The sequence below is a fragment of the Pelobates fuscus genome, chromosome 5 (assembly GCF_036172605.1).
Source record: "Pelobates fuscus isolate aPelFus1 chromosome 5, aPelFus1.pri, whole genome shotgun sequence".
Taxonomy (NCBI): domain Eukaryota; kingdom Metazoa; phylum Chordata; class Amphibia; order Anura; family Pelobatidae; genus Pelobates; species Pelobates fuscus.
The window spans coordinates 311,394,546-311,538,724 of NC_086321.1; the positions used below are offsets into that span (position 1 = coordinate 311,394,546).

The 144,179-nt window shown below is 44.0% G+C and overlaps 1 protein-coding gene across 4 annotated transcripts; it reads right to left on the bottom strand.

Annotated features, from left to right (window-relative positions):
- Positions 1–10,106: 10,106 nt before the first annotated feature.
- Positions 10,107–120,816, bottom strand: SLC39A3 (solute carrier family 39 member 3). 4 transcript variants are annotated; one of them, XM_063457351.1, is made up of 4 exons: positions 120,623–120,816; positions 118,928–119,083; positions 106,195–106,517; positions 10,107–11,503 (listed from the first exon to the last, which is right to left on the bottom strand). In XM_063457351.1, exons 3-4 carry the CDS (start codon positions 106,399–106,401, stop codon positions 10,766–10,768), a joined length of 945 nt encoding a protein of 314 aa, XP_063313421.1. In that variant the 5' UTR covers positions 106,402–106,517; positions 118,928–119,083; positions 120,623–120,816; the 3' UTR covers positions 10,107–10,765. The 4 variants fall into 4 exon arrangements, with proteins under 4 accessions (XP_063313421.1, XP_063313423.1, XP_063313422.1 ...); XM_063457353.1 differs by lacking the exon at positions 118,928–119,083 and having other exon boundaries at positions 120,712–120,816; XM_063457352.1 differs by lacking the exon at positions 118,928–119,083 and having other exon boundaries at positions 120,700–120,816.
- Between the last annotated feature and the right edge of the window lie 23,363 nt (positions 120,817–144,179).

Below are 144,179 nucleotides of genomic sequence, written 5' to 3' on the forward strand. Positions count from 1 at the left end.
AATTGACCGACCGCACAGCCCAAATCTATGGAACTGTTTTGGGCAGGAAAATGTGCTTGCGGTCGGTCATAAAGGGACCTCCAGCTAACTTTTGATCCACTGGAGGGATTTGGCTGATTTTTGGAAGGGTTTATGTTTAAAGTGTGCTGATTCTAAATATGTAGTTTTTGGGAAGATTTGATGTATGGATTTAAAGTTATAGCACATGTATAAAAACTGTAGTTTTCCTGGCTGTAATAATTATGTTAACTGGTTATCTGAGGGGAGGGGATGTGTGGGTTGTACCATGTATGTGATTGGTTATTTTATGCCTCCCCCTGGATGTGGCCTGTAAGTGTACAAGTGTAATAAAAGCCAGGCTGGATGAGCCAGTCCAGAGTTCCTGTTTTACCCTCAAAGCGATGTGTCGTCTCATTATTGGGGGAAGGATTTAATGTATGCTGTTCCAGTTGACTGCTAGGAGTACAAGCCTATTCGAATGGTTCCTATTCAATGGTCTACAGCATTCATACGCTTGGGAGAATTTAAAGGTTTCTCGGATTCGGTGATTATGGTGTCTGCCAGAGTGCTTGGAGTCCTCAGGAAGCGCTAGGAGCATCCATTAACGGAGGTACCAAGTCGGGGTGCCAGGCGATCCGTTACATTGGTGGCAAGCGGTGGGATGGCGTCCTAGTGTGAGGTAAAGCAGCTCGGAGACACAGTTCGTTTGGAGTTACAAATTGAGGGCAACGCTAGCAGTCGTGCAGCGCCCCTGGGAGCAGACAAGTATGGAAGGTTCTGGCTCTGGAGATGATTGGCTGGCCGAGGTGAGGCAGCGAGTGGCCGAGTATGGGGATGATATACCCATGGAGACACGCCGGGTGATCTGGAACCAGGTCATGGCCGAGCGAAACACAAGGCTGGACCGAGAATTCCGGTTGGCAAAAGAGAGGAAGTATGCTCAGCAGCAGGAGCGTTACAGCAGCCGGGTAGAGGCTGCATCCGAGGAGGTTAGCCGTCTTTCCCTGAGGCGGCGGGAGGAACCCGAAGTGGGGGTCCTCATAGACTGGTCCTGTGAGGAACCACAACAGGCAGGTAGAGATGGGACCAAGGTCACTCCACCGGGATGCTGGGCAGCCGGCCCAGATCCCCAGCAGCAGCCAGAGTTGCCAGGTGGGGAAGCAGGTGGCCCTTACTCACAAATGTTGAGGGGCCTCACGGATTGGTCCTGGGAAGACCCACAGATGGCAGGTGGAGATGGGACTGCGGTCTCTCTACCGGCCCTACAGGGATGCTGGGCAGTCGGCCCAGATCCCCAGCGGCAGTGTGCGTTACAGGGAGCTGAAGGTGCCGTTCTTGCTCCCCAGCGGCAGTCTACGGTGCAGGGAGAGGAGCCTGTTATCCCCTCTCCCCAGCGGTTGAAGGTGTGTAAGGGAGAGGAGTTTGTTATTCCCTCTCCCCAGTGGCAGCACAGCTCACCAAGGGGAGACAGTAAGCCCCTCACCAGCGCAGATGGGACCGTGGTCTCTGCGCCCTGCCTACAGGGAGTACAGAGGGTCAGCCCTGCTCCCCAGCGGCTGAAAGTGTGTAAGGGAGAGGAGTTTGTTACCCCCTCTCCCCAGCGGCAGAGTGCTCTAATGGGAGAGGAGCTGGCTACCACCTCTCCCCAGCGGCAGCTTAATGTACCAGGGGGTGACTGTAAGCCCCACAACTGTGCAGATGGGACTGTGGTCTCTGCACCTACAGCACAGGGTGTAAGGACAGTCAGTCCTGTCCCCCAGCAACAAGGCTGCTTAGCCAAAGGGGAGACAGTCGGTCTCCCCCACCAACAGCAGAGCTGCGCAGCTAAAGGGGAGACAGTCGGTCTCCAGCAACCAGGCTCCAACCAGACTACTCCCGTGGTAGTGCTGGCATCAGGGCAGAGTACCGCTGGTCTCTGCCCACTCAGCAACCCACCAAAACGGCCTACCAGTCCCCCACACAGCCGTGGTGAGGCACCTGGACCTGGACAAGTTTTTCCCTTACTCAGGTGTAGTAACCATTTATTGTGGGTGGGCTGTACTGCTGTTTCTGTTTTGTGGGTGGGCTGCTGGACTAACAAGGGCACTGACCGGCAAGAGGTCAGGTACCCTGTTAGTCTGTTTGGAAAAGGGGAGAAATGTGGCGAAACCAACCTCGCCACTGGGCCCTGGAGAAGCCTGTTTGCTAGCCTCCTACCTACTGACTATGGCCCCTGGGTTATTTGGGGCATATTGTACTTTATATGGCGGCTACTGGCCCTTTAAGCACAGTGAATGGTATTTTATTGTACTGCTGCTGGCCCTTTAAGAACTGTCTGGGGACATATTGAGACTTTGGGTAACAATACCCTTTAAGACTATGGCCCCTGAAAACGTATGGACTTTTATTGGGTGTGTATGGCCCTTTAAGAACCGTCTGGGGACATCTTGTAACTTTGGTGAACAATGTCCCTTTAAGACTATGTCCCCAGACCTGTAAAATAACTTGCCCCTGGCTTTCCCCAACTTGGTTCAGTAAATAGGGCTTACTGAACCAAGTACCACACAGGCGGACCACCCAGAAGCTAAAGTGTGCAGGCAATTTACCTCCCAGGCTGTGAGGTTACTGCAGGTTAATTGCACGTGGCGGCGGCCATCTTTGTTCAGTCGAACGCGGTCAGCGGTGTATGCTAAAGATTCTGTGGAACTGAAATCGGCTACACATTTTGCCGAACACCGCTGACCCTTACCTTCTTCCATACTGAACTTGCAGCTCCAGAGACTAAGTCCCGTTCGAAATGTCGTTTTTCGGCATGAAATTGACCGACCGCACAGCCCAAATCTATGGAACTGTTTTGGGCAGGAAAATGTGCTTGCGGTCGGTCATAAAGGGACCTCCAGCTAACTTTTGATCCACTGGAGGGATTTGGCTGATTTTTGGAAGGGTTTATGTTTAAAGTGTGCTGATTCTAAATATGTAGTTTTTGGGAAGATTTGATGTATGGATTTAAAGTTATAGCACATGTATAAAAACTGTAGTTTTCCTGGCTGTAATAATTATGTTAACTGGTTATCTGAGGGGAGGGGATGTGTGGGTTGTACCATGTATGTGATTGGTTATTTTATGCCTCCCCCTGGATGTGGCCTGTAAGTGTACAAGTGTAATAAAAGCCAGGCTGGATGAGCCAGTCCAGAGTTCCTGTTTTACCCTCAAAGTGATGTGTCGTCTCATTATTGGGGGAAGGATTTAATGTATGCTGTTCCAGTTGACTGCTAGGAGTACAAGCCTATTCGTATGGTTCCTATTCAATGGTCTACAGCATTCATACGCTTGGGAGAATTTAAAGGTTTCTCGGATTCGGTGATAATGGTGTCTGCCAGAGTGCTTGGAGTCCTCAGGAAGCGCTAGGAGCATCCATTAACGGAGGTACCAAGTCGGGGTGCCAGGCGATCCGTTACACATAGTGTGTAGCAGTGCATGAGCTTTGCGTGTCCCATCCGCTCCCTGTCTGCCCGACTTGGTCTGAGTGTACAATAGTCGGCAGGATTGGCGTTAGCCTGTTGGCAAAGATCTTGGCCAGGATCTTTACGTCCGAATTCAATAGGGATATCGGCCTAAAATTGGCGCAGTGAGTTGGCGGTTTTCCGGGTTTAGGTAACGTGGCCATATTAGCTGTGAGCATGTCCTGCGGTATGTGCAGTGGTAGAAGAAAAAAGCGACACCAGTCGGGGGGCGGAGAATGTACAGATTTGGCAGTCCGTCTGGACCTGGGGCTTTGTTCAATGGCAAGTCCTGTATAACCTCAAGTACTTCCTTCTGCGAAATGGGTTCTACTAGGGACTCACATTGTGAGGCTGAGAGCAAGGGTAGAGGGACTTTGTCCAAAAAATTGTTTAGGTCCCCTTCGGTGGGTTGGTGTACCGTAACGTCGTCTTTTAAATTATAAAGTTTGCTATAAAAATCAGCGAAAAGATCGCTGATCTCTTGGGGTTTGATAACTTTCTTGCCATCTTGTGTGAGGAGATATGCTATCTTGGTTTGTGCCTGTGATTCCCTCAACCGGCTAGCCAGAAGTGAACTGGCTTTATTGCCCAAACTGTACTCCTTAGCTCTCTGAAGAGTACGAGTCGTATTGGCTATGTTCAGGTCATTGAGTTCGGATTGAACTTGGGCGATTGTTGCAGCGTCTGTTGGGTTTGGGTTTAGTAAGTGGGAAGCAGATGCGTCTCTCAGTTTTCTCAGGAGGTTTAAATGTTTTGTCTGGGAGATTTTTTTTAGGAAGGAGGAACGCCTTATAAACAGCCCGCGCACTACAGCCTTATGGGCTCTCCATACTAATGTCGGTGACGTCTCTGACGTCTCGTTGGTGGAGAAGTAATGTGTGAGTTCAGATTCTATTTCTGAGCTAAATTTGTCGTCCTGTAATATGGATTCGTTAAGTCTCCATGGGTTACAACCCCTGAAAGCAAATTTGTCACTGAACGTTGCAACTACTGGCGCGTGGTCCGACCAGACAATATCGCCCATGCGACATGTTTGAAGCATATTTAAAGAAGATCCCAGTATAAGTATTATATCTATTCTGGAGTACGTCTTGTGAGGTTTAGAGTAGTACGAGTATTCCCTATCTAAAGGGTGAAGTGTCCTCCAACAGTCATATAGATTAAATCTCGTCAAGAGTTGTGTTAGGGCTTTACAAGTCGGTTTAAGGGATTTCTGTCGGTGCGTGGTAGGAGACATGGAAGTGTCCAGTGCTGGGTCGAGGACATGGTTCAAATCTCCACAAATTATTGTGGTGCCTCTCTGTGCAGCTGCCACCTTTGTGAGGACGCTAGTCAGAAAATTTCTCTGGTTCTCATTAGGCGCATATAAGTTTACAAGGGTATACTGAATGTCATTCATCATACAGACTATGATCAAGTATCTACCTTGATCGTCCGAGATGGTGTGTAACAGTTCAAAGGCGCCAGAACTGTGTATGTATATGGAAACTCCCCTTGATTTGGATACATGTGCTGAGTGGAACTGGTTAGGGAAGCATTTCATACCAAACTGGGGGACTTTTGCTTTGGGAAAATTAGTTTCTTGAAGGCACAATATGTCCGCTTTTGACCAACGTGCTTCTTGGAGCAACATATGTCTCTTATGGGGCATATTGAGCCCTCGGACGTTATGGGAGTAGATTTTCAGTGTGGTTTATATGGAGGTTCGCTATCATTAGGTGTGAAGTTGTGAGTCTTAATTCCGGTGAGTGTGGGGATTTGGCGTAGTGATGCCTCTGTGTGTACTGCTCCTTCCATGGTTAGCTGGATGGGATGGAAGAGGGTGGGTGTTAACTGGGGAGGGAAGACAGGGGTGAAAATAAATAGTAACCTCAGTAAACAAAAGTATGTACATAGTGGCCCGATCTCGGTGCAAGGCGTCGTAATACAACGCCGTGGGGGGAATGGGATCGGAGACGGTGGATAGGCAGTGGCCTGAGCAGGCTAATGGTGATTGGTGCTACATGCACAACTTAATAACAACATTAAACAGAATGAGATCGTATGTGATCTCTAAATATGATTCGTATTGGAGACATAGAGCACTAAAGTTCAGACATAGTGGGATGACCTTATGAGACCCCAACGGGGGAGAGGGTTGTAGATCAACGTGTCCTATTGCAACACTGGGGTTTTCTCAGCACAACATGAATAACTATAAACCAGTGTTAGGGGTAAGATTACAACCATAGTACATGTGGCAAGTCTGTTGGGTACCTTGGAGCTTCAACCCATAAGTCCTTTTATAAATTCAAGAATGGGAAGGGAATATAGTATGGCTATGCACCCGGCTATATAATAGGTAAAATGTCATCTAAGCTCAGCCCTGCAATGAATACTGACAGGTATTGTAAATGTCAGAGCTACGGGCTGATGATAGGGCATTACGTGTGGGATCTGCACTTCGTTAAAGAAGATGCTCCTACTGACCGACCTACGTTTAGGCAGATTGTGGGTTGCTAAAAGTAGAGGGCATCTTGTATATGAAATTAGTACTGCAAACGTGCAAATTGCTAAATATGGAAAGATGCTGGTACGTATGTACAGCGCATAGACAATGTGGGCAACTATTATGCACTCGGGTATAGCTGTGGAGAGTGCAGGCATAGAATATGTCGCTACGCACCGGGCGAGTATATCCCACGGCTAAAACAGGACGGTACTCTACGAGTGCAGCTCCCAAGCAGGTAAATCAACCGGACATGCCAGTGTGGGTGAAATATAGGGTATAGCAGTTTGGTTATAACCAACGGGCTATAAACCGTGTGCGCGGACATTATTCGCACAGGTGTGTCGGTTAGTGTGGGCAAAACATATCACTACATGTATAGTAACAAGCTTAGTGGTCAGGTGGTGTTCAATCATGGAAATCTGTCAGGTAGAATGTAAAGCGATATCACCTGTACTACCAGAAAGTAGTGTGGGACGGCAATTATCAATCTTTTAGGCTAAGTACATCATGACATTACCAGCACACCCAACAGTCATTAAAGGCAAGTACAAATACAATGGAACTGTAAAAAACGTTTGTATACTACAAAATATGTCACTAATAGGACCATAGGTGCCTGTGGAGCTAATACGGTTCAGCCGTAGAAATAATAATGAATAGTCAATAGTTAGGCATCAATTAGATAGTGCCGCCAGGAGCGGGAATACTTGCGGTAGGTCGTTAATTAGCAATGTGCCAGTCTTTATCCACTCCTCGTGGTGGTTTCGGGGCTTGTACTTCACCTACGATGGGTAAATTCCACTGGCGTAGTAGGCTCAAACCGTCTTCTACTGTATGGATGACGGTCGTAGTCCCATTTCTGGACACAATCAAACGGATAGGGAAACCCCAGCGATACAGAATGCAGTTGGCACGGAATGTCTCTGTCACCGTCTGAAAGGTCTTACGTTGCCTTAACATGTCTGTGGGAATCTCAGGGATCAGGAGTTTGAAAAAGCCATGTACGTGGCTGGGGAGGTCCGCAGGGAGAACCGTCTCTGGTATTCCCCTCAACCTGATGTTGCTCCTCCTAGATCTATCCTCGAGAACCATAAGCTTTGCCTCACCTTGTTGTAGTTGGTCGGTGAGAGATTTGATCTGTTCTGTGGACGCATTATGGGCATCAACCAGATCCTCCATTTTGGCCTCCACGTGTGTTGTGCGGGATCCAATGTCCTGCAGGTCACGCTTTAATTCTGCGACACTAGATTGCCAGATGGAGATCAGCCATTGAGATTGCTCATCCAGAGCTTGCTTCAAAAGAGCAGTCGTCTTGTGGCGAGTCTATCTCCGACCGCGGGCTGCTACCCCCAGAGAGTTCAGCGCCATCTTGGGAGTCTGCTATCGCGGTTTGTCTCGCCAGGGCAGCTACCTTTTTTTAAGCAAATAAGTTCAATTTGTCGGCCTTGTCTTGGTGCCGACGGGTTTTGGGTTGCGACATGCTGAAATTGGCATCGTAGGTCCCGCAGGAATCCCACAGTTAGTCACTTTCGCCTAGCTCGTGGTGCAGACTCATGCGGCCATTTTCCTCCGCGTCCAGCCACGCCCACTACGCATATACATTTAGATGAGTGCAGCTTCTATTTATCTGTTGTGTTTTCAGGTAAGCCTAAATCTTTGTCTACATTGTTGCCATTTATTGGTAATCTTATGGTAATGTGATGAATGAATGAATGAATGAATGAATAAATGCAATGTATGTAATTTTTCCTTATCACAGCATCTCAGATATTTCCCTCCAAGGTTTATTTCAATATCAAATAATAAATAAAATTACAGAAATATCAATTGAACTATACATGTGTAGTCTTGTTCCACAGTTAGGGGGCCCACTTAAATAGAGACTGTAACACATGAGAAAAAAACAAAACAACACGGTAATACATTTTAGGAAAAAATAGATCTTTTTATTTGTTTAAAAAAAAAATAAATAATAATAATTAAAGATGCACATTTCACTCAAAATACCATTCCCAGAATTAGGTAAATCACAACTTTGGGCATTTATGCTGTTAATATCTCAGACACACTAAAGACCACTAATGGTTAACCTTGGCACACCAGATATGAACTACATTTATCATGATTGTCGACCAGTGTCATGGAAAATTAGAAATTAGGTTTGCAAGCATTATATAATTTAAATAATAAACCTCTTCAGGCATAGGAGTTTAGCATTTCAGTACATCCACGGGGTGGTCTAAATTACAGACTGGCAGATATATGGGTTAGTCTAAAGTGTTTACTTTGCAGTTAGCAAACCCATGTTGTTCCAGGAAACCCCAATTACAAGCTGCTAACTAGGGTCCCTAGAGTAACAAAGATTCATTGTCCAGATAAAAATGTCTATAGATTTTGCACAGCTGTCTAGCAACTATGGAGAAATGGTAAAACACAAGGTTGGACCCAAGCAAGTTGAATGCTAAAGGTTTGAAAATTTTACAATAGGAGTTCCTGGGCAGAGTGCACAAGGAAATCAAAGGTGGTCCACTTTAGAAAAGATTACTAAAGAGTAAGTTTGGAAAATTTTCCACATCCTGCATCTGTGCACTACTGTGAATAATGGCACTGGGTAATTAGTGAGTTCTGTCTCATGTTTGTTAGGTAGGGCATTGATAAACCAAATGTTTCAGAAAATATCTTTCACAACTAACTTGTTTCAGTGCACAATAAGATTACATACAATAACTACCATTAAAAGAATGCGTAAATATACTCTATGACTTTTGCTTATATTATAAACGTTGGATATCTCTGGCCTTGATCTCAATCTATTGTTTGTTAATTAACTACACATTAACAACTGCCAGTGCAGATGCACACAATAACATCTTTTTCAAATTTCTCAGCAACGCCTTTGGCATTTTCGATTCGGAAAATAAGGACTCTATCCCTTATAAACAGTCAAGTTTACGCAATTACAATCACTCCGGATGAAGGCGAGAGCCGAAACGCGTTGAGGGACTGGACTTATCTTTTATGGGACTTGATTTCCGATTTATTTTATTCTGTTATATTTATTTCAAAAATTTCATTTGTAATCCCCTACATTCGGCGTCCTGAATGAATTTGGAGGTACCAGACACAGAATTTTTGGAAGTTCCTATGAGAAGTCCTGTTTTCCACTGATTTCAAAGCTTGAAGTTTGAGCCAGCTTTCAAAGTGGCTCTCTATATGTGAGTGAGACCAACACCTGTGACTACATGGTTTTATCTCAACTGTATTACCCTATGTCTTTCTCTCTTTTTTTACTATTTTAGATTGACTGACCAAGTTTGGGTAATATTATTTTAGAGTGCTCTCACCATTTGTATTTTATTTTATCATTGGATTGACTAAGATGGTCAATTCTAATGCTCTCTCAGCCAAGGAGGTACATCGGGGCCCAGTCAAATGCCACGCTGGCCAATCAGCATCTCCTCATAGAGATGCATTGAATCAATGCATATCTATGGGTAAAATTCGGTGTCTCCATGCAGAGCATGAAGACGTTGAACGTCAGTGCTGCACCCAGGAAGCACGTCTAGTGGCTCCCTGAGTAACTCACACTGAAGGTGTTCCTAGGCAGCAATGTAAATACTGCCTTTTTTTTCTGAAAATGCCTTCAGGAACTATCTATACTTACCAGAACCAATGCATTAAGCTGTAATTGGTCTGGTGACTATAGTGTCCCTTTAAGCCTAGTTTTGAATTTATAATGATTTTCAACAACATTACTGCCATGCAACAGACAATTTGGGATTGTGATTTAAAACAAAAAAAAACTGCTATATAAGTCAAAGTTCAGAAAATGGTCAAAACAAAAAAAGACGAACAAAAAATAGAACACTATAGTCACCTAAATTACTTTAGCTAAATAAAGCAGTTTTAGTGTATAGATCATTCCCCTGCAATTTCACTGCTCAATTCACTGTCATTTAGGAGTTAAATCACTTTGTTTCTGTTTATGCAGCAATAGCCACACCTCCCCTGGCTGTGATTGACAGAGCCTGCATGAAAAAAACAACTGGTTTCACTTTCAAACAGATGTAATTTACCTTAAATAATTGTATCTCAATCTCTAAATTGAACTTTAATCACATACAGGAGGCTCTTGCAGGGTCTAGCAAGCTATTAACATAGCAGGGGATAAGAAAATCTTAATTAAACAGAACTTGCAATAAAGAAAGCCTAAATCGGGCTCTCTTTACAGGAAGTGTTTATGGAAGGCTGTGCAAGTCACATGCAGGGAGGTGTGACTAAGGTTCATAAACAAAGGGATTTAACTCCTAAATGGCAGAGGATTGAGCAGTGAGGCTGCAGGGGCATGTTCTATACACCAAAACTGCTTCATTAAGCTAAAGTTGTTCAGGTGACTATAGTGTCCCTTTAAGTCCTATTTTAGCAAAATAAACTTGAACCTATAAAGCCTGTTCATTATGAGAGAATTTTAAATATAATTATTCAGAACTGTGTATAATAACAACAAAATGCAACTTCAACAATAAATTATCTTAATCCCATGCCAATAGAATACTAGGTAAAGAATAGCTGCGAGTAATCAAAGTTACTGCACAATGTACAGTTATCGTCTATCATGTAACTAAGTTAATACTATAAAATACAAGATAGTAAGAGTATCTGTACAAACATATCAAATCTTCACATGTCGTGCCCTTTTACCAATGAGTAAGTCGAGTAGAAAATATGCGTCACTTTATATATTAAATCGTTTTGGAATTATATTTTGAGATGCGCTTAGTAAGTTAATGAATTACCATTTAAAAAAGACTAATCCTGCTAAAACAGTGTATCCCAGAACTAAGAAAAGCACTTTTAACAATCGGTCATTTTTATCCTCAAACTCCTTTACCAAAATTTCAAAAAAGGTGACAAACAGAAATGTCCCTCCTGCAATGCCTTGCAAAAGAGCAGAGGTGATGTTGCTTGCCAAGTTCTGGGCACTCTCAATTGCCATTCCAATGGCGATACCAATAGGTATCATAATGCTCACTAGCGATGCCATTTTGGCAGCATCTCTCATCAGAATGTTTATTTTTGCCATGCTGATGCCCAGTGCCACTGCCACTAATGTTTCATGGATGACAACACCAATGAATAGGCTCAGCACCTTATCACCTTCATCTTGCAAGCCAAGTGCGAGGCCCTCAAAAACAGAATGGGCTGACAGTGCAAACACCAAGCTGAAAAGGCGAAGAGGACTTGACTTGGAAAGATCTTGTATATTTAAGCTGTGAGAGTGGTGGTTGTGCCCACCTTCGTAGAGATTACAATTCCTGTTGGATGATATAAATGGGCTTTCATATTCTGAGTCACTTCCAACATCCGAACCTGCATTAAAAGTCTCCATGTCAATAAAAGAAGGTTTCTCTTTCCGAAATGTCAGAATTGCTTGTTCCACAAAGATGGTAAGGAAGAATCCTACCAACATGATGGTCTCAGCTAGTGGATATTCAGTGGTGAGATTTCCCATTTTAAGAACTTCATCAAACTGCAAAAAAAAAAAAAAAAGTTTTTAATTTAAAACAGTTCACAGGTTGAATTATCTAAGTTATAATTACAAATATTTTTTCTTGCATCTATTTCTGCTGTTGATTCCAAAAAAGAAGACAAAGAAGGCAACAAACTAGGAAACAATCCTTATCAACACCAGAATGGCAATCAGATTTCTCCCTGGATCAAGAAGCGGTTAACCCACATATTAAATATATATTCTGTTTTTGCAAGAATTCATCCAGTTGGTTTTTTTAAAATCTGTACAGACTTTGATAAAACCACCTCTTGAGACGGAGAAAGCTACATCTTTATCGTTCTTACTGTAAAGAACCCTTTCACTTTGACTATATCTCATTTCTTATGGTCTAAATGGGTGACCTCATATCCTATGTATACTCCTATTTAAAAACATTATTCCAGACAAGGTTTGTGCTATGGTTGCCTCCAGGCTAGCTGAAGGTTGGACCACTTGTGATGGAACACCCCTCTGGACCTGATGGTACACAGGATTGCAAAGTGTAACAGCCAATAGAAACAAAGTGCATTTTACAAAACACTCCCTCTACTCTGGAGATAATTGGTTTCAACGGTGACAGTAACTCAATTATCTCCAGGTACATGAAATAACCACACTTTTATACATACACGAAAACTGAATAAAAACGAATAACTTTTACATTATAATGTTGAAATACCCCATCCCCAGACAGCTTGGAACTGAGCGCACAAAATACACGAAAAGCGCTCAGATCTCACTAATGGTTCGCGAATGCCATGGGGATGAAACTTGTCTGCAGGGCTGTTCGACTGTTAGCAGCTCGTGTATCCTCGGCCATGGGATCTGGCCAGGGGCCGGTGTAGCTTTCGTGGAGACAAAGTGTCGAACGGCATGTCTTTCGGGGTTGTACGCACGGACAGGGCATGCTGTATCCCAGCGGGATTCGCGCAAACTATTGTCCGAAAATAGTACTATAAGTTTGACGACCAGGTCCCGCTGGGCGTTGACAATAAAAGATGGCCGCCGCCACGTGTTCGTGTATACGAACGACGACCACCCTGGCGATGATCAATTATGTTGCGGTTAACCACAAAACCGCAGCTTCAAGGTGGTTAACTGGGGGTACACGCCAGGGGCCGGGTGGTCGGGCGTTCGGGAGTTAGTTCGGTACCCCGTTCGACCTTTTACATACGAACGGTGACCACCCTGATGACAGTCAATTAGGCTGCGGTTAACCACTAAACCACAGCTCCTGGGTGATTGATTGTAGGCACACTCCTAAGGTAGGGTGGTCGTCCGTTCATTCTGTGTTTGGAAAGGTCAACTGGGTTAATTGGCGGCACACGCCAGGGGCCAGTTGGTCGGCCATTCGTACATACGAAGGGCCTGTAATAATTGTTCGGGTAAAAGTAACAAAAATAACAGCAAGGTAACCAGGATGTAGCAGACAGAGGAGACTTCTCTAACAGTTTGTATTGGCCCTGATTATATTAGCATTTTCTTATCAATTATACTTTTTTCTTAACTAAACAGATTTTGATTAGTGAGCCTTTCTTCATAACTAAAATCTTCCATTCTCCTTATTAATTTTGGAGCCCACCACTAGGAGAGCAGATGCCCAAAATTGCATGGTGTGGTGTAATAAAGGGCAAAAGATTGACAACCAACAAATAATGTCCTCTCTGAAAAAACATGACTAAATCCATGTAATACTATTTAAACTGTTGGTCAACCTCCCAGTTTCTGGCAATGAAATTCCCTTCCACCAGCAGTCACTTTGGTCTCTGTTGAATACCGCTGGAAGATTGCCTAAGGGAGGTGTGACTAGCAGAAGGATGGTGGTTTTCCTATTAAGAGGAAACACTAACCTTTTGTGTGGAACCATATCAAATGGCTTGGCAAAAACCCAAGTAAATTGCATGTATTTCAAAACCCTGGTCTATATTTCTGCAATTCCGTTAGTTTAAAATTATCTATGTTTCATAAAACCATGCTGATTTCTGCTAAATACATTGTTGTTCCCAATAAATTCCTGAATATTAACCCTTAAGAATCATTTAGGCTCACATGAATAAAATTTCTGGGCAGAAATTTTGAACCCTTTTTGAATATTGGAGCTACATCAAACTTTCTCCAATCCCCCAATCCACTTTCTGAAAGAAAAAGAATTCTGAAAAATTAAAGATAGAGTTTTGCTTATTTCCACACTAAGCTCCTTAAGTGAGTGTATACAGTCTCGGCCTGGGGCACTGTTTGCCCTTACTATTTTCAGTTGCTGCAGCACCTTGACTTGAGTCATCAAATCACTATTTGATGAAGCGATCATTTGCATATCTCTTGCGATAGGTTAATGCTTGATATGTACTTAAGAAAAATAATTATTTCTGTCTTTTCCTGATATTCATTTATTAACACACCCTCTGATTACAGTGAACCTACATTTAAAAAAAAAAAAAATGTACTAAAAAAAAAAACAACAACTTTTTTTTAGACACATAACCAGGGAGTTACCCACAAGGTGCCATACACATTGGGTACACCACGATGCCAAATTTATCCCTCGGGAATTAACGGTTTGTGAGGTCCTGGAAATCTCAGGCACCCTTCAGAAGCTTGGGCTAATGACCGATAGTATGAGGCCTTAATCTACTCCGCACTCACAGCATCAGACCTCCGGGGACCCCGATCAAATTCACTTGTTTGTAATGGCTGCGCAGAGAGGAAGCCCCGCGACAACAGTAATACTTTAAGCGATTGAATTGCAACTTTCACTGTTGCTTTAATTTATTGTTTCCATAGTTTTTCAAAATTATTTATAGAAGCTTAGAACACGTTAAGTGTTCTTTGGGACACACCCTTTTGGTACAACCCGGTCTATGCCTGCTGGCATGGTCCCCCTCTCCCCCCTATAATTTCCCTCTCCCCCGGCCACTAATTCTCGCACTGAACCACCTGTTTATCTTTCACACAGTGGGTGTCAGCATCTGGTATCTCTGGCTAGGTATGTTTATTATTAATTATACATGGTTATTTCAGGCATACTCCACTGCTAGTTAGCAAATTTTGCATATCATAACATTCTCACCTGGAGCGAGATGCACTGCATCTTATAATAAATGGATTGTATAGAGTTAGGATTACAAATCTGTATCCCTAACACTATAGTGCCCTCTCCAACACAGCCCCTCCCTCGCAGCTGATAAGGGATTAACCCTTTCTGGATCGGACTGTTTTGGCCATGTTGTATGTTAAGGACCAGAGCTATTTTAACACTTTTGTGATGTTTGTGTTTAGCTGTGATTTTCCTCTCTCTCATTTACGGTTCCCATACAAATTATATATTGTTTTTTTCAGGACAAGAAGGGCTTTTTTTTTTACATACCATTATTTGTATCATGTCATATCTTACTTATAAAAAAATAATAAAATATGGTGAAAATTTAAAAAAAAAAAACATTTTTTACTTTTACTTGAAAAATATTTTACTGATCTACAAAAGCTACTGAAAAAAACTGCTAAATAGATTCAAAATTGTGTCCTGAGTTTAAAAACACCCAGTGTTTACATGCTATTTTTTTTGCAAGTTATAGGGCTATAAGTACAAGTAGGAAATTGCAGTTTCAAAATATATATTTTAAAAATTTATCAATAGTGACATTGCAACACTGTTATCTGTCATAAATCTCCAAATCACACCTCACATGTACATATTTTTTTAAAGTAGACAACCCAGGGTATTCAATATGGGGTATGTCCAGTCTTTTTTAGTAGCCACTTAGTCACAAACACTGGCCAAAGTTAGCATGTATATTTGTTTGTGTGTTAAAAATGCAAAAAAACTATTCTGAACGCTAACTTTGGCCAGTGTTTGTGACTAAGTGGCTACTAAAAAAGACTGAACATACCCCATTTGCAATACTACTTGGGTTGTCTTCTTTTGCAAATGGTATGCAGGGCTGGACTGGCCCACCGGGATACCGGGAAATTTCCCGTTGGGCCGTCGGCACCTGGGGCCGGACAGAGAGCTGACTGACCTGTGGCCCAGAGGGGAACTGGCTGTTCCGACGGCCGCAGGGGGGAGCTGGCTGTGTTGGCTCTGCTCCCTCACCCTCCTGCACTACTTAATGGGGCCGGAATATCCGGTCTTATTAAGCTGCGCGCAGGGGAGCAGAGCCAGCACAGCCAGCTCCCCCCTGCGGCCGCCGGAACAGCCAGGAACCAGCTCCCCCCTGCGGCCGCCGGAACAGCCAGGAACCAGCTCCACCCTGCGGCCGCCGGAACAGCCAGGAACCAGCTCCCCCCTGCGGCCGCCGGAACAGCCAGGAACCAACTCCACCCTGCGGCCGCTGGAACAGCCAGGAACCAGCTCCACCCTGCGGCCGCCAGCACAGCTGACCCAGCTGTCTGCCTTGCACGCCGGTCGCCCACAGGTAGCTATATTATATGTCAGTGTGTGTGTCTGTGTCATGCTGTGTGTCTGTCTGTCATGGTGGGTGTGTGTGTGGGTGTCAGCTGCGGGGCTGGTATAGATTTTTTTCCAGGGCTGCTTTGTATCCCTAGTCCAGCCCTGATGGTATGCCATCATGGGGAAAATTCTCATTCCTGAGCTACCATACGCTCTCAATCTGGCAAATTTCAATGTTAAAAAAAAAAAGAAAAAAAAAAAAGAAGAGGAAAATCAAGCCTTACATTTGACCCTGTAACTTTCCAAAACACTATAAAACCTCTACATGGGGGGTACTTTTATACTCAGGAGACTTCGCTGAACACAGATATTAGTGTTTCAAAACAGTAAAACTAATCACAACAATAATATCACCAGTGAAAGTGCCTTTTGTGTGTGAAAAATGCAAAAATCGTCACTTTCACAAACAATATCGCTGTGATATATTTTACTGTTTTGGAACACTAATATATGTGTTTAGCAGAGTATCCTGAGTAAAACAGTACCCCCCATGTACAGGTTTTAGGGTGTCATAGAAAGTTACAGGGTTAAAAACAATGCTAGCAAATTAAATTCTCTGGACTTTTGGCCTGGGTTGTCAGGCAGGTCCCTCAAATTGGCAGGTCCCTACCGCCCATTAGTGGACGTTTCAGGATTCCAGCGGCTAAATCCTCCTTTTGAGAGAGTGAGCAGGCAGGCGCGAGTGCACACATGAAAGTACGAACTCGCGCAAGAATGCGTGCACGCGAACAAGCGAACGCGTGCATGCTCGCGCAAACGTGTAACACCTGGGAAGAGGAAGGGGAGGAGTGAGAGCCGATAGCAGGGACAGGCAGAAGCAGGCAGAAGCGGAGCGGAGCAGTTGTAAAATAGGAGAAAGAAAAGTTATAGGCAGGGCAAGGAGAGAATTTTGTTGGCTAATAATAATAAGTGGGCTAACTAACTCAGCCTTACTTTTGTACATTGCCATAAGGAAGGTAAAAGAAAAACATAAAAAAAAGGAGATAAAAAGGAAAATATTAAAAAAAAACTAAAAAAAGGGAAGAAAAATAGAAAAAAGGGGATAAAATAAAGGAGGAGAGTACTTGTAAAAAGGAGAAAGAAGGAGCAGAGTACTTGTAGAATAGAAGAAAGAAGGAGCAGAGTATTTGCAGAATAGGAGAAAGAAGGAGTAGAGTACTTGTAAAAAGGAGAAAGAAGGAGCAGAGTACTTGCAGAATAGGAGAAAGAAGGAGCAGAGTACTGTAGAATAGGAGAAGGAAGGAGCAGATTACTTGCAGAATAGAAGAAAGAAGGAGCAGAGTATTTGTTGAATAGGAGAAAGAAGGAACAGAGTACTGGTAGAATAGAAGAAAGAAGGAGCAGAGTACTTGTTGAATAGGAGAAAGAAGGAACAGGGTACTTGTAAAAAGGAAAAAGAAGGAGCAGAGTACTTGTAAAAAAGGAGAAAGAAGGAAAATAAAAAATATAAAAAGGAGAGAATTGTTGGACTTGTCTTTTTGTATTTGTATAAATTTTTTGTATCACACAGCCTTGTTACAATGCAGCCGCCCATCCCATGAAAAAATACCCCTCTCTGTCTCAGTGTAGATATCTTTGCCAGAAGCTCACTTAGGGGGGTCTGCCTTGATGTTGGCAGGCGGGCATTCCCTCCAATGGCCATTGGAGTAACTAAATGACCTCCATTTGTCTAAATATACATAGGGATTGAGGAGAGAGCGCATGTAACTTTTTTTTTTTGGTTTTAGATAAAAAGTTGACAAATTTCAGGCGCCCTGGCAAAATTTTTTAGTCGCCATGGCGACCTGGCGCCTGGGATTTGTCGAGCCCTGAGGTACTAGATACCATTTGTACATAATCTTAAATTGGCACTCTATCAAATTTAAACAACAAATGTTCTTATGGAGTTGTATTAAAATTGTACTCCATTCTGATTCTGATATTTCCAGGTCTAAATCTTTATTCCAAGAGTTTATTATTTTTATCGGTTTGTCATTTAAATATTCTATCAACTGGTTGGTTTTAGAGGTTATTTTTATTAACCTTCTTATAGGAAAATATCCCTTCTACATGTTTAGAAATTAATAGGGAACTATTTAATAATGTCATATTAAGAAAAATAATTATTCTCCGAAAAGGGAAAATTTATTTTTTAGAAATTTGAGATGTTAATACAATGTCAGGAAATGCTTCTATCTGATCTTCCTGAATAATATCAGGCTTCCAATGCTCTGCCTCACTGCTGGGCGCTACGTGGTCCTACCTGGAAGTGATCGCTCTGGGGGAAGAGTCGGAGGGGGAGTATTGCAGGATGCATCGCTGTAATACTATCAGAGTGTCTGGAAGCGATCATGATCGGTTCCAGCGCTCTAATTCGCCGCAGACCGTTTTTGTTGGACGTACCTGATACGTCCGAAGTCACTAAGGGGTTAATAATTGGATAATTTAGTCCCCCCTTTCAATAATTTTTGGCCAAAACCGACAAACTTATCCTGGGTTTTTTTACCCTACCATATTTATGATAAAAACTAGATTGGGTCATATCCAAACATCTTTTGGGAATTTTAAACGAAATCATCATGAACAAATAGGACCCTTTTGGAATTATATACAAGTTAATTGTATTGACCCTACCTGACCTCTAATCTTTCAGAGTCTTATTTGTATATTTTTTTAGATTTAACACATTCAATTCCATTGTCCTTTCCACCTATGCAGGTACTGTTACTCCTAAGTAGTTGAATTATTTATTTGTCCATATAAATGTAATATGTTTTACTTAATTCATCAATAGTTTGATTGTATATATTTTTAGACAAAGCGGTAGATTTTGTAACATTTAATTTATAATTTGATATTTCACTGTATTTATGTATCTCTTACATCAAACATGGAAGAAAGGACGATGGTGACGATATTGATAGCAAAGTGTTGTCTGCATATAATGAGATTTTTATCTCGTCTTTTAGTAGAAAAGCCCTTTATATCCTTATTGTCAGAATGTACAGGAGGTAAGACAGAGGACACACCTGTCTCGTACCGCTGTGAAAATCAAACCAATCTGCACATATATTTGCTCCTACCGTCCTTGCTGAAGACGCAGAATATAAAGCCATTATGGCGTTAAGGATCCAACCCTCAAAACCAAAGTGTTTTAAAAAGTTTTCTAAGTAACCCCAACTGACCCTGTCAGATGCTTTCTCAGCATCTAATAACCGGGCCAGCAGGGGGTCACCTCTAGGACCAGACTGGTCCAAGATATCCAAAATTCTTCTGGTGCAGTTATTGGCTGATCGTATCACTCTCCTTTGGATTTAGCCTGGTATTGTATAATTCACTGTAAAAGTCCTTAATTTTTTTCAACCTATTTTCTCGGGGGTAGTATACATATCATATTCACCTATCAATCTATCTATCTATGCCATTCCTTGTTCTTTATTGTTGTATTTTTTTTGTTACATTTTTACTTGCTCTATTTCCACACTAATCATTGTGAACTATTATAATTTTTCTTCTGTTTTTAAGTGTGTTTTGTTTTTGAGGTTCGATCAACTGTTTCTTTTTTTGACTAAAAGGTTGTTTGTTTAAATTTGAAAGATTACAAAAGGATATGTATAGGTCCGATAGTTCTTTGCCTTTTTTTTTTATTGTTTTTTAATATTTTCCGCATTTTTATTAGATAGCCCCTCATAACGGCCTTATATGTACACCAAATTGTAGATTCTGACATATCCGGGAGGCATTTTGCTCATAAAAAGGTTTTGACAATTTTAATAGTCCTTATTTTCAGAGAAAGGTAGAAGACAGGGAGTACAATCCCACACACACAACCCTAGGGTAAACGTGCCGGGTGTAACCCCTAGTCTTCTGTACCGCAAGGGGTCTCCAGGGGCTTAACCCCAACTTAAGAAATAGACAAAAAACAAAGGGATAGATGCCACTGGTCTTAGTGCAGACGAAGCCCTGAGGTCAGGTGCATCACCTCGATATAAGTATAGCAATGTAGAATCAGGATATTAATGTGCAAGCTAATGTCCAATACCAATATATAAATAGTGAGACCATAAAGTAAGTAAAAAATAAAGTGTATACAAGTGTAACTAATGCAACTATGAAAGATATAAACCAGGTAAGAGTAACTCACATATATGTTTAGGGATATGATACAAGGTACTAAAAAAATAGAGCTTTATTGAAAGACCGGCTTAAAAAGAAAAAAAATCAATCCCAATGTATAATCCCTATCACTGGTATATCAGAGACACACCTCTTGGTGATACTATGCCCTATGAGGTTAAATCTCAGACGCTGTACTCACAAATAGGAAAAAAATAGTTGGAAACATCCAAAGTGTCTCTGTAGTGGTTATATTATGGTTCTAATAAGTGATTGAGTCAGTCTGTAGCTAGTGATAGTTACAGGAAAATAACCTAAATAGGTCTAAATAGGGTAACAGTACTAAACTTCCAGAGGTGAAATACTGTCAGACAGCAAGTATAGAGATTAGGCAATATTAGATAAATGGGTCAGTTTCAAATAAACTGACAATACAATTTTATAAAGCCTCTCTCCCTGGTAATTTACCTAGACAGGCATAGAAGCAGAAAAGTTATATAGTGAATAACAAAGTAATCATGTTGAAAATCAAAAAGTGCTTAAATCAACCGATGCCCAGTGCCCATAATCAAAACATAAAGGAAAAAATGCCCGAAGGGCGCTTCGGTGCTTTGTATAATGCACCTTCGTCAGGGAGCTTATTTTCTTCAATTTTAATTAAGGAATCATCCAATCTACACGTGGTATTACCTTGGATTGGAGGTTTAACCAATTCTATTAAAAACAAAACTATGGTCTGGAGAGTTATTATATTTAATTTGCATTTTATTTATAAGGTGAAAAGAGTTAGCTTTCACTAAGCGCATCTTTTCTTGAATTTGAACTATGAACTTTTGATAGAGGAGTATAATCTCTCCCTTCGGGATGAATAGTTCTCCATGCGTCATACAATTCAAATCTTCTGCATATTCTATTTAATTTCTTGGATTGTTTTATAACCATTTTATCGGTTTTAAGAGGGGTTTGAGTTATTTTATAATCAAATACACAATTAAAGTCTCCAGCTATAATTAATGAACCTTTAGATATTTTTTTAACTCTTTCCATAATCCTTGAGAATAGCGACATAAGGTTAATATTTGGTTAATATACATTTACTAAAGTAAATATGTTGTTATCAATCTTACACACAATTATCAAATACCTAGCTTCTGTTTCTACACCTTGATATATTATGTCTACTTTTAGTTCACTGGAGAAGACAATTGCTATGCCTTTTTTCTTATTTTTTTTTCTAATGATGCTTGTAAAATAGTTGGACACTTTTTTCCTTACCATTTCTGGGGTTCTGTTTGTTTCCAATGAGTTTCTTGTATGAGACCTATTTTAATTTTTTCGATGTTATATATCATGCGCCTTTTTGCTGGAGTACTTAACCCCTTCAGGACGGGTGACGGACGAGGTCCGTCATCCAGGGGATACCCTTAACGACGGATGACGGACCTCGTCCGTCACGCGGTAAAATTAACCCCAGATCGCCGCAATCGCGGCGATCGTGGGGTTAATGGTGCTCCGGTCTGCCTCTGCATTAGAGGCAGACTGGGAGCACCGGATCGGGCTGTCCCAGCACATGTGCCCGCTCTGACAGCATGTCAGAGCGGGCACATGTGCTCTGTATACTCACCTCCGCCTCCCTGCACTTCCGGGTTCAGTGTGAAGTGCAGGGAGACGGATCTTCAGTGATCCTGCCCCCTGGTGTGTAAAAAAAAAAGTTAAATTAAAATCCCACCCCCCTTTACCCATATTAATAAAAAATTAACCCCTTCCCTGCCAATTGATCACTGACTACAGTGATCAATTGGCAGGGATTACATTTTAATATGATCTGATTTTTTTTTTAACCCCTGAGGGTTAATTCTTTTTTTTTTTTAACCCTCAGGGGTTAAATTTATTTTATTAATTAATTTAAATATTTTAAAATGATAAATTTAGCTAGCTGGGGAGGGTGGAAGTTAGTGGGGAATTGGGGGAATTAGTGTTAGGCTAACTAGGGGTTAACGTTAAAAAAGTTTTAAAATAAGCTTTAAAAAGTTAAAAAATTAAGTTAAAAAAAGTTTTAATAACGTTTAACTAAAAAATAAAAAAAAATAAACTCTTTACCCAGTCCAAATAAAAATTAACCCCTTCCCTGCCAGTCTATCACTGCCTACAGTGATCAAAATACAGATCACAGTATTATACTGTGATCTAATTTTTTTTTTTAACCCCTGACGATTAACTTTTATTTATTTGTTAACCCTCAGGGGTTAAATTTATTTAATTAACTAATTTAAATATTGTATAATTAAATATTTTGCTAGCTGGGGTGGGTGGGAGTTATGGGAAAATGGGGAATTTACGGTTAGTGCTGCTTACTGCTAGTTAGGGTTAACGGTAAAAGAAAAAGCTTAGAAAAATGTTAAATCTGTAAAAAAAAGTTTTACGAAAGTTTAGGAAACTTTAAAAAAATTAATAAGCAAAACAAAAGTTTGAAAAATAGTTTTAAAAAGTAAAAAAAGTTTTAAAAAGTTAAAAAATTAATTTAATAACGCTCATTACCACTACACCTGGTACAAGCTAGCGGAAAAATGATCCCACGCTAAGGTTCAAAATATGCCTTTTGAAATACCCTGGGATGTCTTCTTTAAGAAATGGTATGCCTTTGTGGGGTAGTTTGAATTATATAGCCTGGTAAAATACTCTAAAATGGGACATTGGCACAGCGTAAAAATTTAAAGTTTGAAAAAAACTGGAATGACTATGTCCCAAATGTGCCCCTCTGATGTTCACATATACCTGGCAAAGGTACATACGGGAGTATTTTTGTACTCAGCTGACATAGCTGAGCAACATATGAAGTGTTATACAGACGTAGCACACATAAGGTTTGCAAAATATACTGTGCAAACTCACTTTGTGTGTCAAAAAGGCAGAAAAAACGCTTATGACCACTACACCTGGTACAAGCTAGCGGAAAAATTATCCCACGCTAAGGTTCAAAATATGCCTTTTGAAATACCATGGGGTGTCTACTTTAAGAAATGGTAGGCCTTTGTGGGGTAGTTTGAATTTAGAACCTGCGAAGATGCTTGGAAATTGCACATAGGCCCAGCGTCAAAATTCTAAGTTCTGTAAAAACTGATATGGCTTGGTCTCCAATATGCCACTGTAGCTTCACAAAATAGTGCCAAATACATTCATTGGGGATGTTTTTTTACTCAGAAGACTTAGCTGAGCATAATTTGGGGGTTTTGAACTTAGTGGCACATATGAAATATACAAAATGCCCAGCAAAAATGCAATCCGTATGTCAAAAAATGCACAAAATTATTTTTTACCACATACTTTGGCATATATTGGTGAAAAAATGGGGGCATGCTAAGGCACAATATGCACCTTACGATATACCCTGGAGTGTCTACTTTTACAAATGGTAGGCCTTTGTGGGGTTTTTTTGAACAGTCAAACTGTCAGGGGTCCGCGGGCGGCTAGTAGGGGAGGCTGCTCGCAGCTCGCAGCACTCACCCTCAGTCCATCGCCGCCCGCGGTCTCCCCTCCTCCTACCTGTCGGTGAGCGGCGTCTCCTCTCCGCCGCTCGCATCCGTCACGCCTCCCAGCGGCAGCATGTATAACGCTGCACGCTGGAAGGTCGTTGATTTATGCAAACGCCGGGGTCACGTGAGTGACCCGGCGTTAAAGCAACAGTACCACAATCACAGTGGGAGGCTTAGATATCTCCCACGTGTGATTGTTAATTCTGATTGGAAGTTATCCAATCAGAATTTAACCTAGGGTATTTATACTCACCTTTCCTGTTCCTCCCTGCCCTGTTGTGGTCTTTGCTGTATAGTATTGATTCTGAACTTGTGATTTCTGGTTACGTACTCTCTGGCTTGTTAATCTGACTCTGTGACTTTCTCCTACCCTTTGACCTCGGCTTATTTATCGTTATCCTGTTTTCTGGTTCCCCTGACTCGGCTTGTCTCCTGACTATTCTGTGGGTGCTTAGCCCGGCCACTCTAAGGTCCGGTACGGCACCTTTTCTGTGTGTGTGTGTGTCTGTTAGCGTGTTGGGTTCCCGGAATCGTGACACAAACTGATAATACCCCAAATGGAAGCATAGGCTCATTAAATCCGTCTCTCAAAATTCTACTGTGAATACTGAAAAGGACAGGTCTCCTGTATAGCACTGTAGCTTCACGAAATAGTGCCATAGACATACAATGGGGGTGTCCTTTTACTCAGAAGACTTAGCTGAGCATAATTTGGGGGGTTTGAACTTAGTGGCACATATGAAATATACAAAATGCCCAGCAAAAATGCAATCCGTACGTAAAAAATGCACAAAATTATTTTTTACCACATACTTTGGCATGTAATGGTAAAAGAATGGGGGCATGTTAAGGCACAATATGCACCTTATGAGATACCCTGGAGTGTCTACTTTTACAAATGGTAGGCCTTTGTGGGGGTTTTTGAACAGTCAAACTGTTATAATACCCCAAATGGAAGCATAGGCTCATTAAATCCGTCTCTCAAAATTCTACTGTGAATACTGAAAAGGACAGGTCTCCTATATGGCACTGTAGCTTCACAAAATAGTGCCAAAGACATGCAAATGGGGGTACCGTGGTACTCAGCAGAAGTAACTGAACACATAATACAACATTGTACAGGAATAGCACACACCAACTTTACAAAATACACATGAGAAGTTCTTTGTTATAAGTTTGTGTGCGAAAACCCCCAAAAACACAATTTTACTTCAATATTTAGCAGAGGTTGGCGGTAAAATGGCTACGTAGAAAGTGTCAAAACAACCTTAGGTAAATAGCCTGTGATGTCTACTTTATATAAATATATACTTTTGTGTGGCAATTTTGTTTTCTTTTATGGCTATTAGGCTTACAAGACAAACATACCAAATTCTAAAATCGCTCCACATTAAAATTTTATTTTACTCCTTGTGCTTTGTGACCTGTAACTACCAAAAAAAACTTAAAATCCCAGACACATTATATATTCTGTAAATCAGAACAAATAAATGAATTTATTTTTAATTACTTTCCTTAACCTGCACTAATTATGCACACATTATGATTGCAAAAACTGTAAAAAAAAACAATATTTTTCATTTTTTTTGCATTTTTCTGTATTTTTTTAATAATAAGTAAGCATTTATATATATATATATATGTTATATAAAATTAAAGCCCTTTCTGTCCTTTAAAAAACAGTATATAATATGTGTCGGTGCAATAAATGAGAGAGATGCAAATTGCAGTTGAACGCAAACAGCAAGAAAATGCAAAAATTGCTTGTGTCATTAAGCGTAAGTCAAGCTTCTGAAGCTGTGTCCTTAAGGGGTTAAACCCTGTGCATTTATTGACATTAATTTAAGCATTTGATAAGATAATAATCTTTTCCAAATACTTGAACTCCTGGTCTGATCACAAAAAAACAAAACAAATAAAACAACATCTAACAAACAACAAAGATCTAGCATCTTGATCTCCATTTACATACATCACATACCATTTTAGGAATTTTGTTCCATAATTTTTCCTATTGCTCATAGAGCTATTCAGAAAACTGTGCAGTAAAGCCACAGAAAGTGGGATGAGCTGGTAGAAGTGGATATATTAACTTGATTTTAGATTTATTCCCTATCCTTTAGCCCCTTCCCGACCAATGACGTACCATGTATGTCCGCCAAAAAGCAGTCGGTAACGACCGCGGACGTACCTTGTATGTCATTTAGTAAATAGCCACTTATCTGATCGCTGGCGATCGCGGGTCTGCCTGGGAGCTCAGTGAGCACCCAGTGCCTGATCTCCCAGGCCAGATCGGGCACTGGGGGCTCCCTGAGCTCCCAGGCAGACCCCAGGATCATGATCGCCAGCGATCAGATAAGGGGAGATTTAAAATAAAAATAAATAAATTGAAAAAAATATATAAAAAATAATACAATTTAATACAATAAATTAATAATAAAACAAATATTTTATACATGTTTATATAATAAAATAATTAAAGCAGTTTATACTATATTATACATATATATATAAAAAAAGTGTGTGTGTATATACATATATATATACACACACACACATATATATATATACACATACACACACACTGTATATACTCGAGTATAAGCCGACCCGAATATAAGCCGAGGCCCCTAATTTTACCCAAAAAAACTGGGAAAACTTACTGACTCGAGTATAACACTAGGGTGGGAAATGCAGCAGCTACTGGTAAATTTCTATTCTATTAATTGAATATTTATTTACAGTGTGTGTATATAATGAATACAGTGTGTGTATGAGTGCAGTGTGTGTGTATGAGTGCAGTGTGTGTGTTGCAGAGCCTTGGTAGGGGGTGGGCATTTTTATTATTATTATTTTTTTTAATTATTTTAATGATTTTTTTGTTGTTTTCTTTTTTTTCTTTTATTATTTTTTCTTTTATTATTATTTTATTATTTATTTTTTTCGTCCCCCCTCCCTGCTTGATACATGGCAGGGAGGGGGGCTCTCACTCCCTGGTGGTCCAGTGGCATTGGTAGTTCAGTGGAGGGGGGCTGGCAGGAAGCACTTACCTCCTGCAGCTCCTGTCAGCTCCCTTCTCCTCTGGTCCGGCTCCTCTGTCAGCTCCCAGTGTAAGTCTTGCGGCCGCACTATGACCCCGCGGCTCTCGCAAGACTTACACTGGGAGCTGACAGAGGTGCTGACCGGACCGGCGCGGAGGAGAAGGGAGCTGACAGGAGCTACAGACATTGACTCGAGTATAAGTCGAGTTGGGGTTTTTCAGCACAAAAAATGTGCTGAAAAACTTTACTTATACGGTATATATATATATATATATATATATATATATATACATATATATATATATGTGTGTTCGGGGCATTCTCATATGATATAGAATAAGATGGGTTGTAGAGATGTAGCTTTAGGAATAATCGGCTGAGGTGTGCCGAAACCGACGTATGCTGTAGGCCCATAAAAAGTGGGCTTACATAGAGGAAATATGAACAATGGGAGTGGAGGGTGGGGCTATTCGTCTGACCAACAAAGGTAAGTAGGGAAAGGGAGGAGTCCCTTTTACAGTTCTATAGCCCCTCCCACAAATTCAGGCCATGCCTTCCAATTTGTGTTCGGGGCATTCTCATATGATATAGAATAAGATGGGTTGTAGAGATGTAGCTTTAGGAATAATCGGTTGAGGTGTGCCAAAACCGACGTATGCTGTAGGCCGGTAAAAAGTGGGCAAAAATACATAGTAATGCAAAACATTATACAGGATCATAGTGCATTTGTTAACCATCAGGTAGACATTTTGATGAACGCGTCCTAATTCCTGAATCGGCTGTGGTATGCAAGTCGCATAAGCCTATGATTCCCAGCGGCCCAGTGTCTTAACGTGTGCGGGGATATCTTGGCTATATAGTGCATGAACTTACCCGCGGTAAGGACAGTATCGTACAGCGACAGTAATGGTTCAGTGGTGCGTATGATGGCGTGCCCAAGAAGGTAACCAGTACCTTAACCGGGCACCCAGCATTGCTTGTAAGGTAGTAGGTTATATGCACTGGCTCGCCCATCTGACTCGACAGTTTTAGGAAGGGACCGGACATAGTGGTCTGTGTGTTTTAGAAGATAAGAGGTCAACAGGCACTCTTGTTTATGATGTTGGCCGCTGATAGTGAGTTATTTTTTGGCCTGAGAAAGCAGTTAAAGGCTAGATAGGTAGCAGTTTTGATAACTGCATTGGTGCGTGGTTCGGAAGGTGCATGGTCGAGTGGTTCTGATATGGTTTGAACATTGTATGTCTATGGCCAGAATTTAGTTGTAGCGGGAACGTCCGCTTGGCTATGTCTCTAAGTAAGGTATGGATGGGGTAGGAGGATAGGAACCCTTGTTGTTTGGGAAGGAGAAATATGCATAGTGTTGAATGACCGTGAGATAAAGTATAACCGTGTTGTGCATGAATTTTTAACTTAAGGTGGCAAAAAGAGGCGAAGGCCATAAATGGTGAAACCTCAAACCAGTGAAGGTCCGACATGAAACGTATTGGATAAGTGGAAAACCCTGTAGCAAGCGTTTGAGTGCTTGTGGACAAGGCCAGTTTAGTCAGAGCCTGGCTATATTGGCGAGGTTAATGTAATCCATGACCTTGACCATAAATGACCCCCGCCATGGTGGCTGTCACGGCAGCTGCCACAATAGTTTACCATTACGTGTAGGTCTGCCGTGGCTTGGTTGTCTAGGGACAGACCCTGATAAACATGCGGGAGTGTTGAAAAAGCAAAGTGGTCTGTGTGATGGACCGCTGGCACTCCGACCGAGTACCTCCGCCAATGGATGCTCCTAGCACTTGCCGAGGACTCCAAGCACTCCAACCGACACCATCAGCACTGCGGACCCTACTTCCAGCGATGCAGCTGCGCCGGGATCTGCCCGTCTCTCATCCACCCTGGATCCACGACCAGGATCCAGCTCCCAGTGGGTGAACCTCTCCAAAATCCAGAGAGCGTAGCAGGAACAAAATCAAGCTCTTACAAGAGCTTACTCTGGGGAGTAAGTGATTATAGCAATCCCCAGAGTGTAGGTATCCCTTCCCCCCAAGCATGAGCCAAGGCTTCAAGAAAGGTGCAAGTAGGTCTGGTTTATTGAGGGCTACCTGCCCGGTATTTATCCAAGTGTCCACCAGGTGGACACTCCCCTAGGGGACCTGATGAAACAATGGGACACATCTTGGATATTAGCCAATCACAGCCAATACAAACAAAACACTCCCAACAGTGACATCACAATCCCTCCTCTCTATCCTGGAGATAATTGGGAAGTAATCAAATTATTACGAGGCTACACAACACGCTACAACATAAGCCCAGAGGTTGCACGCTCCAACCCCAGATCCCTCTGGGGGCAACCACAGCACACCGACCCTCACCCACGGATCCGCTAGGACACACTATACCTGAACACCCCAGAATGAAGGGGAGACACACTAGCGACCAAGGCCGACACAATTTTTTTTTATTAAAAATAAGTGCAAGAATACACTGTGATCCTGCATACACACTAATTGCTTCAGATCTAATCTTTGCCGAATGCTGTAACGAGTATGCTTTGCACTGGAAAAATAAAGAATAAAAAAAAATAAAAAAAATTATAGGAAAAAAAACAAAACACTTTTTTTTTTAAATCATGTGGGGAAAAAAAGTCATTTTCGGTTTCAGTTTCCGGCCAAGGGCATCCTGAATTTTCGGTTTTGGTTTCGGCCCAGAATTTTCATTTTGGTGCATCCCTAAAAAATACACTTGGTATGACATGATATATAAGATATATAGAGATATATATAAATATAGTACTATTTAGGATTTAAAATCACTGTTTAGTTGATAAGCGAGTGCACTGGTTTGTATATTTTGTATTCTGGTCCCAGTAGCACCCTGTAATATATGCATGTTTAGGTGAGTGCAGCCCTCCTGACTTTGTTTATAATTGTGGGGGTCTAGGCCAACCCCTGGGTTTTGCACCCCTCCCTGTCACAGGTGTCTCATTCCAGAATCCTATTTAGCCTTGACTTACAGAGAGTGCCAGTAAGGAAGCATTTCCCAAGTGGATTAATCTCATAAGAGCAAGCATTAGGCTGCTAGAGTAGGACCTGCCAAGAATGGGGTACTTTGATGCAGTTGGCAGGCTTATGCAATGTATGATCATATAATGTAACCAAACCCCCATTGTTTTTTACCTAGCTGAGGTGTTTTTAAATAGTACGATTTAGGATTTAAAATCACTGTTTAGTTGATAAGCGAGTGCACTGGTTTGTATAATATATATATATTGTAGCGGAGAGCCGATCTTGCACAGCTATTCTCCACTAGAGATTCCAGTGAGGCTCAGGAACAAGGTGATGTTAAGTCCATAGGCAAGGTTTCCAGCAGGTAAAGTAATACAGCAGTATCCCCATCGCAATCCCAATAACTGGACGACACACAGTTTCAGGAGTAGACTGACAAGCTTTATTCCACAGTTCCTTATAAAGCCCTCTCCCATGCAAGGGAGGAGGTTCTAACACTTAAGACATTATCCAATCTCTAAGTAGTAACCTCCCACAGATCTCCTCCCCTCCTCTAGCATCATAATCCCCTTATTGTGTACACAGTTTTCCCCGATAGCTCCAGATAGCTCTATTCTGGGGGACCAACATACTTAAAAATTAGCCCATTCGGATGAATGGTTCGTGAGATATGGGGTTCCAAAGATTTGACCGACCGCATGGGTAAAGTATCCGAAAACAGTTCCATGCATTTTGGCCCTGCGGTCGGTCACAAACAAGGGAATGAAAACAGGCGAATTGCCTGTGTTATAGAGCCTGGAGAGGGTTTGAATGAATTCCCTTGTTTATGGGGCTCTTTCTACCGAACGGCGGGTCATTCGGTAGTTTCCATACGAATTTCTGGAAGTATGGAGGTCTCAGCGGTGTTTGCCTAGTCAAGTGTCCGATTTTAGTTCCAGACACTCGACGGCAAAACACCGCTGTTCGGTAGTTTAAGATGGCCGCCGCCACGTGTTTGTTTCCCGAATGGCGGCCACCCAGAGGACAAAGACCACACTGCACTGATTGCCAATTACCTGTTTGCAACATTGTTGCAAACGGTAATTGGAGGCACACTCATTCCTGGGTGGTCTGGTTGTTCGGTAGTTTCATTCCCTTGTTTTATTTGAATGATTCTACCGAACAACTAGAGGAATACAATTCTTTACATACATTTAACTGTCATTATACCCGGATACCATGCTTTCTATACATGTACATACACATTAAACCAGCCATATGACCAAATACACTTATTCTCATACATGTCGTGGGACAGCCCGGTACCAATCCGCTACACTGCTCCCCCTTGCCCACAAGCCGGCATACACAGTCTGATCCAACACGGATCGGCTTGGGGATGTCCGGGGGCTCACGGATCATTTCTCTAAGTCAGTTTGTCTTGACAACCCGTCAGCATTTCCATTCTGCTTACCCGGCCGGTACTGGATATTAAAGTCAAAAGGCTGTAGCGCCAAACTCCAGCGCAGCAGCCTGGCGTTGTCTCCAGCCACCCGGTTCAGCCAGACTAACGGGTTGTGATCCGTGAGCAAGGAAAAGGGCTGTCCATATAAATAGGGTTGTAGCTTCTTTAGGGCCCACACCACAGCCAGGCATTCCTTTTCGATGGCGGCGTAGCTTACTTCTCGAGGTAACAGTTTGCGACTGATGTAAGCCACTGGATGTTCCCCGCCATCGGCCCCGACTTGACTCAGTACTGCCCCCAATCCAAACATAGAAGCGTCTGTGTGAACAAGAAAACGTTTAGTTGGATTGGGAGCTGCCAAGACAGGGGCATTTATCAGTGCATTTTTCAATTGTTGGAATGCCTGCTCACACTCCGGGGTCCAGTTTACTTGGCGGGGAAGGTTCTTACGGGTCAGGTCAGTGAGGGGTTTGGCCAGGGCGCTATAATTGGGAACAAACTTCCGGTAATACCCTGCTGTCCCTAGAAACGCTAAAACCTGGGTCTTAGTCCTAGGGGTGGGCCACTGGGCTACAGCCTCTACTTTGGCGGGTTCGGGTTTTTGTTTACCGCACCCTACTCTATGTCCCAGGTATTGTACCTCAGCCATGCCGATACTACACTTGGCCGGCTTCAAGGTCAGACCTGCTTCCCTTATCCTATCTAGTACAGCTCCGATGTGAGCTAAGTGTTCCTGCCACGTATTGCTAAAAATAGCAATATCGTCCAGGTAGGCACATGTATAGTCCTGGAATCCATCTAGGAGTCGATCCACCATCCTTTGGAAGGTGGCTGGGGCGTTTTTCATCCCAAATGGCATGACCTTAAACTGGTACAAGCCAAATGGGGTGACAAAGGCCGACTTCGGGATGGCGTCTGGGGCCAGGGGGATTTGCCAATACCCTTTACACAAGTCAATAGTGGTGAGGTATTGGCCCCTGGCCATTCTGTCCAGTAACTCGTCTATCCGGGGCATCGGATAGGCGTCAGATACAGTCTTCTCGTTCAATCTCCTATAGTCCACGCAGAAGCGGGTCGTACCGTCTCGCTTTGGTACGAGGACTACAGGAGATGCCCAAGGACTGTCTGAGGGTTCAATCACCCCCAGTTGGAGCATTTCGTCGATCTCCTTACGCATGTTTGCCCGTACCGCTTCTGGAATGCGGTATGGCGTCTGGCGCATGGGTAGTTGCCCTGGGGTCTCGACCCGGTGAGTTGCCAGAGGCGTGTATCCAGGTACATTAGAGAACGTGTCGCGTTTCTCTTCCAATAGTTGCTGTACCTCGATCCGCTCCTGTGGGCTCAGCCGATCTCCCAGCGTAACCTCCCCTAAATCTCCGGACAGCTGCCCATCCCCCAGCAAATCGGGGAGGGGTAAGCTGTCAAACTCTTCCGTGTTAGGGGCACAGATGGCGGTTACCTCCTCAGTACGCTCGTGGTAGGGCTTCAGCATGTTCACATGGAGCATGCGTCGCCCCCCAGTCCCTGTGCAGGGGCCGATAATATAGGTGGTATCGCATCTTTGCTCCACCACCTTATATGGGCCCTGCCAGGCGGCCTGTAACTTATCATGTCGGACAGGTTTTAAAATTAGTACCTTCTGCCCGACCTGAAAGCTACGGTCCCTGGCTCCCCGATCATACCATGTACGCTGGCGGGTCTGGGCCTCCTGAAGGTTTTCCCGTACCGTCTTGGTCAACGCTTCTAGGCGGTCCCGAAAGGCCAACACATATGGTAGGATGGGAGTGCCATCTGTGCTCCGGTCTCCCTCCCAATGCTCTCTAATAAGATCCAATGGGCCTCGGACCCTCCTTCCAAACAATAATTCAAACGGGGAGAACCCTGTGGATTCCTGCGGCACCTCCCGGTATGCAAATAGGAGGTGCGGCAGGAATCGTTCCCAGTCCTTGTGGGTCTCTGCGAAGGTTCGGAGCATCTGCTTCAAGGTACCATTGAATCGTTCGCAGAGCCCGTTCGTCTGGGGGTGGTAAGGGGCGCTGATAATAGGCTTAATGCCACAGATCCTCCAGAGGTGTTGGGTGAATTCTGCGGTAAACTGGGTACCCTGATCCGAGATAATCTCCCTGGGTAATCCCATCCGGGAGAATATCCGCATGAGGGCATCCGCGACCGTCTCAGCGTGGATGTTGGTCAGAGCCACTGCTTCTGGATACCTGGTGGCATAATCTACGACCGTTAAAATATACCGTTTTCCTGACGGGCTAACTTTATTGAGGGGGCCTATCAGATCCACCGCTATTCGGCTAAAAGGTTCCTCTATTATGGGTAAGGGGTGAAGTTTAGCCTTCCTGCGATCCCCCCTTTTTCCCACTCTCTGGCAGGTATCGCAAGTCGTGCAATATCTGCGTACTTCCTGGCTAATCCCTGGCCAGAAGAAACTCTGGGTTAGTCTGTACCTGGTGCGACTAACCCCTAGATGTCCGGATAGCGGAATATCATGCGCTATCCGGAGTAATTCAGCCCGGTACCGCTGTGGTACCACTAATTGTCTCCTCGCTATCGGGTCTAACCCCGTAATCTGTTTGGTTGTTTCCCTGTATAAAAGTTGTTTATCCCAGATAAACTTCTCTCCCTCCGCCCCGGGGGAACCCGTGCCAACCTTGTCCCTATACACCTGAAGCGTGGGGTCTGTTGCGACTTCAGCTACAAATTCATTAGGTGGAGCCCAGGGGACACATTCTAGAGGGGGGGTAGGGTTGCTTACCTGGACCTCCGGCAGTGTGTTGTGGTCCTGGGTGCGGGCCTGTTGTCGGGTGACTACAGGGTTGACCTCTCCTGTGGTGGGTGACTGGGGCTCAAAAGCAGAAGTGAGCCTCCCCAGATCGTTCCCCAATAAAACCTCCGCCGGTAAATGTGGCATCAACCCCACCTCCACTTCCCCTGCCCCCGCTCCCCAATGTAAATGTACCCTTGCTGTAGGTAGCCGGTACACTGCTCCCCCAGCTACCCGGACGGCAACAGTTTTGTTCAGTTTTGCCTGATCTGAAATCAGGTGGCTCTGTACCAAAGTGATGGTGGCTCCCGAATCTCGTAATCCCCGGACTGCTGTACCATTCAGATATACCGTCTGTCGATGGTGCCGTAGATTATCCACATTGGCCTGGACCGGATCTGCCTCGTGCAGTACCTCCCATTGTTCCACAGTAGTAATGGGGACTGCGGAACCATATGGGGTGGTGACTAGGTCCTGGTAGTGGTGGGCTGCAGCCGCCCTGGGTGGAGGTGGGCCTGGACGAATCCAGGTGGAACGGTCCCGTAGCTGTGGGCATTCCCTTTTATAATGTCCCCACTTCTGGCAGTGATGACAGGGGCCAGCGGTGGGTTGTCGGAACCGGGGCTGTGCAGCGGGTGGTGGAGGTGGTGGTAGCGGTCTCGGTGGAGCTGGGGTGTAGTTGTTTCCCCCGAATGTTTTAAAGGTTGCTTTTGGAGCTGCAGGTTTTTGTGACCTGCGTGCATCCAGGTAGTCATCCGCTTTCCTAGCCGCCTCGGTAAGGGAAGTAGGGTTTCTGTCCCTTACCCATTCCTGGACCTCATTGGTTACTCCCTCATAGAACTGCTCCATCAGCAACATTTGTATTACATCCTCCATAGAACGTGCCTTGCTAGCTTGCACCCACCCGAGCGCTGCCCCCTGTAATCGGCATGCCCACTCTGCGTGCGAGTCCTTCTCTGTTTTCTTTAGATCCCGGAACCTCCGCCGGTATGCCTCGGGTGTTATAGCATACCTGGCGAGTATAATTTCTTTCACTTTACTGTAATTCCTTATTTCGTCATTAGGTACAGTCCGATATGCCTCTGCTGCCCTCCCGGTTAACCTTCCGGCCAAAATAGGTACCCAGTCCTCTGCGTTAATTTTATGCAGTGCACACAGTCTTTCAAAGTCTTGCAGGAAAGCGTCTATATCTTCCTCTGCCTCCACATATGTTTTAAAAGCCTGGTATGGTATTTTAGGCTTACCTTCCTGTGGCACATTAATTGCAGAGCTTTGTTCTGGTGCCTGTGTCCTTAGGATGAATTCTTGTACCTCGGCCATTGTCCTGGTAACAATTTCTGTTGGGGGGTTTTCCCCATAAAAGGATAGCCTGAACTGAACCTGCCTCTGGAATTCCGATCCTTGTGGTGTTCCTCCCGGCTCCCTCTGTGCCGGAACTGAATCGCCCTCCATTCTGTACTCTGCCATGAGTTCTGTAACAAGTACTGCTTTCTTCTTATTGCTGGCTTGTATACCCCTTGCCTCTAGGAGGTCCTTTAGCGTGGAGCGTTTTAGCGCAGAAAAATCAATCTCCATCCGTACTCCATTTACGCTTGTTCCTCTGTGAGTTTGGATCCCAGCGCTGCCAACCAATGTAGCGGAGAGCCGATCTTGCACAGCTATTCTCCACTAGAGATTCCAGTGAGGCTCAGGAACAAGGTGATGTTAAGTCCATAGGCAAGGTTTCCAGCAGGTAAAGTAATACAGCAGTATCCCCATCGCAATCCCAATAACTGGACGACACACAGTTTCAGGAGTAGACTGACAAGCTTTATTCCACAGTTCCTTATAAAGCCCTCTCCCATGCAAGGGAGGAGGTTCTAACACTTAAGACATTATCCAATCTCTAAGTAGTAACCTCCCACAGATCTCCTCCCCTCCTCTAGCATCATAATCCCCTTATTGTGTACACAGTTTTCCCCGATAGCTCCAGATAGCTCTATTCTGGGGGACCAACATACTTAAAAATTAGCCCATTCGGATGAATGGTTCGTGAGATATGGGGTTCCAAAGATTTGACCGACCGCATGGGTAAAGTATCCGAAAACAGTTCCATGCATTTTGGCCCTGCGGTCGGTCACAAACAAGGGAATGAAAACAGGCGAATTGCCTGTGTTATAGAGCCTGGAGAGGGTTTGAATGAATTCCCTTGTTTATGGGGCTCTTTCTACCGAACGGCGGGTCATTCGGTAGTTTCCATACGAATTTCTGGAAGTATGGAGGTCTCAGCGGTGTTTGCCTAGTCAAGTGTCCGATTTTAGTTCCAGACACTCGACGGCAAAACACCGCTGTTCGGTAGTTTAAGATGGCCGCCGCCACGTGTTTGGTTTCCCGAATGGCGGCCACCCAGAGGACAAAGACCACACTGCACTGATTGCCAATTACCTGTTTGCAACATTGTTGCAAACGGTAATTGGAGGCACACTCATTCCTGGGTGGTCTGGTTGTTCGGTAGTTTCATTCCCTTGTTTTATTTGAATGATTCTACCGAACAACTAGAGGAATACAATTCTTTACATACATTTAACTGTCATTATACCCGGATACCATGCTTTCTATACATGTACATACACATTAAACCAGCCATATGACCAAATACACTTATTCTCATACATGTCGTGGGACAGCCCGGTACCAATCCGCTACACATATATATATATATATATATATATATATATATATATATATATATAGGAGTGCGATTGTTTCTACACCCATATATATATATATATATATATATATATATATATATCTAAAAGTACAAGCTAGCACTCCAGGGTCTTCCAAGTTGAATGAATAAAACTTAGCTTTTATTAGCTAAAAATAAAAATCAACGTTTCAGTCCCCCCTCCCGCCTCCACTACATCCAATTGACCCCTTAGTCACCCCCAAATGCCCCTAAGCCCCCCACATTACCCATTTTTTATTCTTTATTTTCTGCCCCGTTCTATATTCAGGGCGCCGCCATCTTTGTGTGGGTAGGTGAAGTCCCTGTGGGACACGTCATCTGCCCACACTAGATAGACTGTGAGATTCCCGCACATGCCCAGTGAAAGAACTGGACATGCGAATGGGAATTTCACCTATTCATTCATTCATCAGACAGACGAATGAATGAATAGAAAAAATCAAACGAACAAACAAACACCGAATATCAGTGTTCGTTTGTTTGTTCGGTTTATTACAAGGAGGGAGCTACCGGCGAGCAGCTCCCTCTCCTTGTAATATGTAAAGATAGAAGTGGCAGGGAGCAGTGCTCTCCACCACTTCATAAGCCCCCCAGGTCCCCCCCTCACTCTATGGGGGTCAATATGACCCCCATAATAGCATAAGGGAGATTAAAATCTCCCCAATGCCCCTACTCGCTATACCGCGAGTAGGGGCATGTCCACTAAACAGTGAAAGTCACTGTAAAAAAAAAATGGTAATAAGGGCCATAATGGTAATGAGGGGGGGAAACCTACTGTCCTCCCCCCGGCCCCCACCCTTGGGTGGCGGGTGGGGGCCATAATGGTAATAAGGGGGGGAGACCTACTGTCCTCCCCCCGGCCCCCACCCTTGGGCGGCGGGTGGGGGCCATAATGGTAATAAGGGGGGGGGCCTACTGTCCTCCCCCCGGCCCCCACCCCCCACCCGCCGCCCAGGGATGGGGGCCGGGGGGAGGACAGTAGGTTCCCCCCCCCCCCCTCATTACCATTATGGCCCCCACCCGCCGCCCAGGGGTGGGGGCCGGGGGGGGAGGACAGTAGGTCCCCCCCTTATTACCATTATGGCCCTCACCCGCCGCCCAGGGGTTGGGGCCGGGGGGGGGGGCAGTAGGTCCCCCCCCCCTTATTACTATTATGGCCCCCACCCGCCGCCCAGGGGTGGGGGCCGGGGGGAGGACACTAGGTCTCCTTCCCTTATTTTACTTTAGGGCCCCCACCCGTCGTTTAGCGGTGGGGGGCAATTGTTTTTTTTTTATTGTTTTTTTACAGTGAGCTGCTCACTGCTTACTAGACATGCCCCTACTCGCGGTATAGCGAGTAGGGGCATATTATTTACTAATACTAAGTCATTTTTACCAATTTAGGTCTTTCAGCCTTTTAGTAGATAGCTCCCTAATACCGTGGGAATTAGGGAGTTATCTACTAAGCGGCTGCAAGATGCAGCCACAGCAATGAATAGGATCGGAGTTTCATTCATTAGAATGAAATTCCGATCCGAACAAAGTGCCGAATTGCATTCTAAAACAAACGAACATACTGTTCTCATTGAGTTAGAATGCAATTCGGCAGTTTCGTCTAAAATGACAGGAAGCATCGCGGGAACAGGGAGGGAAAGTAAGGATTATGGGAAAATTGCTCTGACCAGCGGAAATGAAGCTGGTCTGAGCTGGTCAAGCGGAGAAATCCTCCATAAGACAAAGAGTCCCTACTTTGTCTTATGATTTTAAAGAAAACTAAAGAAGACAGGAAGAAAAGAATAACAGATCCTGAGAGAGGGGGAGAAGAGGAAGAGATTGAGGAAAGGTAAGTTCGGCATGACAGTGCCGCTTTAACTTACCCAGGCTGAGGATAGGAGTAATCCCAGGGACACCTGACCAGCAGCCTGCTCAGGTCAAACAATTGACCCTGATGATGTCATAGACGTGTGCCTCCCGGGGTCGTTCCCATAGCAACCCAGTATAACCAACAAAAGAATACATATACATATAACTAAAAACATAGCCTGCATACAGGAATAAATTATAAATGTTGAAGAAAGACCTATACACCCCATCAGGGGCCATTTAGATACAGAGAAAATCCAGAGAGAACACGTTAGAGATAGACAGCAGGCAGAACTAATCGAAAAGCGATCAAACTGCAATTAGCCTGTAGCAACCTATTAACAAGATATAAATATACAAACTGTACTACCTAAGGAATAGATAATGCATAAAGAAGACATGTAACTTATACTACAAATACAAAAATAAAATGCAGGCATGAGCAATCAAACCTGCAGAGATTCCAATCTAACTACAGGGAGCAAAGTATCAACAAACAGCAATTGAAAGCATAATTGTACCAAGAGTAATGTACCACTCCTAATCCTTAGATATCATTATACAGGTAAAAAGAGTAGTAAAGGATATATGTCAGAACTTCTTAGTCAAAAAAGGGAGAAAACATGAAAAGACGATGCCAGATAAAGGGTGATTAAATATCCACCAACTAAACCTATGGGGAAAAGAACGTAATGCACAATAACAAGAAGATACAAGTATAGCCACTAAGTAGAGCTGCAGTGATCTAAAGAGAAGAGGGTACCAAGAATGACTGGTGTACTCCCAGTTTAGTCCAACATGAACACATAAATAAATACATAAATAACTCAAACTTTCAAGCAGCAGAGCAAAGAACCAATGCATCTCCAAATCTATATAGACCTATACATCACATAATATATACAGAATACAAAATAATACAAGCGAGGGACATAAAGCAAAGGTCCTCAACAAAATCACATTGCTATAGATATATAGTAATAATCCTACTAGCACTGGGTGGAATGGGTAATTGAGACACCTATCCCCCAGGGTGGGCTGTCTCTTAACCCTAAACCCTTCCGCCATCAGACAGATAACATGAATCAACCTAAAGAATATTTTAGTTTTTTTAGTAGGGAGCAAAAAATGCATTAGAGCCATAGGCTGAAATTAAAGCGGCACTGTCATGCCGAACTTACCTTTCCTCAATCTCTTTCTTTTCTCCCCCTCTCTCAGGATCTGTTATTCTTTTCTTCCTGTCTTCTTTAGTTTTCTTTACAATCATAAGACAAAGTAGGGACTCTTTGCCTTATGGAGGATTCCTCCGCTTGACCAGCTCTGACCAGCGGAGGAGCAAAGTGTGCTTCATTTCCGCTGGTCAGAGCAATTTTCCCATAATCCTTACCTTTCCTCCCTGTTCCCACGATGCTTCCTGTCATTTTAGACAAAACTGCCGAATTGCGTTCTAACTAAATGAGAACAGTATGTTCGTTTCTTTTAGAACGCAATTCGGCACTTTGTTCGGATCGCAATTTCATTCTAATGAATGAAACTCCGATCCTATTCATTGCCGCGGCTGCATCTTGCAGCTGCTTAGTAGATAACTCCCTAATTCCCACGGTATTCCCACGGTATCAGGGAGCTATCTACTAAAAGGCTGAAAGACCTAAATTGGTCTTTCAGCCAGATTTACTAATACTAAGTAAAGATTACTTAGTATTAGTAAATAATATGCCCCTACTCGCTATACCGCGAGTAGGGGCATGTCTAATAAGCAGTCAGCAGCCAAATAAAAACCTAATAACATCCCCCCCCCCACCCGCGGGCTGGTGGGGGCCCCCTAAATAACAATACTGTCCTCCCCCCCTGAGCGGTGGGTGGGGGCCCTAAATAAAGATGGGGGGGACCTACTGTCCTCTCCCCCTGGCCCCCACCCCTGAGCAGTGGGTGGGGGCCCTAAACAAAGATAGGGGAGAGGGGACTTACTGTCCTCCCTCCCGGCCCCCACCACTGAGCGGTGGGTGGGGGCCCTAGATAAGAATGGTGGGGGACCTACTGTCCCCCCCGGCCCCCACCACTGAGCGGCAGGTGGGGGTCCTAAATGACCCCCCCCCCAATCAAGGTGACTAGGGGTCCCAAGCCCCTAGTCACCCCTCCCCCACCCAAATCAAACTATCCCCTACCTACCCCCCTCACCCTAAAAATAGTGAGGGGGGAATAAAATAACTAACCTGTAAAAAAAATAAATTAAACTTACTATTTGATATCTTCTTTTTTCTAAAATCTTCATTTTTCAGCCCCCAAAAAAGCTAAATAAAAAGCCATCATACCCGTCGAACTTAAAATAAAATAAAAAACCCGAGCGCAAAAAAAAAACCAGACGAAAAAGAAAAAGCCCGAGTGCAAAAAAATAATCCTTCTTCACCCATTGATGTAGAATTATTAAAAATCTTTATTGAACCTGTATTGAATTATTGTACTAACTCCATTTTAATTTCATATTATGACAGATCCTCCATTTTAACTACATTACATGACAGAATTTCCTAACAGCATTTAGTATAATGAATAGAGTCTGTATTTTCTATAAAGACATGACTAACCCCGGAATTATTGAATCTCCTGTAACATGCAACAAAGTATAGCCAAGGCCATGGGAAAGCTGGCCTAATGAAATGTTCTATTCATAAAAGAAACCTGAACCTGACCACGAGTCTGACATCACTAACTACCCAAAATGACGCCCAAGCCCCCCTTCCCACCGAGTAAGCCTCGTGCTGGGTAAGATGGCGCTTGAGCCATCTGTCCACACCCGTGTCCAGAACAATACCACCTCCCGGTGGGAGGACACCTAGCTAACCACTTAGTTCTTGAGCCAATTAATAATATTGATGGGTGGACATTGACATAGCCACTTAACACTTAATCCAATTAATGATGTTTATTTACTGATATCTTGATATTCAATGATGATGTAATTTTTCTCTTATAAGGGTCTGCGAGCCCGCTTTTAATCAGATGCCATTAAATTTTCTCGAAGTTATTTTAACCTGAACTCCGTGTGTCAGTGTGAATTTACTTCTGCGTATACGCAATTTAATCATCTCAGATTTGGACAGGAACAGATAGATTTTTAAACATATTTGTTTATTTCTAAATTAATCTACATCAATTTGGCGCCCAACGTGGGGCACCGGGCTATGGCCTATGGCCGGTAAGCCGTCCTAAGGAAGACGCTGTTGGACGGAGGAATCTGGGGGGAAGGAAAGGAGATTGATCACCTACCTGTACACGGTAGAGACTACTGCAGAGCCTAGCCGGTATGTTCCAGCCCCTTTGATTGACCCGTCCAAGTGTCTGTGACTGCTACCGGGAGGACATCAAAGACAGGTAATATCTTGCCCGGTGTCTTGTTGTTACCCACTTGTTTACCTGCATTTAGTCTATCTGTTGCCTGGGTGTGTTTGTACTGGCTTGTTTAGCTTAAGTGCCCGGGTAGAGTGTTTATCTGTTTACCCCTTTTGGGATAAAGGGGGGGTGGACCTGTGGTAGTTTGCCTGGGGGTCCTCTGTTTGTCTGTTTACCCCTTTTGGGATAAAGGGGGTGGACCTGTGGGTGTTTGCCTGGGGGTCCTCTGTTGCCTGTTTACTCCTTTTAGGAGCCACGTGGCTGTGGCTGTAGGGAAAAAGGGGGGTGGACCTGTGGAAGTTTTCCTGGGGGTCTTCTTTGCCTGTTTACCTCTTTTAGGTGCTGGGTAGCTGCAGCAGTAAGGAAAAAGAGGAGGGGGGAATCTGTGGAGGGGTGTAGACTCATTGCTTCCTGGGGATTCCCCATGGTGTCACTTTGATAGCCTAGCTAGCCTCATTGTGCACATAACTCTGCTTGCAGAGAGGTGGTACCCTCCAGCTTCGAGCGCTGAGGCTGGTGGAATTCCAATTTTATTTGTGGCGGGTGGATTCAAGCAGGCATTGCTGTCTCCAGCACCACGTGGTAGTGTGACTTACGGGTGGGTCCATAGGGGCGCTACGGGGGTGAGGATAGTGGTGGCCACACTTAGTGGACTGCTGTAACAAGGGAGGCTATACAGGATTCGGGTCGGAGATGGTTGCTGTTTCCTGTGGCCGCTGGTAGTGAGACTTGAGGAAGTCATTCTCCGAGCGGGGACACTACGAGGTTGAGGGAGGTGGCTTTGGTCACATGAGTAAAGGAAAGGGATTACTGTTGAATTTATGTGAACTGTGATGCATGCACTGTATTTCAATTGAATTGTTGTTTTTTTTCTGTTTAATTGGGAGTCATTCAAACTCCTGTGTCTGTCTCTAAATTTCACTTTACTTTTACTTTTGGGGGAACTAGAGGCATTAGCATACACTAAACAATATGATATAATAGGCATAACTGAAACATGGTGGGATGAGACACATGACTGGGCAGTTAACTTAAATGGGTACACATTATTTAGGAAGGATAGGAAAAACAAGAAGGGTGGTGGGGTATGTTTGTATGTCAACCATGATTTAAAGCCAAATCTTAAGCAAATTGAATGCGATGAGGAAAATGTGGAAGCTTTATGGGTAAATATCTGCTTGGGGGAAAAGAAGGGAAACCAACTATTGGTTGGGATATGTTATAAACCACCTAATGTTAATATTGACGAGGAACAACAGCTGTTTGAGCAAATTGAGAAAGCTGCAAATCTTGGTAACACTTTAATTATTGGAGATTTTAATTACCCAGACAAAAATTGGGACATAGGGACTAGTAACTCAGCAAAGGGAATTAGGTTTTTAAACTTGTTAAATGACAACTTCATGTCACAACTTGTACAAGCACCAACTAGAATGGACGCTTGTCTGGACCTGGTTTTAATAAACAACGTTGATCTTTTGACCAACATTCAAGTAGGTGAGCACTTGGGAAATAGTGATCACAATATAGTGTCCTTTGAAATAAACTCAAAAAAACAAAAACACATGGGGTATACTAAAACATATAATTTTAAAAAGGCCAATTTCAATAAGATAAGGGAAGCTTTACAATATATTGACTGGCATAAACTCTTTAGTGAAAAGAACACTGAGGATAAATGGATCATCTTCCAACAAATATTAGAAAGGTACATTTCTCAGTATGTACCATTGGGAAATAAGTATAAAAGAAACAAATTAAAACCAATGTGGCTTAGTAGAGAAGTAAAACAAGAGATTAAAAATAAGAAAAGGGCATTTAAAGCATTTAAATCAGACAAATCAGATGCATCTTATAAAAGATATAAGAAAGCAAATAATGCGTGCAAAAAGGCAATTAAACTTGCTAAACTTCAAAATGAAAAAATGATAGCTAAAGAGAGCAAAACCAACCCCAAAGCATTTTTTAAGTACATAAATTCCAAAAAAAACAAAAATGAAAGTATAGGTACACTTAAAACTGAAACAGGGGTGTTAGTTCATGAAGACCAAGAAAAGGCAGGAATTCTAAATAACTATTTCTCCTCCGTATATATTAAAGAAGAACCCATGGCAATAGATGTGCAAATGATTGCTACTAAAAACTTGCAGAATAATTGTAATTGGTTAACTCAAGACAATGTGCTGCAGCAACTAAAGAAAGTTAATATAAACAAAGCTCCAGGGCCTGACGGTATCCATCCACGTGTACTTAAGGAACTAAGTGTAGAAATAAGTGAACCTCTGTTTTTAATCTTTCAAGATTCTTTTCTTTCAGGAAGTGTTCCGGAGGATTGGAGGAAGGCAGATGTGGTTCCTATATTCAAAAAGGGTTCAAAATCCTTGCCTGGAAATTATAGACCTGTGAGCTTAACTTCTGTGGCTGGTAAAATATTTGAAAGGTTATTAAGGGATAATATTCAAGAATTCCTTGAGAAGAATATGGTTATCAGCAAAAATCAGCACGGTTTTATGAAGCACAGGTCATGTCAAACTAACTTGATTGCGTTCTACGAAGAAGTAAGTAGAAGTATAGATCAGGGTGTTGCAGTGGATGTGATCTATTTGGATTTTGCCAAGGCATTTGATACAGTTCCGCACAAAAGATTAGTGTTCAAACTCAAGGAAATCGGTCTCGATGAAAAGGCTTGTTCTTGGGTAGAACATTGGCTTAAAAACAGAATACAAAGAGTTGTCGTTAATGGTAAATTTTCAAGCTGGACAGAGGTGGCAAGTGGTGTCCCTCAGGGGTCTGTTCTGGGACCCCTTCTATTTAACATTTTTATAAATGATCTTGAAGACAGCATTGAAAGTCATGTTTCAGTGTTTGCAGATGACACAAAACTTTGTAAAATAATACAATGTGAGCAAGATATTACTTTGCTGCAGAGGGATTTAGATAGACTGGAGGACTGGGCACTCAAATGGCAGATGAAATTTAATGTTGAAAAATGCAAAGTTATGCACTTCGGCGTAAAGAATACACAAGCAACGTATACCCTTAATGGAAGCGAATTAGGGATAACAACACACGAAAAGGACTTGGGAATTGTTATAGACAACAAACTATGCAACAATGTGCAATGTCAATCAGCAGTGGCCAAGGCCAGTAAGGTATTGTCATGCATGAAAAAGGGCATTCATTCTCGGGACGAGAATATCATTTTGCCTCTCTATAAATCACTGGTAAGACCACATATTGAATATGCTGTGCAATTTTGGGCACCTGTTCTAAAGAAGGATATCATGGCACTAGAAAAAGTGCAGAGGCGGGCTACAAAATTAATATAAGGAATGGAACATATCAGCTATGAAGAAAGGTTAACAAATTTAAACCTATTTAGTTTAGAAAAACGTCGCCTGAGAGGGGATATGATAACATTATACAAATATATTCGGGGCCAATACAAACCATTGTGTGGAAATCTATTCACAAACCGGACTTTACATAGGACACGAGGCCATGCGTTTAGACTGGAAGAAAGAAGATTTCGTCTAAGGCAAAGGAAAGGTTTTTTTACTGTAAGAACAATCAGGATGTGGAATTCTCTGCCTGAAGAAGTGGTTTTATCAGAGTCCATACAGATGTTCAAACAGCTACTTGATGCATACTTGCAAAGACAGAATATTCAAGGATATAATCTTTCAATGTAGGGTAATAACTGCTTGATTCAAGGATAAATCTGACTGCCATTCTGGGGTCAATAAGGAATTTTTTGTCCTAGCTTGTTGCAAAATTGTGCTTCAAACTGGGGTTTTTTTTTTTTTTTTTTTTTTTCCTTCTCTTTTGGATCAACAGCAAAAAACAGGTGTGAGGAAGGCTGAACTTGATGGACGCAAGTCTCTTTTCAGCTATCTAACTATGTAACTATGTAACTTTTACTCTACTTCCTGTATTATTTACACTATCCACTCCTATTTCTCTTGTGAGAGAAGTGATTGGTCACACACTTCTCACCTCGCTCCTAGGCGGGATTAGTGACTAGTCTACGTTTTGGGAAGACACACTTGGGGGGGACCCACCCTTCCGAGTGGCAGTCGAGCATTGTAGACGTTCTGTTTCATTTTCCTTTCCCTATATCTGGGACGCCTTTTATAGGGGGATATGGGACAGGGATTGAGTAAGCCCGGTAAGGGCTGGTTAGCGTGTGATCTAGTTGAAGATAGAGAGGGTGAGGAAATGGTTAAGGGGGTTGAAAAGATTGCTAAAGTGTGTAAAATTGCTGTGCCTTCATGTGGTAGATTGCAGCCAGAAAGCTGGCGTAGATTACTGACAGAGAAGAAAGGCAAGCTTACAGATAATGATTTATTACGTACTGCAGAAGCATGGTATAGAGTAGCAAAAGCTATTCAGCAGGAAGGTTGGGTTGAAGAAGAAATAGATCACAAAGGTGTAAAATTGTTTGTGTATCATAATAATTGTGTTGCTGGGGCATTCCCTCAGCCAGCGCCCCAAAATGGCGCCCAGGGGATGTCCATCCCCAAGGTTCAGTCAGCAATAAGTGACAGCCAGCTGACCATGTTCCCCACTCCCAATCCTCCCATCACCCATCCTGTAATTTCCCCTGTTTGTCCGGTCCTGAATTCTGATGGATCATTATTTTCCCCATCATCATCCCTAACATTCCCATCATCCTCATCCATCCCTGCACTACCTTCTCTGCCTAATCCAAGCATTTCATCCGCCATTCCTTCTCTACGCTCTCTCTCTGTCAATAATCCTACCCTCCCGTCTGCATCCACCCAGTTCACTAACCCCTCCTCCCTTGCTACTGTCAATCCTACTACACCCGCTCCGGCTCCTCCTACTACACCTGCCTCTGCTAATCCCTCTCCGTTCTCTCCCTTTCCCACTCCTCCCACAGCCCAGGTTCCCACCCCTTCAGTTTCATATCCGAGCCCCGGATATCCCACCTCCTTCCCTAATCCCTGCCCAACTAACCCACCCTCCCCAGGTTCCGCCCAAACCCCTACCCAGTTGTCTTGGCCCTACCCCTTCCCTTACCCCTTGGCCCTGCCCCATCCAAACCAAGCCTACTTCCTTTCCCAAGCCACTCCCCAGACCCCGGTCATGCCCAATCCGGCACAGTCTGCCCCGGATGTGCCCACATCCAATATGGCCGCCACTTCCTCCCTTAACCCTAACGCAGCTTCCTTTCACGCCTCCAATATGGCGGCCCCCAGTCATCCAGCACCCCTAATGCCGGTACTTCCCGGTGATTACTCACCCCAAGCTCATAATCCACTGGCCACTCCAGCTTCTGGGATTCCCTCATTTCCCCCGGTTCTGACACCTCAAATGGCCCCATTACTCAGAGGGGTCCAGGTCACAGATGAAGATGAGTATGAGGAGGGATCCCAGGGCTCACAGGATGCCACGGGGCCCCCACCCCGCCGTTCCCTCGATGATCCTTTCGGATATACGGGCCGGGGGGATCTGGCCCCTCCTAAATATGTAGCTTTTAATCCTACTCAGGCTAGTGCCCTGATGAAATCACTCCCTGACCCAGAAAAGCAACCTATGCCTTTTTACCGAGGAATAGTTCAGATTCAAAAGACTTATTCTGCAGCATGGCGTGATTTACTGAGCATTTGTGCTTTTAAAGCCGGGGATGCATACTGGCCCAGCATGGCCCGCCACCTCAGTACAGATCTGCTTATAAGTGACATTGATTACCCCTCCGGAGTAACTTTTTGCAACCAACTAAAGGAGTGGGCTAAGGACAAACTTGCAGATCAGGCTGCTGGCCTTACTGATATTGTGCAAGACAAAGGAGAATCAGTGGAAAGGTTTCATGCAAGACTGTTTCAACTGTTTACAGATTTGGGATTTGATCTTACAGACAAGATCCATTCTCAAATGCTGTCTGGTGCATTTGTCCAAGGTGTTAAAGACTCCATACGCAAGGGAATCATTGCTGCATGCCCTGAATATAAGGTAGTGACTCTGGATACCTTACTCTTAGTTGCTAGGGGTCTGGAATCTGCCCAGACTCCTAGAAGGCCCAATTCAGCTCCTCTCATGGTGTCCCGCACCGGACCTGTCCCAAAAGGCACCAAACCCGAGGATGGACATTGCTTTAATTGTGGTGCTAAATTACATTTCAGAGGTGAATGCCCAGAGCCCAAGAAAGTGACAAAGGCTGCACATGTCCCCAAAGCCCCCAAAACAGTTCCAATTGTTGAGGAACCAGATGATTAGGAAATTGGCAAGCCTGTGTCATTAACCCCTGTCATGGCAGTGTCTTCAGGGGATAAGGGGGGGCCACTTGCCACTGTGACTCTACCCATTGAAGGACAACCTACTACATTTCTTGTTGACACAGGTGCAGCCCGAAGTGTTCTACGAGAACAAGACCTGCCAGACCCATCTTTTCTGTCAAATATTGATGTCTCTTGTGTAGGAGTGGATGGCCAACCAAGACACAATCCCTTAACAACTCCATTACGAGTTGGCAACTAACCTAGCTTGCTTGCTCGTTTTGTGGTATCCTCCACATGCCCAATTAACCTGTTAGGCGCTGATGTCCTCTCACGCCTGCAGGCATCTATCATCTTCACTCCAGATGGACAGGTAGAACTATCTACCCCTCTATCTGTATCAGACACCTCAGCCTTGTGCTCCCTGCCTCTGATGCTGCATTTAGAAGAACCCCATGGGGAAGCAAAGGAACAGAGGTCCAATTTCCCGTATTCACTAAAGACAAAGGTACCTGCAAAATTATGGTCCTCAGGCCCAGAGGACATAGGTCACCTAAAAGTGCCACCTGTGGTGGTAAAGCTCATTCCAGGAGCTAAGTTACCAAGAAAACCACAATATCCTTTAAAACCAGCTCAAGCTGCAGCTATCTCAAGTCAAATCAAAGCACTCTTGGAGAAGGATGCTCTCGTGAAATGTGAATCAAAATGCAACACCCCATTATTTCCTGTGAAGAAGAAAACTCCAAAAGGTGAACCAGAGAAGTATAGAATGGTTCAGGATCTCCGTGCAGTCAATGAAGCAACAGTCCTGGACACCCCTATTGTGCCTAACCCACACACTCTGCTCTCTGGGGTCCCACCCTCAGCAAAATACTTCACAGTCATTGATCTGGCCAATGCCTTCTTCAGTGTACCACTGGATCCAACTTGCCAATACCTGTTCGCTTTCACACATGAAATGCAACAGTACACATGGACTGTCATGCTCCAAGGGGCACAAAACTCTCCAAGTCAGTTTGCAAAGGCCATGTGCTCTATCCTTGATCCATGGCAAGCAGACCATCCAAAAGTTGTCCTGCTCCAGTATGTGGATGATTTACTGCTCTGTGGAGATGACATACCTACAACTGAAGAATGTTCAATTAGTCTACTTTGCTATTTAGCAGAACAAGGATGCAAAGCTTCACTTCTCAAGCTGCAATTCTGTCAACCTACAGTAATCTTCCTTGGACATTGTCTATCTCAAGGCACGAGACATCTCACTCGCGACCGAGTTAGAGCAGTACTGGATATTCCACCTCCAAGGACTTCAAAATCTCTACATGCCTTCTTAGGCCTCATGTCCTACTGCCGAGCATGGATCCCAGAAGCCTCTCTGCTCATGCAACCACTCTATGATGCACTCAAGTCAGACCCATTCTGCCTGACCAATGAAGCACTGGATAATTTCAATACACTAAAACGTGCCATTGCATCTGCTCCTGCTCTAGGCCTACCAGACTATACCAAACCCTTCAAATTGTTTGTCTCTGAAAGACAAGGCCATGCTACAGGAGTCCTTACCCAAACAAATGACTTAAGAGGCCGTCAAAGGCCTATTGGATTTTTCTCCTGCCAGCTGGATATCGTGGCCAGAGGGACCCCTTCTTGCCTTAGGGCCGTTTTTGCAGCAAGAGAACTCATTGAAAGAACTGCAGACCTGGTCCTTGGCCACCCTCTAGTTGTCTTGGCCCCTCATGACATTTCTGCCATCATCAACCAAGTACAACTCAAGCATGTGTCTCCTGCAAGACACCTACGCCTCCAATGTCATCTCTTGTTACCTGACAACATTACCATACAAAGATGTCTAGTTCTCAATCCGTCCACTCTTCTCCCACTACCTGAGGGGGGTATCTACTATGGGTTTATCATGGATGAAACCTACATCTACCTTCTTGCTGGTACAATCAAGAGAATGCATCCTGATTTATCCTTTCATGATGAACAAGCTCCTCTCTGCGAGGGACCAGGATATGCCTTCTGTACCATGTGGTATAAGCCAAACAGCACTCCTGAGCCTTGCTACGAAGATGAGCTTTATCACCTGGTGGAGGTGAAACTCACTGCTCAAGACTTCTACTGTGACTCTGAAGGCAACAGCATGGCCTTGATTCAATTACCTTCAGAACTCAAATACTTGTACCGTCATTGGGACACTGCCATTCCACATGTCCCTGTCACCAAGTTGAAAACAAAATCATGGAATGATCTTGGGCCCATGGCAAAATTATGGGCCACCATGGATGAATCACAGCTACAGGAAAATGGCATTGTCAAATACCCAACAACTGACCATCTTGAAGCATGGCCACGCCACTTCCTGGAAAATGAATTTCAAGATCTGGTCATAGTGAATGATTATGACCCAGAGACACCTCATGACTGTTTTGAACAGATGAAAATGGAGACAATACATCTACCAACTGTACATGAGAATCCATTAACAGATCCTGATCTCACTCTGTTTGTGGACGGTTCAAGGTATGCTGATGAAGAAGGAAAATACCACACAGGATATGCCGTGACCACCACAGATGAAGTTATCAAATCATCATCTTTACCACCAGCAATGTCTGCACAAGAAGCTGAATTACAAGCCCTGACTTCAGCATGCAAAATCTCCGAATTAAAACGTGCCAACATCTACACAGATTCAAGATACGCTCTGGGTGTGGCACATGACTTCGGCCTAATTTGGAAAACAAGAGGATTTCTTACCACTGCCGGTACACCAGTCAAACACAGCTCTGCAATCAAGGAACTAATGGATGCCCTCCTACTCCCTGAAGAAGTGGCCATCTTGAAAGTGAAGGCACATGGGAAGTTGGATACAGATGAAGCAAGGGGCAACCATTTAGCTGATCAGGCTGCTAAGCAAGCAGCAATAAAATTGCACGAAGTGGATGAAGAAGTGTCCGGACACGAAGAACTTCCTATTTTTACCTTGCAGACTCTTCCTACTGACCTAAGAATTTTACGGGAACAGCAAGCTGCAATTACCCCCGAGGAAATACAGAAATGGAAGAAGAAAGGAGCAGTCCTGAGGGATGGAGTATATTACAACAACTTTAGATTCTGCCTTCCTACGAATTTATACCCAGCAGTTGTCCAATGGGCACATGGACCTGCACACCTGTCAAAAGATTTAATGGCGGCCCTCATACAAAAGTATTATGAAGCACCTGGAATCACAACATTGATCAACAGCTTCTGTAGGGCCTGTGTCATTTGTGCAAAATGCAACCCAGGAAAGCCAACCAAAGTGCCTTTGAAAAACCTGGCTAAGCCCATGTACCCATTCCAGAGAATTCAGATTGACCATATACAAATGCCCAAGAGTGGGCCTCATGAATATGCACTAGTAATAGTGGACATGTTTTCAGGCTGGCCTGAAGCCTACCCAGTAACCAATATCACTGCAAAAACAACTGCAAGACGCCTACTTACAGATATTGTATGTAGATTCGGACTTCAAGAAGTCATTGAGAGTGACCAGGGCCCAGCCTTTACAGCAACAGTGACTAAAGAAATTTGGAATGCTCTGGGAGTGACCCTAGCTTTTCACACCCCTTACCACCCACAAAGTAGTGGCAAAGTGGAACGCATGAATGGCACCCTAAAAGCCAGAATGTTAAAAATGTCACAAGAAACAAAGATGCCCTGGCCAGAAAGCTTGTCAATAGCTTTATTCAGTGTTAGGCACACACCTAGAGGGAAGCACTCACTATCCCCATATGAGATTCTATTTGGGACTGCACCCAGACTAGGTTGTTATTTTCCGCAACAGTTGCAGCTTCAAACTGATGTTTTAGTAGACTATGTAACTGAACTTGCAAGTGCCTTGAACAAAATACATGCCCAAGTTTTCTCTTCAATTCCAGATCCCGAATCTGATACGGGTACCCACAACCTGCTTCCCGGAGATTGGGTTCTGGTCAAGAAATTTGTGCGGAAACACACCCTGGAACCAAGATTTGACGGACCATTCCACCAAGTCCTCCTGATCACTTCAACCTCCGTCAAGTTGGCCGGCAGGCCACATTGGATCCACGCTTCCCATTGCAAGAAATCTCCTGCCCCAGAGGAAGCAGATACCGCACAACCATGTACCTCTGGTACAACTTCTCCTTAGTTAGCCTAACTAAGACCCAGCAAGTAGCCATCACCAAAGATGCCAGTGGGTATACCTGCTGGTACAATTCTTCATGTACCCGTGTGGCTACTTATACTTTTGATTACTGTGACATTGTAGAATGACCGTTCCCTACATCACAGATTCAAAATATCTATAGAGATATCCCTCATTCAAAGGACCCCTATGTTTGTGTAGTTGACAAACAATGGGGGCACAATTGTAACCATTGGGGGGCGGCGGGATGGAATGCCGGGCCTGCCTGGGGTTACAAACCAAAAAGTGCCTTATCTAAAGTAGATGATCATAGTAGATCCCTTCTCCAAAGAATGACTGAGGAAGCCTGGAGGAGGTATACCTATGAAATTAATCCTAAATATTGAGCATCCCAGTACAACAGATGCAGACCAGTATGTAATGGGAATGTATTGGAAGAAAGGTTCCTATAACAAGCTAGGGCACTTCTACCTTAAAGATATGTGCCACTCTCCAGAGTGGCAAGGGGCCACCCATATGGTCTCAAATCCATTAAAACCACACATCCAGTCCTTTAAAGACATGATGGCCATTGCAAACCCCACCTTTGAAGATACCATGGCCGCTGAAACAGGTTTTAATGATGTTAATCTATGGTTGGAATGGATGAAATATAATGCCAACAAACATAACAGAACCGTATGCTATGTGTGTGGTGGTGCCCGGCCTCACCTCGGCACCGTACCTTTAACCTTGCCAGTAGATATAGAAGAATGTGTTTTGAGTCTTTTTGCCTACCACTACAATTTCAATAGGTCCCTCTGCAAAGCATGGACAGTGGAATATCCTCTCTTAGCCAAGGATGTCAAACCCCCAGACGGTGTTAGAGTCTATAAAGGTAATTACACCTGTTATGCTAATTATGATGGAATTGGTAAATTCTTGGGTAACTTCTCCAAAGGGTATTGTGCCACCTACAGAACTGTCTCCATGAACCTGCTGCAATTCCATACTAGGTCATTGGGGGATATTTACTGGTTGTATGGGGATTTACAGCTAAGATCCAGGATGGACAAGGAATGGTGGGGGGGAGTGTACTCTGGCTAAAGCCATCATTCCTATACATATTATCTCTGACACACACGAGTCCAAACACACACCAACCAAGGTTAAGCGTGAAGCCCCAGTAAAGGGCAGTTTTGACCCTCACATCTACATTGATGCCATTGGGGTGCCTAGGGGGGTGCCCAATGAATTTAAAGCAAGAGATGAAGTTGCTGCAGGATTTGAATCACTTTTTACCATAGTTACTGCAAACAAGAATTTGAACTGGATAAATTACATTTATTACAACCAACAACGCTTTGTTAACTACACCAGGGATGCCCTCCAGGGATTAGCCGAACAGCTGCAGGCTACATCCCAAATGTCCTTCCAGAATAGAATGGCCTTAGACATGATTCTAGCTGAAAAAGGGGGTGTATGTAAAATTTTGCCCGACACCATGACATGTTGTACTTACATCCCAGAAAACACAGGCCCTAATGGTAAAGTCACCTTAGCCATAGAAAAATTAAATGAGCTCTCTGAAGAGTTGAAAAGGAATTCTGGGATAAAAGATCCCTGGGAAAGATGGTTTGGTTGGATGACAGGATGGCAAAAAGCTTTTATGCATATTGGTATGGCAATACTAATTTCTCTTTTTATCTTTGCTCTTCTCGTTTGTTGTGTCCTCCCTTGACTGAGAAAATTCCTACAGAAGACTGTAGACCAAGCAACACCAACTTTTGCACATCTGGCAGTTGATTACCAAGATTTTCAAGATCTCAACTCACCCTGTATACCGCTGCAAACTATCCCTTTTGTTGATAAAGTGCAAGAGTTCTAGGTAGGGACCATCTTAGGGACAGCATCCGTCTGTAATGTGTAAAGTCTCCCGTGTGGAGAAGTGGTGGACAAGCCACTGTGGGCCACCCATGGGAGTGAAGCGTTCGAGAGCCGTGCTGACGGATGAGTTAGCCTACTAGGGTCAGATTAAGGGACAGAATTGCACTTTGCATTAACACCTAGCTAGCGGCCACGGGGTTTCTGTGCCTTTGGGCTAACACGTCTTCTGGTATTAACAAATAAAGTTTATCTTTTTAGAATCTAACATTCCATAGGGGGGACTGATGTAGAATTATTAAAAATCTTTATTGAACCTGTATTGAATTATTGTACTAACTCCATTTTAATTTCATATTATGACAGATCCTCCATTTTAACTACATTACATGACAGAATTTCCTAACAGCATTTAGTATAATGAATAGAGTCTGTATTTTCTATAAAGACATGACTAACCCCGGAATTATTGAATCTCCTGTAACATGCAACAAAGTATAGCCAAGGCCATGGGAAAGCTGGCCTAATGAAATGTTCTATTCATAAAAGAAACCTGAACCTGACCACGAGTCTGACATCACTAACTACCCAAAATGACGCCCAAGCCCCCCTTCCCACGAGTAAGCCTCGTGCTGGGTAAGATGGCGCTTGAGCCATCTGTCCACACCCGTGTCCAGAACAATACCACCTCCCGGTGGGAGGACACCTAGCTAACCACTTAGTTCTTGAGCCAATTAATAATATTGATGGGTGGACATTGACATAGCCACTTAACACTTAATCCAATTAATGATGTTTATTTACTGATATCTTGATATTCAATGATGATGTAATTTTTCTCTTATAAGGGTCTGCGAGCCCGCTTTTAATCAGATGCCATTAAATTTTCTCGAAGTTATTTTAACCTGAACTCCGTGTGTCAGTGTGAATTTACTTCTGCGTATACGCAATTTAATCATCTCAGATTTGGACAGGAACAGATAGATTTTTAAACATATTTGTTTATTTCTAAATTAAAATTAATCTACATCACCATGGAGGGCTAGATAAGACACATTAATAAAGACATGGTCAGACATATTCAGCTTACGGGCTAAGATGTCAATATACATCCATGCACGCTGTTAAAATAAATGCCTAACTGAGAGAAACAAAAACGTAAACTTAGCATATAGGGCGAATAGGGCATATAAGCCATTAGGTTTGCGCTGGTCCACATAACTATAATAATGAAATTGAATGCAATCAACGCATCACGCTGGTAAAATATATAAGTGAGTACAGTGTGCCAATTAATTAAGCAGGCTAATGCAGGTAAATTAAGTGAACTATACAGATAACATCGCTGTGCTATCTGGACGTAGAGTAACCTCGCTATGTATTTTAGACACAAAATTAGGTTTACTGTGAATTAAACCACTGGGAACAAGTTTCAAAATGAAAAATGAAAGAAATTAATTAATACCAAGCTCAGCTACTGTTACAAATCGCTATTTGTAACTGGCCCTTTAAATGGAAAATTGCCCTGCTTCCCTGGATTGTGGAGAAGCCTATTTGCCAGCCTCCTTCCTCATGACTATGGCCCCTGGAAGATTGTGCCCCTGAAAACTTATTAACTTTTATTGGGTGTGTATGGCCCTTTAAGAACCGTCTGGGCACATATTGTGACTTTGCTGAACAATACCCATTTAAGACTATGTCCCCAGACCTGTAAAATAACTTGCCCCTGGCTTTCCCCCACTTGGTTCAGTAAATAGGGCTTACTGAACCAAGTACAACACAGGCGGACCACCCAGAAGTTAAAGTATGCAGGCAATTTACCTCCCAGGCTGTGAGGTTACTGCCGGTTAATTGCACGTGGCGGCGGCCATCTTTGTTCATTCGAATGCGGTCAGCAGTGTATGCTAAAGATTCTGTGGAACTGAAATCGGCTACACATTTTACCGAACACCGCTGACCCTTACCTTCTCCTACACTTCGTTTTTCAGCTCCAGAGACTAAGTCCCGTTCGAAATGGGACTTAGTCGTTTTTTGGCATGAAATTGACCGACCGCACAGCCCAAATCTATGGAACGGTTTTGGGCAGGAAATTGTGCTTGCGGTCGGTCATAAAGGGACCTCCAGCTAACTTTTGATCCACTGGAGGGATTTGGCTGATTTTTTGAAGTGTTTATGTTTGATGTATGCTGAGTTCAAATATGTAATTTGTAATTATGGAGATTGAATGTATAGTTTTAAAGTTACAGTGTATGTGTGAAAACTGTATTTTTACTGTATGCTATAATTATGTTATATGTTTATCTGAGGGGAATAGACGTGGGGGTGGTACCATGTATGCGATTGGTTAATTTCAACCTCCCCCTGGGAGTGTCCTGTGTGTACCTTTTTGTAATAAAAAGCAGGCTGGGTGTCCCAGTCCTCAGTTCTTCCTGACCCTTCAAAACCTAGCCTTGTCTCGTTATTGGAGGGAATTGCTGTATCACACTGGGGATTGCTATGCTTCGCATATTCCGCTGAGCTTTAATCACTTAGGTCTTTTAAGAGCTTGTTCCGGATACGCTCTCCTGGAGGAGAGGTCTTCCCCACACGGTCCTGGAGGACAGAAGCCGATCCAGGGTGGAAGGAAGACGGCGCGGCTCCCGTTAAGCTACGGCAGTTGTGGAGTCTGCGGTGGGTGTGGTGTCCAGTGCGGTGCTTGTGGTCCTCGGCGCAAGCTAGGAAGCGTCCATCAACGGAGGGTACTCGGTCGGAGTACACGGAGCTCCGTTACAGCTACAGTAAAGAGTCCTCGGCAAATAACAATTAGACATGACAGCAGTATAGGTAAAAGAAACAGGTGTCCCAGCGAAACGTAAACTAGTTGTTGGACACAGGTAGCCAGTTTATATTAGGCACTCAACCAACTCCAGATCTCAAGGCCCGCTGCTTGGTGGTAGGGATCCGCTCAGCGATGTGGTGTAGCCTGCCGCTCCATGAGATGCAGGATGGCGTTGCAACCGTGGAGCTCCGCTGCAGTGAGGTGATTCTGATAGTGTGAGGTAATATGCTTAAGGAGCTAGGCCGTTGGCGCGTTGTGTGGGTCTCCTGGATCAGTAACCTCCCATTCGTGTGCTGTGGAGTGGCTTCCCGCCTGTGTCTCCCGCTGGTATCAAGCCTCACTGCCTCCCGGTCTTCGTTACCGACGATGCCACAAGTTTTCCTGGGTCTGAGGGCCAGCCTGGCTGTTTCACTCCTCTGTGGGTGAAGGCGGGTGTGTGCACCCAATTCGTTTGTCCGCCCTGCCGGCAATCGATGTCTGCGCGGCCAAGTGGCCGCTTGGAAGGCCAGAGATGGGATCTCGTAGTGGCGTCGACGGGTTGTTGGCCTAATCCATGAGGCCACTAGTTGTGCTGCCTGCCGGTAGGTCACCCCCCCTGTCCAACAGCGTTGTACAGAAGTTCAGGCACAGCCGGTCTAGGGCCTCCAGAGGGTGGCATGGGGCACGGGCGACCGCTGTCATTTTGGCTAGGCCTCAGGTGCCTCGTGTATGAATCAGCAGGGGGGGGGGTGCTGCTGGTGCCGGGATATCCCTCGCCGGGGGGGGGGAGGAAGGCCTGTGGGTGGACCTCCGCAAAGTTAGTATTGGCCCTCTAGGAGTCCCAGGCTGGGTGATCGGTCGTCTCACCCACGCCCTTACCTCCTCTTAGGCCTCTAGTCAGGCTTATAGTCTCTGTGGTAGGCCCCGACAATGCAGCCTGCTTTCTCGGCGGCTCAGCGTTACAGGAGTAGTCTCTATACGGTCCAATCTGCAGCCCCTATCAGGGTGGTGCTTTTTGAGTAAGATTATACTGTAAAATTCTGTTTTATGTCGCTAAGAGTGTGAGTTCAGGCTGGAGCTCGTGCTGCACACGTCTGATCAGCTCCACAGCCCGTGCTCTGTGTCATTTTACACAGCGTGGGAAAATTCCAAAGAACAGTAGGTCCCCCCCCTCTCTTTATTTAGGGCTCCCACCGACCGCTCAGGGGTGGGGGCCAGGGGGAGGACAGTAGCTCCCCCCCCTCATTATCTTCATGGCCCCCACCCACTGCTCAGGGTGGGGGAGGGGGGAGGACAATAGGTCCGCCCACCCTTATTGTAATTTATGTAATTTATTTTCTACAGTGAGCAGCAATAGCGAGTAGGGGCATTCGGGAGATTTTAATCTCCCTTGTGCATTATGGGGGTCATATTGACCCCCATAGAGTGAGAGGGGGACATGGGGGGGCTTATGAAGTGGCGGGGAGCACTGCTCCCTGCCGCTTCTATCTGTACATATTACAAGGAGGGAGCTTGCGCGCCGGTAGCTCCCTCCTTGTAATAAAATGCACGAGCAAACGAACACTGATACACAGTGTTAGTTTGTTCGTCTGATTTTTTCTATTCATTCATTCGTCTGTCTGACTAATGAATGAATAGATGAAATTCCCGTTCGCATGTCCAAGTGTTTCACTGGGCATGTGCGGGAATCTCAGTGCTATCTAGTGTGGGCAGATGACGTGTCCCACAGGGACTTCATCTACCCACACAAGATGGCGGCGCCCTGAATAAAGAAGCAGAAGATAAAGATTAAAAAAGAGGTAATATGGGGGTCTTAGGGGTATTTGGGGGTGACTAGGGGATTAATTGGATGTAGTGGAGGCAGGAGGGGGGTTAAAAAAACAAAACGGGATTTGGCATGACAGTGCCGCTTTAAGAATGGCTGAGATGCCTATCCCCCAGGGTGGGCTACCTCCAAGCCCTTAATAGTCGCCAATAAGTGCCAACAACTTGCTAAATAAGTGAATAGCAAAGCGGTATAATGGGAAGGATATGAGAGATGCCTATCCCCCTGGGTGGGCTTTCTCGTTCCCCTATCAACCAAAACAACGATACCAATATTTACAAAAAAATACTGCCAATGAGTATTTTTCATTCAAACCAAATGGCTGAACGGTGTGTAGAGTCCTATTCCAGTAAAGTTCACGCTGCAATAACAGCTTACTGCGGTCTCCACCTCTGCACAAAGGTGGAACATTGTCTATGGCCATCAGTTTCAGGGTGGGCAACGAGTGTCCTTTCTCAAGAAAATGTTTTGCCATGGGTTGTTCAGATTTGTTGTCCCTATAAGCAGTCCGTATACTGGATCTGTGGTTACGGACTCGTTCACGTAAGGGTAAATCTGTTTTGCCCACATAGGCCAGTCCACATGGGCAAGTAAGTTTGTATATTACAAAATCCGATGTACACGTTAAGCGGTGTCGAATGGTGTAGGGTTTCCCAGAGTGAGGGTGTGTGAATGTTTTCCCTGACAGCATATGTCCACAGATCACACAACCTAAGCAACGGTAGCATGCGTAATTAATCTTGCTAGATGGAGGTTGATAGCAATGAATGCGGTCAGTGCATACCAGTAGATCCCTTCGATTTTTATTTCTTTTGTAGCATGTCATAGGGGGATTTTTGAACTCAGCTGGTAATGACGGGTCGTTGGTTAAAACAATCCAATTCTTAATAATGTTATTAAACTCCATCGATGCCGAGGTGTATGTAGTCGGGAATACTGTACGAGCGGCATGTGTTTTTTCTTTAACAGCCAAATCTTCACTTTGGCATTTCAATAACGCACGTTGAAGCGTGCTATCCTTATACCCTCTTATCTTGAACTTGTGCCACATAGCTGGAATTTGAATCTGTGCCTTCTTAAGGTCAGAATTGTTTTGAAAAACTCTCAAAAATTGGGAGTATGGTAGGGATTCCTTTAAGGCAGACGGGTGAAAACTGGTTGCATGCAGCAATGTGTTGCGGTCTGTTTTTGTAAACAATGTATGTGCCAATTTGTCCCCTTCACGGTAAACTCGGACATCCAGAAAATCGACCTGATCCGTACTGATTGCTGAGGTCAGCTCAATGTTAGAAGACGCTCTATTGATGGACAGAATCATTTGTTCTACATCTGTAGTAGTGCCCTTAACAATCATAAAGATGTCGTCGATGTCGCGTGTGTATGCAACAATCTGATCTTTAACGGGCTGTAAAATATGTAAGCTCTCAAACTGATGCATGTATCCATTTGCATACATGGGTGCCATCGCCGCACCCATGGAAGTACCTGCAATCTGGCGGTACCATTTAGTTTCAAACCTAAAGTAGTTCTGAGACAGGACTATCTCCAAGAGTTCCAGTGCAAACTCCACGGGTGGTCCGGTATAGTAGGGAGACTGAGATAGAAGTGCTCTCATAGCTAGTATACCGTCTTGGTGTGGAATTACGGTATATAAGCTCCTTACATCACATGTTACCAACACTACAGGTACTGTCGGAAGTGTTAGAGTGGCTAGAAGACTGAGGAAGGTAGGAGTGTCTTTCAGGACTGTATCTAGGTTCTCAATAGTGTCTTTAAATAGGAAATCCAGCCATTTTGCCACAGGCCCAAGAATCCCCCCAATGGCTGAAACAATTGGGAGGCCTGGTGGTCTGGTGCTATCCTTGTGAATTTTGGGGAGAGTGTAGATGATCGGTGTCTTTGGTTTATCTTGGAGTAAATATTGATATAGTTGCATATCAATATAATTACTTCTGATGCCCCTCTGTAAGGCATCCATGATTTGCTGGTGAACGTTCCCAGTGGGATCACCAGGTAGTGGCAGATAGGTATTGGTATCCGACAACTGCTGGAGGATTTCTGATTGATAGTCTGAATAGTTCTGCAGGACTATTCCTCCCCCTTTGTCTGCCGGTCTTATAACAATGTTATTGTCTGTTGAGAGAGATTTGATGATGTCTCTGTCTTTTTTGGAGCAGTTGGATTGATGACAATGTTTCTCCTGAAGAAAATCGGAAGATTCTTTTTGTACCGCACGTAAAAAGGCCTTGATCCCAGGTTGATTAGGAAGTGGGTCAAATGTACTCTTTTTCTTAAAGATAGGGCTTGTCAGTGGAGTCTCACACATTGATTCCTTAAAGAAATCTTTCAGGCGCAGTGTTCTGCCAAACTTATAAAGTTCCACCTCCCACTTCAATGGATCTGGCCGTGTAGTGGGGACAAATGACAGTCCTTTAGACAGCAACAGGAGTTCGTCAGGGAGGAGGGTTCTAGATGATAAATTGAAGACTGGAATTATCTTCTCATCCGAGGTGGCCTTTCTCTTGCCCCACCATGTGCGTCCCCTCTGTCCTCGTCTTGTGATGTACCTGTGTCTGTGTTGCCTGCCCTGCTCTGGTACCTCGTAATTATCCCCTGACGTTCTGTTGGAGGCGACTCTAAAAAAAAACCTACCCTTGTATCTTGGTTAGGCTTACGTTTAATGGATGGATTAGCAGTATCTGATTCGGAGTTGGATTCGCCTGAGGATTTGTCAATGGTAAATTGTCTGGGTTTGCATCCGGCATCTCGCAAACCTTGGGGTATCACTATGGTCACTGAGCCACCTATACACCCGATATTCCTTGTAGTCAGCTGAGACAACAGCTTGTTTCTCTCTCTTAAACCTGATTAGATCTGTCTTATAGGGTTTAACATTATCCTCCAATTTTAATAGAGTGGTCGCTGCCTCTGTGGTAGATAGGATAAGTGCTTCCTGTGTTTGTAATTCCGCTATTTTACGTCTTACTTGTGTCAATTATTCCTTTACATCTTCAATGATAATTAACATAAAATCGAGAACATTTATTCAAGACCCCGATCCATTTTTTGCATGTCATAGGTTTAAGTCTACCTATAGTAGGGACATTACTGACTCGAAAACCCCTAGGTATTTGAAGTTTCCGATGATAATCCGAGAGAAAAAGACCATGAAGGTCCAGATCCGTCTCTTGCTTTCTTAAACGCAAAAGTTGGAAATAAATATCCTTCAAGGAGGTAGTATTAGGGAGATCAGTAGTAGAGGAAGTCCAACGAATCCTCTCAGCATCTCCTTCACTATATTGGAGGATCTCTGTTTGTTCAGATAGCCCCCCGGCTAGGGTGAAAAATTCTTCCATAAAAACAAATAAGTATGATACTAGGTGATGGTATGGTACTCAGATAAAAACAGGTTATTACAGCAAAAGTGCAAACCAATAATAAGAAAAAAGTAAATAACTATAAATCTCACCAAGTAGTGCAAACCAACAGTGTTTCGCAAGTCTACTAAGGGGTGAAAAAACCAGGGATATTGCCAATAGCCCAAAATCTGTTTGCTGATAAGCACCGGGCAAATACATCAAGGAAGGTGGAGTGCATTACTATTTTTGTTTTTTATATATTATATATATATATATATATATATATATATATATATATACACATATACACACACATACATATTATATAGCGATATAATATATGTGCATCATTTTTTATTTTTTTACTTTTTAAAAAAACTTGTTTCACCAGCAGGGGGACTGCCTGTCAGTTCAGGCAGTCCACCTGCTGGCAGCACTATGGACACCTATTGCGGCAATGTGACCGCTCAGCCCCTGGGGGTCCTAATTTGCAAAGGGAGGACTGTCTGGGCTGTCAGACAGTCCTCCCATAGAAGAAGAACACAGATCGCCGGGCGATCGGGTACGTACCTATTGAGGGAGAGGGAGAGGAATGGAAGGGGTTAAATTTTTTCTTAATTATTTATTTATTTTTATATTTAATTTATTTATCTTCACTGAGTACCTTGACCCCTCGTGGGGCAATCTGGAAGTGATCGCTCCGGGTGAGCGATCACCCGGTGGCCCGGCAGTGAGGGAGGGTATTGCTCGATACCTCAACATCGAGTCATCGCTGCAATACCGTTAGAGCGGCTGGAAGCGATCATGATCGCTTCCAGCGCTCTAATTAGCCGCAGACGTATCAGGTACGTCAGCGGCCCTTTAGGACCGTTTTTTGTTGGACATACCGGATACGTCCAAGGTCACTAAGGAGTTCAATTCATAAGAATAGAAACAGTCAATGATATCCCCAGGTAGTTCTAATGGGATATTTTGAGGTTTGCTCATCTTGTCAAATCTTTCAATCTTTTCTTCTTGGCCATTTAGTGGAAGGCCCAATGCAACAAAATATTAATTTAGCATGTCTCAAATCTTCTTGGTTAGCGTGTTCTTCAAAGTTTCAAAATCTAAATTGTTTTTCTTTGTAAATGATCTCCCAAATCATTTATCTTAAATCAAATGTAGACATTTTTGATATTTTTGTGTTTTCTTCTTTCAGTTGATTAACTTGAAAATCCATATCCGTATATTGATCTTCCATATTTTGACTCTTTTCTGATAACTGATTAATTTCCTTTTTAAATTTGTTTGATTTCTAAGGTATTTGTAGAAATTTCTTCTAGAATGTTGTAAACTTGGGTTTAGTAAATCTGCCGTAACTGCATCTTTTTCTTTTCTTATATCTAAAACTGAGATATCAGAATTTGTGACTGAATCTCTGGTAGATCTGTTAGTCTTTACTCTTTGATTTTGTAGTGAGAAATATGTTAAAATACTTTTTATCTTGATTTTGTTCTTTCTTTTCTTTTTTAGTTGAAACTTTAGATTCTTGTGGATTTTTTTGCGTAGCCATTGTTAATTCAGAATTTTCCACTATCTCAATTTTTCCTCTCCCTTGAATCCCTTTCTTCCCTCGTCCCCTTTTTTTCCCTCTCTATTCTTTTTTTTTTTTTTTTCTTATTTTCAAAACAAAAAATAATGTTGTGCTATTTGGTGCCCCATAATTTTTAATATTAAAAGAAAACAATATGGATACTGGTGAGCTTGGCCTGGACATTACGTAATGCTGTTTCAACACAGGTCATAGGAACTTTGTATTTTGTAACCTTAAGAAGTAAACAGGAGGAATACTTATCTACAGTTTAATTTGTGAGCTGTAGGTGTACGAGGGTAACGAGAACAATGGTTTATTACTCAATGGGACTTTACAATCCGAGATACTTAAACTCACAGAGCTTCAAAGGTGTATACAAACTATGCAATTGTTTGTGCATAAACATCACAGGCAATCCAGAGTGTTTGTCAGCCATACAAACCCAAAGTCTGAGGCTGCTTCCATATTTCTAGGATATTAGAACTTAAATGAATCTATTGGAATCATGCATGATATACAAATGTAAACTAAATGTGTGATTGCTACAGTAATGTCTAAAACTGCATCCTTGACTGATTCAGGGGTAAAAGGTAATATAGATATACTAATATAATTAGATTCTATTTTTCTTTGTAAATATGAATGTATCAATCAGTTATTCATACAGGTTAGATAGATGCAGGATATAGACATATTGCATGATGATTAATATAACCAACCCTGTTTCAATTAAAGAATATACATAACCAAAGACAGATATTTAACGTAATTGGAAATATCCCCAGTATAGGTGAATTAAAGGTCAATTAATTTATTTAACCAGGTCATCAATGATCTAATTCAGGTCTTCATACCTAGGGAAATAGTGCCATCTATTGATGAAAGTCCCTAAGGGCCACATTAATAATTAAATATTAAGATACGCCCATAACCAATCAAAAGCCAGATTTAAGTCGCAGGTACCGCCCATTTACAAACAAGGGGCAGGAACTGATAAGGGGGAAATAATGGTTAAATAGGGAGAAAAATAAGAGAGAGGATTCAATATCTTCAGATCATCTTTAAAAAGATCAAAGGAGAAAACAGAGGGCTAAGAAAGGAGAAGATTGACTAACTAAGGGCAATAGACTGAATTACAGATCAGAGCACCCAGAGAGGAGAATCCCAAATTGAATTCCTTCATCCTAGACTCTTGGTAATGTATAAAGGTTTCTCTTTACTTTATATTAAATAAACAGGACTATTGAATGCCCTATTAGTCTATATTGTGAACTGATCCCTATTGATAGAACAGTTATATCTCATTCTACCTGCAGCCTGAGTCAGATAGAACTTCCTAAGTCCGAACATTCTTGATTCCTTCTATCAGAAACCTTATATAAACGTACTGTAGTTAAACTGATGGTATATACTGGACAGGGTTGGTTGATATTTAACTAATTAATAAAATGACAATTGTATCATTAATGCAAGGGGTGGCATTTGAATAATTCTGTATACTGGTTCTGCTGTGAAGTTGGTAATAGCTTTTATTGTCCTTTGCTGATAAGATGATAGATGAGACAAAGTGTAATGTTGACTCTTAGGCTTGTCAAGCAAATTAATTGACTTGTTGATATAAACTCATATATAATATAGCAAATTGATTATAGTTGTATTGTTTTGTTGCTTTGCATTTTATAGTGTGTATTATTAAACATATATATTTTAAGCAAAGTTTGTTTATTGGCCATCTGCCGTTTACAAGTGTTTATATCACCGCTTAAAACAAAGAACTACAGGGTCCCTGAAGGCTCTATGTGTGTGTGTGTGTGTGTGTGTGAATATAATCAGATATTATTCAATCTATATTCCATACATATAAAACCTTCGATTACCCAAAAATAGTTTCCAACGCTTTGGGTCTTAATTAGGGCAATACGTAGAGATTCACCTGTCTTTACTAGCAAAGTTCCAAATATATATTCCTTGCTCAATTTTGAGCAGAACAATCTTTTAGGCAATTTGTCCAAGATATTAGGAAACAGCTGTTATCGGTGAGAGAGTGACAGGATTTTACCTTTTTTTAAAATCTATTTCCAGTTCGATTTCAGTTTGGCGTGCTTATTTGCCTTATTCACCTGCTTTTACTTGCAGGGTACTAGGGGTAAAATCCTCAGAATTTTTGCACAGACAAAAACTAACTCACATTGGCCTTTTTCTTTTTAAAACAGTCAGTCCACAGTCTTAAGAAACAATAAAAAGAGAGTAAGTTACTTATTTTTTCTTACTAAGTAGCTAAAACTTCCTCAAGAACTCGATGGGTAAGTGGAAAGACAATAACTCAAGTGAACATCAAATGTGGCATATACCAAGGTGATGCACTATCCCCAATGCTGCTCTGTTTAGGCCTCAACCCCCTTAGCCACATCATCAAGAAGAGTGGTTACGGATACAGGTTCAAGAGTGGAGCTACCATCAGCCACCTACTCTACATGGATGACATAGAGTTGTATACCAAAAATGAGCGGGACATTGACTCACTGATCCACCTAACTAGAATATACAGTAAGGACATCGGAATGTCGTTCGGGCTAGAGCAGTGCAGGCAGACGATGGCAAAAACAGGGAATAAGGAGTTGAAGTTCCAGAAGGTGAAATATAAAATGTAGAGGACAGCTACAAGTACCTGGGAGTACCACAAACGCATGGCAACCACGAGGAAGAAGCAAGGAGGATAGCAACATCCAAGTACCTCTAAAAAGTCCTGAAGTCCCAGCTCAATGGCAAGAACAAGATCCAAGCCATCAACACATATGCTCTACTGGTCATCAGGGACCAGCTGGAATTAACACCTGGCGAAGAGAAGAACTGATCACCATGGATGTCAAGATCAGGAAACTACTCACTATGAATGGAGGATTCCACACGAAATCCAGCACCCAGAGACTGTACACCTGCCGGAAGGAAGGAGGTCGGGGCCTGATGAGTGTTAAGGCAACAGTCCTGGATGAAACACAGAGCATCCACAAGTACATCATGAAGATGGCTCCCAAAGATGAACTGCTAAGGGAATGCATGAGACTTCAACAGATAGAGGGTGCAAAAAAAGAGGAGGTTCCTTGACAAGACAAACCTCAAATGACAAAATCTTACCAGTGGTTGGAAAAAGCAGGACTAAAAGACAGCACTGAGGCAATAATCCTAGCAGCACAGGAACAGACACTCAGCACCAGATCAATAGAAGCTGGAGTCTACCATACCAGACAAGGCCCAAGGTGCAGACTGTGCAAAGAGGCCTCTGAGACAGTCCAGCACCTAGTAGCCGGATGCAAGTTGTTAGCAGGAACAGCATACACAGAGAGACACAACCAAGTTGCTTGAAACATCTGCACAGAATATGGATTGGACCTTCCTGTCCAGATGGGAGATACCACAAAGGGTAATTGAGAATGACAGGGCTAAGATCCTGTGGGACTTCAAGATCCAGACAGACAAGCAAGTGCTGGCCAGCCAACCCGACACCATGGTGGTAGTCAAGGAATGGAAGACTGCAGTCGTGGTAGATGTGGCAATACCCAGTGACTATAACATTAGGAAGAAGGAACATGAGAAGGTGAAGAAATACCAAGGACTGAAAGAAAAACTAGAAAGGATGTGGAAAGTGAAGGCAGTAGTAGTCCCAGTTGTGATAGGAGCACTCGGGGCTGTGACTCCCAAGCTGGGGGAGTGGCTTCAACAGATTTCAGGTTGGAAGACTGCAGTTCTTGGAACAGCTAAGATACTGGGCAGAACCCGATAACACCCAGGTCTGGTAGAGGACCAGAGAATGAGGAATAAACATACCACCCAGGAGGGGTGAGAAAAATTATAATATATATATATATATATATATATATATATATATATATATATATGTAAATAGCTTGGCACTCTCCTTACTTGTATTCCAGTAAATCTGCCTGGGTGCAACCAGTTGTGCGTTCCATATATAAACAAGAAAGAATCCAGGATGCACTCTCAGAGCTTGTGAAGAAAATATATTCCGTTTTATTTTACATCATGTGCGAACAAAAGAACCAACGTTTCGACCTCTGCAGGTCTTTTTCAAACTTGAAAAAGACCTGCAGAGGTCGAAACGTTGGTTCTTTTGTTCGCACATGATGTAAAATAAAACGGAATATATTTTCTTCACAAGCCCTGAGAGTGCATCCTGGATTTTATATATATATATATATATATATATATAGCGTTATATAGGGCGTTCTTCATTATAGGTTATGGGCACTGCACTGTTTATTTTTAAGCACGTTTGATTAATTTCATGTAATCCTCTTTTTACTATTTTTCCCTTCTATGCCTATCTAGCCAGTTTAACAGGCTGTGTTAGTTAACTATTGCCAGTTCAACTTTTGACTGGCTTATTCTTTACTACTATCCTCCTGTATATACCCTATATCTGGCTAGTACCTGTCTCCCACGTCTATCTCTAGGATACCAACACATATACTATTGGTACTCCATACTGAGTGATTTAACTGATATTTTTCAGATAGTTACATCTATCTACCCATAGTGATAATAATTGGCTATCCTGTCCTGATTTGGGAATTTATGTTCCTTTTTATTCAGCTAGGGCAGAGAATAAAGCTATTACTTTTTATCCCTGAGAGTCTCTGGGATGACCTGGTGTGTTCTTTATGTAGTTAACTTCAACCTACTGGGGATCCAATAGAGGCTCTACCTCTTGAGCCAATGCAATAAAGCTCATTTTATCTAATGATTTCCTCTATTTGGACATAATCCCCTTTAACTGAGTTGATACATATTTGCAGGCATAGTAGTGTATTTGTTAGTGATTACATTTTTTTTGTTGGTGTATCATATTTACCTTAGTTTTCTGCCTCATCCTATTATTTTTCCATCAACATCACTTGGGACTACAGATATTTCCAATTCTCTGATTGGTTATTTCCCTGTGAAGATACTGAAAGCCTTTACCAGGGAAAAGGGGAGGGCTTGCTAAGGCTGCAGTTTATTAAGATATACACCTAATGAATACATGCCTTAAAAATTCATGCATGCAATTAATTGGGGGCATATCTACTAAACAGTGATTTTAAGGGGGGCAGGGGTTTGCCCATTTGGGCATAGTGTTCCTTTGAATAATTATTGTAACTGAAGTTCTACAGTATATTTAACCTTTTATTGGTGTGAAAGGAAACACTTAGGAGTGAAATGCAGCTTATTGAATTTACATTTGTGTACACATTTAAAAAAAATTAATAAATTGAATCACTTGAAAATACTTTATTATTTTGGCAGGGAGGGATGAGGTCTGTGCACAGAGGCTGTGAGGGTGCAGGGAGAGAGGGGGCTCTGCAGGGTGCAGTGAGGGGGTCTCTAGAGGGTGCAGTAGGGATGGGGTCAGTGCAGGGTGCAGGGGAGGGAGGAGGTCTGTGAAAGGAGAGAGGGGATCTGTGCAGGGGGTCTGTGAGGGTACAGGGATAGAGAGGGGGTCTGTGCAGGATTCAATGAGGGAGGGGTTCTGTGCAGGGAGTGAGGGGGGACTTTCAGGCTGCAGAGGAAAGAGGGGATCTGTGCAGGGGTGAGAGGAGTCTGTGCATGGAGAGTAGGGTTGCTACCTTTCATGGAAAAAAATACCGAACATACTCATTTGCAAACAACTACTAAACAAGAAAAAATATCAACTTTTTTCTCCCCTCGAGTGAACCAGGAGGTTGTAACGGCACCCCCAGGTATAGGAAGGGTTAAAGCCGATTAGGATGTTCCCCTTAGAGAAGCAGCTAACGAACACCCCAATCAGCCGAACAGGAACCATACGAAATCCATACACCAAACAGCCAAACGGGAAAACCATACGAATCAATTCCCCCAAGTACGAGACAAAGCTCCGCAATGAGGGTCAGCAGGAATCTGGTTTACTATGGGCTACCTGGCCGGTATTTATGCAGGCTTTCCACCAGGTGAACACTCCCCTAGGGGACCTGATGGAAAACTGTGACAAGGACATTACAAGAACCAATCCTCAGGCTTACAGGTATAACCACTCCCACAGTACATTACAATCCCTCCTCTCTATCCTGGAGATAATTGGGAAGTAATCCAATTATCTCCGAGGACAGAGGCAAAACTCCATTTTATTCAGAGTAATAAAAATACAATAAAATGCATAATATAAAAAGTACCGAACAGAATAGATGCATTACACATACCTCCAGATAACTTGGATCTGAGCGCACATTATTACCGAATGGCGCTCAGATCCCATACACACAGTTCAATCTCCATGGAGCCAAAGTCTTTCACCTAGTCTTTCGTTATACGAATGGGCTCCATGGCATATCTGGGGAAAGTCTATTTGTGCGCTGAGACTACTGAACGGACCGGCGTTCGTATGATAGGGAAATAGAAGAAGGAAGGTCGGCGGCTTCAGCGGTGTTCATGAGATATAGTGTCCGTTTTTTGTTCCATGGAGTTGTCGACGAACACCACTGAGCATTCGTATGTCTAAGATGGCCGCCGCCTCGTGTTCGGCATACGAACGACGACCACCCAGCCGACATTCAACAATTAGGAAGTGTCTGCGGTTAACAACAATGTTCTGATGGGGCCAAGAGGTTAACAGGCAGCACACTTCCATGCTGGGTGGCCGCCGTTCGGCAGTTGTTCGGTAAAAAGTATAAATAAACGTGGGGACTGTACGGACAGGGAAATAGTCGAACAAACAGACAAATGAAGAAACAAATAAAAGTATTTTACAGACAGGCGGTTCTGTCACAGAGGTAAATGAAGATATGTCTTTGGATTCTTCCTTTCCAATAGTACCTTTTCCTTCAGATGCAAATAAGACAACACACAAAAAGAAATCCAAGATAATTCTATAGATCTCAAAGGAGATATCTCTAAAGTTCTAACTCGAATCCAAAGCATAGAAGAGAAAGAAAAACATATAGAATTCCAGCTCCTAACACTTAAAGAAACACATAACAAGATGGAGGCAAAAATTGTATCTCTGGAAGAGAAAATAGCCGATTTGGAAGATCGCGTTCGCAAAACAAACCTAAAATTTAAAAACATCCCAGAAAATATAACAAACGATAAATTAAGAGATTTCCTGAAATCATTTTTTTACGGCTCGGAATATTTCAGCAGATTCTCATGACATCAAAATGGAACGTTGTCACAGAATTTTGAAATCTCCCAACAGATGTCATAGTCACATTCCATTCATATGAATTCAGGAAACTCATTTTATCAACACTGAAAAAGAATACATTTTCCAAAGAAAAATTCAGGGAAATTTATGCCCTTCCAGATTTTTCATACAATACAAGAAACAAGAGAAGAGAATTTTCTCCAATTTTTTAGATCCTGACAAAACACAGTTTAAAATTTAGATGGCGTTACACATCTTCGCTTCAGATCCTGCACTACAATGATTGGCAAACCTTTAAGTCCTATGACATGGCAAGAGAATGGTTGAAGTCAACCAATTTCAAATAACTTTGAACTACAAATGAAGAAGACCCAAGAAGAACTTAAGAGAACCTTGTAGTGTTTTCTCTCTTATTTTTCCCCCTCTTCCCTCTCTCTCTTATTATTGTATGTCACTGAACCAAGAATGATTATTAACACAGATTCACTCCATAAATGTATTAAAATAATATTGATACTAGGACTTAACCTAACAAGTTAACACAAATAATATATAGAAAAAGATATTTCTCACTATATTAATAAACATTAGGATATTTGATCTAATTTAATCTAAAGAATATATACAATAACAGAATAAGATAATTGGGAGCCTAGAAAAGGTGGAATGGAGATTTAGGGTTAAAAAAATAAATAAAATGTTTTAAAAAAAAATACATACTTGATAACTCCCTTTCAATTAATTAAGCTCACATGATTATTTAATGATTATACACCTTAATTCACTATATTAATAAAATACTCTCACACATTGGCTGACCATGTGTCCACTACCACCCGTGAAGCATCAGGCCCACCATATCGATGGTCCCTGGAGCGTGTGCCAGCTCACGAACTTTCGTTCAGCCAGGGGGATACTTTACATGTAGAATGCTCTTTAGCCTTAGCATGTTTATATACTGAGCCTTTGAGTATAGCTTATCGTACAAATCTTCTCACACACCCAATAGACATGCATTCAAACTACCAGCTAGTATTACACAGCATAATGGTACCTAAGCTTGTTCCACACTATGTTAAACTATTTACTGTACCTTTAAAACATATACGTCACAATACTGCCATCTCTGTTATTGATCTTTGAAACTAACAATACCTGTTTTTAAAATGTTTACGAATAGTGTTGTGGCATTGCTGACATGCGTATGTTATCTCAAGCACAGCAAAAATAAAGAATAAAAAAAAACAACAACAAAAAAAAACATTTTATTACAAATAATTGGTAATCATAAATGAGTTTGAGAGAATTATAAATCAAGATCTTGATAAGATTGAGAAAGCCTACCAACATATTTATACTACTTAATAATTATATGTGTGACATGTCATGATTCCCTTTTATTCCAGAAGTTTGGTCCTTAAGCGGTTAGCAAAGGCTCTTGAAATAAAGTTCACTATTTATGTTCCAACTGCTCACTACATGTAAAACAGTCAGCATTAACCACTATTAAGAGTTGCACTGTAAATCCTCTTAACGTGCTTATTTTATACTAAAGTGCTACTTTAAACATGCATAAATATCATATAGAGTTGTATACTTATATACAATTAATTCAATGTGAATTTATTTTCCCAATTTAAAATAAAGAAAAAAAGTTATTATTCTCATAGTGCATACGCAAAATACACAAAATATCTAAAACATCCCCCAATTTCACACTCATTTGTACTAGAGCTTAAATGCCCTGCTCTTTATGGAGAGGAATCCTTGTGATAATCTGATCAAACTGAAGACTATCTAGCCTACACCCATCCACTCCCATTTAGAGAGACAGAGGGCTAGAGACAGTCCTATATATCGGCACCAGTCCGCAAGAATTTATTGCCGTCCGCGAAAGCTTTCACCCCACTATATTTCCCCCGGTGCTATGATGTTATGATCATAGCGCTGGTAAATGTGCCTGCCGTTATCCCTTTATTATTACCCTACCAATATGATTTTTTAGCTAAACTTCGGTGGCACGTCCTTAGCGTGCCGCAGACACTCCCACACATCCTTACGCTGCAGCTTCGTGCACGCCAACCGTTTAAACTACATCACCCAGCAGCAGTCACTCCATATGACGCTTACACGCGTCTCCTCCCAGCCCTTTATTCTTGACGTCGGCAGATGCTACATGCGCGCCGACTACATTTCCCAAGATACATTCCGGCAATCACGGAAGTCACGTGATTGTCTTCAATGGATTATATTATATCATCCAAACCTCTATACAAAAAACTACCAGCCAAAGAAAAACTCTGGCAGGAAGTAAAAAAAAAAGGGTTACAGAGGTAGTACAGGGCATAACCCTAAATATATATATAAAGAAAACAAAAAGTAATGAGGAGAGCTCCTCGTAAAAACGGGGTAATTCTCCTCAAGACCACTACCCCCAAATTTAGTATCAAATAGATTTAGCTTAAAAAAACTAAATAACTTTATTGAAACAAAAATAGTATTAACTTCCCCCCCGACACATACAAAAAACACACACTATCACCCTAAACGATAGGGATTAAAACATGAAAACTAGAGACTGCAAATCTAGCTGGCAAAACATTATAATGCATAATCCTTGTGTAAAGATAAAACAGTGTATCAAAAAAGTGCAACTATTCTATATATTTATATGAAACATCTAGACACAGTTGCAAGTACTGAAGAAACTGTTGCAATAATGCCCCAAGGAAATCCAGCCTATTAGTAATTAATTGTAGCCAAAAAACAGCAGCTTGCCTTGCCCTAATAAATCAAATAGGGAAAATCAGAACCTAAGTATCCTCTATTTAATCAGAGAATCCCTATAATGAAATTTAAATGTGCAGATATAGGTATAAGCTTCCAACAGTAATAAACTGTTGTATAATGTCTGATTCATAAAGCAGAGATTAAATCGAAAGGACAGGGAGATGAAAATAGAGGAAACAAAAAAGGTTAGGAAAACTTAGTCTAGGTAAAAAAGGGAACTCTACCACCACACAAGCTCATATATCACTGATCCCTGTAGTATAAAGAGAGATCGCCAGATTGGGGATCTCTCGATAAGGGACATCCAGCAGGCTGTCAATTCAGTCAATAGAAGAAAATAAAATAAAGTGATCAAATCATTACTGAATAGTATGTCAGAATCGCCCAACGTGCATTTCGGCAGTCTAACCGCCTTTCTCAAGGGCAAGTAATATATATTATTTATACTTGTATCTATTACCTAACTTTTATTGTATCTGTTCAGATATTTATTCATCCCTCCTTCCTTTTCTCTCTCCCTTCCCAGCCGTTTATTATAGTTCCCCACCTCCAATATGGCTGCCGTTATCCCTTTATTATTACCCTACCAATATGATTTTTAGCTTAACCCCTTAAGGACACATGACATGTGTGACATGTCATGATTCCCTTTTATTCCAGAAGTTTGGTCCTTAAGGGGTTAACTTCAGTGGCACGTCCTTAGCGTGCCACAGACACTCCCACACATCCTTACGCTGCAGCTTCGTGCACGCCAACCGTTTAAACTACAATACCCAGCAGCAGTCACTCCATATGACGCTTACACGCGTCTCCTCGCAGCCCTTTATTCTTGACGTCGGCAGACGCTACATGCGCGCCGACTACATTTCCCAAGAAACATTCCGCCAATCACGGAAGTCACGTGATTGTCTTCAATGGATTATATTATATCATCCAAACCTCGTCTTCTATATTGAATTATAGTACAGTGCCCACAAATTATTATACTTTTTTATAAATATAAGTTGAAGTATGTTTTAATTTTTTTTTTTTTTTTTACATGTATTCTGATCGGCTGACCCCAGTTATGGTGCCAATTTTAATCATTTGTACCCTTATTTAAACCTATACTGCCAGGTACTATGTTCTATTCCATTTTGAAGAAGCCCTGTAAGGCGAAACGTCTCTGTGGATAATTTATATTGTGTATTTTAGCCTAATAATGATTTTTTTGGTCACTTTACCTGTGCCAATCATCTTCTACACTTTATATTGATTTTATTTTTACCTGGCATTTTAACCTTTTGGACTCCAAGAAATTCTAGGTGGAGATCATACCACCAATGCGATCATCAAGGAGCAGTTAGCCTGCTCCTCTCTTGTGAGTACCATTTTATATATTTTTATATATTTTTTTTTATTTTATTTTTTTAAACAAAATACTCCTTTATTCTTGTTCAGTCAGTAGAAAGACAGAGTTATGAAAGTTCTTACTGGGATCACATCAAAATGACCCTTACAAAATACTGGCAAGAGTCAGGAAGTTTGGTTCAGATGTACTTTAAGATTTTTATCTGGAAAAATAGATATTTTCAATTTTTTGCTACTCACTTCTTTTTGTTCAAAGATTTAAGGTTTATTTAAATGTTTTTAATTCTGTATTTTTGCAATGGCAGATCATATGGTATATTAACATTGTTAGGCTTGTGCAAAAGCCATATGATAGTACATATGTCAATTACATATTACAGAAAGGAAAATAAAGTCGAGAGTTGTTTTGTTGAGGTTTTTCTTCTTCTTGTGTTGGTTGACATGTTTGAAATCTGCCAGAGTTGGGTTTTTTATATAGTTAAAGAAGAACAATAACAGAAAACAAATAACCTTAGGAAGTATTGCATTTAACATGTTATGTAGGAGCGGGGTTCTGTTTGTTGCAGTGTTATTCAGGGGCTTTGGTAGTGTATTTTTGTCATAGGATGTGACATGCACGTGAGATGTGATCAGCATCTGTGTGTGTCGAGTTGGTAGAGAGCCGTGTAGAGCAATGAAGGAGTAACTATATATTCAACGTTACATGTCATAATGACATTTTATATTGGGTGTCATAAGAATTTAAAGGGACACTATAGTCACCTGAACAACTACAGCTTAATGTAGTAGTTCAGGTATGATCTATAGCTCCCTGCAGGCAATCTAATGTACACACTGTATTTACAGAGAAAATACAGTGTTTACATTGATTGATAGGAATACCTCCAGTGGCCGTCACTCAGACGGCCACCAGAGGGACTTCCTATCATGCAGGGCCCTAAAAAGGCCCTGTACACGTCAGACGTATTAAAATACGTCTGACGTGTGCAGGAGAGTGAAGGCACTGTGTGCGCGCCTTCTCTCTCCAGCCTGTCAGCAGAGGAGGAGGGCGGGCAAAGACCGCAAGCTGAGCTGTCAGTCAGCTCAGCTCGCGGCCGCGCACACCGCGCGCATGCACGGTAGTGCGCTCAGGACTTCAGAGGGCGGCATGAATGCCGCCCTCTGAAGTATGTGCGCATGTGCGGCGAAGCCGCGCATGCGCACAAGGGAGCAATGACGCTTCCAAATGGAAGCGTCTGATTGCTCCCTGCTCGCGCCTGCCTATTTCGTCAGCGCTGGAACCAGGTGAGTAAAGTCCTCTGCCTGGAGAGTCCCTCTAACTGCTTTACTTGCATAGAAACATAGAATGTGACGGCAGATAAGAAACAATTGGCCCGTCTAGTCTGCCCAATTTTCTAAATACTTTCATTAGCCTTATCTTTTTTTTATTTTTTGTAGTGCACGTAAATGAGACAGGCAAGCTTGAGGTGCCCCAAAAGCAATCCTCAGGAGATTCCCACACTTAACATGCGTGGTATACGATTAACTGGCCAAATTTTTGATATTTTATCAGGCTTAATTAATGTAATGTTAAAGCATCAATTGAAATGTAAGTATATCATGCAAACAGGTTTGGTTCATGCGTGAATTAGGTTAGAGGCAACAGATAGTACAGGTAGTGTAGTAAAACGCTAGTGACAACATTTAGCTAATACATATGTACCTGTTTGATGTTATTCAGTTCGCTTATATGGTATAACCTGCTAGGGTAGAGTCGCTTATAGTTATATTAGTTGCGCTTACGGTTATAAATATGTGGTTTGCATTTAGTGTGATATGTTCGCCTCATGCGCATAGCGGTGGGATTGACAGGTTGAGAAGCTAGTAGAAGCAGCAGCAATGCAATGCAAACCAGTATTTATGGTACATGCCTATCTTGCGCATTAAACAACATACAAATAAATATCAAAATGAGGCAGAGTAGAGCTAAGCACAAGCAAACAAGTGTAGTGAGTCTGACATACAGTGAGCTTTGGAGTGAGAGAGTCTCTGCATTGTTTTGCAGGGTCTTGGGCTGTGGGCCTCACCACGTGTCTGTCCATATTGCCTCAGCCGATGCCTGTCCTGGAGGCCATACGTGCGTGTGTTTGATGGCTTCTCCGGTCGGAGGCTCAGCTTTGGTTGTAATCTGTGGTGTGTTCACGCGTTTGGTACCGATGCTCGCATCCACGAGTGGAGAGCACTGGGATGATCCGTGCCGGACGCGTTGGTTCGGTACGGCTGGTTTAGCAGTACCGCTCCCGTGTGTGTGGGGGCTGACGTTTGCACTCGAGCAACCCAAGTTTCCGGTGTCTCTCGGCTGTGCATGGGGGCCGGTGCCTGCACCCCAGTGGCTGGGCTTTGTTTCCCTCCATGGTGGCTTTTGGCGCCCACATGGCCGGGTGGCCGCCTGGAAGGCCCTTGTTGGGTTGTTATATTGTCGCCTCCGGGTGATAGGCCGGATCCATGAGGCCACCGTTCGGGCCGCTTGATGATAAGGCACTCCCCTGCTGCACAATATCGCACAGAAGCGCAGGCTTAGTCGGTCCAAAGTTTCCACGGGGTGGGAGGGTACCCTCGTGCTCCCTCTCCTTGGCTCTCGCCGGACGGCCATTTTGGATGTGCCTCGACGGTCCTGTGCCTCGGCATGATTTGTGGCCGACATGACTCTTCTGCCGTCTCGTTCCACCTGTTCTGTGGGGACCGGGATAACCCCCGCCGGTCCTGAGGGGGGGGAGGTAGGAGACCAGCAGAGTGTCTTGGGGGGTTTGGTGCCGGTTAGAGCGGCCGCTTCTCTCCGGCTCCATCTCTATTAGGCCGTAGCCTGCTTTTCGGTCGCGTAGCTCCGACGGGCTTGAAAAAGGTATCATTCGATAGCGGGGTGCCCCCCTGAAGTGGGTGGTGCCCCCTAGGTGGTCTATGGGCTTTTTAGCCACCGTTTATGCCTGGTATGTTGCCCGCCCGGCAGGAGCTCCTTTCCCCCATGTCTGTTCAGCTTGGCGATCGGACTCCGCCCCCCTGGCCTTATCTGATAGTTAGGATAGCCTTATGCCTATCCCACGCATGCTTAAACTCCTTTACTGTGTTAACCTCTACCACTTCAGCTGGAAGGCTATTCCATGCATCCACTACCCTCTCAGTAAAGTAATACTTCCTGATATTATTTTTAAACCTTTGTCCCACTAATTTAAGACCATGTCCTCTTGTTGTGGTAGTTTTTCTTCTTTTAAATATAGTCTCCTCCTTTACTGTGTTGATTACCTTTATGTATTTAAATGTTTCTATCATATCCCCCCTGTCTCTTCTTTCCTCCAAGCTATACATGTTAAGATCCTTTAACCTTTCCTGTAAGTTTTATCCTGCAATCCATGAACCAGTTTGGTAGCCCTTCTCTGAACTCTCTCTAAGGTATCAATATCCTTCTGAAGATACGCCAGCACTGCGTACAATACTCCAAGTGAGGTCTCACCAGTGTTCTGTACAATGACATGAGCACTTCCCTCTTTCTACTGCTAATACCTCTCCCTGTACAACCAAGCATTCTGCTAGCATTTCCTGCTGCTCTATTACATTGTCTGCCTACCTTTAACCCCTTAAGGACACATGACGTGTGTGACATGTCATGATTCCCTTTTATTCCAGAGGTTTGGTCCTTAAGGGGTTAAGTCATCAGAAATAATCCCCCCTAGATCCCTTTCCTCAGATGTTGAGGTTAGGACTATCAAATATTCTGTACTCTGCCCTTGGGTTTTTACGTTTAAGATGCATTATCTTGCAGTTATCCACATTAAATGTCAGTTGCCACAGCTCTGACCCTTTTTCTAGTTTAACTAAATCATTAGCCATTTGGCTTATCCCTCCTGGAACATCAACCCTGTTCCATATCTTAGTATCATCAGCAAAAAGACATACCTTACCATCAAGACCTTCTGCAATATCACTAATAAAAATATTAAAGAGAATGGGTACAAGTACAGATCCCTGAGGTACCCCACTGGCGACAAGCCCAAGCTTCGAATATACTCCATTGACTACAACCCTCTGTTGCCTGTCACTCGGCCACTGCCTTACCCATTCAACAATATTGGAATCCAAACTTAAATATTGCAGTTTATTGATAAGCCTTCTATGTGCAACAGTGTCAAAAGCCTTACTGAAATCTAGGTAAGCAATGTCTACTGCACCACCCTGATCTATTATTTTACCCAATCAAAAAAATAAATAAGATTAGTTTGGCATGATCTCCCTGAAGTATACCCATGTTGTCTCTGGTCTTGAAATCCATGTGTTTTAGATGTTCAACAATCCTATCCTTTAACATGGTTTCCATCACTTTTCCCACTACTGTAGTAAGGCTTACTGGCCTATAGTTGCCCGACTCCTCCCTATTACCTTTCTTGTGAATGGGCACAACATTCGCCAACTTCCAATCTTCCGGGACTACTCCTGTTATCAATGATTGGTTAAATAAATCTGTTAATGGTTTTTCTAGTACACCACTAAGCTCTTTTAATAGCTTTGGGTGTATTCCATCAGGTCCCATTGACTTATTTGTCTTTATTTTTGACAGTTGAAATAGAACCTCTTCCTCTGTAAACTCACGTGTAATAAATGACTAATTTATCCTTTTTCTTAACTGAGGTCCCTTTCCTTCATTTTCATCTGTAAATACCGAACAAAAATATTCATTGAGGCAGTCAGCTAGACCTTTATCCTCTTCTACATATCTTCCTTCTTCTGTTTTTAATCTAAAAAATCCTTGTTTTACTTTTCTTTTCTCTTCTCATTTATGTATCTAAAAAAAAGTTTTGTCTCCCTTTTTTACTGACTGTGCTATTTTCTCTTCTGTGTGTGATTTGGAAGCTCTTTCTGCCTAATCGTATAGATCATTCTGTCTTCCTCACTCTGGTTTTTTTTATAACTACTAAATGCTAACTTTTTGTTTTTTACTATTTTGGCCACATCAGCGTACCACAGTGGTTTCTTGAATTTTTTGCTTTTACTGACAAGCCTAATGCAATTTTCTGTTGCCTTCAGTAGTGCAACTTTTAAATAATCCCATTTCTCTTGGACTCCATTTAAATTGCTCCAGTCTGATAATGACTCCTTTACACATATTCTAATTTTAGAAAAGTCTGTTTTTTAAAGTCTAAAACTTTTGTTTTTGTGTGGTGTGACTCAGTCACTGTTCTTATATTACACTACTTTAATAAGCTTGCTCTAGATATGTTTATCTATTTTAATACCATTGTTTTATCCAGTGAGCACTATTAGTGGTCTCCTTTTACCCTTCTCTTGAGTGTTGAACATACCCCTGACGGAAGAAGCTTACTACATATCCCATAAGCAGGGATTGTACCGCTGTACGCCCTTCACACTAGAGCTAGCTATAGTTCTAATATATGTGAGTTTATTACCATCTTTTCAACATCTTTTATATATTAGACTGTACATATTACACTATTTGGTTCTCTATATGCTTTGTCTTTTCATATGAGTGGATTTGCCCGGACAAGGACAGTGAGGACGTTGTTCCCGATCAAGCACTTGATACACTATCTGATCTGAGTAAGATCATTCCAGTTAAGACTGTGTCCAAAAGATGGATGTTTCGACCTACATAAGGTCTTTCTGATCTTGAAATAGACTGAATAGACTCCACTCCACTTTAATACACAGCCCTCCATACCCAGAATTTAACACACCACTCTAATACACTGGCCCCCTCCGTCCCTCAAATAAACAATATATATTGGCCCCCTCCTTCCTTCAAATACACTGCCCCCCTCCCCAATTTAATACAATGGCCCCCTGACTTCCCCAGATCAATATAGTGCCCCCTCCCTCCCTCAAAGTAATATACTGCCCCACTCTCTCCCATTAATGCACTGCCCCTCTCTCCCATTAATACACTCGCTCTATCCCTGTCACGTCTAAACATTTGTTATAAAGGAACACAACTGCAGATTTCTTATAGTTGAATATTTATTATAAAAAGTAAAAGGTATTGACTTTAAGTCCAATTACAGGTACTGTAGCTTTAATTAGTAAACGATAACTGAAGTCCACAATTACAGGCACTGTAGCTTTAAGTAGCAAACGATAGTAATTAGCAGACACTGAATCAGAAAGTAGTATTAATGAATTAGGTAATAAGAAGTTACAATAGCTGTTCCATAGACTTTAACTGAAGCAAGACAGATGCAGCTAACTGAGATAAAGTATGAGTTGAAGTTAGCTGTAACGGGTTTGTTTTATCGAAGGACTTTGGAGACAGGAAATAACAGCTTTGAGATGCAACGCTTATCACAGAGGTTTTACTTAGCTTCCGGCACATAGAACACTGGTTCCCGAGATCTCCTCAGAGGCGGTTATCCTGAATGGAGAGAGTTCAGCTTTAGTCGTGGATGAGGAGAGGTGAAGGGAACTTGAAGTCTTCCAGTCCGGTCCGGTAACAGAGGGCTTTCACAACGATGTTGTAGCCGGTTCGTGAGTACGGAACGTAGTTCAATAATCCAGCGTCGATCAGCTGGTGCGGTCGGATTAAATAGGGAGACCGTGTCATAAAGGGGTGTGGCTAAGCTCCGTGGAACCAGGAAGTAAGAGGATACCATAGTTAAGGCATGACAATCCCTCCCTCCCATTAACACACTACCACCCCTCCCCAATGTAATACACTGTACCTTGAGAGGCATTGCTGTGTGATGGAGGAGCCTCTGGAGCAGCTGGAATGGCAGATCCATATCCAATATATTTTTGATCTGCGCATGAATTAGTGTACAGTACGTGGCTATTCTTCTGCAGGACCACCAAATATGGAGGTCTGTACCCACCTCATTCTCGCATCTCCAGCAGGTGTCTGAGGCTTCAGGTAGCATGCAGTGTATTCTCTCCGGCGTTCTGTACCATCCGGTCAGCAGTTTATAGTTGAGTTCTTGTTGTTTGGAACACAGAGCTCTGATGGGTCAATATGCTTATTTTCGTCCATTGAGAGTCTGAGAGAGTGACTCCCGTGGATTCCTCCCATCTCGCTCAGTGCTTCAGGGGTGCCTGTCGTGTTGAGGTCAAGAGCAGCAGATAGAGAGTCGATAGATCCGGTGACAAATGCACTCACGCCACGCACAGTTTCTCAAACTCTGTCAGAGGCCTATGGAACAGGAGTCGCCCGGTGTGGGACAGATAGTAGGTCTTAATTTTAAAATATCGGAATCTATCGAGGCCCCTTGGCGTCCCCTCCGGCATGAGATCCGGTAGCTGCTTCAGTGAATCTGCTGTACACCACTGACTCATATATGTCCAGTCCGATTCCGCAAATGCTCTGATTTCCTGTGGCTTAAGGCCCCCTACAAGATTGGGGTTGTGTGTTAGTGGACCCGGGTTGGTGGATAGCATGAGTTTGGTTCTGATTGAGTACCAAACCCTCAGTGTAGCTCCGATGAGCGGGTTATTCCGAGTCTGCGTGCTCCCCAGGGAGCCGCCAAGTCACACAGCCGCCAGAAGCGTTCCGTCCATTTGGTTCTTCTCCATGTGTATCCAGACTTTACTGGATCTAGGGACATGCCAATCCATCACTTGGTGTAGATGAGTTGCTCTGTGATAATCTTGAATGGAGGGGAGTCTGGGGGTCTTGGATTTCCATATAAACCTGGAGATGGCCGTGTCCAGTGCTCGGCAGAAGGTCACGGGTAGGCTGATCGGTATGATTTGGAACAGATACAAAAAGCGGGGGAGGAGGTTCCTCTTTATAGTATTCATTCTCCCGAACCACAAGACACATAGCCCTCCCCAGCGCGCCAGATCAGTTTTCAATGTGTGGGCCATTGGTGCGAAGTTGTGGGGGTGTAATTGGATCAGGTCTGCAGTGAGCCAGATAGCCAAATATTTAAGCTTGGCCTGGCACCATGTAAAAGCGAATTGGGTTCGTAAGTGGGCGGTAGTTTCTTCTCCTATCGAGATGGGGAGAGCTTCTGATTTTTCCGTGTTCAATTTCAAGTTGTAGATCTGACCATATTCCGCAAAGGCTTTCAGTAGATTCATGAGGGAGACCAACAGGTTGCTGATAAAAAATAGCATGTCATCCGCAAATGCAGCCACCTTGTTCGTCGTTCCCCGCAAGGCAAAACCATCTATTCCCCCATCCTGTCTGACCGCCCCCAGGAAGGGTTCCAGGGAGAGGGCAAACAGAAGGGGGGAGAGAGGGCATCCCTGTCGCGTCCCGTTATGTATGTGAACTGGTGCTGAGAGAGCCCCATTGATTTTGATCCTGGCGGTCGGAATCGTATTTAATGAGGAGATTCAGGTCATTAGGTGTGGTTCGAATCTCATGGCCACTAGCGTCGCTTTCATAAATCACCAGTCTACCTGGTCAAAAGCCTTCTCCCCGTCAGTGGAGAGGAGACTGACCTTCTGCGGTGAGTGTTTTGCCGCGTGGATGATATTCAGTGTGCGTATGGTATTATTCCTCGATTCCCTACCAGCGGATAAAGCCCACTTGGTCGGGATCTACCAGCTCCGGGAGGACTCCGCCGATACACATCGCGATAATCTTCGTAAATAGCTTCAGATCTGTGTTCAGGAGTGATATCAACCTATAGCTTGCACAGTTGGTCGGGTCCTTACCTTCTTTAGGAATGACTGCAATCGTCACTGATAGTGAGTCTCTCGGAAAAACTCCCCCGTCAAGTATGGAATTAAGGCCATTCAAGAGTCTGGGTAGTGCCTCTCGAATGGCCCGTAGGCCGTGGGACGGGTAGGAACTAACCCTCCTAGAGGTGTCGGATCTAGGGTCAAGCGCAATGTTCAGGTGTTAGGGGCATAGATGCTAGCCAAGGTGTAGGTGCTACCGCCTATGGTGCGTTTGAGGAAAAGGTAGCATCCCATGGAGTCAGCCAGGATTTCTGTGCATTCAAACGTGACGGTGCGCGCGAACAGTATCACGACACCTGCTTTTTTGGCAGACTGATGGTTAGCGAAGTTCCCCTGAGGGTATCGGGCATCTTGCAGCATTGGGTCCGTCTCCCTTCGGAAGTGGGATTCTTGTAGAAACGCGATGGACACCCTCGCTGCACCGAGAGTGCGTAGGAGATGCGACCTCCGCTCAGGCACGTTCAGGCCCCGGACATTATTCAACCAAACGTGGAGATGCGCGGGGGCAAAGCCAGACTCCATGGCCACTATGGGGAACACTGGGTGTTTTTAACCAATGAATGACTAAGCCAAATGTACACGTTGTGATCAAAACAAAACGCAAACAAAAACTTGAATTTGCGCTATATGTCTGTTCAGGCGTAATTCACCTCTTTCATATTATGTGCATTTTATTCAGGGGAAACAGGGCTTTCATTTAACATCAAATATTTAGGTATAAAACATAATTTTATATAATTAAAATATTTTTAAAAAGGGAGAAAATTAGAATTAAAAAAAATGTTTAGTTCTAACTGTGAATGTCAGAATACGGTTTGCTTTTACTGCAATAAAATACACATATTTGTATTCAGCGATGTCTCACGTGTAAAACAGTAACCCCTATGTAAAGGTTTTATGGTGTTTTGGGAAGTTACAGGGTCAAATATAGCATCTCCATTGAAATTCACCAGATTGGGATACCCTGAGGACCTAGTATAGCTGAAGAGAGAGCTCTTACAAGAGCTGGCAGTGATATAGCAGGTATAGCTGTTCCCTACAACACGAAACAAGGCTGCGGAGTTGAGGGTAAGGTGGTCTGGTTTATTGAGTACAAAGGCATTTCTTTCATACACATTTTCAGGCCAGATGCACACCCCCTGGACCTGATGGTAAACTGGGACAAAAGGGACACAAACCAATAGGAACAATAATTAGTACAGTAACACTCCCACATACAGTCAGCAATTCCTCCCCTCTGCCGGTGATATAATTAAGCTAGCTAATGGAATAACCTAATTATCCACAGGCGGAAAATATAAATTTTTACCCAAAGCCCCAAAACACCCCAAAACACAAACATATCCCCATATCCCCAATTATACATCCCTGGATAGCTCTGATCTGGGCGAACAACATATCCAAAAATCACCCAGATCAGAGCAGAGGTTCAAAAGTTTTATGGAAGTCTCTTTTGACCGACCGCAAGCATGGTTTTCATGCCCAAAACAGTTCCACAGATTTAGGCTGTGCGGCCGGTCTATCTTCTCCTTCAAACAAGGTACAAATTGCACGAACTGATCCGTTCGTACCTAACTTCGTTGAAAGTGTCTCGTTCAGTAGTTTATTCTCCACAAATAGCGCTCTGTTCGTGTTTTTAGCTGAACGCACGGAAGGTGGAAGTCTCAGCGATGTTCGTGTATTTGAGTGGCCAATTTTAGTTCCAGGCGTTCTACGACAAAACACCGCCGAGCGTGATCGGCTAAACAAAATGGCCGCCGCCGCCACATGTTCGTTCATACGAACGCCGACCACCCGGCCTGGGGTGGTTAAATAGCAGCACACTCCACATGCAGGGTGGTCGGTCGTTCGCTTACTGGAATACTATGATCCGATTCGTGATGAAATCTTTATTTGCCGAATTCACTAACGAACACCCCAGGAATCATATAAAATCCAGTCAGAGCAGGGAAAAAAAGTTCAGTAACGTGTACTTTGGTGCAATAAGCATTAGGAAGGAGACCACACCATAATCACTGTAGGAATGGACAAAACCACCATCACTACTGTAAATCAAAGAGGGGTTTTGTTATAAATAGATTCCCCTTTCTTACTGAGAACTTTTAACTATATTAGGCAAAACAAAATAATTGCAACGTTGATGCTGCAGGCTTCCATAAAAACGATTCTTAAACTAGAAAAAGACCCTACTCAAGTAACCAACTACAGACTGATCTCTTTGATAAATCAAGATATCAAGCTCTATTAAAAAATTATGTCCGAGAGGTTTAGACAGGTTATTCCGGCAGTCATACATAGGGATCAATGTGAGTTTGATGGGAGCAGGAGCAAGTCAGATAACATAAGAAAAATAATTTTACGGATTCTTCAACTGTATAAGATTTTTCTTTTCACTGTTACAGGTAAGATTCATCTATAGCAAAAGGTTACCGATTACACAAGGTTTGATTTCCTGTTGGTAATTGGTAAGGCATTTTAATTTGAATAGCTAGGCTTTTGCGGTTGATTGTTGGTTACTTAGCTATTGTTTGCAAATAAGCATAGGTCCACCCAGGTGTTAAACATTCATAGTTGGTGGTGCTTTTAGGAGTTATACAAGCGTTGTGGTCATTAGCTTGGCTAATATAGCTTGGTTGCTGCTTCTTTTTTTTTTTACATTCTTTATTTATTGATGTTTTTCCAAAGTAAATGGGATACAGAAAAGAGTGGGTAGGGTACGGCACTGTTACAATTTGTCAAGCAAACAGCAAATATAGCTACAACACTAACCCTTCGTATAGCAAGAGAGTTTATCTGATGGTTACAAACCAGTAAGTGGGGAGTGTACAGTTTTTTTTTTTTTTAGGTGTCCCTGTGGCGGAACCAACCTCGCCACGAAGCACTGGAGAAGCCTGGTTGCTCGTCTGCTGCCTTTGGACTATGGCCCTGCATTAAAAACCTTTTATTTTCCCTGCAGAAAGGCTTGTTTGTGCCTTTCTGCCTGGGCGTTCGGTAGATTGAAATCACAAATGAAGGGACCACCTGGGCAAGGAGTGTGCCAGGGATTTACCTCCCAGAAGCTGCAGATAACCGCAGTTTAATTGGTGAACGCTGGGTGGTCACTGCTCGTATAACCGAACACGTGACAGCGGCCATCTTAAACTCCTGAACGGCCAGCGGTGTTCAGCTACAAAACTATGGAACTGAAAATGGACACTTATTTGCGCAAACACTGCTGAGCCGCCGACCTCCCTTCTCCTGCCTTCGGTCATTTAACCGAACGCCGGTCCATTCTGTATTTTAATGTGTTAACAGCGCTACCCTAGATAGCTAAGCCATGGAGCCCACTCATATACCGAAAGACTATGGGAAAGACTTTGGCTCCAAGGAGATTGAACTGTATGTAAGTGATCTGAGTGCCATTCAGTAATAATGTGCTCTCAGATCTAAGCTAAGCTGGGGATATGTTGAATGTATATGTTTTATGTAGTAATTGTAACACTGTGTAATTTTATGTAATTTTTACTATGTGGCTAATGGAGTTTTGCCTCTGTCCTTGGAGATAATTGGATTACTTCCCAATTATCTCCAGGATAGAGGGGAGGGATTATAATGCATTGTGGGAGTATTTAAATGTGTAAGCTTGTGATTGGTCAATGTCCCCTATGTATCCCAGTCTTCCATCTGGTCCCCTAGGGGAGCGTCCACCAGGTGGAAGACCTGCATAAAAGCCGGGCAGGTAGCCCCAGTAAATCAGTTCTGCTTGACCCTCAAACGAAGTGTCGTCTCGTTCTTGGGGGGAATTGGATTGTATGCTGTTACAGTGCGACTGCCAGGAGTGTAAACTGTTCGTATGGTTTTTACTGTTCGGCTGTTTACAGCATTCATATGGTTCAAGTTCGGGAGTTGGGGAATTCGTGTGTTTCCTGTTCGGTAGATTGGTCCTTTCAGTAGCTGCCTGTGTATCTGGAAGGGGAATATCGCCTAAACGTTTTTTAACCCCATTTATGCTTAACAGTCCGTTACAGTCTCCTTATGAGTGCTAGCCATGCACACCGTTGTGAGTGTTCCTTTTAGGGAGTTATGACGCTTTGGGCTATGTCAAGTCCATTGATCCGTGGGGTTCTGGTTGGACCCTGGTCAGGGAGTGCCTTAAGGTGTTATTTACAACAGAACTGGTGACATTGGTAATGGAACAGAACTATTAACAGGTAGCGGGTATAGAGTGTGTGGGGTTTGGTTTGCGAAATTGTTAGAGTGGTTCATGTGGAGCGTGGAGAGGTGTGGGAAGAAAAGAGTTTAGCAGTTTATAAGAAGAGTAGGCGGTCCTAAGGAGCCCCCCTGGGATGCCCCGTGGGGTTGCAGGATGCAGGGTATGGTTCCTACAATGTGGCATATAGGGCGTGGATTTGTGTGGTTATGAACGGTTTGTAAATGGGTGGATCACATCCCACTGTTGACCCATTGATTCTGTGGAAATCTTTAGGTGTGTCATGGAGTTGTGCCATCAGTCTGTCCATTTCTAATGCTTTGTTGATTTTACGTTTCACTGTGGTGAGCATCAGAAAGCGTTTGTTGGCCCATAATTCACCAATCATCCTGCGCACTGCCAAGGCCATGCACGCTGCTTATTTGTTTTCATGTCTGGTCATTGTGTCGGTCTTGACAGTAATACGGTCCAGGTGTCCAGCGGGAATGGTTTCTCTAATACTAGTTCAATTAGTTTTTGAATCTCTAGCCAAAATAGTTGTAGTTTGGGACAAGATCACCAGCAATGGAGATACGTGGCCTGTTCGCCACAGAGTTTCCAACAGTCTGCCGTTGGGAGTCGTCCCATTCTGTGCAGTCTGTAGGGTGTGAATTACCAGCGGAAGAGTGTATTGGTGTTGTGGACACAGGCTCAGGCACCGAGTATAGTGGTGTTGGGGAGACAGGCTCAGGCACCGAGTGTAGTGGTGTTGGGGAGACAGGCTCAGGCACCGAGTGTAGTGGTGTTGGGGAGATAGGCTCAGGCACCGAGTGTAGTTGTGTTGGGGAGACAGGCTCAGGCACCGAGTGTAGTGGTGTTGGGGAGACAGGCTCAGGCACCGAGTGTAGTGGTGTTGGGGAGACAGGCTCAGGCACCGAGTGTAGTGGTGTTGGGGAGACAGGCTCAGGCACCGAGTGTAGTGGTGTTGTGGAGACAGGCTCAGGCACCGAGTGTAGTGGTGTTGTGGAGACAGGCTCAGGCACCGAGTGTAGTGGTGTTGTGGAGACAGGCTCAGGCACCGAGTGTAGTGGTGTTGTGGAGACAGGCTCAGGCACCGAGTGTAGTGGTGTTGTGGAGACAGGCTCAGGCACCGAGTGTAGTGGTGTTGTGGAGACAGGCTCAGGCACCGAGTGTAGTGGTGTTGTGGAGACAGGCTCAGGCACCGAGTGTAGTGGTGTTGTGGAGACAGGCTCAGGCACCGAGTGTAGTGGTGTTGTGGAGACAGGCTCAGGCACCGAGTGTAGTGGTGTTGTGGAGACAGGCTCAGGCACCGAGTGTAGTGGTGTTGTGGAGACAGGCTCAGGCACCGAGTGTAGTGGTGTTGTGGAGACAGGCTCAGGCACCGAGTGTAGTGGTGTTGTGGAGACAGGCTCAGGCACCGAGTGTAGTGGTGTTGGGGAGACAGGCTCAGGCACCGAGTGTAGTGGTGTTGGGGAGACAGGCTCAGGCACCGAGTGTAGTGGCGTTGGGGAGACAGGCTCAGGCACCTAGTGCAGTGGTGTTGGGGAGACAGGCTCAGGCACCGAGTGTAGTGGTGTTGTGGAGACAGGCTCAGGCACCGAGTGTAGTGGTGTTTTGGAGACAGGCTCAGGCACCGAGTGTAGTGGTGTTGTGGAGACAGGCTCAGTCACCGAGTGTAGTGGTGTTGTGGAGACAGGCTCAGGCACCGAGTGTAGTGGTGTTGTGGAGACAGGCTCAGGCACCGAGTGTAGTGGTGTTGGGGAGACAGGCTCAGGCACCGAGTGGTGTTGGGGAGACAGGCTCAGGCACCGAGTGTAGTGGTGTTGTGGAGACAGGCTCAGGCACCGAGTGTAGTGGTGTTGGGGAGACAGGCTCAGGCACCGAGTGTAGTGGTGTTGGGGAGACAGGCTCAGGCACCGAGTGTAGTGGTGTTGGGGAGACAGGCTCAGGCACCGAGTGTAGTGGCGTTGGGGAGACAGGCTCAGGCACCTAGTGCAGTGGTGTTGGGGAGACAGGCTCAGGCACCGAGTGTAGTGGTGTTGGGGAGACAGGCTCAGGCACGAAGTGGTGTTGGGGAGACAGGCTCAGGCACCGAGTGCAGTGGTGTTGGGGAGACAAGCTCAGGCACCGAGTGTAGTAATGTTATGGAGAGAGACTCAGGCACCGAGTGTAGTGGTGTTGTGGAGACAGGCTCAGGCACCGAGTGGTGTTGGGGAGACAGGCTCAGGCACCGAGTGCAGTGGTGTTGGGGAGACAAGCTCAGGCACCGAGTGTAGTAATGTTATGGAGAGAGACTCAGGCACAGAGTTTGTGGCACCTCCAACCTCTATGTCTAAGTTGAGGAATACTGCATCCAAAGACAAAAAGCATAGAAGGGGAATTGGATGTACTTGTCCATCTAGGGACAAATGACTTGGCTTGCAATGAGGTTTAAGAGGTAAAGGAAGTTTTTTGTGTTTTTGCCAATGATATACTGCAGGTTGCTCCAAACACTGTAATTTTCTGAAGTTCTGCCTGTGCATAACACTGAGAACAACAGGCGGATGTGTATTAGGGACTTTAACTTGTGGCTTGGTGAATGGTTTTGGGAGCAAGGATTTGGCTTAATTTCTTATGGTAGCTCTGTTTGGAATGGAAATAAACTGTACAAAAAAGATGGTTTGCGAGGGGGCGGCGATAAGCTACGGAGGAGATCGGTCGCATGTCGGCTGGGCTCCGAGCAAACAAACGAGAAAATCCCACAAACAACCCCCCTCCAAGGGTTGAAACCACCTGTGGGGATCACAACAACACCACAAGCCCGATGGGGAGGAAAAGTAAAAAGGTCAGGCCCGAAAAGCCCACGATGGGCATGAACATCGATGAAAGGTGGCGGCGGGCCCGAGGAGCATCGAGCGCCAATATGGCATCCTTACACGGCAGCTGCTGACTTCTATGCCGAGACGTCGGACGAAGACGGAGAGGACCTCTCCCCGGCAAGACATAACTCACCGCCAGCTCAATCACAACAGCCGCCATCACCCGCAGCCCCCACACCAGTGAGCATGGAGGTCATTAGGGAACTCATGGCGGAACACCACAATAAGATCTCGGCGGATGTTGCCTCAATTAGGGACACGCTGCGAGGTCTAACAGGGCGACTGGGAGCAGTGGAAAACACCTCCAGCGTACACACACCAGCCAAATCCAAACGCTGCAAAAAGAGGTGCAGGAGATAAAACAGCGTTTCATTCAAAACGACCTAAAATTGGCTGAGCTTGAAGACAAACGCCGCCTAAAACACCTCAAGGTAAGAGGCATTGCCGACAACCTACCTGACACTGAGCTCCCTCATGTCACACGGCGGCTCCTCACGGCCCTAATGACTCCTAAGATAGCCAAAGCCATAACACTCGACGGCATTTTCCGTGTACCTAAGCCCATCAAAGCCCCCACGAGGGACGTGATCCTACAATTCCAGACCCTAAAGGACAGATCCGCAGTACTAGCGGCCACTAGAAACCATCCAAAATTACCTCTTTGAGGAGATGACTATCTCCTATGCAGATCTCTCTGGGGCAACGTTGGCGTGGAGACGATCCCTGCGCGAACTAACATCCCTCCTGCGGGCTCACCACATTCAGTACCGCTGGGCCTCTGCCCATACCTTGCTGATTACCAAAGGCGGCACCACGATCACAGCGCGACACATACAAGAGGCAACGGCGTTACTAGGACAGCTGGGTCTCCCCACGGACTCGTTATCACAGCAGGGACCATCAGAACATACCGGAACCCACCGAACTGCGACACAGCCAGCGCAGCGGAATTTATCCCCAGAAGATTGACCGGAGCGGCCGGGGTTACAGGAGACTCCTGAATGATCTGCCAGGGGTGTTTCTTTCATCTCATCTACTGGAACATTGCCCCCCCCCCCTACGAAGCCCATTTCGGCCTCACACTCCCTAGACCGAGACGCTCACCTACCACATTCACACAGGTCACCCCCATTGCTTGATGGGCCTTCCCATCCGGTGGGCATAGGCTGCATGAGCTGACATGTAAAACACACGGCGCAGGGCCCCAGCCTCTGCATTGTACACCTGCCGGGACACTGTTACCGCTGGCTACAACCTACAGCCCAGAACATTAACTACCGTAACAACTAGTTACCTATAAGTACCCAACAGCTCAGTATAACGTTTCTAAATATAATAGACATGAAAGTGTACTCGTAACTTCTTACACCGCTCTCGTCCCACAGAATACTGTATGAGTACTTTGACCCAGCATGTTCTGTGAATTTTATTTATATTATTTTTTATTTATTTTTTTTCTTGTTCTTTTAGTTCAGACTCCAGCGGTATTAATAGCGTGCATCACAGCTTGAAGTCAGTATGTTACAACTCACTATTGGCGCACGACACTTTCATTCTTAAATTAAGCAACATACCATGCGCAACGTTAATTCTGCCTATAACCACCCACTATGTGCATAGTGTTCACCACTCACAGTACATAGAGACGGCATATCACATGGCGTAATCCTCAACTTAATAAGTACTATGTAAACGTTACTCTTCTATTTTGCATTGAATTGCCTCTTAATTGTTCTACATCATTCTACAGTTTAGCCTGTAGTTTCTAGTTTGACTAGTATGTTCACTATGCGTAAAAATGAGACAGGTTATCCAGGAGTATACCTATCACTATCACCTATATGTTTAAAGTTTTGCCATACGCACTAACTCCTTTACTCTTACATTCGGTACCACATAGCACACTGTCTCAATGACAGGTAGATCTACAAAAAAAACAAAAAACGAATTATTAACCTTAAACGAGACCAAACTAATTTTAAGAATGCCTAGCTTAACATGTTTAAACTAATTTACCAATGTTATAAAGCAGAATGTTTTAATGTGTTTTCTATACAAAAAAAAAAAAAAAGTGCTGTTTACTCTGCCACGCTTTAAAATGCTAAAATGTTATGAAAAAGCCTGCAGCTGCTGTTGTGGCCCTGCACGCCTATTGTCACTTCATGCACAATGAAAATGAAGAATTAAAAAAAAAAAAAAAAAAAAAAAAATGGTTTGCATCTTTCTCAAAAGGGAACAAATGTTCTCAGTGTGCATTTCAGAGGGTTTGCTAGGATGTATTTAAACTAGAAGGGGGGGGGGGGGGGCAAAAGGGTTATAAAACATCAATCCAATAGCCCCACATAACAAGGACAGGAGGTGCAAGTGTGTTAAAAAATAATAAGCTCAGAGTCATGTCTACAAATGCTCCCTGTTTATTGAATCAGATCCATGAACTTGTGGCAATAATGGCAACTGATAAAATAGATTTTGTAGATGTTACTGGGGCATGTCCAGTGCATGGTATAATGAGAACAATTACTGGGACAAAGCAATACCAGGGTATTCTTTATAAAGAAAAGACAGGGAAGACGAGAAAGGGGGAGAAGATTGCATGTGAATGAGAACATAAAATCTAGTCTAATAAAAGGTAGTGAGGCGAACATAGAGTCTGTTTGGGTTACGTTAGAATTTGGTAATCACACAGTAACTCATGTAGGTGTGATTTACAGGCCCCCCAAGACAAATAGAAGAGTAGTTGAGGAAATGGCTAAAATGACAAGGGTGAAGTTATCATCTTTTTTTACTCTTCCTGATGTGAACTGGAAAACCAAAATAGCTGCTTGTGCCAGGAACACACATATTCTAAACTCCCTACTGGGATTGTCTCTAAAATAAGTCGTTGAGGAGCCAACTCGTAAAGAGGCCATACTAGATTTAGTGTTAACAAATGGAAATTTGGTATCAGATATTACTGTAGGTGAACGTTTAGGATCCGGTGATCATCAGTCAGTGTGGTTTAATATAAGAACAGTGACTGAGTCACACCGCACAAAACAGACTTTTCTAAAATTAGAAATTAGAATTGCCTAAACTGTGCTCTCCAAGAAGGGATAACTGTAACGAGTATATACTCCTACACGCAGGATCCAGCCAAACAGAAGACAGCACAGAGGAGAGATACGTCTACCGGACCTTAGAGTGGCCGGACTCGACGTAATAGGAGAAGACAGAGTCAGGAACGATCCGAGGTCAAGGGCACAAAGAGACAGCGTAAACGAAAACTAGCCGGGGTCTGGTACACAGGAATCAGCAAGCCGGCAAACAGTACAGACAAGGATAAAGCGAAAACGAAGTCAGAATACAAAGCCAAGGTCAAATACGGAGAAACACAACTGAACACAACAAGCACTAAAGGGAACTGTAGCAGAAACCACGATAGGGCAAGGAACTAAGGGAAAAGGGTGAGTATAAGTAGCCTTCAAACTAATGTGATTGGCTCCTGTCACTTCCACACCCCCAACAGGTAAGTGTATGGGGTGATTGGCATGACAGGAGCCAATGGGAGCCTTTTTGCAATTTAGGCTCCCACTGTCTCTTTAAGAGCGCGCCCGAGACTCGCGGCGCGCTCTTAGCTGCAGGCGGGACACGTGACCGCATCTCGCGGTCACTGCCCGTTTTCCTGTTAGGAGAGTCGGATGAGCCGCGCGCGGCTCGTGCAGCCGCAGGACCGCGCGCGGCTTGAAGAGAGGACCGCGGCCGGCCCCCGGATAAGGTAAGTACCGCTACAGTACCCCCCCCTGAGGACACGCCCTCCGTGCGGGCAGGACCAGGCCTGGCAGGAAAGGAAGGGAGCATGAACAGCATCCGCAGAAATCCAACTGCGCTCCTCAGGCCCATAACCCTTCCAATGTACCAAGTACTGAAGACGACCCCTAAGGAAACGAGAGTCAATAACAGCAGACACTTCGAACTCCTCATGACCCTCCACAGAGACAGGAGGGGGAGGGGGAGTATGCCGGGTATAGCGGTTGCGTACGTAAGGCTTCAACAACGAGGTGTGAAATACATTAGGTATACGCAGATTCTTAGGCAGACCCAAGGCATAAGAAACGGGATTAACCTTATGTATAATGCGATAAGGACCAATGAAGCGGGGAGCCAATTTCATAGAAGGCACCCGGAGGCGAATATTCCGTGTGGAAAGCAAAACCCTGTCCCCCACAACATAGGAAGGAGCCGCTCTGCGATGCTTGTCAGCCTGAGCCTTCTGGCGGGCAGCAGAGTCAACCAAAGAACGCTGAACCTGCTCCCAAGTATTACGCAAACCAGCCAAATGCTCATCCAGAACTGGCATGCCCTGTGAGGAGAATGCAGCCGGACGAACCACGGGATGCTGGCCATAGACAACGTAAAAAGGGCTTTTGCCGGAAGAATCATGAGTGGCGTTATTCCGGGCAAATTCAGCCCAAGGAAGCAGGTCAGACCAATTGTCCTGATGGTGAGACACAAAACAACGGAGGTACTGCTCCAGAGACTGGTTGGCACGTTCAGCAGCTCCATTAGACTGGGGATGGTAAGCGGAAGAAAATGAGAGAGAAATACCCATCTCCGAACAAAAGGCTTTCCAGAACCTGGAAATAAATTGGCTACCCCTATCGGATACAATAGATAAGGGAATACCATGTAATCGAAACACTTCTCTAGCGAAGATAAGAGCCAGTTCCATGGAAGTGGGCAACTTACGAAGAGACACAAAGTGAGCCATTTTGGAAAACCGATCTACTATCATTAGGATAACTGTGTTACCATTCGAAGGGGGTAATTCAACAATAAAATCTATTGATAGATTAGACCAAGGTCTCTCGGGAACGGGTAGCGGATGCAACAGCCCACAAGGAACTCTACAAGAGGATTTCATACATGCACAAGTAGTACAAGCACTTATATAGTCAGTAACATCCTTACGTAAGGTATCCCACCAGAAATACCGAGAAACGGCTGACACTGTTTTGGAAATACCAGGATGGCCAGCAGTCTTAGTATCGTGATACAGTGACAGAATATCCCGTCTCTCGGGAACGTCAACGAACAATTTATCATTAGGCCTCTCGCTAGGTGCCATGCTTTGTTTCGCTTGTATGGCCTGCAAGAGGGACGAGGAAATAGACAATATAGTAGTTGCTATTATCCTGTCTGAGGGAATGACAGGAGTGACATCAATCTCCTGTTTGTCAATAGTCTCGAATTGTCTGGACAGAGCGTCCACTTTAGTGTTCCGATCACCTGGCCTATAGGTGATTATATAATTAAAATGAGACAAGAACAGTGACCACCTAGCCTGCCTTGAAGACAATCTTTTAGCTTCGCTAAGGTAGGATAGGTTCTTATGATCCGTAAATATGAGGATAGGATCCTTAGTGCCCTCTAACAAATGTCTCCATTCTTTGAGTGCTAAAATGATAGCAAGGAGTTCGCGATTACCCACATCATAATTCCTTTCTGCTTTGGACATTTGTTTAGAAAAGAAGCCACAAGGATGCAATGGCTTGTCAGGAGACTCTCTTTGGGATAAGACAGCACCTACCCCTATATCGGAAGCATCAACCTCAAGTATATATGGCAATGAGGGGACAGGATGCTGTAAAATAGGTGCAGAGGCGAACGTAGTCTTAAGAAAGTCAAAAGCCTGAAGTGCCTCGGTAGACCAGGCACGTGTATTGCCATCCTTTTTAGTCATACGAGTAATAGGTGCTACGATAGACGAAAAACCGTTGATAAAACGTCTATAATAATTAGAGAAACCCAGAAAACGCTGGATGGCTTTCAGACCTTGCGGCAGAGGCCATTCTATGACCGCAGCGAGCTTCTGGGGATCCATCTAAAAACCCTTAGCGGAAATCAAATACCCTAAAAACTGGACCTCGGATTGGTCGAATAGACATTTTTCTAGTTTGCAATAAAGACCATTAGCAAGAAGGGGGTCTTCAGAACTGTCGTAACATGTCTGTGATGAGTGTGTAAGTCTGTAGAATATATTAAAATGTCATCCAAGTACACAATAACAAATGAGTGAATAAAGACATCATTAATAAATTCTTGGAATACTGCTGGGGCATTGCAAAGCCCAAATGGCATGACGGTATACTCATAATGACCTGACCTAGTGTTAAAGGCTGTCTTCCATTCGTGGTCCTTTTTTATACGTATCAAATTGTATGCTCCTCTAAGATCTAATTTGGTGAATACCGTAGCATGTTTGAGCCTGTCAAACAATTCTGTTATTAATGGTATAGGGTAAGCATTTTTGATGGTGATTTTATTAAGACCTCTATAATCAATGCAAGGTCTTAAATCACCTTCTTTCTTTGATACAAAGAAGAACCCCGCTCCAGCCGGAGAAGAGGATCTCCTAATAAATCCCTTGTCTAATGATTCTTTAATGTACTCCTCCATGACACGGTTTTCTTGAACCGATAGAGGGTACACCCTGCCCTTGGGAGGTATAGTGCCAGGCAACAAGTCAATAGCACAATCGTAAGGTCTGTGAGGCGGTAATTTGTCAGCCTCTCTTTTATCAAAGACAGTCTTTAAAGATAAATACTGAGAGGGTATAGCCGTAGACAAAGGAGGAATGGTAGGAACATTAATAGAATTCACAGGCGTGACTTCAATAGTACATGACTCATGGCAGGCTTCACTCCATGATTTTATCTGCCCTGTCTCCCAGTCAAAAATGGGATTGTGGGCACGTAACCATGGATACCCTAACATCAACTGTGAAGAGGGAGAGGTGATGACCTGGAACCGAATGGTTTCATAGTGTAGAACCCCTGTGTACATATGTAGCGGTGCAGTCTCGTGAGTAACAACTGGAGATATCAATAGTCTACCATCTATGGCCTCAACGGCCAAGGGTATCTCCTTCTCCCTGATGGGAATATTGTTTTTCTTTACAAGACCAGAGTCTATAAAATTCTCAGCTGCCCCAGAGTCAACCAGGGCGTATATATTTTCAACTATACAACTCTCTCCCATATGTAAAGAAACAGGGAGAAGCAGTCGGTTAGGAGGCAATGTAGGAGACTTAGAAATCAAACCCAAGGCCAGTCCCCTATAAGGTCTTAGGTGCGAGAGTTTTCCGGGAGCAAAGGACACTCCTTTACCATATGGTTTCTCCTACCACAATATAGGCAGAGTCCCTCCCTTCTCCTATGTAATTTTTCATTATCAGAGAGTTTGGCAACCCCTAATTGCATGGGTTCCTCTTCAGATACTTTTACACTCTCCGGTGTATTAACTCTGGGGTGAATAGGTGTAACAAAACGTCTATCCCTGTTCTTGGTATAGAGCCTGTCACGAATCCTATTATCTATATCGATGAGGTAGTAAATAAGGTCCTCTAAGGCAACAGGAAGCTCCTTAGCTGCTACCTCATCCAATATAGAGTCTGATAAGCCTTCCATGAAGGCAGTAGTTAACCCATTGTTGGTCCAATCGACCTGTGAGGCAAGGGTACGAAACTGTATAGCGTAATCAGCCACAGGCCTAGAACCCTGTTTAACCCTCATTAATGCTCTCGCGGCATTTTTAGACCTTTTCATAGTATCAAAAGTTCTGCGAAAAGCTGTAAGGAAACTGTGAAAGTCATGCACCATAGGTCCATTAGCCTCCCAAATAGGGTTTGCCCATTCAAGTGCTTTGTCGGTAAGTTGGTGCATAAAGAACCCAACTTTAGACCTCTCTGTGGGAAATGAACGTGGATACATCTCAAAATGAAACTCTATTTGGTTAATGAACCCTCTGCATGTCTTAGAATCCCCTCCATACCTAGGAGGAGGCGTTAAATGGGCCGTAGCATTAGGCACAGTCGATACTTCAGGAAGCAGGGGTGTAGGAGGGTTAGGTGCGGTTGCTGGAATGGTTCTAGCTAAGAGCGTCTGGAGAGCCTGAGCTATATGATCCATACGGTGATCCTGCTCTACAAATCTAGCCTCATGGGACGCCATCTGTTGAGCTAAATCTGCGGGGTCCATGGCCCTATCGTAATGTAACGAGTATATACCCCTACACGCAGGATCCAGCCAAACAGAAGACAGCACAGAGGAGAGATACGTCTACCGGACCTTAGAGTGGCCGGACTCGACGTAATAGGAGAAGACAGAGTCAGGAACGATCCGAGGTCAAGGGCACAAAGAGACAGCGTAAACGAAAACTAGCCGGGGTCTAGTACACAGGAATCAGCAAGCCGGCAAACAGTACAGACAAGGATAAAGCGAAAACGAAGTCAGAATACAAAGCCAAGGTCAAATACGGAGAAACACAACTGAACACAACAAGCACTAAAGGGAACTGTAGCAGAAACCACGATAGGGCAAGGAACTAAGGGAAAAGGGTGAGTATAAGTAGCCTTCAAACTAATGTGATTGGCTCCTGTCACTTCCACACCCCCAACAGGTAAGTGTATGGGGTGATTGGCATGACAGGAGCCAATGGGAGCCTTTTTGCAATTTAGGCTCCCACTGTCTCTTTAAGAGCGCGCCCGAGACTCGCGGCGCGCTCTTAGCTGCAGGCGGGACACGTGACCGCATCTCGCGGTCACTGCCCGTCTTCCTGTTAGGAGAGTCGGATGAGCCGCAGGACCGCGCGCGGCTTGAAGAGAGGACCGCGGCCGGCCCCCGGATAAGGTAAGTACCGCTACAATAACCCTCAGCAATTTCCCACAAAATCAAAATAAATTCCCAGTCAGGTCCACTAAAGCGAAGGGACTGCACTGGAAATGAGCACAGCAAGTAGAAAGAAAGGAAACAGCAAAAACCCTAACTTTATTACATCTAAGGCTAAAAAGTGGGGAAAAGCCCAAAAGGATAAGACAACTACAGTTCTAGGGAAGAGTGGACTATAAATACCTAGTGCATTAATGTGTACTTGTCTATTAGACTCTACTCCTGGACAGAGAGAGTTCCAGGTCAGGAACTACAAGTGGACAGTCCATATATCTTTCAATGAGGATACGACATAGACATATGTAGAACCTATAGGTACCATACACCCAACTAAAGAGAGTCTAGAAATTCCTCAATATAATGTCTAATGCTTAGCTCTGTCCCTTGTTACCTCGGCACCGCACATAGCTAGTGCCTACCTGCACCAACAAACCCTAGAGCTGTATTGAAAAAACAAATGAACTATAAAGTGCTCATAGTGCTACCCAAGTGTGAAAATAAAAGTGGAAGAACAAATCGCCCAACACGCGTCTCAGCGTGCTCACATGCCGTCGTCAGGGGCCAAGTGAATGAGCCCCTGACAGGCCACACTAGCTCATCCAGCAATGCAAGGGGGTGGAGTGGCAGTCCAGAGACAAGCCGGGAAGGGGGAGGAATACTCCCACATCATAGACATCCGATTTCCACTCGAACTCCACCCACCCTCTGCCGTCACCAGTGACACAAACGGGACCAGCCCAAAGGGGTGTGTCCAGTGCAGGGTGACAATCTCCGTAATGTTGTAAACCTGCCAATCATTTGTACATCTTGAATCCCTTAGTTATTCTAAGTCCCGAAAGGGTGTGTGTGTATATATATATATATATATATATATATATATATATACCCCTATTTAATTTGGACATATATATATGGCTCCAGTCTCACAAATCTACAGTGTAGACTAAGGGTTATCAGTACTCAGAGTATATTCCAAGGGGCATAAAAAGCATTTGATCAAGTGGCTGATAGTAATGTACTAGATTGTGTGTAATCGCTTAATCTAAGTATAAAGACTACACTTGTTATAAGATTACACTTAAAGGACCTCCCGTCCGGGATACCACTTGGGTACACCCGAGTAATCATGTATGATCAGCCCATGATTATCCATACTTGTCATAAGGTAAGTATAGAGAAATACAATAGATTCCACATCAGAGAGATGTGATGTATCTGTCAGGATTACAGTATGATCCAGCACATAAAATTGTGTATCACAGAGGACTGATAGGTAACATATACCGGACGTTAGAATGGCCGGATTAACGTACCAAAGAATAGTCAGGAATAGCCAAGGTCAAGGGACACAGGAAGAGACACAACAATAAGGAAAAGCCGGGGTCAGTGATGCCAGAAAACAGGGAAATCAAAATCAATGCCAAAGTCAAATAACCAGAATAACCAAAATCAATAACACACTCTCGGACAACCACAAGGGAAACCACAACAGTGCACTGAGCAAGAAGAGAACTGGGCCTTTATACCCCGCCTGTGGATCTGATAGGTTGTAACCGGCCTTTGACCCCAAAGGCAGTTAGCAGGTTCCTATTTGCATGATTGCTGCTCAGCACAAACCCTCCTGTGGATTAATTGGTGCATGGCACAACTTTTCCTGTCAGGACAGTAATGTTGCTCGGCACAACTTTTCCTGTCAGAACAGTAAATGCCATTAACATTTTTATGTGCAGATGAATACGTGACAGTATCATGGTGGTATGCACAACTATTAGGTTATGGTCTATTCCCCTCTATATGTACTAATAAAAATGTTAATCCTAATGTGATAAAAAATATCACCATATATAAAAGAACAATAAAAGATGGAAAGAACGTGTAAATAAAAGAAGATAAAGTTAGTGTAATTGGTTAATTTGTCAGTTGATTAGTATAGCTAAATCCACATCGGATTCAAACATGAGTATAATAATGACAGCTGAATGGCGAACAGGAGAAGCCTTTAAAAGTATTTAATTTATATATCCAAAAGACTTCCCTGGTGTAGGTGTCTAGAGATAGAGCCTCTTCGCCAAATTCACATGTTCCCGGGTACGACATTTAAAGGGCTTAAAGGTTTTACCCATGTAGTTTAAGCCACATGAACTAGTGAGGAGATAAGATAACCCCCACTGATCGGCAATTGAAAAAGGAACGTGACTTAAACCATTCAGTTTGGCAAATTCTTTACAGTTTCTAGATACATAATGGCAGGCACAATGTCCGCATCAAAATGTTCCTACAGGTAAATATTGTTTTATGTGGGTTGGCGCGAAGGTACTAAAGTGACTTGGCACCAGAATGTCCCTTAGATTCTCCCCCTTACATGCAGTGACTGATGGGAAGGGATCTTTTAAGGATGTCCTGCATAGTGTCCCAACCAGTGTCAAAAGTACCTATACAACGTATGGGAGGAGTCTCTCTAATCTTGTTATGATGTGTGTCAGTCTATATGTGTCTGTATGTCTGTTTACAGGTGTGTGTCAGTGTGTGTATCTGTATATCTGCACTTGTATCTGTGTGTCTGTGCCTGTATCTGTGTCAGTGATTGCATCTGTGTGACTATGTATCTGCATGTGTGCCAGTAGGTCTGTGTCTATTTGCATGTGTGTCAATGTTTGTGTAGGTGTGTATCTGTGTGTATGTGTGGCAGTGTTTGTTTCTGTGTATCTGCATGTGTGGCAGTGTTTGTGCCTGTGTGTCTGTACATTTGTATATGTGTTAGTGTGTGTATCAGTATGTCCTTGTAACTGTATGTGTGTCAGTGTGTAAACCTGTGTATCTGCATGTATGTCAGTATGTGTATTAGTGTGCCTGTGCAACTGTATGTGTGTCACTGTGTGTATTTACATGTATGCCAGTATGTGTGTCAGTGTATCTGCATGTGTGGCAGAGTTTGTGTCTGTCTGTATATCTGTAGGTGTGCGTATCTGTATGTGTCAGTCTATGTATCTGTGTGTCTATATCTATATTGGTCAGTGGTTTTTTTTTCTGTGTATGTGCATGTGTGTCATTGTGTATTTATTTTATTTTATTTGTAAAATATTTTACCAGGAAAGATACATTGAGATTTCTCTCGTTTTCAAGTATGTCCTGGGTCCACAAAACATTGCATTGTTACATAAGGGTACAATAAAATACACATACAATACAAATAAATACAAACTACAAAAACAATATTTGTCAATCTGTATTTTATTGAGGCATATGAGATGGGATACAGAATAGAGAGAGGGAAATGTGCAATTGGAATACAGTATAGGGATCAATAACAATTATATCTAACATTTCCTTAATATTTGTACCTCTTTTTTGTTTATGTTTTATGGTTTAACGTTGCTTTTGTAAACAGGCCAGGGTAATATGCAGGTTAAGTCGCTTAACATTGGCTAGTTGTAGTAGGTTAAGTGAGCATTAAGTCGTTTAACGAAAACAGTCAAGCCTATAACAGTTATTTTAAGTACCCCCAGAAGTACTAGAGCTATGCTTGGAGCCATTCTTTCCATGCAAATACAGTGTACATACAATCTTGTTATTCATCGGGTAAGGCTAAGTGGCTATTCAATGCGGAGTATCCTGCTAATACATGATGTAGCTAGTAAACATAAAATTTCAATATATAGGTAACCGACAAAATATGCGTGATCGTAGCTATACCAATTAGACGTGTCTATCGCTTATGAGCTTTCTCCAAGTGAATGCTAACTGCGTTTATCATAGTGCATACATGAATAAGAGCAAGGAAAAAAAAAAAAAAGAGAAAAAACAGACATAGATTTACTGCATAGTTAAATGTCAGGTTTATTGTCTGGTCACATTGAATAAAGCAGCATCGCTTTGCAATCTAACAGTGTATGTAAGCTGCACTTGAAATCTGTTGAAAGGGTTTGTACTCGTCTTAGGTACTAGTAGAAATTCAAGTCAGACATGACAGCTAGAAACCAATAACTTATAAACAGTGATATAAACAGCTTGCTGGAACAGTGATGAGGCAGGCGCACCCAAAGTCTGTTCGATGTCTAGACTGATGGCTGGGGTGCGGGTTGTTGAGACGGTTCACCCGATGCCTTTGGGATGTTTCTGGAGGCAGACCACCCCGTGGTCCAGCGCGGCGCTCTCAGCATCGTTTCTGCCCGGGTTTTCCCGATTCCCTGCTCCCCGCCCACTCCGACCGGATGCTTGGTGTCTGGGGACCGTGTGTCTTTGGCCCGAGGCCTTAATAGGGGTTCTTGCCACAAGTCCATTGGCCCCATCAACAGGGTCGTGGGCCTGAGGGTTTGCCGGTGCTCGGCTATCCCCTCGGGTGTATGGGTGGCGTGGGAGGGTTACCTCTTGACGAACCCCCAGCTCGGAAGAAGAGCGTGTGGCCCCTTTGGTGGCTGGGTGCGTTTGGCGGTTTGTCCGGGGGGGGTTCAGGAGCTTGCTTGGGTTGGGTCCTACCACCACCCCGTGTTTGCCGACATGGTTTGGGAAGGCCTCGCCTAGGCTGTGTTTCCGTTGGGAGGCCGCCTTCGCTTTCCATGGGGGGATCACCCACAGATGGCGCCGGGTAGCCGGGCGGATCCAGGCCGCCAATTCTCTTATTCCTCGTTTGTGAGGCAGTCCCTTGGTATTGTGCCCCCTCCACAGGCGTGTGCATAGCTGGTGTAAGAACTCCAGGGCGTCCCTGGGTGGCGTAAGAAGTGTGCTTTGCGAGGTTCCCGTCATGTGGCTGGGCCCAGAACATCTGGAGTCCAGCCTTGAGTGGGCAGCTGCAGTTGTTGAATCTACGTATGTCCCTTTGGTGGGGACCGGGATAACCCCCACCGGTCCATAGGGGGGGGAACGGGGGCACAAACCTTGTCTCGTATCTTGCTTCAGCAGTGAGAGAGCGGCCGTCTCCCTCACCGCCGCCATGCTCGTAGGCCGCAACCCCGTGCGGGTCGGGACCGGTGTAGAGATCACCTTGCTTGGTGTCCACACGTAGGTCTCGGTAGCCCCAGTCGTTTGGGAGTCGCTATGTTGTGGTTCACAGCCTCTGTTCGTCGGTAGTCGACGGTGTGCCCGGTGGGAAGCTGGAGCAGCAGCGACATGCGACTGCTCCGTTCCGCGGTCAGGCCCCGCCCCCCACAAAAACAATATTAATACACAATATATACAAAATGTACCATAGAACAGGTAGGACATATATAAATCACCCATGACATGTGCATTCTGTTTTGAGGTATGTAGAAAGGGATCTCTTAAATGACTCTAGGCTTGGGGAAGATTTTAAAGTGTGCGGGAGGTCGTTCCACAATTGCAGTGCTCTGTAGGAGGAGGAGGAGGATGTTTCTTTTTGTATTGAGGTAGACTAAATAAAGTGCTGGTACTGGATCGGAGGTTATAGGAGGTGGGAAAAGCTGAGGAGAGCATTTTGCTCAAGTAGGGTGGGAGTTTCCCATAAAAGCTCTTAAACACAAGGACGGAAAGATGTGTATTTGCAACTGTATTTTTATCTCTGTATTTGCATATGTATCAGTGTGTGTATATCTTTGTATCTGTATGTGTAAATGTTTATATCTGTGTGTCTATGGATCTGCATGTGTGTTAGTGTGTGTCTGTATTATGTATCTGTATGAGTTTGCCATTGTTCGTATCTGTGTGTCTGTACATCTGTATGTGTGTCAGTGTGTGCATCAGTGTGTCTGTGCATCTACATCAGTGTTTGTGTCTATGTCTTGTGTGATTTTTTTCGTCTTTATCTGTAGGTGTGTCAGTGTTTGCATCTGTGTGTCTTTATCTGTATGTGTGTCAGAGTTTGTATCTGTGTTTTTGCACTTATGTCAGTCTGTGTAGATGCATGTGTGTCAGTGTGTCTGTGTACCCACATATGTGTATCTGCAGAGGCAGAGGAAGAGCAGAGGAGCCTGGGGAAGAGGAGAAGCAGGGAGAGCCTAAATTCTAGAACATACCAAAAAGGGGAGATGGGGCAGAGAAAAACATATATAAATTTGAAATAACAACAACTATAACAATTACAAATAATTTGCTAATATGAGGGGTACAATTTATGGAAATGGACTTGCAAGAGGTACACAAGTGAAAAAAAGGCTGGGAACCACTGCTCTAAAGCACTTTAGCTTGCTGAAAAGATTTATGTCAAGAGTGTCTTTTTTTCACTTTACAAAAAGTGCAGATTTCAATAGAAATTTACACTTTTATAAATTAACTTGGTTACACCTCCTTGGCTTCCAAACTGACAACAAGTCATATTACTTCCTGGTTTGGTTAGCAAAGTGAAGAAAACTCAAGAGGCAGCAATTGCCCAGAGTACCAGCCTTGGTGGGATTAGAAGGGGAAGACTTGCAAAGGCTGCAGACAAGAGAACTCTTGCAGAAATAAAATGCAAAATTAAATGCATGCACGTTTTCATTTGGGATATATCTACTAAAAACTGATATTTTTTGTATTTGGACAGTGGAGTGTCCCTTTAATAAAACATAATTAATGGCTCCTACATTTTGGCCCTGGCTTCAACAATCTAGGCAATTATCAAACCAGGTGGTACAGTATTATAAAAAGGTTTTATACCAATTTAAGACTAGGATTAAGGAAATCTTTTTTTATTGTGAGCGTTATAAAAGACCACTGATCCTGAGAGTGGGAAAAATATGTATATTCATACATCTTGTTTTCACTTAACTGTTGTATAATAATTAGTTAAAAAAAAACAAAAAAAAAAAAACACTAAAAGAAGTAGTATGCTACCCAATACATGTTAATATGCCCCCAAAGGAAAAATAACTGAAAATCCTTTATACACAGAAACATGAACATACCTTATTTCTCACAGCAGGAAGCAACGCATTGAAGCAGGTAGCCAAGAAAACCCCCCCAGCAAATGCATTACAAAGGCTGAGAATTCGACGAGATCTGGAAGCCTTCTCACAATCTGCCCCAATTATCTTGACTGGTAGAAGAGATCCCAACATCATGAGGACAAACACTGCCAGCAAGCACAGCAGCTTGGCTACAATGAGATTCATCTTGATTGATATGTTGTTTAAAGGTCACTGACGGAAAAAATAACCCAAGCCAGACTTTCAGCTTCAAGTGAAAAAATGAACTGGAGATGGTACCATCCTCATCGTTTATCAGTGGACTAAACGGGAAACAAAATGAAGGATGTCACATGAATAGAGACAGGAAATTCAATTTAACTGTGCATCCAGTGTAACACATATAGAATTGTCAATGAAGCATTTAATAATACTGGACAAGTAACATCCTTATGGTTTATCTGCAAACTACATAAAACCATAATTCTTACTTGGAAATTTATTTTCCTTTTAATCTTCTAGCAGCATATACTGCAATATAAGCCTTTCCTCCAAAAGGTAGGATAGGAAACTTTATATCAAAGAAAGTTCAGTCAACCATGTTAAGCTAAAATATCAGAAGTGTATTTACCAGGGGTGTACTCACTTTTGTTTCCAATGGTTTAGACATTAATGGCTGTGTGTGGAGTTATTTTCAGGGGACAGCAAATGTATACAGGCTGTACACTTACTACTTTACATTGTAGCAGAGTGTCAATTCTTCAGTGTTGACACGTGAAATGATACACTGCCTCCAAAAAAAAGTCACCACCAAACAAAATGTTCACACACTCTAATATTTTGATTGGACTGCCTTTAGCTTTAATTACAGCACGCATTCACTGTGGCATTGTTTCAAAAAGCTTCTGCAATGTCACAAGATTTATTTCCATCCAGTGTTGCATTCATTTTTCACCAAGATCTTGCATTAATTAAGGAGAGATTTGGAACACTGCGCAACGCCTTATCCAGTACATCCCATAGGTTCTCAATAGGGTAAAGGTCTGGACTCTGTGGTGGTCAATCCATGTGTGGAAATTATGTCTCATGCTCCCTCAACCACTCTTTCACAATTTGAGCCTGATGAATCCTGGCATTGTCATCTTTGAATATGCCCGTGTCATCAGGGAAGAAAAAAATCCATTAATGGAATAACCTGATCATTCGGTATATTCAGGTAGTCAGCTGACCTCATTCTTTGGGCACATAATGTTGCTGAACATAGACCTGACCAACTGCAGCAACCCCAGATCATAGCACTGCCCCCACAGGCTTGTACATTAGGCATGATGGGTGCATCCCTTCATCTGCCTCTCTTCTTACCCTGATGCGCCCATCACTGGTGTTTCCCCACTATCCTTCCAGTTTTTAATAATGCGTTGGACAGTTTTTAACACAATTTCAGTAGGTTCTGCAATCTCCTTAGATGTTTTCTCTGCTTAATGCATGCCAATGCTTTGACCCTTCTCAAACAGACGAACATCTTTTCCTCAAACACGGATGTGTCTTTCGACATGGTTGTTTAACCCCTTAGGGACTGAGCCAAATGTACACGTTGTGAACAAAACAAAACGTAAACAAAACCTGGCATTTGTGCTATATGTCTGTCCAACCGTAATTCACCTCTTTCATATTAAATGCACCCACCCTTATTATATATCATTTTATTCAGGGGAAACAGGGCTTTCATTTAATATCAAATATTTAGCTATGAAACATAATTTAATATGAAAAAAATGGGACAAAATAAGACATTTTGTTATTTATTTAGTTCTACGTGACATTTTAACTATCAAGGTCATAATACTGTTTGCTTTTACTGCAATAAAATACACATAATTGTATTCAGCAAAGTCTCACGTGTAAAACAGTACCCCCTATGTACAGGTTTTATGGTGTTTTGGGAAGTTACAGGGTGAAATATAGCGTGTTACATTTGAAATTGAAATTTGCCAGATTGGTTACGCCTTTGAGACTGTATAGTAGCCCAGGAATTAAATTTACACCCATAATGGCATACCATTTGCAATAGTAGACAACCCAAGGTATTGCAAATGGGGTATGTCCAGTCTTTTTTCAGTAGCCATTTGGTCACAAACACTGGCCAAAGTTAGTATTAGTATTTGTTTGTGTGTGAAAAATTCAAAAAACGCCAATTTTGGCCAGTGTTTGTGACTAAGTGGCTACTAAAAAAGACTGGACATACCCCATTTGCAATACCTTGGGTTGTCTACTATTGCAAATGGTATGCCATCATAGGAGTAATTTTCATTCTTGGGCTACCATAGGGTCTCAAAGGCAACGTAACCAATCTGGCGAATTTTAATGTGAAAAAAATGAAACACAAGCCTTATATTTGACGCTGTAACTTTTGAAAACACCATAAAACCTGTACATGAGGGGTACTGTCATTACAGGCAGTCCTCCTGCTGGCAATGCAGCAGCCAGCTAACCCGGCCATGTGACTGTGAGGTCCTTGCAAGGACCTCACTCTCACATGGCCGGGGGGGGTTGCAGGAGAAAGGATCTGCCGCGGGGCACTCCCTGGGATCCCAGGTGAGTCCCCCCACCCGGGTAAGTAAAGAAAAAACGTAGGGCGTACTATTACGCCCTGCGGCGTTTAGAGCCGCTTAGAATAAGGCGTAATAGTACGCCCTCCGGTTTTAAGGGGTTAAGAAATGAGAAGCTACTCATTGCATCAGTTAGGGTTAAATAACTTTTTGCCAGCTGAAAGATAAACGCCCATGCAGTAACTATCCAATAGGCGGCTCTTACCTATTTTGATTATATATATATATATATATATATATATATATATATATATATATATATATATATATATATATATATATATATATATATATACACACACACACACACACACACACAATACAAAATTCCCTGCACTCACACTTAATATTCTTTGTGCCTTAACGTTAGGCATGCGGGTGCCAGTCCTTGTAGGGATCTTGATATAGACAAATTAAAAATGCAGGCTGCACTCACGGTCTTAAATTTCAATGGTGTTTATTTAATCAAATAGACAGATCAATGTTTCGGTCCACGTAGGGACCTTCCTCAGGATCAAGTGACTCAACAATAAAATCAAATTCAAATTTAATAGAACTACAATTCAATTCAAATATAGAACTACAATCATTATAGATAAGTGATTTACCCCAGGTGTTGTGCTTAATCCCCGTCGTTCACCGCCATTCACCGCGCATGTGCGACAACCTGTGTGCCCTCACGTTGACCCGCAACCCATGCGTGATGATGTAACAAACACGTCGTTGCCTCAGCAACGTTTGTACACATCTCCACGGGAACCGCTACGGAACATGTACAAAAATAAGTGATAAACAGAGAATAGCCTAGCAGGGTGAAAAGGCATATGGGAAATAAATGTGAAATGACAGAAAGAATAATGGGTGAATTAAAGTAAAATAGATTAATTAAAGTAAAAAAATAATTTAAAAGAACAAACTATGATTTAACAAGCTTGTGCCAATATGCAAATACTGTATATCCTTAGTCTTATAACTTAAAAGACACAAACTACTTCCATATTTATATAATGGTCAGTATCTTATCTTATGGACTTTATGAGTCCTTGCATACTTATTAATAGTGCCTGAATTTGCTTCATTGAACATAAATACTATAAAGTACAAAAAAAAAATCCACGTATTTACACTTAAATCCTAATGCTATGCTGATATGTACAATGAATAATGAATCAGTAACAGCTAAACATAGGGGAAAACCAACCTATCAGGTGCTTCTATCCTATTTGAGCAAGATGGCATATTGGGAGCCAAATTAAGTTAATACTGAGAGTCATCTAACTATAATTAAAGTGTAATATGGATTTGCACAAGCATGTCAATCATTAGTGTAATCATTATAATTCATACAGGAGCAGCTAGCGGTAATGTAACAATAAAAAGAGACTTCTGCTGGCAATACTTATTATTCAAATAAAGGTCATTTTACCATTCAGAGTGCTTATACTTTATATAGGTTTTAATTTTGTTAAGTCCTCTGGGTGAGACTGTATCAAGTCTGAATATCCAAAAGGTTTCTCTATTAAGCAGCGACCTCCCTCTATCTCCTCCTCTGCATGGCTCAGGGATATGATTAATTGCTGTAAACTTTAGCGATATAAGTGAATGTTGTAAGTTCATTATTGTTGAGTCACTTAATCCTGAGGAAGGTCCCTGCTTGGACCGAAAAGTTGATCTGTCTGTTTGATGAAATAAACACCACTGAAATTTAAGACCGTGAGTGCAGCCTGCATTTTCAATTTGTATATATATATTTAGATTGTACATGTGCATTTACACACACATTCATGTAAAAGTACACTTATAGAAAAGTACACAAATAGAAAATATATATATTAAGGGAGCACACTAGGTCTTAGTAAAAGTGCAAAATTATTTACTGCATTCCAAAGAATACATCGCTGTGGTATACAAATAAATCAACGTTTTGACCCTGCTGGGTCTTTATCAAGATCACAGTGACAAATGAAAATTATTTACAATTTATACATAACTGTGTAATAAGCTTACCAGTAAGATGATCGGATAGCCGACAGACTGAAAACCCGGAAGTGAAGACCACCACGTGACATTGTGCGTGTGACGTATTACGTATTACGTATCACGAAGATAGCGTAGTTACTAGGAAACTACGTTCAAAGAGTAAAAACAAACGCCCGGTAAAAACTAACCGGAGGAAAAAAAGGCTACACCAGTCTACAGACATGTGCATGAAACAAGAGCTAAGCCCATCTCCCCTGAGTCTGCATCTATAAATCTATCCGTGCAGAAACAAAGTGAAGTGAATCAGAAAAATGTGTAAAAACATCGAAGTGAGAACTTACAGTGTGTAAACAATGTGCATAGAATATCTGCGCAGACTGGGATCGGGCTGAAGCACATATAGATATTTAATTAAATAAAAGGTCGCGTTGTTTTATATACCAACATCTAATCTATGGGGCTAATGTTTATTATTGTACCATGTAGTGGACATTAAGCTGGAGACATGAAATTGTGTTCGCTAAATCTATTGTGTTCATAGGAAAAATACAACTATCTCCCACATTAACATTTATACTATATGGATCTGGGCCTATTTTCACTATACCTTATCTCTTTTTTTGCATGCTATATATTAGGAATTGCTTACTAACTCAAGTTTAGATATTTCCCATGTGTGTATCACATTGGGAACCAAGGTATAGTGGCTAATTTGCCTATTCCAGGATAGACTGTGTGGGTTGTACACTTTGAAAGGAACAACATAAAGTTGTATCCTATTCTATACTGTAGAGACAGGGGATTACATATTGATTGAACAAATCTAATAAGAAGTATACTATGGGACTACAGATGTTATATTCTAAGTATTAGGACATGCCAAAATTTACGGCTACAGGAATACTAGTTTAAAGGAACATGGACAATACAAGATGTTCATTGAGTCCATTTGGGGTCACGGTGTTTAGATGATGGATCCAATGGGCTTCACGTTGTAGGAGCAACTTGGATCTGTCGCCTCCTCCCGGTTGTGCAGGGACGTGGTCGATTGCAATAAATCGTAATGAAGGTAGATGATGGTGGCTGGCCAAAAAATGTTTAGCGACCGGTTTGTCGGTCCGTTGGTCTCTAAACGCCGTCATTATTCATTATTCCCTGAGTCCTCTGATGCGATCTCGTAAGGTCATATCGGTTTTACCGACGTACGAAAGTCCACAGGGACATGTAATCATATAGATGACATGTGTAGTCATGCACGTAATATAGTGATTGCCATTCTTTTACCACTATGTGGATGGGCAAATGTTGATCCTGTTAGCATGTGGCTGCAGGTGACGCATCCACTGCATTTAAAACAACCTTTTTTGTGGATAAGGGGTGGTTTGGCATAGCAGTGCCGAGGGTCATTCCGAACCAGCAGGTCCCTTAGGTTACGGCCCCGTCTGTAGCTGATCATTGGACTCTGTTTAAATTTTTTTGGAAGACTTTGGTCCGATTGGAATATGTTCCAGTTTTTATATATAGATTTTTTGAGCGACGGGGTTACCGTGTTGTATGTCAGAGGAAGAAAAAGCTTCTCTTTTGTATTGGACTTTGCTGTCTTAGTCTGTTTAAATTTACTCCAGGCTTTATCCTGTGCAGTATCCAGTGTCCTGGGGTGAAATCCCCTTGCTAAGAAGCGGTCACGGACTTCTTGTAATTGCTCTTCGCATTTGATTGGGTTGCTGTTAAATCTTAGCACTCGTAGGAACTGTGATATGGGTAGAGAGTCTTTGATATGCGGAGGATGGAAGCTGGTAGCCGATAATAGTGTATTGCGGTCAGTCACCTTCCTGTATAGAGTAAAACCCAACCGGTTTTCTTCCTTGAAAATAGAAACATCTAAGAATTCAATGTTGGTTTTATGCCAACTCAATGTGAGAGTTACCGGAATTGGCAGAGAGTTGATGTTTTCCACCATCTCCTCAAGTGTGGTGATGGTTCCTTTCCAGACTATGAAGATATCATCCACATATTTCAGGTATTTAATTATCTGCTGTTGGTATTTAGGAAGGATATGCGTGTTCTCAAACCAATACATGAATCCGTTGGCATATGCCGGTGCCATATATATTTACATAAATGCACATGTAGAATCTAAATATACATATATGTAATCATTCTACATAATGAAGTGATTTTAATAATTATAATTCGAGGGACAACCCAGGCAGAAAGTCGAGAGAATTTTATTTGAAAGCAGGGCTGGTGCAAGGATATTTGGGTACACAAGCGAAGATGATTTTGGAGCCTCCCCACTATTCCCCCCAAAAGCATCTTCACCCGTGTGCCTCGCAACCTACCTTTTGATTCTTATCCCATTTTTTAAATGTCTTATCCCCTACTTTTTCCCTATTGTGTATCTTATACCTCCCTTGTTACATAGCCGAAAAGAGACTTGCGTCCATCAAGTTCAGCTTTCCTCACACGTTTTTGCTGTTGATCCAAAAGAAGGTAAAAAAGAAAAAACCTAGTCTGAAGCGCTTCCAATTTGGCAACAAACTAGGAAAAATTCCTTCTTGACCCCAAAATAGCAGTCAGATGTCTCCTTGGATCAAGCAACTATTACCCCACTAATTAGAAATTATATCCCTGTATGTTATGTTTTTGCAAGTATTTATCCGATTGCAGTTTAAATCTGTATGGACTCTGATAAAACCACCTCTTCAGGCAGAGAATTCCACATCCTTATTGCTCTTACTGTAAAAAAACAAAAACAAAAACTTTTCTTTGCCTTAGATGAAATCTCCTTTCTTCCAGCCTAAATGTGTGACTTTGTGTGCTATGTATAACCCTGTTTATGAATAGACTTTCAGATAATGGCCCTGAATATATTTGTATAATGTTATCATATCCCCTCTGAGGCACCATTTTTCCAAACTAAAGAGATTTAAATTTTTTAACCTTTCCTCGTAACTAAAATACTCCATTCCTTTTATCAATTTTGTAGCTCATCTCTGAACTTTTTCTAGTGCCATGATATCCTTCTATAGAACAGGTGCCCCAAATTGCACAGCATATTCAAGGTGTAGTCTTACCAGCGAAATATAAAGAGGCAAAATTATATTTTCATTCAGAGAATTGATGCCCCTATTTAGACATGACCCCCCCTTTTTGTATTTCTTACTCCCCCCAGTCTCTGTGTCTCCTTCTCTCAAAGCGCCTTTATGTATTTTACTCTTATCAGCTCCTTTGTGTGTTTCACTTTCACCACCAGCCTGTGTCTCTTTTTCCTCTTACCCAGCCCCTCTATGTCTCTTTCACCCCCAACTCCTTTGTATTTCCTCTCACGGGCTCTTCTGTGTGGTGCTTTCATCCCCAGCCCCTCTGTGGACTTTCTCACCCCTAGACCTATCTGTGTGTTTTTCTCCCCACTCCATGTCCCTAAGTGTTCCTCTCTCCTCCTCTCCATCTCCATTAGTGGTCCTCTCCCCTCCCTCCCCTGTCCCTTAGTGTTCATCTTCCCTCCCCCTTACCTGTCTCTTAGTACCCCCCTATTCCCCTTAATGTCCCTCCCACCCACCCCACTGTTCATTATCCCTCCCCTCCACCTTAGTGCCCCCCCAATGTTCATCTCCCCCCTCCCCAGTCACACAGCATTCTATTCCCCCTGCAACAGCATTATTTTCTCACCTCCCCTGTCCCATAGCGTTCTTTCCCCCCCTCCCCTGCCCCATAGCGTTCTTCCCCCCCCTCCCCTGCCCCATAGCGTTCTTCCCCCCCCTCCCCTGCCCCATAGCGTTCTTTCCCCCCCTCCCCTGCCCCATAGCGTACTTCCCCCCCCTCCCCTGCCCCATAGCGTTCTTCCCCCCCCTCCCCTGCCCCATAGCGTTCTTCCCCCCCCTCCCCTGCCCCATAGCGTTCTTTCCCCCCCTCCCCTGCCCCATAGCGTACTTCCCCCCCCTCCCCTGCCCCATAGCGTACTTTCCCCCCTCCCCTGCCCCATAGCGTACTTCCCCCCTCCCCTGCCCCATAGCGTACTTCCCCCCTCCCCTGCCCCATAGCATTCTTTCCCCCCCTCCCCTGCCCCATAGCATTCTTTCCCCCCCTCCCCTGCCCCATAGCATTCTTTCCCCCCCTCCCCTGCCCCATAGCATTCTTTCCCCCCCTCCCCTGCCCCATAGCATTCTTTCCCCCCTCCCCTGCCCCATAGCGTTCGTTCCCCCCATCCCCTGCCCCATAGCGTTCTTTCCCCCCCTCCCCTGCCCCATAGCGTTCTTCCCCCCCTCCCCTGCCCCATAGCGTTCTTCCCCCCCTCCCCTGCCCCATAGCGTTCTTTCCCCCCCTCCCCTGCCCCATAGCGTTCTTTCCCCCCTCCCCTGCCCCATAGCGTTCTTTCCCCCCCTCCCCTGCCCCATAGCGTTCTTTCCCCCCCTCCCCTGCCCCATAGCGTTCTTTCCCCCCCTCCCCTGCCCCATAGCGTTCTTTCCCCCCCTCCCCTGCCCCATAGCGTTCTTTCCCCCCCTCCCCTGCCCCATAGCGTTCTTTCCCCCCTCCCCTGCCCCATAGCGTTCTTTCCCCCCTCCCCTGCCCCATAGCGTTCTTTCCCCCCCTCCCCTGCCACATAGCGTTCTTCCCCCCCCTCCCCTGCCCCATAGCGTTCTTTTCCCCCTCCCATAGTTTTCCGGCCGAGCTTCAGTCTCCTGTACCTGGCAGAACTGACAGGAAGTGCTCTCTCAGTGAGCACTTCCTTTCAGTCCGGCCGGGTACAGGAAACATAAGTTCCTGTACCGCGGCGTGCACTGCTCGGCCTATTTTGTGTGGGAGTGTCCTGGACCTGAGAGCCAATGTCATTATAGTGTGTACTTTGTCATAGTCCCCTCTCAGGGCCAGTGGGGAATGCCCCTGGAATATGTCATAGTAAAGCCCTTGCATGGGGACTGTCATACAAGGCAGTTGTGGCTGCCATTAAACAGTTGCTCTACACCTTCAACATAAAATCTTGTCTCATGTGTGGAGGGGACAGCTATATTCACTCTGGGGATTGCTATACTCCTTATACTCCCTTGGATTATAAATCACTAGCTCTTGTAGAAAATATATAGATTTACATAAATACAAAAGTCAAATTTAAATATACAAATATACTCAAATGAGTGTTTTAGAGCAGTAAAATGTTTAATGCTGATAACATCATCTGTGAAACAGCAATTTATTTTTGAAAATGCAAAAAACAAATATGAACGCTAACTTTGGCCAGTGTTTTTGACTAAGTGGCTACTTGAAAAGACTGGACATACCCAGCTATCCCAACTTGCAAAAATGCATTTCAGGAAGTTGGCCCCCCCCCTCCCCCATTGCAAATCCTGTAGAATACAATAAAAAAAAAAAAAAAATCACACACACAGATTGCGTGTGTAATTTCAAGGATATTATATATGATTTGCAGGTGTCAGGGAGCCGCATTTAAAATATGTGAGTCTCCAGGAACTGCTGGAAGACTTGGGATGTCTGCATACCCCATATTGAATTTCCTGGATTGTCTTCTGTTTCAAATGGTATGCCATGATGGGCTGCCATACGGTCTCAAAGGCAGCATAACCAATATGGCAAATTTCAATGTGTATAAACTAAAGAAGGGAACGTGCTATATTTGACCCTGTAAATCCTGTGCACGGGGTGTAGTCTTTTACTCGTAATACATTGCTGAACACAAATATATGTGTTTTATTGAGGTAAAAGCAGTATTATGGCATTCACAGTTATAATGCCATGCCAAACTAAGAATATTTCTTAATTTCTCCCACTTCTTTTAGATTTTATTCATACAAAATTATGTTTTATATATGAATATTTGATTATGAAATGAAAGTCCCGTTCTTCTAAACAAAAGTATATATATAAGTGTGGGTGCACTTAATATGCAAGAGGTAAATTATGGTTTAAACAGATATATAGTTAAATTCTAGTTTTTGTTTTGATTTTTTTTTTTTTACGTGTCAGTTTAGAGAGGTATAAGCTCTTTGTAAGGCCAGAATATTAACAAAACAAAACATAAAAATCATAGGTAAGAACTGGTTCTAGAAGCACATATATTGAGCTATAACAAAGCAAGAACTTGTTTGCTTACTGGGTGGGCAAAATTAACAGCATCATGAAAAACTTGTGCCCCAAGGCTAAACCATGATCTAGTAGACATATTTAAATAGTAATGTTTATAGGACATATGGACAATGAACCAGGTTGCTGCATAACAGATTTGGTCATGTGCAGCTCTGCAATATTTTGCCAATAAAGTGGTTACTGGTATTGTTAAATGTGCAGCTCGCAGAGTCCAGCCTGGAAATAAGTTAAAATGGCTTACGTAATAGAACGGGCAAGGATAATACTGTTTGGATAATGCTTTCCCCTTTTTGCTGCCCACAAAAATGACAAATTCTCTGAAGGTTCTCCATTTAGCAAGCTTCTGTGCATTTTAGGTATATCAGGAGATACTTTCTTTGATCCAAGGAATGACATTTTTTTTCAGCTGCATTCTTTGGATGAAGAAACAGAGTTGAGACTTATGAAAAGGAGATCTTTGGACATAACTCAAAACAGGATTTATTTTGTCCATAAGGGATAATGAAGGAAAGTCAAAAGAATTTGAAGTTCAGGAAACCATATCCTCCCAGCCCAGGGTAAAGTGATCATGATGACCCCCATACAAAGCAGTCTTACTCTGGCAATTAGAAGTAGAGGAGGAAAGATGTATGTTTGCAGTGCCATTTCTAGAGTCTTCAAAAAGGCAAAGGTAGTAAAATACTTAAAATAAAATACATGTGCCCATCCTTGTAGCGCTGTATTGGATGTATGCACATACACTGCCTCGCATATACACACTGAAACAAACACACACAAATGCACATGTGTGTTCACACACATAACACAAACAACATATACACACAAATATCACAATTTACATATTTTTAACCACGCCTTGCTTCCATATGTTTTTGATGTAGGAGGGTGGCTTCACTGGGGTCCAGTAGCATCTGTATAAGTCTGATGGGAATCTGGTCCAGGCTCTCCCTGCTCCTGGCTCTTCTTTGTCCTCCCTCACGCCTTCTCCCGCACAGCTTGTTGGTAAACTGAGAGGAAGTAACTTCACATAAAGTAAACATGCCCATCGGGTGGCTGTAAGGGCATGTGCCACCCAATGGGCCCACCTGAGCTTGCAGGCCCCGTGCAGCCACAACGGCGGTAGTCCCGCCCCTGCAGATGAGAGTACAATGTGTGATCTGATATGCAGAACAAATTATGCCTCTGTTCAAACACATTGTTGCCCAATTTACTACCTGCACTAACAAAAATAAAACTTCTAAAAATGATCTGTGGAATTTGAGTAATCATTGATACAAGTGGATTACAATTGTTCAAGAGCTTGTGAATTTCTAATCTGCAACAGATCCCACCTACTCAGAATTAAAGATTGCAGCAGGTGCAGATGAAATATCTGCTGCCAGAGAAAATTATATGAGACCTAGAAGAGACAAATTCTGAGCATGGAGCAGGTTTGCTGAGCTTACTTTCAGATGTCTACCTAATGCGCACGCAGGAACGTATTGCATCAATATTTTTCTATGGGGATTTGCAAGACGCTGTATGTCTTCATGCAGTGTGAGAATGTCCAGCGTCATTTCCTTGAGTCAAACTTCGTGAAACTGCAGGAAGAGACTTTAGTGGCTGTCTGATAAAACAGTCACTAAAGGCAATCTTAACACTGCAATTTAAACATTGGAGCAGTGAACCCCGACCACTTCCATGGGATGAAATGATCTATGCGCCCATAGTGGTCATTAAGTGGAAAATAATTGCTATCTGGTTGACCTGTAGACATTCATACATCTATTTCATCTCATGGTTTACCATGATGTCTCCACAACCCTTCAATTGTATTATTATGCAATAATTCACAGTTCCAAATTATGTAAAACAGACATTAATAAGCATGGTGCATTAGCATGTCCTTCTAGCTCATTCTACACGTCAAAGCGTGTATACGCTAAAATTCATCACACCACTATCTCAAAAACAATAATGGTTCAAAGGTTTTGGCCTTGGACAATTTATTTTGATGCTAAAGGGTTATACCAAGCACTGTAATAATTGACAGGGTTACTCACTAAACACTGGTTTTGTTTGGATGGACAAAATCCGGTGAAAAGGGAGACATTCCGACAAGAATGGCAATTCTCATATTCACTAAAGCCAAATCAGGTTGGAATCCAATCGGCCTGAGACAATCTGCAACAATCACCTGGATGCATTTGGTGTCCGGACTAAAATGGAATAAAAAAAATAAATAAAAAAAAGTGAGGGAGGAGGAACATCCTAATGCCCCCACCCATGGCCAGCGAGTGTGGTTTACTAATTAAAGAGGGGGATATAGTGCTCCCCCCGCACCCAAAGGGTACAGACTGTTATATTTGGAAGATGGGGAGGCTTATGTCCCCATCACAGCACTACCCATATGTGACAGGTCTGGGCTTTAACTATAATATTCAGGGATGGAGAAGGAGAAATGTCCAGCAGGAACAAAGTAAGTGATAAAGAATTGGAAAATGGTCCCCTTATTGGGAGGCAGTGCATTCCTGGCATTCATAAGGATATAGTGGGTATGGTCCTTGTAGTAACCCTTCAAACATATGACATTACTGAAAAATAAATATGCATACAAGAGGACTGTGTTTGTTATACATTGCATGTTTTATAAAAAATAAATAAAACGTTTCTAATTTAATATAAAATCTATCTTTATCTCTGTTTGTTGAACATTTGTACTAATGTGCCGTGCACATTTTCCACCCTATACTACTATTAAACAAATCAGTTAGATCCGTTAGTAATGTGTACTAACAGATTCTAGTGGGCTGCAAGTAGGAATGGTTTTGCTAACAATAGTAAAAAAAAAGTCACCGGACTAGATGGGAGGGTGACCATTGGGGAATTTAAAGCGAATAAGACGCAATTTAGTGGCTAAGTAAAGCGGCCCTTAAACGCTACAAACTGGACTGCATTTAGAAGCAGCATGAGCCCGGGTCACTGGACTAAGCTATTCCCTTGCACAGGAGTGTTAAATTAGGAGAATATGATTTGAACCACAGTTTCCCAGAACACAAAGACTCACACAGAGGAGACAGGAGCTGACACTCTACTCCAGAAAACTCCAACTGGACCACAAGCAAGGCATGAGCCAATAACCTCCTCTAGCCAGCTCTCCATAGGAACAGGAGCTAAAAGACTGTTGCTGGATACTAGCTCGTGCCTATTCCATCTGGACCCTCCCTTCTGCACACAATATGTATGAGAACAGAAGGGTGCTGAATATATGGACTGTCACTGTCTATGTGTGGCAGGTCATAGTAGTGTAACAATGTGTGCCTCTGTGTGTGGCGTGTCTGGGATGTGTCGAAACATTGTATATCTGTGAGTGTATCTTTGTGTATGACAGGCAATGTTTTTGTGTGCGTCTGGGAACACACACAAAATCATTGCTGGTCACACAATGTTTTTAGGTTTCGTGCCTGTGAGGTTGCATCTGTATGTATCTTTGTGTGTGACAGGTAATGTATTTGTGTTTGGGTTCGTGCAGGTGAGATTGCACCTAAATGTATTTTTGCTAGTGTGTGCAGGGACGCTATGATTGTTGATGGCAACCTTGTTAGCATGGCTCGTTTCCACGCAAACCCCAATAGCGAGTTTGGATCAATAGATGTCAAAAAGCACCATGGGAGTTCTAGTTATAAACAGCTGGCGATGTACCGCTGGGCTACCCACCAACTACATAGGTTTTCTAATTCACAGAACAGTTTACACACCTTCCATTAACTATGGGTGAGCATCGAGAGTTTCAGCTGTGTATATACATGTATCAGAAATGCCAGAATAATCATACTGAATTATTGACCGTAGGAACTTTCCAATGTCCGCCCCGGCCGCTTTCTGGTCCCGGTGATTCTGACTTTCCCGAAACCATCACACTAAACTCTCCACCCCACAGCAAAAGCTTTATACGCAGATTGGACAGTGATGAGGCAACGCTTAAAATCTCCAATCTGATTGGCTATGGTTGTCTGCCTCTTCCGGACATTACGACAAGAGTTCATGTACGCATGTAAAAGTGGTCCGCGGTAAACGGAGATCCTGTTTATCAGTTCCGAGTAACAATGTTCTGATTAAGGAGCTATCCATCAAGTCAGTGCTGAACCCTATAACAAAAGCCTGGACATGTATATTCATATACAATTATAAAACATATTAAAGTGCCTTAACCCCTTAAGGACACATGACATGTGTGACATGTCATGATTCCCTTTTATTTCAGAAGTTTGGTCCTTAAGGGGTTAAAGGACCACTCTAGGCACCCAGACCACTTCAGCTTAATGAAGTGGTCTGGGTGCCAGGTCCCTCTAGGATTAACCCTTTTTTATATCAACATAGCAGTTTCAGATAATAGGGTTAATCCAGCCTCCAAATTCTCTATTGGCTGTCTCACTGACAGCCGCTAGAGGCGCTTGCGTGAAAATCACAGTGAGAGCACGCAAGCGTCCATAGGAAAGCATTGTAAATGCTTTCCTATGAGACCGGCTGAATGCACGCGCAGCTTTTGCCACGCATGCGCATTCAGCCGAAAGGGAGGATTGGAGGCGGAGAGGAGAGCTCCTCACCCGGCGCTGGAATAAAGGTAAGTTTTAACCCTTTACTCTCCCCAGAGCCCGGCGGGAGGGGGTCCCTGAGGGTGGGGGCACCCTCAGGGCACTATAGTGCCAGGAAAACGAGTATGTTTTCCTGGCACTATAGTGGTCCTTTAAGTATAACATGAAACACTAGAGGATATTCTTCTGTGACGCTAGATACATTCATTTTGCAAGTTACTCATACCTAGCACCTTCCATTTCCATTAACCCCAGCATGATGCTTCAAATGGCACATCTATGGAGAAGCACAGGTATTAAAAAGGTAAGTTTATATTGATTGAAAAAAAATTATAATACTGTAAGTATTTAAGGTATTTAGAGGTTTAAGTGGCTCTATTGGCTTCCACTCTGACAGCCACAAGAGGCGCTTCTGTCCAAATAGCAGAGTGAAATGCTCTTTAACCCCTTAGTGACCAGACTATTTTTCAATTTTCTTACCGTTAAAAAAAAAAACCTTCAGTGACTTACCTGAATCCAGCGCCGATGTCCCTCAGCGCTGGGTCAGGCTTCGCCCACGCTCCTACCCCACTGACATCAGCCGGTGGGGGAGACCTAATGCGCATGCGCAGCAATGGCCGTGCACGCATTAGACCTCTCCCTAGGAAATCATTATTCAAGGCTTTCCTATGGAGATTCCGTCGACGCTGGAGGTCCTTATGCATAGTGTGAGGACGTCCAGCGTCATTTAAAACAAGAACACGGAAGTCCCTCTAGTGGCTGTCTGATAGACAGGCATTAGAGGAGGACTTAACACTGCAATGTAATTAATTAAGTTTATATAAACTTAATTACACTTGCAGGGTTAAGGGTGGTGGGAGCTGGCACCCAGACCACTCCAATGGCAGAAGTGGTCTGGGTGCCAGGAGTGTCCCTTTAAAGGGAAACTCAAGTGCCAGGGTACTCAAGTGCTTTACAATTCGTTTTCCTGGCACTGCAGGTCCCCTCTCCCTCCCACCCCCCAATCCCCAGTTGCTGAAGGGGTGAAAACCCCTTCACTAACTTACCAGAGGCAGCGACATTTCCCACGTCGCTGCTTCTTCCTCCGCCGCCGCTCCTCCCTGTTATCGCGTCAGCCAGTGAACGGGACTAATCCCGCCCACCGGCCGGGGAGACCTAATGCGCATGCGCGGCAATGCCGCTCATGCGCATTAGAGCTCCCGATAGGAAAGCATTAAACATGCTTTTCAATGCTTTCCTATGGGGAATTGAGCGACGCTGGAGTTCCGCACACAGCGTGAGGAAGTCCAGCGACGCTCTAGCGAGGTGAATGGTTAGAGTTAGGACCCACCTAGGGGGGTCTGCCTTGATGTTGGCAGGTGGGCTCATCCTCTCATGGCCATTGGAGGTAACTAAAAGACCTCCATTTGTTTTAAAAATACATAGGGATAAAGGAGAGAGCGCAGGTAACTAGTTTTTCTTTGGTTTTTACTATAATTTGGGGCTGATGTGTACTGTAGTCATTGCAGCCGCCCAGTAGTAATGGGAGTTGAGCGCAGGACTTTTCTTTCTGCATTTGTATCCATTTTTTGTATTACTCAGCCTTGTTACAATGCAGCCGCCCATCCCATGTGTTCCCTATTAAGGGTTAATAATGTATAGGGGTGTATATAAAAAATACCCCTTTCTGTCTCATTAGAGATTTTTGCCAGAGGCTCAAGGAAGCAAGGTGAATGGTTAGAGTTAGGACCCACCTAGGGGGGTCTGCCTTGATGTTGGCAGGTGGGCTCATCCTCTCATGGCCATTGAAGGTAACTAAAAGACCTCCATTTGTTTTAAAAATACATAGGGATAAAGGAGAGAGCGCAGGTAACTAGTTTTCCTTTGGTTTTTACAGCAATTTAAAAATACATGTACCGATAACTTTAAGGGTTTCTGCCAAAGCTTAACCCAATATGTGTTCAACAACATCTCCCGGGTACAGTGATATCCCCCATGTATAGGTGTGTCAGGTTCATTGGGGGCTAAAAGACCTTATTTGGAGAGTGCGCATTCCAGTTCTCCAACTTGGAATTTTCTCAGCTGGTCATCATGCACTATTTGGGATATTTTTAAAGTCAGCCAATGTAATTTACCCCATCAAACAGACATCTTAGGGTATTTCAAATGGTGGTATTTTAACACTTTCCATGCACTAATTCTACCACCTGTCAGGGTATTTATATCGGCAGACATTTTGTGCTATGATAGAAATTAAAATGTATATTGTCAGAGTCACTCTGAACAGAGCAGACTCCATTTTGTTATTTTCAAGCTAACAAAAGACACAAGATTTATATCCTTTCTTAGACGCTAACTACTGAGCTGGGAGCTTAGGAATGTTTGTATATACAAATCAAGTGATAAGAAATGAGAACGGAGGATGGACAGACTGTCCAAATGCTAATGGAATAGAATAAATTCTAAACCCAGACATTTGTGACAGAGAAGATTAAATAATTTAATTTTACTTTCGATATTGTATAAGATCCCACTGTAATTTAGAGGTCATATTTAGTTTATAACTGTCATATTAGAAATTATAGCAGAATTTTCCAGACACATAGTCTGAAGAAAGCCCAAAGAAACTCTTTGAACTGACAGAAAGATAACCATAAAGATAAGCTAAATGACGTCAAAATAGCCACCAGGAAAAGTTAACTCTTTCCTGGATAGGTATGTTTAGTGGGACGAGACTGCCCTCTATAGACCAAATACATTGTTTCTGGAAGGTAACCACACCTCCAGTTTTCGATTGGTCTATCACCTAGTGACGAACAGAGAATTTTTCCCTTTAAAAGTTAAGACAAAGGGAAGAGAATGGAAGCAGCGAAGGAAGCAAAGGAGTAAGCAAGGGGAGAAGAAAGACAAGGAGTCAGAAAGAAGCAGAGTCAGAGCGAGAAAGAAACATTCCTTGACACTTAGCTACCTGAGAACATCTGATGACAATGTCTACTCAACTGGTAATTATACTGGTTTCATTTAATGAATCTAAATTAATTAAAATTTTTCTAATAGCATGATATATGACTGGATAAATCACGATCAGATTTCGATATTTAGAAATCTTAGTTAACTAAGTATATAGTTATAACCATTCCATTCTGCAGATGGAATTAGGATAATTATGTGATTTATCACATGTTAGCATATCGTGATATTTATCCAGGTGTATTGATTTGCTCTAAAATAAGATAAAATATCTGTTTAGGCAAGTTAAAATTCTGCTTATAGAACATGGTAGATTACTCTTATTGGATGGTTCCAGGAAATGACTAATGAGCTGGTTTAAATGTTATTTTATTTAAAATTACATGAGAATAGATCTTAATTACCCAGAAAGGTCTAACCAGCATTGAAAGGGTTATTCTAACTGTTAGCTAAGTTTTATGGCCTTATGCTGCAAGCTGTGTGAAAGAAAGTTTCTCTGTGAAGCCCATCATAAATCATTGTCTTGCCAATTGGCTGTGTTAACCATTGGAATGTATTGCCATTTGTATTGCATACTCATGTTATACTGAATATTCATTGATTATTATCACGCATGTTAGATATTATTATTATTTAAATTGTCACAATAAATTGTATCTATTTTTACAACAATTTGTGATTTTATTTATATGGAATACATTTCACTTACACGATAATGATCTTTGGGATCTGAGAATTGAAATAATGGGCAATTCTCAACTGTTTACTATTATTATCCCATAAATATCCCCACAAATTGGAGGCACACTGCTGAGATCGTTTAAGTTGAAATTATATTCCATATACAATAATATTGGTGTAATTTATGCAATATTAATCTTGATATAGAAAAGAGTTTTGTATTGAGATTCAATCAGTGTATAACAAAAAAATGGCCAACGATACATCTGTAACAGATAATACTGAAATAATTGAAGACCTAAGAAAAAATGCTTTAGTCCATATTCATAAACATATGAAAAATGATTTAAGCTATGAGGTTTGGTTGAAAAGCATAGAATGGGAAGCTAAATAAACCATTCTAAGTGATACACACATAATAACATATCTTAAAGAAATTGCTGGACAAAAGAACATAGAAAGGAAAATGGCGTTCATAATACACTCTTGGCCTTTCTTTATGACAGCACTTCTTAAGGCGTTTGATGAAAACAAGGTATTGAATACCAAATTGGACACGTACAGCGAACAATTGGGCATTCAAGATGGGAAATACCAAGCTTTACTTGCTGAGCATAAAACTCGTCAGGCTGATCATGAAAAAGAAATGAAAGCTTTGGCAGATAAATATGCACAGGAAATAAATCAGCTTAAAATGCAATTGAATGAGTATGAAGAGGAGAGTCAGAAATCAGACAGTGAAGTTAGCAGCCATCATTCTGTGCCAAAAAGTAGCACAAAAAGGCAAGAAAAGACTATCTGTAAATCCCCTCATTGTTATTATTTTCCCACACCAGACCAGGTTTTCATAAAACAGTCTCAAGGTAAAGACGTGAGTAATTCTGAAATATCGCCTGTGAAACATAATTCTCCATCTCCTGGCATTGCCAAACAATCTTGGCAATCTTGGGCAGAACAGTTTGATAAAACTGTCCTGGCCAAACTTGAGAGGGAGATTCCAGTTCAAGGTGATAGGAATGAAAACAGACATGGTTCTGTACACTGGCAGGATTCTGATGCTGATCAGAATTGTGACAGTGAACGAGAAGCTCAGAGTGATGGGAGTGAAAGTGATTGCACTGTCCACTCTGAAGGCCATGTGACTGATATTGTGGTGGAATCTCGGTAGAAATAAATTTAGTAGGCCGAGATTACCACGTGGCATGTGTACGTGCATATGCTAACGTATCGGTCAGTTGGTTGCACGTGGCAAGATACGATCAGTAGTGTACGGAGCATGTGCAGGAATACCGGATGTAGTATTCCCCTCCTCCATTGTGCTGGACAAGCCATGCGGTCAAGCAGGAAGTTAGTTCTTGTTCGTATTGATTGGTCAAGAGAATGTGCGGGTGGAGCTTAATATGGGAGGAGTTATGTGCCTATATAAGGAGCCTGCACTATTGTCCGGGGCTCAGAACTTGTTGTATTTTGGTGACATTAGTCCCTCTGAGTCCCGATCGGTGAACCGAATAAAGAATCTCTTCCTTCCTGAAGAAACCTGTGTCCATCTCTCTGTGCTTGGCTTCCGTCAGTTTCTCCGGTATCATTTGGTGCATTGGCCGGGAAGCTCATCGTTCAACGGTAGCTGAGAAGCAGAGGCGTGAGACGGTCTATCTTTGCCCACGTTCTCTACGGCTGCACCCCTGAACTTCTGCGTGGACCTCCCTTCGACTCGGCGCCACTGGTCTGTTGTCCAGGAGATCATCGGCCTCTATGTAGTAAGTGCTGGGGTGTCCCCGTCGATGAGTGTGAACTCAGGTTCAGGAACGAGGAGGTAAGACGACCGCTGTTTTAGACGGCGGACCCACTAGGGGTATACCGATTGTGCGGTAGGCCCATAAGGGGTTAATCTGTGTATGGAATCTGCCCTCTCTGTCGGAGGGAAGGAGCGAAGGCGCACCGCTCAATCGAACGCTCTTTAGTAAGACCGTTTGATTTGGTTTGGAGTCAGGCGGGGTTCTGTGTAAATAGCCCTAGCCGGACACCGGTGTCTTGTCTAGACTAGCGTTCTAGGGTGTACAATTTGTTCGCTAGGTCGGAGGGACCAGGAGACTAAGCGGCGTCTGTGTAAATTCGGTCCGCTAGCTCTCAACCTATCTTGGCTAAGTGGGAAGGCGTGTAAATTTGGAACCCACTAGACTATTGATAGAGTAGAAAGACTAAAAGGGTTCTGTTGTAAATTCCGCCCTCTAGTTCACTATATGTGGTGCTTGGGCAGTGTGGCTAACCAAAACGGATGTAGATAGTTTTAGGTAGTCCATCAAGGTACTGGCCAATAGATTAGTTGGGAATTGTATATGTGATAAAGATTGTTTAGTAACGTGTATATCTTGTTAGATAGCGTGAGCTCTGCCGTCTAGCGAGAGTGTTAATAGTGTGTTGCTGTATTATAGTGCACGGTACCATAACCCTGTATATTTACTGATACTGTATATAAGTACTAATAATTGTCGTCTATTGCATGTCTAACACCATAACCACTATTAATTGTACTGTGACCTTAAATTGTACTTTGACCTATGCTAACTGTACTGTAACTGCTGTTTGTAAAGACGATGTTACTGGGGTGTGTTATAGACGGGTAATTCATATATAGAGGATTATAGCGTGGGTGACGGTATAGTTTCGCCAAAGGGCATAATATCGATTACCTAGTGACTGGTGTAACAGCTGTGTGTGTACGGGAATTCCCTGAGTGTTTTTATTGTGTTATTGTGTACGTTTCACTTGGTAACTGTACCCCGTGGTGCTGTTGCCAAAGGAACGGGTGTGACTGTTGTATAGAGTGTGTGTATAGCATTCGTTGTCAACGACGCTCCATTGATAAGTATGGGCGCGTCGGAGTCGACGATTTTGGATCCCTTAGGATGTATGGTAAAGAATTTTAAAAAGGGATTTACAGTATGTGATTTGGGGGTTAAAATGTCTCCTGCACGTTTGATCACTTTGTGCACTAGGGAATGGCCTACTTTGGTTGCGGCATGGCCGCCACGTGGCAGTTTAGATCCAAATCTGGTACAGCGTGTACACGTGGCTGTATCAGGTAGGCCTGAACTTTACGGACAGTTTCCATACATTGATTGTTGGAGGCAGGCCGTAAACGACTTGCCAAGATGGGTCCGAATATGCCACGAGGAGCAATGTCGCCTCATGGTGGCCAGGACTTGTTTGTCCACTAGGACCACGGTTAAGCCCATTTTCGACACGCCCCCTGAGTCCGAGATCCCTATGCCGCCCCCTTATTTCTCTGCAAGGGGAAGTGATACAAGTACAGGAAGTTCCACACCCCCTCCCCCGTTGTCCCCATCTACTTCCTCCTCCAGCTCAGAATCCACCCCACGCTATACTAAACCTCCCCTTCCGGTACCAGCCCCCGTTAAGCCCACCTATCCCGATTTGGCGCCACTTCAAGCTTCCGGTCAGGCTTCCTCTAGCCCGGCTCGGAATATTTTATTCACCGGCCTTCCTTATGATAAAGCTTCTACATCCGCACGTCTTATTACCCCCCGACCGGAACCTCTAACCGACGCCCCTCCACGAAGCCCTATACTAACCCGACAACTGACCGGAACCCAAAAACCTAAACATTACCAGATGCCTCTTCGTTTGAATCCTGGGTCAGCTTACCTTAATGATGTAGGTCAAATGGTGTATGCTGACCCAGTCTTCGTATATGTCCCATTCACGACTACCGATCTCTTGAATTGGAAGACCCACAATTCCTCGTATACTGAAAAGCCACAAGCCATGACCGACCTGTTCACCTCGATAGTCCAGACGCATAATCCAACTTGGGCTGATTGCCAGCAATTATTAATGACATTGTTTAACAATGAGGAGAGGACTAGGATAAACCAAGCGGCTATTAAAGCACTAGAGGAAGAAGCCCGTACTTTAAACCAAGCAAATCCAGCAGCATGGGCCGCAACTCATTATCCTAATGCTGATCCCGACTGGGATGTTAATGGCACAGATATGGTTCATCTAAAAGCCTATAGAGACGCTATAATTGCTGGCATGAAAGCCGGAGGGAAGAAAGCCATAAATATGTCGAAGACGGTTGAGGTGATTCAGAAAAGTGATGAAGCGCCTAGTGTCTTTTATGACCGATTATTGGAGGCATACCGTCTGTATACCCCCTTTAATCCGGAAGACACTGAGAATTCCCGAATGGTAAACTCTGCCTTTGTCAGCCAAGCTTACGGAGATATTAAGCGCAAGCTACAGAAGTTAGAAGGGTTCGCAGGAATGTCCATCACCCAACTAATGGAGGTAGCAAATAAGGTGTATATGAATAGGGAATCAGAAAGTAAGAAAGAGGAAGAGCGCAAGATGCGTAAAAAGGCGGATATGCTAGCGGTAGCGATCGCAGGCGTAGATAGACGGGGCCCAGATAGAGGCGATAGTAGGTGGAATAGGGAACCCCTGAGTAGGAATCAGTGCGCGTATTGTAGAGAAGAAGGGCATTGGAGAAGCGAGTGTCCAAAAAGAGAGCAATACGAGAGAGACCAACCCAGGGCAGGATATGGAAACTTTAGAGGCAGAGCGAGAGGTAGAGGAGGTCCCGGAGGGAGTAATAGTAGTAACAGAGGAAGTGTAAGAGAAGACAGATACTATCCCGCAGCGCAAAGGTCCCGCGATAGAGAAGATAGGGACTTTGTAGGATTGGCTGACACGGTCATGGAGAACTATTGATACCGACCGGGCTCCATCCCCCTTGGTCGAGCGGAGCCTATGGTCGATGTATCAATAGGGGGAAAAAGGAGTGCATTCATGATCGACACTGGTGCTGAACACTCAGTGGTGACTGACCTAGTTGCTCCGCCATCCGGAAGGACTATTACCGTAATAGGAGCGACTGGAAGGAGTGCTGCAAAACCGGTTCTTAAAAGTCGACTCTGTACATTGGGAGGCCACGTAGTAAAACATCAATTCCTCTGGGGCAACAACACCACCCCCTCCATGCCCGAAGTCCAAAGGCGCATAGAAGAAGCCGTAGAAATGGATAAACTATCAGCCCTGATCCATGACACGACTAAATCTTTTCACAAGGTATGGGACCCTTGGATAATGAGAACGGCAACACTGCCATAACCCCCCCACATATACCCCCTGCCACCCAAACCTCCCGCCCCTCCCCTGGGGGGGGGGGCGGGGGGGTGGAGGATGCGCGATTTTACCCCTTCTCTGGTCCTACTCTTCCCCCCCCTATCCCTCTCTCTCTCCCCCTACTCCCTCTTCCCCCCCCAGCACACACCTCATCCATGCCTACCCCAACATCGCAACTCTACCACATCGACACCACACGCCAACAACCCACCAGCCAGCCCACCACAAACACCACCCTAACCTGCAACGGACTAAAACTGACAGACACACACACACACCCCCCAACCCAGGCATGGCCACACTGAGTACCCCAACAAGGAGAGATCCTACCCAGCCAGAAACCGAGGAGACGGATGTCTCCAACACACTCTCACAAACGATACACACCACTCAACACTTACCCCCCCGACCCACATCAGAATCCACACGAACCACCCACTGAGACAGACCCCACACCTCCACCCCCCCAAAAATTGAAGACAACAAACAATACCTACGAACACATACATACACGACAACCCCACCTCACGCCCGACCCCCCACACCCAACAACAGCGACTTAAACACAACACCAAATTGCTACAATAGACACACCACACAACCGTGGGAGATTAGACCCAAACCTCCCCGGCTACGTCGCCAGACGGAGAACTACCCTGCCCTCGACCAAGTTCAGTACCCCACTCCCCAACCCCCAGAACCATACCAGAAACCGTCGTATCAGAGACTAAAAGCCACATAGCAGACGAATCTCTACAGCACCTGAAGCAGACAATAGTTGGTGACGTATAACCAAAAGTAGAACATACGACTACGATTTACAAACCCTATAACCTTACCCCCACCTCCAAGTTATTTTACCTATTCCCCTCCCCCCCGACGAAACCTAGACACCACATCCAAACGCCTCCACAGGTACACCCGATAAGGGAAACCAAACTGGAAGAAATAGTTACCCAAGACGGGCAAGGTTGTATAAGCCCGCAGAAATGGCTTCTGCGCAAGCCAACTGTACGATACCAAGAATCAATGATCATGCTACTAACCAAACCCTTCCTTTCTGTTAAACCACTTTAACAACCACAAGAGCATGGGCTTCTGCGCAAGCCACCCTAAGTTTTCTTCTGCACACCTGTTGATTTAAAACCTTAGGTTTTGAAAAGAATGCGTACTAACTGGAATTGTTTGTCAAAAAGTATCCCGTTTAGATAGATACGAGCTTACAACTACAATGACACTGTTCTGGCGAAAGAAACGTTATAAGCTCTCCTAAATACAATCCCTTCACCCTATACATTGTCTTCAACCACTAACTCAAACGCCTGACAAGCCCGGTTATGCTCATTCATAGTTTTAGATTTAATGTTTGTTGTCTTAAAAATGTGTGCAATGTTACTGACATAACATGTTATGTATTATTACTCACGGATTCTCTGTAACTATTGTGGTCCAGAGAACCTAAATGTTATTCCATGCACTAATGAAAATAAAGAATTTATAAAAAAAAAAACATCAATTCCTTTACATGCCTGAATGTCCAGTCCAATTGCTGGGACGTGATTTGCTATCCAAATTACAAGCGCAGATTACGTTCCTACCAAATGGAACAACATCCTTAAAGTTTAATGGACCTTCAGGTATTATGACATTATCCGTACCAAAGGAAGAAGAGTGGCGACTTTATACAGCGTTGACTAGCCAAAACCCTAAGAGTGATGAATCTTTATTCAATATACCAGGAGTTTGGGCAGAGAACAACCCACCAGGACTGGCCCGCAATATTCCACCCATTCGAATCGAACTGAAGCTTGGGGTTTATCCAGTGAGCCTACGGCAATATCACATCCCGCAGAAGGCTAAGAAAAATATTCAATCTTATCTGGATAAGTTCATACGGTATGGTATCCTAAAATTCTGTACTTCCCCCTGGAACACCCCATTGCTGCCTGTTCAAAAGCCCGGTACAGATGAGTATCGTCCTGTGCAGGACTTGAGAGCAGTCAATGATGCGGTTGTCAGTATACACCCAGTTGTGCCCAATCCGTATAACCTGCTTGCTTTAATTCCAGGCGGGGCTACCTATTTTACAGTCTTAGACCTCAAAGATGCCTTCTTTTGCCTCCGAATTGCCGCAGAAAGCCAATGCATCTTCGCTTTCCAATGGGAAAATGCTGTAACGGGCTCGAAACGCCAGATGACTTGGACAAGACTGCCCCAAGGGTTTAAAAACTCACCGACCCTATTTGGTTCAGCTCTGAGTCAAGATCTACTGGATTTCAAGTCCATCCCAGGAGAGTGTGTATTATTACAATATGTAGACGACTTGTTGATAGCAGCAGTTACAAGAGAAATATGTCAGCAAGCAACACACGATCTACTACACATTCTCTGGAAGGCAGGATACAAGGTGTCTAGGAAGAAGGCTCAGTTGTGTCTGCCAACTGTCAAATATCTGGGATTCCATATCTCTGAAGGTCAAAGAATAATGGGGCCAGAGAGAAAAGAAGCTGTGTGCCAAATACCAACACCTAAGAATAGAAGACAAGTGCGAGAGTTCTTGGGGGCAGCAGGCTCCTGTAGGATATGGATTCCCAGTTATGCGATATTGGCGAAACCTCTGTATGCAGCTATCAAGGGTACAGAACACGACCCCTTCCTATGGACTCAAGAACAGCAAACGGCATTTGAAAATGTGAAGAGGGCTTTGATGAGTGCCCCAGCATTAGGTCTACCTGATCACACACGACCATTCTACCTGTATGTACACGAGCAAAGAAGAATGGCTGTGGGAGTATTGACACAGTACTTGGGATCATGGCAAAGACCTGTTGCCTATATGTCTAAGCAACTGGACGCAGTGGCCAGCGGTCTTCCACCTTGTCTAAGAGCCGTAGCTGCAGCCGCCCTGCTGGTAGCTGAAGCCGATAAACTCACTCTGGGTCAAGAACTTTATGTACGAGTTCCACATGCAGTACAGACGTTGTTGGATTACAAAGGAAATCATTGGTTTAGTAATAGCCGTATGACCAAGTATCAAGCAATGTTGTGTGAAAACCCAAGAGTGCATTTAGAGACTGTAAATACCTTAAATCCAGCTACCCTTCTGCCGCAACCTACTGAAAGCCAACACGATTGTTTGGAAGTGATGGATGAAGTATTTTCAAGTAGACCAGATCTTCGTGATTTTCCCATCCAGAACCCCGATGTCCAATATTATACAGACGGCAGTAGTTATGTGAAAGAAGGGATTCGCTATGCAGGATATGCAGTAACGACGATAGATAAGGTGATAGAAGCTCGGCCACTGTCAAAAGGAACATCAGCACAAAAGGCAGAATTGATAGCACTGACACGAGCGTTACAATTGGCTGAAGGTTTAAGAGTGAACATCTACACGGACTCCAAGTATGCGTTTTTAACCACTCATGCCCACGGAGCTTTGTATAAAGAAAGAGGACTATTGAATTCAGAGGGTAAAGAAATCAAGTACGCAGCTGAAATACTACAACTATTGGAAGCAGTATGGGAACCGAAAGAAGTCGGTATTATACATTGTCGAGCGCATCTGAGAGGCGATGGTGATGTAACCAAAGGAAATCGGATGGCAGATAATGCAGCTAAGCGTGCCGCTGAATCAGGAAGACAGGAATATGTGGGACATATAGCTGCTCTTATTCCAACTCCACTGTCTCAATGGACTCCAGTTTATACAGCTCAAGAAGAGGAGTGGTTAAAGACTGAACCTGGAAAGTATTTGGAGAACAAATGGTATCAGTTAGAAGATGGGAGAATAGTTATTCCAGCATCACTAGCGGTAGAAATCGTCCAAAACTATCATAACGGGACGCATTCTGGAAGAGATAGTACAGAAGAATCTCTCAGAAAACATTTCTACATACCAAGATTGTCCAACTTAACTCAAGCCATTGTACGAAGATGTGTAACGTGTGCTAAAAATAATGCAAGGCAAGGACCAGTAAAGCCACCAGGAGTTCAGTATATGCGGGGACTCCCTATGTCCGATCTACAAATTGACTATACAGTAATGCCTAAATCTGGTGGACATCGCTACCTACTGAGTGCACCTATTCAGGCTGGGTAGAAGCATGTCCTACTCGTACAGAGAAAGCAGGAGAAGTTGTGAGATTCCTGCTACGAGAAATAATACCCCGATATGGACTACCCTGCTCTATAGGATCGGACAATGGTCCAACTTTTGTTCATCAGTGCCTACACCAACTGACTCATATGCTTGGTATAAAGTGGAGACTTCATACGGCATATAGACCTCAGAGTTCTGGTAAAGTAGAGAGAATGAATAGAACTATTAAGAACCAGTTGGCAAAGATGTGTCAGGAAACCCAACTTAAGTGGAACGTTCTTTTGCCCATAGCTCTGTTGCGAATTCGCAGTACACCTACCAGAAGGATGGGTCTCTCTCCTTTTGAAATCATGTATGGGCGTCCACCTCCCGTACTTGGTAACTTAAGGGGGGATTTGAGTCAGTTGGGAGAAGGAATTACCCGGCAGCAGGTTGTAGAGTTGGGTAAGACTATGGAGGAGGTACAGAAATGGGTACAAGATAGATTACCTGTGAATATTTATCCCCCTGTTCATAATTACCACCCAGGAGACCAAGTGTGGATTAAAGAGTGGAATAATGTACCGTTAGGGCCCAAGTGGAGAGGTCCTTATGTTGTTCTTTTGTCTACCCCTACAGCGATAAAAGTGGCTGAAGTGACTCAGTGGATTCATCACTCCAGGGTTAAACCAGCAGCGGTAGATTCTTGGCAAGCTACATCAGATCCAGAGAATCCCTGCAAGATCCGGTTAAAGCGCACGACTCAGTCGGAGTGACGAGGAAACTTGTGGATTACAAATTTTATTGTTTCAGAGATTGGTAAGTGAGTGTTTAGACGGCCATAATAAAGCCTGTCCGCTCACCAACGTGTAATTTAAAAGCCAGGAAAGTCTCGAAGGGACCCCTGTGAAGACGAGCAGAACTCCATTCCCTGCAGCCCTTACATCCTGGAAGCTGAGGTGCCATCGCACGGACGAAGACTGAGGATGCAGCTGACGAAAGATGTGCTTGTGATAATGTTTATTTATATGTATTTTTATATTCAGGAAAGTAGAGGTACCGACACTCCTAGCTGTGAGGTATGCATTAAGACTACAAGAACAGGTAACCATATTTCTCAGACCCTAATTTGGCATTCGCAATATGAGTGTAAAGGTGATGTGTCTAGGTGTAGATATTTAAATTTAGAGTATAGTGTATGCCATTTAGGAGTAGGAGAACCTAAGTGCTTCAATCCAGAGTATCAACCCCGTACAATTTGGTTGACTCTCAGGAATGGAGATCCTCAGGGGACCCTAATAAACAAAACGGTGTTAGAATCCGTACATTCTTTGGGTGTTCTGCTATTTGATGCATGTAAAGCAATATCAAGTGGTAGAAAGCCGTGGAATGTATGTGGGGATCTTAGATGGGAGAGAATGTATGGGTCTAATGATAAATATATATGTCCCAGTAGTAAAAATAAGTATGTGAGTCCTAGATGCCCAAATAGAGAATATAATTTTTGCCCATATTGGTCTTGTGTGGGGTGGGCAACTTGGGGACAGACAGCAGACAAGGACATGATTGTGACTAAGTTGCCTACCAATCCATACTGTAAGTCTATGGAATGCAATCCAGTCCATATTCTTTTTTTTTTGTAAATATATTTTTATTTATTTTTCATTTATTTTGTGGGGTAAGAAACTGTGAGACTCGCAGGTCTCCATTGGCATATTCAGTTCACAAATATGTATGCAACAACAGAATCACTTTAGAAGATATAGTTAGTCAATGCTTTGGCTCGCAGGCCCATGTAATAGACGGACTCGCAGGTCCCTTGCCGAGCTAGTATGAAATCTAGATTATTGCAGGAGCAGGGGTCATGGGATGTAAGCATTGGTTTGGAATGAAAGCGTACGGTCAGATTTTGGGTTCGCAGACCCACATCGAGGTTAGACCTGCTAGGTGTTCGGGTCGGGTTTGTAGATACTTGGGAGTAGGGGGAGCGACAAGCAATGTTGCAGAGGTGTGTGTGAACATGGGCTCGCAGGTCCCCCACGCAATGTGGACTCGTAGGTCCCGGGCAGACAGTATAAGTTGCATCGGTGGGCCGTTGTCCCACTAGTTGTGCGAGATCGGGACCAATCTGACCTTGTCTGACAGTGCGGTCCACTTCGTCTATGCCCTGATAGGTAATGTGGTATCCCTGACTCCAGGTAGTTCGTGTTGGTGATCTATCATTGTCCCTGTTCCACTACAGGCTCTCGGTTATGTGGCGGGCTCCCGCCATCGGGCCTCCCCTATCGTCTGTGTTCCCGAATGTCTAGGTGGTCTTTGCCATTACGTAAATGTCGTAGTTTGTGGGTAGCGAGCGGGTGTGGTGATGGGAATGGGTTATGGTGGGGTAGCGTCTGGTGGGTCCGGGGTCCGTCGGCGTCGAGGTCTAAAGTACGTCGGGGTTCCTGTCCTGTCCCTGGGCCTATGGTGTGCCCAGGAAGTCTGGTTTTGTTGCTTTCAGTAGCCAGTGCGTCCATGTGTTGAGGTAGGTTTGGCGTGTGTTGCTTGTGGTAGCGTGGAGATCTTCTAGTGATCTCAATTCCTCCATTTGGGTAAACCAGGTCCCCAGCGGAGGGGTGATCTGCTGTTTCCAGTGTTGTGGAATGATTGTTTTGGCTATATTTCAAATACGGATTGTCATGGACTTCTTATACAGGGACCGGGGGCTCTTAGTGTGGTGAAGGAGCAGTTCCGCCGGGCTAAAAGGGGGTGGGTCATCCGAGAACTGCCCTATGATTGTGTGTACGTCCTTCCAGAACGGGACTATCTTGCTACAGTTCCACCAAATGTGTAGTAGTGTGCCCTTCTCCTTGCCACATCTCCAGCACTCTGGGGGGCAGTCAGGGATACGTATACTCATTGCGGCGGGTGTGCAGTACCAGTGTGTCAGTAATTTGTACGCTGTTTCTTGCGTTTTACTGAAACTGGAGCAGTGGTGTGTGAGGTAGCATATTTTTTCCCATTCCGCCTTAGTAAATGTGCGTCCCAGGGCCTCCTCCCATTTCCCCATAAAGCTAGGCTGTGCGATCGGTGTTCGTGTCAGAAGTGAGGTGTACATGAGGGAGACTCCGTGGGTTAGCGGGTCTGGGGTCGAGCAAAGATCTTCAAAGTATGTGGGGGCTCTTGATAAAGCGGTCCCCTGTGGGAGTGTGGCAACGTATGTTTGGATTTGTTTGTGTTTTAAGCGTATCAGGAGGTTATGTTCGACGACCCCCTCAAGTCCCTAAGTGGTTTGAGGCCATTTGTCGTGTAGACGTGTTTAAGTCTGGGCAGTGGGTATTAGGGATTTGAACGCTCTAGGGTCCAGTCCCGGTGGGAAGTTCGGGTTGTGTGTCAGCGGGAGCAGGGGTGATGGGTATGGTGCTAGTTCATACCTCCCCTTCGAGCGGTGCCACTCTTGTAAGGTAGCCTTTATGTATGGTGAGCATTTCTTATCTGCGATCTTCACCCCGGGTGGAAGCCATGGCAGAATTGCTACTGGGGCTCCCGCATCGTGTTCCTCTGCTAGCTTCCATTGTTTCCGTACCCCGGGTTTGGTCCATTCTATTATCCGGAGAAAGTGGCAGGACCTGTAATAGAGGGCGAAGTCTGGCAAAGCCAGACCACCCCTGTCTTTTGGTTGTGTCAGAAGTGTGTGTCTGAGTCTCGGTCGCTTCCCGTTCCAAACGTACCGTCCGAGGGCTGTGCGGAGCGTGGTAAAGAACGCGCGGGGGATCGTGATGGGGATGGTTTGGAAGAGGTACAAGAGCCGGGGAAGGAAGTTCATTTTAACTACTTGTATTCTGCCTAGCCAGGAGATATGGGGGTGTGCCCATTCTTGCATCTCAGTGCGAAACCTTGTGTGTATTGTGGTGAAGTTTTCTTTAAAGAGGTCACCTGCCTTCCGCGTCAGCCAAATGCCCAGATATTTAATTTTGTGTGGGGCCCACTGAAATGTGTAATGTTGGCGTAGTGGTGTTGCCCGTGGTTCCGGGACATCAATGTTTAATATGAATGATTTTGAGAGGTTTATTTTTAGGTTAGATATTCTGCCGAAGTCCTGAAGGGCCTTCAATATGTTGGGTAGGGATATTTCAGGGTTCGTCACATAGAAGAGCAGGTCGTCTGCATACGCCGCTACTTTATGATGTGTCGCCCCTGCCGTGACTCCTGTTATGTCTGGGTTACTCCTGATCGCCACCATGAGTGGCTCGGGATAGCGGGCATCCCTGACGAGTGCCGTTCAGTACGTCGAACGGCGCTGATAGCGCCCCGTTAACTATTACTTGTGCTGAGGGTTGTGAGTACAGGGCCGTGATCCACCCCATGATGCCCTGGCCCAGGCCAGCATGTGCCAGTGTCCGGAACAGGTATTTCCAGCTGACCCTATCGAAGGCCTTCTCCTCGTCCGTGGACAGCAGGAGAAGGTCTCCTCGCCTGCGCCTGTCGCCGTGTATCAATGTAAGCGTGCGTATTGTATTATCGCGGGCCTCTCTCCCCATCACGAATCCCACTTGGTCCGGGTGGATCAGTGTAGGTATATGTGTCTGTAGCCTGGTGGCCAATATTTTAGCTAAGAACTTAAGATCGCAGTTTATAAGGGAGATGGGCCGGTAACTCCCGCAATGTTCTCCGTCTTTGCCCTCCTTGGGGAGGATAGTGATGTGGGCCGCCAGGGTTTGTTTGGGGAAGCAGTGGCCCTCCCTGATGGCGTTGAACGCCGCCACCAGAGGATCGTACAGTATGTCGGCATAGGACTTGTAATAGCAGAGCGGTAGGCCGTCTGGGCCCGGGCTTCTGCCAGGTGTTGTTTGTTTAATAGCTGCTGCTAGTTCCTCTGGTGTGATTTCTTCGTCCAGTGAGGCCGCCGTGTCCCCATCGAGTGTAGGTATTGTGTGTGTGATAAGGTATTCGTTAATAGAGTCTGACAAGCGCTTGGTTGCCTGGGTCGATGTCGGGCTCGGGAGTGAGTACAGGTCAGCATAGTACGCCCTGATCACCTCCTGTATTTTGATGGGGAGTCGATGCAGTGTGTTTGTGTTATCCCGAATGCGGTCTATATATGTCTGTTGCCTACGTTTGGCTAACATCCGTGCCAGTAATCTGCCACTTTTGTTGCCATGTAGGGAGAAGAATGCCTTGTGCCTCAGTACGTCTCTGTGGTATCGGGATTGGAGCAGCTGGGTCAGGTCTCTACGTAGAGTGAGCAGCTTTTCCTGTTGAACGTGTGTCTGTTTATTTTTGTTGAGGGTGTCTATGGCCTGTATGTCGGCTAGTAGTGTGGCCATACGCGCTTCCCTCTGTTTCTTCAGTATAGCACCCTTCTGGATGAAGTTGCCCCTAACTACGCTTTTATGGGCCTCCCATACAATTGTCGGGGTCGTTTGGTCAGGGGTATTGACGGCAAAGTACTCCCTAAGGGCTAATGCTATGTCTGCCTTGACAGTGGGATCGGAAAGTAGGTGTTCGTTGAGCCGCCACTTGGCCACTCTGGGTCGGAATAGAGGGGAGGTCAGGGTGAGCGACACTGGGGCATGATCAGACCATGTTGCTGTGCCATGTTCCGACTGTAGGACTAGTGGGAGGTGGTAGTGCTGCAGGAAAATAGTCTATCCTAGAATAGGAGTTGTGTGGGTGTGAAAAGAACGTATAGTCCCTCTCATCCGGGTGGTGGGCCCTCCAGCTGTCTACTAGTTTATACTTGATGAGGAGAGTTTTAATGGTGGATAGGTGTTGTGCCGGGACGTGTGATGTGCCAGTGGACGTGTCCCACCTCGGGTCCAGTGCCAGATTAAAGTCGCCTCCTAGTACTAGTATGCCCTCAGTGAATACCGCCAGTTTGCGGAGGGTCTGTGAGAAAAATCTGTGGTGCCTCTGGTTGGGGGCATATACGTTGGCAAACGTGTATGTCTGCCCCGCGATCGTCCCTTTCAGGAACACATATCTGCCCTCCCTGTCAGTTTGAACACCCGTCTCCAGTAGGGGTACTCTTTTGTGTATTAGTATTGCAGTACCCCGTGCCTTACCGCCATGGTAGTCGCTAAAGTAGCCCGTGGGGTACCGGTGGTCCTGTAATTTGGGTCTCGACCCTTCTCTGAAATGTGTTTCTTGTAAGTAGACTATGGACGCACTGGCGGAGTGAAAGTCTCGTAGGGCGGCTGCCCTCCGTTCCGGTTTGTTCAGGCCTCTCGCATTTAAGGAAATAATCGTAAGGTTGGCCGGTGTGAGTGACATTATCAGGTACGGTCAGTCGGTCGTCTGTGCGAGGAAGGGAGGCAAGGGGCCTGTGATACGTCCGGGGCGGGGTATTGGGGGTTAGTCTGGGGGGTCCGCCGCTTCGGCGGCGTTAGGGTAATGGCGTCTGGGTGGTCCCGAGGACCTATGCCTTATGGTCGGCCTAGTGTCCTGTCCACCTATGTGTGGCGCCTATCCCTTAGGGGAGTAGGAGGAAGGCCAAGGCCTCCAGGCGAGTCGTGGTCTCGCTATTCGCGGTGTGTCGCGGGCGAGTCGCCCTGCGGTCTCTCCTCAGTCCTAACTGTCCTGTGCAGTCGGTCTCCCACGTGATCCCTTCGTGGCTCTATTAGTTGCAGTGTCATGGATGTGAGTGTCCTCGCCTGAGGTGTGTGGGGCATTTACATAACAGCATTAACATTCAATAACGTAAAAACATAAAAACCTTTAACAAGAAATGGTATGTGCGATCAGACATAGACGCCATGATGTGGCGGTACCTGTCCCTTAGTGTGGGGGCCCAGTCCCTGGGTGGCCCAATGGTGTATTCCCGGGGTCCGTGTTGGCAGGCCGGGGTGGACTCCTCAGTATTATTCTCTGCTCCCCCGTACATCCCCCCCGGTCTATCGTGATAGCTTTTCAGTGCCCGTCCGGTAGCCCGAGCGGGCCGGGTCCCCGCTCCCCCGCCTGCTCCTGGGTAGGTCGTCACAGGCCCACTGGGGGGAGTACGGTGATCCGGCCCGATCCGCGGCCCCCGGCTCTGAACCACAGCGGTCCCCCCATGCACAAGGCTCCCGCTGCATGTACCCCCCCTCCCCTCCCCGCTCCCATCCGGTGGCCCGAGCGAGCCGGGCCCCCGCACCCCTGCCTGCTCCAGGGTAGGTCATCACAGGCCCACAAGGGGGGGTGCGGTTACCCGGCCCGGTCCGCGGCCCCCGGCTCCAAAACACTGTGGCTGCCCCATGAGCAATGTTCCCGTTGCATGCTCCCCCCTCCCCTCCCCGCTCCCATCTGGTGGCCCGAGCGAGCCGGGCCCCCGCCCCCCGCCTGCTCCAGGGTGGGTCGTCACAGGCACACAAGGGGAGTGCGGTTACCCGGCCCGGTCTGCAGCCACCTACTCCAAGGCTCAATGGTCTCCTTAGGAACAGCATTCCCCCCCATTCAGGTGACAATCTAGTCCAAGACTCCCAGCTACAGTACATCTGTCATGAATATACACCAGGCCGTGTGGCCTACATCATTTGGTACTTGCGGTTCCCGGGTAGTGAGGCAAAGTCCCATGGAGCCCTAGCTCCCTCTGGCCCTGCTGTGTGGGGTGACCCAGCTCAAGTCCATGACATCTCAGTAGTGTTAGTGCTAGGTGGTCTGCAGGGTTGGTTAGTCACTGTGGTAATCTTGGTCGTGGCGTCCGCCAGATTTGGCATTCTGGGGTTTTGGCTCCCCGCTGGGTAGCGGAGTCTTCGGAGTCCTGTAAAGGGAGCTGAGTCCGTGGTATGGTGTCAAATCGGTGGCCACCCAGGTAGGGGCGGTGTGGGGTCCCAGTGAGTGGGCGTCTCGGTGTTTAATCTGGGGTCCTTGTGACAGGTACCGCTAGATGGGCCTGTCTGTCTAGAGGCCACGGGGGCCCATTGCCTGCTGGCGGGTGGTTCTCGGGATCTGAGACCCAGTAGCCTGTCTCCCGGGCCTCTGGGCAGGCGTGTACAGCAACAGAGGGTCGGGCCATGTCAGTGGTGCAGGTGTTATTTGTAGTTCCCTCGAGAGGGCCTCCATGTCAGCCCTCTCCCTGATCTCAAAGGGGCCTTGTGGTGTGTGCACCTGGAGTCCATGCGGAAAGCACCAGCGGTATTTGATTTTGTTTGACTGCAGCTGCCTGGTGAAAGGGCGCAATGCCCTGCGGTACGCCAGGGTGGTGGGAGACAGGTCTGGGTAGAGCTGTACCTCCGTACCTTCCAGGAGGACCTTACCCAGGTCTCTCGCCTTGCGGAGGATCTCTTCTTTTTGCTGGAAGTTGGAGATGCAGCAAATTATGTCCCGTGGGAGGCTCCCAGGTGGCCCCCTCGGCCGGAGCACCCGGTGAGCTCTCACCATATCAATCGTGGCTTGTGGTGGGTGGCCCAAGAGATTGTTAAATATGTCCGTAAGGGTTTGTTGGAGTGGGGTCGCGTCGTCGGCCTCCTCCGGCACTCCACGGACCCTGATGTTCTGCCTCCTTCCCCGGTTGTCGAGGTCTTCTAAGTGATAGGCCATCTGCCGGATTTGATGCGTGTTGATTTGAAGCGTTTCTGTGGTCGCGGACTGCGCCGACGACATGTGGTCGCAGTCCGCCTCGAGTTGGGATACCCTCTGGCGTAGGCCGCAGAATTCTTCCCGCAGGGCTTGCAGCTCCGTCGTGATGGATGTGCGGAGTTCGGTGTTAGCTGCCTTTAGATCGTCTCTGGTAGGCAGGCTGCGCAGTATTTCCACCCAATCTGGGTGTGCCGCTGGGGTATCAGCCACAGGGGCCTCCGTGAGGGTCTCCCCGCCGCGTGGAGAGGGCGGGAAAAGGCCGTCAGAGGCCGCAGAATCGCTGGAGGCCTGCGTGTCCGGGTCTGCCGGGGCGAGCAGATACTGCCGCAGGGAGTGGTGGTTGCTCCCCCTGGGAGTGTCAGCAGGCTTAGAGGCTTGCCTTGCCCTGTGTGATTTGCCCATTTTCGGGGCAATACGGTGCTGTCGGCGAGGATTGTGTGGAGCCTGGAAGGGAGCTCAGGAATCACGCTGCCATCTTCCTCGGCTTCCAGGCCACGCCCCCAGTCCATATTCTTATAAATAATCCTGACCAATTCCTAGATAGATATGGTAATTTATTTGGGTTTCAAATATACGGGACGGGTTTAGACCCTGGGACAGTATTGTTTATAGGGATAGAGACCGATACGGTAACCTCCCAAACTCATCAGGTATTCCATTCATTTTATGAAGAGATGAGTATAGATAATAAGATCCCCCATAACGCTAAAAACCTGTTCATAGATTTAGCTGAGAGTGTTGCCGGTAGTCTTAATGTAACCAACTGCTATGTGTGTGGAGGTACTAACATGGGAGACCAATGGCCTTGGGAAGCAAAGGAGGTAATGTCTGGTTCTGAGGCAGTTGAACAATTAATATCCTCACAAGCCGATTATCAGATGAGTGTTAGAGGTAAATCTGAGTGGAGATTAAAGACCTCCATCATAGGTTATGTTTGCATAGCAAGGAAAGGAATGATGTTTAATACTTCTGTAGGAGAGTTAACTTGTCTAGGGCAAAAAGCTTATGATGATGATACGAAGAATACAACTTGGTGGTCGGCTTTAAATGTCTCAGAACCATCTAACCCGTTGGCAAGATATGCCAATTTAAAGGACGTATGGTTTGATTTATCTATCACATCTAGTTGGAAAGCCCCAGCAAATTTGTACTGGATCTGTGGTAAGAAGGCCTATTTGGAGTTGCCACAGGACTGGGAAGGGGCATGTGTGTTGGGTATGCTCAAACCATCCTTCTTCTTGTTACCTATTGAAACAGGTGAGACTTTGGGTGTTAAAGTGTATGATGTGAATCATAGGAAGAAAAGGGGACCCATAGAGATAGGCG

Bases quoted from the DNA above. Each gene is read 5' to 3' on its own strand.
- SLC39A3 (XM_063457353.1), bottom strand. From the start codon at position 106,401: ATGAATCTCATTGTAGCCAAGCTGCTGTGCTTGCTGGCAGTGTTTGTC. The intron at 11,504-106,194 runs GTATGTTCATGT...TTTTTTTTGCAG, and splicing joins TTCCTGCTGTGAGAAATAAG to TTTGATGAAGTTCTTAAAAT.